Source organism: Rhinoderma darwinii, chromosome 1, assembly GCF_050947455.1.
Source record: "Rhinoderma darwinii isolate aRhiDar2 chromosome 1, aRhiDar2.hap1, whole genome shotgun sequence".
In the NCBI taxonomy this organism is placed as follows: domain Eukaryota; kingdom Metazoa; phylum Chordata; class Amphibia; order Anura; family Rhinodermatidae; genus Rhinoderma; species Rhinoderma darwinii.
The window spans coordinates 207,649,829-207,788,304 of record NC_134687.1 but is presented as its reverse complement, the minus strand read 5'-3'; the positions used below and the strand labels follow the sequence as shown (position 1 = coordinate 207,788,304).

Here is a 138,476-nt window from a genome sequence, read left to right as displayed (position 1 = left end):
GCCAGAAAAACGTCCGAAAAGAAGCCATGTGAACATACCCTTAGGGCGGATTTACACGAACGTGATATACGTCTGTGCAACCCGCGTGATTTTCACGAGAGTCGCACGGACCTATACAAGTCTATGGGGCAGTGCAGACTGTCCATGGTTTTTGCACAGCGTGAGTCCGCTGTGTAAAACTCACGACAGGTTCTATATTTCGGCGTTTTTCGCGCATCACGCACCCATTGAAGTCAATGGGTGCGTGAAAATCACGCGCACCAGATGGAAGCACTTCCGTGGGACGCGCGTTATTCGCGCAACAGCAGTAAAAGAATGAATGTAAACAGAAAAGCACCACGTGCTTTTCTGTTTACAAACATCCAAACGGAGTGTCATAATGATGGCGACTGAGCGAAAAGCACACAGCCACGCATCCATATGAACATGACACACGGAGCTGTCAAGTGCTTTTTGCGCACGCAAAACGCTGCGGTTTTTGCGTGCGCAAAACGCACACGCTCGTGTAAATCCACCCTTAACCCCTTAATGACCGGGCCTGTTTGGGCCTTAATGACCAAGCCAGATTTGTTAAATCTGGTATGTGTGACTTTATCAGAGAATAACTCAGCGAAAGTTTTGAATATCCAAGTAATTCTGACATTGTTTTTATTTTAACTGTTGTACTTTATTTTAGTGGTAAAAGTAGATTGATACGATTTACAGAAATTAATAAAAAAATAGAAAAAATGAAGACATTTTGTAAAAATTATCATTTTTCCCTATTTTTAACGGCAATATATCACATATGTACATACATACAGTACAATTTATTTTATTAAATATATATTTCCATCGCTTTACTCTATTTTGGCAGCACTTTTGAAAAAAAAAATTTTTTTTTGAGCAATTTAGAAGACTTACAAGTTTAGTAATAATTTTATACATTTTGAAGTACATTTGGTTTTCCTGCACCAAGCCAGGTTTTCAGAGGCTCATAGGTGTCAGAATGGTGGAAACCCCCACAATTGACCCCATTTTGCAAACTACACCCCTTAAGGTATTTATTAAGGGGTGTTGTAAGTATTTTGACCCCACAGTTTTTTTGTAAGAATTCATGCATAGCAGGTGAAAAAAAATAAAAAATCACTTTTTCCATAAAAGTATCACTTTGAATACCGATTTCTGTGTAAAGCAACCATAAGAATGAAGAAACACACCCCAAAATCTATCACCCTGTTTCTGCTGTTTTCAAAAATGCCCCCATTGTGACCCTAATGTGTTGCCTGGACACACAGCAGGGCCCGAAAGAAAGGGAGCACCCGGAGGCTTTCAGGACTCCTATTTTGCTTGAAAATGTTTTAGGCCCCACTGTATATTTGGAGAGGTTTTGAACTACCAGAACGATAGAAACTCCCCATAAAGGACCCCATTTAGAAAACTAGACCCCTTAAGGTATTTATCTAGGGGTGTAGTGAGTATTTTGACTCCACAGTTTTTTGCTAAATTTAATGCATAGGAGGTGGAAAAAAAAAAAAAAAAAAACTTTTTTCATAAAAGTATCACTTTGAAGACAGATTTGTGTGTAAAGCGACCATAAGGGTATGTGCACACACACTAATTACGTCCGTAATTGACGGACGTATTTCGGCCGCAAGTAGTGGACCGAACACACTGCAGGGAGCCGGGCTCCTAGCATCATACTTATGTACGATGCTAGGAGTCCCTGCCTCGCTGCAGGACAACTGTCCCGTACTGTAATCATGTTTTCAGTACAGGACAGTTGTCCTGCAGCGAGGCAGGGACTCCTAGCATCGTACATAACTATGATGCTAGGAGCCCGGCTCCCTGCACTGTGTTCGGTCCACTACTTGCGGCCGAAATACGTCCGTCAATTACGGACGTAATTAGTGTGTGTGCACATACCCTAAGAATGAAGAAACACACCACAAAATCTATCACCCTGTTTCTCCTGTTTTCAAAAATGCCCCCATTGTGACCCTAATGCATTGCCTGGACACACAGCAGGGCCCCAAAGGAAGGGAACACACCCGGAGGCTTTCAGGACTCCTATTTTGCTTGAAAATGTTTTAGGCCCCAATGTACATTTGGAGAGGTTTTGAGCTGTCAGAACGATAGAAACTCCCCATACCATTTAGAAAACTAGACCCCTTAAGGTATTTATCTAGGGGTATAGTAAGTATTTTGACACCACAGTTTTTTGCTAAATTTAATACATAGCAGGTGAAAAAAAATTAAACTTCACTTTTTTCATAAAAGTATCAGTTTGAAGACCGATTTCTTTGTAAAGTGAACATGAAAATGAAGAAACACACCCCAAAATCAATCACCTGGTTTCTCCTGTTTTCAAAAATACTCTCATTGTTGCCCAATCTGCTTATTAGACGTGTGGCTGGGCCAAAAAGAGAAGGAGCACCCTTTGGCTTTCAGGTCACAATTGAATAAATTCTAGGCCCCATATCATGCATTTAGAGGCATTGAGCTGCCTGAACAAAAAAAAAAAAACACGCAGAAATTACCCCATTTTAAAAACTAAACCCCTAAAGGTATTCATCTAGTGGTGTAGTGAGCATGCGGACCAAAAATGTTTTAAAGGAGGAAATAATGGGTATAATTTCAGACACTATGGGTATATAATGTTTTCTTCAAACTCTTATTACGTTTCCACATGAAATAGAGGAGACGTGGTAGAAGGTTATTTTGTTAGAAATATGCCACATTAATAAATTTGTGCGGCATACAGAAGAGAAGTGAAGCGGTGTATTCATAACGGATACATGTCGCTATAGACGTATTTGCCTGTACTTATGACTATGTCTTGCTGAAGAAGCAGTTGGTGCCATTATGATGTCATTGTGGACAGAATTCTGTCCTAATATAAAATCAGTCAGAGAGGAAAAAATAAACTGTACTGGAGTGACGGGCAATATACGGGCAATGTATCCAACTATGTTGCAAACTCGAGTCTGTTCACTAGATAGAAGAACACCTGTAGGGCTGTCAAGACAAGCTTTTTTTTTTCAGTGACTGGTTGTACAACGTCTCTTTAGCTCCATCAATCCTTATGAGGGACGAATGTGCCAAGTGACGCGGTACACCATAACAGGCCCCTGCCCGGCAAGGTAGAAACCGCTATGTGCACTAAACAACCAATCACCTACAGAATATATAAAGGGACAGTGTCCAAAACCATCTATAGGAACAGTAAAGGATCACTAATCCCCAAAATTATGTCAGTATTTCCAGAAGAACTGTAACAAAGCCCATGGTGTATTGATGAGGAACAGCTCGATTATTAGCGATCCTCCAAAAAAAAAATATCATGCCCGTATCACGGTACAGAATTAGGAATGTAACAGCTGTATGTGGCAGGACATAGTTATAAGAAAAAGGAAATACATCCCCAATTTATTCTTGTAACCATTGCTAAAATGCACGACTTCCACTAATTTAGGGGCGGCACGGGCCGCAGGTGTTGGATTTATCTACTAATAAATGCAATGCCCACATTTATTTTTTATTTCAAGAACACTTGTGGGGTCCATGTTCTGAATAGACAGATGTGGGCTCCTGCACAATAAACAGTATTCATTTGTGAGTGATCAAGTCCTGGATTTAATTGTCCAAGAAATGTATAAAAAAAAATCAAAAAAGGGGAAAATTAGTTTTACAGTCTGAAATAAATACTTTACTACCTCCCCATGAGAATCCCTCCCTCCCTTGGAAAGCTCAGAAACGAAAAATAAAATATGAATAAATGAAATTGACTCCCTAAAAAGAATCCCCCCCACCCCACCCTTTTTGGTGTTCCCTAAATTATAGATAAAATTAATAATTAGAAACGGTGTGGTAGGTCTCAAAACAGGGGTAGTTGCACAGGCCTGGATTTGAAGGGCACATGGGGCAGTAAAACCGGGTATCCCTCCTCCTTCCGTGTTTACTGCACACCCGGCATCTCCTTTGGGGGTATTCCTTACTCTCAGTGGCAGGGACGGGGTGAAGGAAGTGGCGCTCAGTGAGCCTTTTGACATTCTCTGACTCAAAGGAGTCTCCAGGTGCGGGGGAGTCAAACAGGAGGGTCTCTATAATTTTCTCCTGATACTGGAGGAAACTGAGCGTTCCCTGGGTCTTGTACAGCACATAGCTGTTGTAAGTGGCCATCTGGATAAGGTAGATCGCTACCTTTTTATACCAGGCCCTAGTTTTGCGCTTGACCAGGTACGGTTGTAGGACCTGGTCAGATAGATCGACTCCCCCCATGAACTTGTTATAGTCCACCACGCAGACCGGTTTCCTCTTATCAGAGGTAGCGCCCCTCTCTCTCACTGCCACTGTGGTGTCCTCGTGCACGGTGGAAAGCATGTACACGTCCTTTTTGTCACTCCATTTTATTGCGAGCAACTGGTCACTGGTGAATGAGAGTGACGCACCCCTTACTAGTCGCCTGGACACCAGCTGTTGAGGGAAGCCGACTCTATTTTTTCGTACCGTCCCACAGGCCCCTGTATTCGCAGCATGGAGGGACTTATACAGGGGGACACTGGTGTAGTAATTGTCGGTGTACACATGGTACCCTTTCTGTAGGAATGGCACCATGAGTACCCAGACAATTTTCCCACTAATGCCAATATCCTCTGGGCATCCTGGGGGATTAAGGTGGCGGTCCCTGCCCTCATATATAAAAAAGGCACAGGTGTAGCCCGTTGTGCTCTCGCACACCTTATAGAGTTTCACTCCGTATCGGGCTCTTTTGGAGGGGATGTATTGGCGAAACGATAGACGGCCCTTGAAGGACATAAGGGACTCGTCTACCGCTATTTTTTGGTCTGGGGTGTACAAATTTAGAAAAGACTCAGATAGGAGGGACATGAGGGGTCTCAACTTGTTGAGGCGATCATGGCCTGGGTCACTTCTTGGGGGGATTTGGGAGTTGTCCGAGAAGTGCATGAAGCGCATTAGCGTCTCATAGCGCGTTCGGGTCAAGACAGCAGCAAATACAGGGGTGCTATGGATAGCGTTAGTAGCCCAGTAAGAGTGGATAGAAGGTTTTTTTACTATCCCCATATTTAGTGTAATTCCCCCAAAAATTTTCATTTCACAGACGGTTGTGAGGATCCATCCTGTGGAATAGTAAGAACTGGGATTTTGGGTGACAAATTGCCTGCCGTATAAATTAGTCTGCAGGACGATTAGTTCCAGGACCTGATTGCCTATAAACAAGTTAAAAAAATTATAGGGGGTAAAATTTGTGACTTCAGAGTTGATGCCTGGAGTCGCTGTAAATGGCGAAATTTGGGGGGAGAAAGAAACTGCAGGATCCCACATTGCGGAAGGGACTGCAGTACTAGGCCCGGCTCCTGACGCTTCACCGGTGACCGCTGCGTCCACCACCATAGGGCTGGGGGGTCCAGTGGCAGAAGCAGAACTTGTGTCGCTTTCTGAGCCAAGTTCTGCTTCTGACGCAGTGTCCGTATCACTGCCGGAACTGCTATAGCATGGCGTATGCCTGCTCTGCAGAGAACATTCTGCGGCTTCTGCGGTTCATTATTTTCTAACACTAAACTAACAAGTAAATTTTTTTTTTTTTGTATTTTTAATTTTTTTAGTATTTTTTTTAAAATATAATATAGACACAACACGACGGAAAAAAATAAAAAAATACGGTAAACCGCAGTTAATTACAGCAACTAAAACTAATTCAGCAATAAAAAAAAAGAATTACGGAGATAACAAGTAATTACCGGTAATCTGGCGTGATTACGGGTAATCTGGGGTGATTACGGGTAATCTGGGGTGATTACGGACAATATCGGAACACTGGCGAGTAAGTATGTGGTGTATTTTACAGTATAATACAGCACAAGATTTCTATAGTATTTCTCTCTCTCCTCTCACAGATCAACTACAGTGAGAGGAGGGAGGGAAAGAGCACAAATCTTGTGCTGTATTGTGAAAATATGGGACTATGGTCACTGTGATAGGTATATCACAGTGACCATCTGATCAGGGACCAATTATCAGGGTCCCTGATCAGTTTCTATTTACAGGCAGAATAGCTGCCTTAGACTCACAGCGCATGCGTGCGCCATTTTTCTTTTTTTCCCGGCAGTTAGGGACGGGGGGGGGCACGGGGGGGGGACACGATCGGAGGCAGCAGGGAGCCTAAGCAGCAGTTTTTTTATCTCCTCTCACCAAACATACATGGTGAGAGGAGATAAAATCATCATTTGCATCGGCACATTTATTGTAACGGCGGTCGCCGGTATTCGTTGAATACCGGCGATCGCCGGTATGGGGCCCGCAAACAGCGGTCCCCAGTCACTGCTCCAAGCCCTCAGCTACCTCCAGCAGCTGAGAGCAGGGAGCTAAACCTCCCCCCGGCGGCGCTATTTTATTCCGATGCCGCGACGTAAAAAGTCTATGGCATCGGAATAAAGCCCGTTAGTGACCGACGTAGAAACACGATGGGCCGGTCACTAACGGGTTAATCTAAATGGGTTTAAATTGATGTGATGATTAATTATTTTAAAGGGAACCTGTCACCAGCATTTCACCTATTAACCCCTTATTACCGAAGGTATTTTAAACCTTAATGACCGAGCAATGTTTTAAGTTTTTCCATCATCGCATTCAAAGATCTATAACTTTTTTTTATTTTTGCGTCGACATAGCAGTATAAGGACTTTTTCTTGCAGGACAAGTTGTATTTTATAATAGCACCATTTTGGGGTACATATATTTTATTGATTAACTTTTTAATAACATTTTTAGTGGGGTACTCCAAAAAAACCTGAAATTTCGCCATTTTTTTGCGTCTTAATTTTACGCCGTTTACCGCGTGGTATAAATAACATAATAACTTTATGCTATTTATAATTTTTGCGACGATACCAAATTTATATGGTTTTTTTTATGTTTTCCGAGTTTTACACAGTAAAAACACATTGTTTTCAAAATTATTTGCTTTTGTGTCGCCATATTTTAAGAGCCATAATTTTTTATTTTTTGCCCAATGCAGCTATATGAGGGCTTTTTTTTTGCGGAACGACTTGTAGTTTTTATTGGTACCATTTTGGAGTAGATGCGACTGTTTGATCACTTTTTGTCAAATTCTTTTGAAGGCAGGATGAACAGAAAACAGCAATTCTGGCGTTGTTTTTTATTATATTTTTTACTGTATTGCAGTGTATTCTTGCTGGTCAGTGTAAAACTGACAGGCACCTGTTAGGTCATGCCTCTGGTATGGCCTAACAGGCAATTACTAAAGGCAGACCTGGGGGCCTTTGTTAGGCCCCCAGGCTGCCATAGAACCCATCGGCACCCCGCAGTGCACGCGGGGATGCCAGTGGAATGAGAGAGGGAGCCCCCTCCTTCTAAAATCATTCAGATGCGGCGCTCGCTATTGAGCGCCGCATCTGAGGGGTTAAATATGATCGGAGACCACTGCCGATTGTTGCCCTGAAGCCCGAGGCTTCAGCAGCACCCCGCACGATGCGGGGAAAGTTCTTCTAAAGTGCCGACGTGAAAAGGCGGCACTTCAGAAGAACTACCCTGAACGGCCGACGTAAAAACACTATACGCCGGTCGTTAAGGAGTTAAACCAGCAATACCTGGTGGAAGTGGGTGAAAAATCCTTTTTCTGTAACCTATAATTATCTTCGGCTCTGTACCTTAAGTATTCAGTTTTTTAGTGTTCCTGTGACGTATGCTAATGAGCATAAAAGTGTCATATCTTAGTTCAAGAAGAGTCATATCTTCATTCCTCAAGCCGTTCCGAATTAACCCCGCTTCCTTATTTTTGATTGACAGCTCCTCGCCTCCCCCCAGCACACACAAAATCACGTGCTTGCGCATTGATGTCCTGTTCTGGTGCGTGCGCACAGCGGGACACCATAGCAGCGCATGCGTAGTAACTAGAGTTAAGGCTCGGACGAAGCAGGGAAAAGTATTGGACCATACATGACGGGCACATTCTCGCTATTTTAGACAAGATTTTGTCATTCATGGCAGGCCAGTTTTTGGAACGAGAGGAACGAACGAGACTGTCGGATTATTACCATAAAAGGTGCGAAATGTTTGCAGAACGATATTTACAGTTGGAGGAGGAGTTTAGGAAAGGGGAAAACGACAAATAACTTTTCACAGCAGCGGCCAGCGAGGGGTGAGTAGAGTTCAATAGGTGAACTACTGGTAACAGGTTCCCTGTAAGGTTAGATTCACACTTTCAGTTTTGATGCAGTTTTTGATACAGTTTTTTAAGTCAAGTGGATAAAAAAAAAAGAGGAGATTTATCAGTTTTTCCTATATACTTAGTTTCTTGGGACTGTTTTTAATGCAGAAACCGCGTCGGAAACTGCGCAAAAAAACATCCGAAATCACCTCCCATTGATTTCAATGGAAGGCAGAGGCGTTTTCTTCACGCGAGTGGAAAAAAACGCTTACGGGGGAAAAAAAACGTTTTCTCCTTTCTTCAGGCATTTGCGTCTCTGACCTCCCATTGGCATTAATGGGAGGCAGAGAAAGCGATTTTCGCTGCGGTTTTAGTCTGAAAAACGTAGTGAAGAACGCAGCAAAAAGTGAGGGAATTTTGAGACAGATTTTTCCGCTTGCAAAAGGCTCTGTGTGAACTAGGCCAAAGACTGCATCACACGAGTGAATCCAGCATAACCATTCATATTGGTTGGAGCTCTTTGCAGCTAGTTAAATGGCTGTGTGAAATTGTAAATCTGTATTTATCCTTAGGGCATGCCCCCACGTGGCGGATTTCCTCCGCAACTGTCCGCATCAATGCCGCACCTAATCCGGGTTGCGGATTACGGCTGCAGATCTGCCCAAAATGTGCAGTAAATTGATGCGGACTAGCTGCTGCGGACTGCGGTAAAAGTGCTTCCCTTCTCTCTATCAGTGCAGGATAGAGAGAAGGGACAGCACTTTCCCTAGTGAAAGTAAACTAATTTCATACTTACCGGCCGTTGTCTTGGTGACGCGTCCCTCTTTCGGCATCCAGCCCTACCTCCCTGGATGACGCGGCAGTCCATGTGACCGCTGCAGCCTGTGATTGGCCTGTGATTGGCTGCAGCCTGTGATTGGCCTGTGATTGGCTGCAGCCGTCACTGAGACTGAAACGTCATCCTGGGAAGCCGGACTGGAGACAGAAGCAGGGAGTTCTCGGTAAGTATGAACTTCTACTTTTTTACAGGTTGCTGTATATTGGGATCGGTAGTCACTGTCCAGGGTGCAGAAACAGTTACTGCCGATCGCTTAACTCTTTCAGCACCCTGGACAGTGACTATTTACTGACGTCTCCTAGCAACGCTCCCGTAATTCCGGGAGCCCCATTGACTTCCTCAGTCTGGCTGTAGACCTAGAAATACATAGGTCCAGCCAGAATGAAGAAATGTCATGTTAAAAAAGCAAGACGCATCCGCAGCACACATAACATGTGCATGACAGCTGCGGACTTCATTGCGGAATTTAGAATCTCCATTGAAGTCAATGGAGAAATTCCGCCATGAGTCCGCAACCAGTCCGCCACTGCTCCGCAACAGACAGAGCATGCTGCGGACACCAAATTCCGCTCCGCAGCCTATGCTCCGCAGCGGAATTTTACGCATCGTCTAAACGAACACTTCTAAATTTAAGTGGAAGTCAATGGAGAAACGGCTCCGCTGCGGATTAACGCTGCGGAGTGTCCGCAGCGGAATTCAAGTGAAATTCCGCCACGTGTGAACCCAGCCTTAGTGGCTGGTGCAGGCATCATACAAAGTATGGGAGCACAGCCCGTAAAAAACAAAAAGTAGGACATGCTCCATAATTCCCGGCATGGTTCTACGGCACAGACACCTATCCGTAGCGATACGGAAAGGTGTCCGCGGCCAATAGAACCGGGCGGGTCCGTTATCGCAGACCGTATTATGGTCCGCAATTACGGAGATTTTTTACGGTCATGTGCATGGGGCCTAAATGTAAGCAGTTTTTTTTTTGTTAGTGACATTTAGAAACTTGTTAAGTAATCCGATGTCAATGGGGGTGGGGTGGATAGCAAATTCCTTACTAAGCATTGTTTGCAACTACCATACCTCCCAACTTTCAGGTATCGCCAGGGGGCTGTGTGGCACTGCCTACAGGGGGCTGTGTGCCATTACCTACAAGGGGGCTGTGTGGCACTACCTACAAGGGGGCTCTGTGGCACTACCTACAAGGGGCTGTGTGGCACTATCTACAGGGGGCTGTGTGGCACTATCTACAGGGGGGCTGTGTGGCACTAAACTACAATTTTTGGGTGTTTGGGGGCACTGTCTACAAGGGGGAGGTGGGGGATTATGGCACTGTCTACAAGGAGGAGGTGGGGGTTATGGCAATGTCTACAAGAAGGAGGTGGGGGATAACGGCACTGTCTACAGGGAGGCTGTATGGCACAATCTACAGGGGGCACTATCTACAAGGGGGGGCTGTGTGTGGCATTATACTGTGTGGGGGCCACTAAGCGGACATTATAATGTGTAGGGGCACTACAGGGGGCAATATACTGTGTGTGGCACTTAGGGGGCATAATACTGTGTGGGCACAATTAGAGGACACTATATTGTGTCCTTGAAGGGGTTATAATATATTATATTATTAAATATTATTATTATACAGTATGAGAAGCACTAAAGGGGCATTATACTGTGTGGGGGCACTATATAGGGCATTATAATGTGGGGGGGCATTACACTTTTTTATGGGGTAATTTTTTTATGATGGGGGTGGGTCGCCGAAAGATAAATTCGCACGGGGCGCCATCTTTGCTAAGGGCAGCCCTCCCCATACAGTATAATGCCCGATCAGCTGCCCCATACAGTATGATGACCCATAAAGTATAATTCCCCCTTAGCTGCCATCATAGAGTATAATGTCTCCTTAGCTGCCACCTTTCAGTATAACCCTTAGCTGCAACTAGTGCCAGTGCCCACATATAAAGTGCCACACAGTGCCCATGTAGATAGGGTCACAGTGTCCCCTGTAGATAGTGCCACACCCCCCTTAAAGATAGCGCTACCCCCTGTATATAGCGCCATTGGGAGCGGAATTCCAGGCCAGAGCATCGGCCACGCTCTGGCCATGGAGTCCGCTCCAGGAGGAGTTCCTGACGTCACTGTTCATGTATGGACAGTGACATCAGGGGTCCCCTCTAAGAGCGGAATCCCTGGCCAGAGCGTCGGCCACGCTCTGGCAGGGGATTCCTCTCCAGGAGTAGCCCTTGACGTCACTGTCTATATTTGGACAGGGACATCAGGGGTTCCCTTTAGAAGTGGAATCATCTCCAGGAGTAGCCCCTGACGTCACTGTCCATATATGGATAGTGTCGCCAGGAGCTTTTGCAGGAGTGGAAACCCTGGCCAGAGCATCGGCAACTCCTGGAGGACACTAAGGGCAACCAGTAAGGTTATGCAAATCAAGGAAGTAGCAAATGTCACTAAGATCACAAATGATCACATTTTCAAGCACCTAGCTCCAATCTGTGGCATGTGGTAAGGACAATCGCCAGATTGAAAGTTTTTTGCCACATGAAACCTCAAAAATCAGATCAAGTGGTGTGGGATGATTGTGCGTTGCCTCCTGTTTGTCGAGGTGCCAGTTATCTCCACTTGTTGCAAACTGAGAGACAGAATCCTTGAACAGAGAGACCTTAGTTTATCACTCCAGAAGATCGCTACATGCTGAGATGTCAGCACTGTTCAACTTTGCGTGTCCTGGAGGTTGAGAGAACAACAAACGGGAATGACAGCAAGAGTTACACAGAGGCGAACCTCTGTACGAACGGATCGTCTGATTGGAAGAATGGCGCATAGTGATCCATTCTGTACTGCAACTGAAATTGGATGTAACATCCCAAGCCGAAGGCTGAAACCAGTGTCGACACAAACCATGAAGACAAAACACGTCTAGCTACAGGTGTTTCATTGACCACATACCACCAGTCTCAAAGGCTATCATGGTGCACAGCAAGTCTGCAATGGAGGCTGGACTGGAGGTCTATCCTCTTTTACAATGGCCAGAGATTGGTCTGGACACCACATGGGCAACGCCATGAAGAGGCCTTAACAAGGGAAAGTCACACCGGTCCTACTTCCGGGATTATCGTGTGGGGTGGCATAATGTATAGTAGCTGGAACCCTCTAGTCATCATTTCAGGTACACTAACAGTTCGGCGTTACATTGACTTGGTTGTGGAACCAGTGGTACATCCATTTCTCAAAAGTGTCCCAAAAACCGTTTTTCAACAGGACAACGCCAAGCTGCATGTTGTTCGTGCTACTGTGAGCAGCCTGCGTGGCCTAAACAGGCTACCATAGCATGCATCGTCTCTGGACTTGTCTCCCATTGAGCAGGTCATGGGACATCGCTGGTCGGCAATTGCAAAGGGAGCTGCCAGCAGCCAATTTTGATGATTCGCGTGCCCAAGTGCATTCAGTGTGGCATAACATTCCTCAGACAACCATTAATAACATCATTGATAGCATGCGAAGTCGTGTAAGTGCGCGTATTTCTGCGTGTTGCAATTATACTCGATTCTGAATAAATCAAGATGTCTGGAATATTTTGTTTCCATTTTTTTACTATTTACATATCATTAACATGTCTATCGATCCTGTGATTTCTACAATTCCAAAACTTTTTCTTCTTGGTGTTGCAATTCCAATGTTGAGGAGTGTGTGTATATGTAAAGTGGATATAAAAAGTCTACAAACCCTGTTAAAATGCCAGGTTTTTGTCAGTCCAAGATGAAAAATTTCAGAACTTTTTCCACCTTTAATGTCACCTACAATCTGTACAATTGTATTGAAAAACAAAGAAATCTTTTTTCACCTCATGCACATGACCGAGTGTGCCATCCGAGTCCCGTCAGTGATCCGAGGAAAGATAAGACACGTTCTATCTTTCCTCGGATCGGAGACTCGGACCATTTTTCACGGAACCGATTCACCCCCTAAAATTAATGGGTCCGTGAAGACTGTCGGGTGCCACTTGGATGCCGTCAAAAACGGCCCGAGTGGCACAACTGTTGTGTGCATGAGGCATTAGGGTGGGAAAATAAAAATAAAGAACAAAAATAATCTGGTTGCATAAATATGCACACCCTTAGGCCTCATTTACACGAGCGTGATATACGTGCGTGCGACACGCGTGCTTTTCACGCGTGTCGTACGCACCTATATTAGTCTATGGGGGCATGCAGACAGTCCGTGAGTTTTGCTCAGCGTGAGTGCGCTGAAAAAAACTCACGACCTGTCCTATCTTTGTGCGCTGCTCGCGCATCACGCACCCATTGAAGTCAATGGGTGCGTGAAAACCATGCATTCCGCACGGAAGCACTTCCGTGCGAACTGCGTGATTCGCGCAACAGCTGTCAAACTTTGAATGTAAACAGAAAAGCACCACGTACTACCTGTGTACAGCACCACGTGCTTTTCTGTTTACAAACATCCAAACGGAGTGTCACAATGATGGCGGCTGCGCGAAAATCACGCAGCCAAGCATCATACGCTGATGACACACGGAGCTGTTATGTGCCTTTTGCGCACGCAAAACGCTGCGTTTTTTGCGTGCACAAAAACGCACACGCTCGTGTAAATGAGGCCTTAAACTAATACTTTGTAGAATTACCCTTTGACTTTATGACAGCATTCAGTCTTTTTGGGTAGAAATCTATCAGCATGGCACATCTTGACTTGGCAATTGTGGCCCACTCTTCCTTGCAAAAGTGCTCCAAATCTGTCAGATTGCGAGGGCATCTCCTGTGTACAGCCCTCTTCAGGTCACACCACAGATTTTCAATAGGATTCAGGTCTGGGCTCTAGCTAGGCCATTCCAAAACGCTGATCTTCCTCTGGTGAAGCCATTCTTTTGTTGATTTGGAGGAATACTTTGGGCCGTTGTCGCGCTGAAAGGTGAAATTCCTCTTCATCTTTTTAGCAGAGATCTGCAGGTTTTGTGCCAATATTGACTATTTAGAACTGTTCATAATTCCCTTCACCTTCACTAAAGCCCCAGATGTCGTTCCAGAAAAACAGCACGTGCTTCCATGTCTTGAGTTTTACGCAGCGGACACACGCTGCGTGAAAATCACGGACTGTCTGAACTGACCCATAGACTAATATAGGTCCGTGCGAGGCGCGTGAAAATCACGCGCGTTGCACGGACGTATATCACGTTCGTCTGAATAAGCCCTTACTTTGTTAGAAAAGGCTTCCGTCTTGCCAACCTCCCCCACAGCCCTGACATATGAAGAATACGAGAGATTGTTGTCACACGCACTACACAACCAGTACCTGCCAGAAAGTCCTGCAGCTCCTTTAATGTTGCTGTAAGCCTCTTGGTAGCCTCCCGGACCACTTTTCATCTTGTCTTTTCATTAAGTTTTGAGGGACGTCCAGCTCTTGGTAACATCACTGTTATACCAAACGTAATCCACTTCTTGATGACCGTCTTCACTGTGTTCCATGGTAAATCTAAAGCCTTGGAAATTCTTTGGTACCCTTCTGCTGACTGATGCCTTTCAACAATCAGATCCCCTTGATGTGTTGTAAGCTCTTTACGGACCATGGCTGTCACATGCAACAAAGAAAATGTCAGGAAAATCCTAATAGAACAGCTGAGCCTTATATGGGGTTACTCAGAATCACTTTACATAATGCAGCTATGTACGGACTACTATTTAACATGAGTTTAAATGTGATGGGCTAATTCTGAACACAACCACATCCCCAGGGTGTTCACACTTATGCAATTTAGTTTTGTAATTTTTATTATTTTTATTTTTCCCCTCTAAACTATTTCAGTTTGTTTTTCAATGGAATTGTACAGATTATGGGTCACAATAAAGGTGGATAATGTTTTGAAATTATTCATCTTGTACTGACTTTATAACATGACAAAAACTGGCATTTTAACAGGGGTGTGTAAACTTTTTATATCCACTGTGTGTGTGTACATATATACACACACACACACACACACACACACACACACACACACACACACACACACACACACACTAATCCTTTTCAATGAATTAGAATATCTACAAAAAGTTAATTTATTTCAGCAATTCAATTTAAAAAGTGAAACTCATGTATTATATAGATTCATTACACAGAGTGATCTATTTCCAGCATTTTTCTTTAACTGTTAGCCATAATCATCAACATTAATGAAAACCCAAACTTTTCTCTCCGAAAATTTGAATATTGGGTAAGGTTCAAGATCGTAGACTCAAGGTGTCACACTCTAATCAGCTAATCAACACATGACCTGCCTAAGTAGAGTCGTGTGTTAACCTTATACCATACTATCCCACCACCCCCACTTTAGTAAAGACACATGACACCGAGGTTGGATGTGAAATGGCCACAGCAGCCGTTTATTAATTTCACAGTTTTATAAAAACAATTTAAATCCGAAACATTCGGATAACTAGTTAGGAATCCACCAGAGAATTCCTCCTAATAATTCACATGACCCAACATGGGTCAGAATCGTAAATAACAATTTAACGTTAACATTAACCCGAGCAGAGGAAGTCCTTGAAGCCCCTTCAGATAGTCCTTTTCAAAGAACACACCAAATTAGCCATCTGCAAACCACCAATTACCTCCAGCCGTAAACCAGCTCGGAAGCACCGTTCACCTCTGCAGATGGCTCCAACCACTAGAAGTCCACTTCAAGGGGATAACACCCGATGAAGCCCTCAAGTGATATACCGACCACTAGAAGTCCACCTCAAAGGGATAACACCCGATGAAGCCTTCAAGTGATATACCTTCTACCAGAAGACCACTTCAAAGGGATAACACCCGATGAAGTCTTCAACCATGTACCTTTTTTGGGGGACGCATACCCCCGATGCGACCCCCCCACCATTTTGTACTGACTGGCCTCAAGGACTCCCCCCGCCAGCTGCCATGACAACAGAACCTACTCCGGAAAAAAGAAAAACATGTTAAATAAGCACACAAATAAAACACAACGCTCATAGACGGACGTACATAAGACCTAAGGAGTAACAAAACCAAGGGCGGGAGGGTGGGAGCTTACTGTCTCCGTGTTACTCCTCCCGCTGCTTCCGGCTCAATGCCGAGAAACAGCGGGAAGCTCAGTAACGGCCCCCCGTCCCCCTTAACTCCTCCCCGTCCCCCCTCCAACTCCCTCCAACTCTCCCTCACCTAGTTAACCCTTTCCCTACCAGGACGGTCATGTCGGCTTCCCTTAATCCCTGCAGGCTGCGTCCAGCCTCTTCTTGACCTGCCTAAGTAGAGTCGTGTGTTAACCTTATACCATACTATCCCACCACCCCCACTTTAGTAAAGACACATGACACCGAGGTTGGATGTGAAATGGCCACAGCAGCCGTTTATTAATTTCACAGTTTTATAAAAACAATTTAAATCCGAAACATTCGGATAACTAGTTAGGAATCCACCAGAGAATTCCTCCTAATAATTCACATGACCCAACATGGGTCAGAATCGTAAATAACAATTTAACGTTAACATTAACCCGAGCAGAGGAAGTCCTTGAAGCCCCTTCAGATAGTCCTTTTCAAAGAACACACCAAATTAGCCATCTGCAAACCACCAATTACCTCCAGCCGTAAACCAGCTCGGAAGCACCGTTCACCTCTGCAGATGGCTCCAACCACTAGAAGTCCACTTCAAGGGGATAACACCCGATGAAGCCCTCAAGTGATATACCGACCACTAGAAGTCCACCTCAAAGGGATAACACCCGATGAAGCCTTCAAGTGATATACCTTCTACCAGAAGACCACTTCAAAGGGATAACACCCGATGAAGTCTTCAACCATGTACCTTTTTTGGGGGACGCATACCCCCGATGCGACCCCCCCACCATTTTGTACTGACTGGCCTCAAGGACTCCCCCCGCACAGCGAAACAGGCCTTGACCACCTTAAGCCTGTGAGTTCCTCCACACCACCACCGCCCTTTCTATGCCTTCTGCTATCGCCAAGCTCCAAAGATCAATGCCAACCTCGGTCAGATGAACCCCGTCACTCCTCCAGAAATTCCCCACTCCTGACTCCAAATCCCTATGCCTCACGCAAATGCCCCCGTTTCTTGCCACAAAACGGGACACCGCCCGGTTAACTTTAATGCGAGCCTTATTGACTCTCTCCACAGATCTAGCTAACCGCCAATGCTTTCTTGGGACTATGTCCGACCACACTATCACCAACTTGGGATAAGATACCCACAAACACAACATATCATGTTTGATATCCCGCACCAACTCACGAAATGGGCGGACTCCTAAGTCATTCCCCCCAACGTGCAACACTAAGACCTCCGGAACCCTATCAAGCCGCGCATATGTCTGGAATTCCGCCAACACCCTGCTCCATGACATACCTCTAAAACCCAGCCAATGCACAACCGCGTCCTGTCGCGGAATGCGCAACTGGCGACCATCCGGGCGGACGTCCGCCCGCAAAGCCCCACAGTGCACGTACGAATGACCCATCAACCACACCAAACACGGAGGCGAATCTGAAACGGAAAACACAGTTAGGCACCACCATATAACATTTGTAAGCATAAACAACAAAAATTACAACATATGGGGGCGGACATAGGACTTAAACCTTTTAGACTCCCAACGACCAATACGCCTCACCCCCTCATCATCCAACCCCCAGCGCCCCGCTTCCGTTGCTGCGCCAATCCGGAAGGAATGAGATGAATATGAGCCTGCCGCAACCCCGACCGCCGTCAAACATTTTTTAAATACAGCTCCAAACTGAAACCTGGACAAAAACGACCCGTCCACATGACGTAACAAAGGCAAATCTGGAGACCCCCTGTTTTTCGTAAAACCCTGCATGCACTCTACTGGGCACATGACCGACCCCGGGAGAGCGAACAAAACTATCAGTTTACCCTTCCCTACTTGGTCAGTTTTAGATCTACGCAACCATACCTCCAGCCGATCTGCAAAAAGGCTCACCTCCCCAGATCTCAGCCCCCCTGCCTGTTTAGTACTTGGCGACACCAACTCACCTATTCTAAATGCTCCAAAAAACGCTAACGAAAAAGCCAACCGAAACAAATCCATTTCATCTGAAGAACGACATACCGATGCTAATGAACCGCCCAACGAGCTAAGCAAAGCAAACGACACCGGCCGTCTACTATCCGCCTCCACCCTACCTCTGCGCAACCCCTTCAAAGCCTGCGATACCAGAAATTCCTTCGATACATCCCGCAAGCCCCGCAACTTAAACCCAAACGCCACCGCAGATATGAACCGGTTCACCTTCGCTACTGAAAACCCCGCCTCCCAGGCATCCCCTAACCAATACAAAAGTGCCACCAACCTGTCTCTATCCGTATTGACGTCACCCAACTCTCTTACCCACTCCTCCCACTGCCTCCAACAAGCAGCATAAGCACTCCACGTCGTGCGCGCCAAAGACCTTTGTAACAGCTGCTCTACGGGACCGATACCAGATCCCAAAGATGCTCCGGACAAGCCAAACCGAGACGTTCCGCTCCCGGGGCCAATTGCCGAAACCGGTCCCACTGCGAGCGAGAAAGAGCATCAGCGATACAATTCCGTACACCCGGGACATGCACCGCCACCACCCACGCGTTCAACGACAAACACACCAACACTAAATGTCGCAACAATTGAACTACCGGAGGAGAGGACGCCGTGATGTTATTAATGGCAAGCACCACCCCCATGTTGTCGCAGTAAAAACGGACCTTCTTATCCCTGAGCCTGTCCCCCCAAATGGTAGCCGCCACCACGATGGGAAACAGCTCGAGCAGGGCCAGATTCCGCGTGAGTCCACTGGACACCCAGCTAGCCGGCCATTGACCTGCGCACCACGGACCTCCCCCGTAAGCTCCAAAACCACCCGCCCCAGCCGCATCCGTGAAAATATTCAAATCACTCGTATCCTGCGCTGGGGCCATCCATAGCGAGCGACCATTGTACTGGCCCAAGAAGTCATCCCAAACCTGAAGATCAGCTCGGTGCTCCTCCTTGAGCCGCACAAAATGATGCGGCGCACGCACTCCCGCCGTTGCCGCCGCCAACCTTCTACCAAACACCCTCCCCATCGGCATAATCCGGCAGGCGAAATTCAACTTCCCCAGCAGCGACTGAAGCTCCCTCAGCGTCATTTTCTTCATTCTACAAGCCCGTCGAACCTCCAGCCTCAAAGCACCCAACTTATCCGCCGGGAGACGACACTCCATTGCCACCGAGTCTATTTCGATTCCCAAAAAACAAATCGTCGCTACCGGGCCCTCCGTTTTTTCCGGCGCCAAAGGAATCCCAAAATCCCTCGCCACCTTCTGTAGAGCATGAAGCAAATTACCGCAAACCGGCGAACCCCCCGGGCCAACGCACAAAAAATCATCTAAGTAATGGATCAACGAGTCGACCCCGGATGCTCCCCTCGTTACCCACTCCACGAAGCTACTAAACGCCTCGAAGTATGCACAAGAAAGGGAACACCCCATCGGAAGGCACCGATCCACGTAAAAAGCCCCATTCCAAAAACAACCCAACAGCCGTTGGCTTTCTGGATGAACAGGCAACAACCTGAACGCCGCCTCGATGTCAGTTTTTGCTAGCAGCGCCCCAGGACCCGCAGCCCGCACTAAACCCACCGCCTTATCGAATGAGGTATAAACTACGGAGCACAACTCGTGATCAATCCCGTCATTTACCGACGAACCCTTGGGATACGATAAATGTTGAATCAAACGAAATTTTCCGGGCTCGCGTTTAGGGACAATACCCAACGGGGACACAACTAAATCTTTTACCGGCGACTCAACAAACGGCCCCGACATGCGGCCCAACGAAACTTCTTTTAACAACTTTTCCGACACGACTTTTGCATGCAAGTAAGCCGATTTTAAATTCCTCCGCGTAACCGGAACCTCATAAGGAGGCGGAGGAATAACAAAACCAACACGAAACCCTTCATAAAGCAATTTTGCCGCCGCCCTATCCGGATACTCATTTAGATAAGGGGCCATCTTTTCCACCCTCACCGGCGACACCCCCTTGACCAGCCGCGTGCTGGTTACCTGACCTCTTTTTTCGCAGACATTTTGCCGCCCCGTGTGATGCACCATTACACTCGGAACACACGTGCTTGAACTTGCACGTGGCCCCGAACTTGCACTGACCTTCATTAAATTGCCAGCAAAACCCCGCCTTTCCCCCGCCGCTTTGTCCAACCTGACTAGACTGGCCTCCCTGGCCGGCGCTCCCGGGAAAGGACTGCCTAACCGGAGCCGTAACCCGTAACCAGAGAGCAATATCCTTCTGGTCCCACCGAATCGCCGGCCGAACCGCCTTCCGCTGACGGAATTGCTCATCGTATCGCAGCCACGCTTGACCCCCATACGCCCTATGAGCCTCCCCAATGGCATCAAAATAACAAAACAACGCCGAACAATTTTCCGGCACCTTTTCCCCTATCACACTAGCCAATATGGCAAACGCCTGCGACCAATTAACGAACGTCTGCGGGATAAGCCTATACCGCCGCCGTTCCTCCTCGTCCTTTTTACTCTCATCCCGCTTGCTCTTATCCAAATTAAATTTAGCGAGCGGCAAGAGAGAAAAAATTTCAACATACTCGTCCTTCCAGATCCGCTCGCGCACCTCCTGCTTTAAATGCGCCCCCAACGGACCTTCAAAACAAACGTACACCTCCCCCCGAGCCCGATCATCAATACGCACTCGATCGCCATCCTTTTGTGCCTCGGTCTGTACCGACACCGCGACCGCCTCTCTAACCGCCATCACGGGACGCGCCTGTAACGATCCCACGTCCCTGGGGCCTTCCCAAACTACCGCAGGGGACACTTCCATTACTACGGGTGCCGCGGCCCTATCTAGGCGCCCCACCAGCTCCCGTAAGCAACCCACTAAGTCCGCCAAACCCGCTCCGTCGCGCCCGCCCGCGCCACTACCGGCCCCCGATGCAATGCTAGCAGCCCCCCCGCCGACACCCGACATAAAAATCGCTGGATAAGACAATGATGGAGTTATATACTCACCGGGCTGCACAGGCGCTGTGTTCCCGTCAGCCGGACCATCCTGACCTCGACGATACACGTCCAGTTCACCTTCCTCCAGCTCTTCTCTCGCCGACGACTGTCCATCCCAACGACATCTTCGGAACGGGGATGAGGACGCGCTGACCGATGGGCCGGCAACCTGCCGCCCGACCGCCGGGACCCAGACTTCCGACCGGACCTGTTGCCTCGACGTCGCTGCAGATCTAGGCGTCCGTCTAGACGATCCTGACGAAGCCTGCCCCCTGGCCGGAACATCACCAGGCGGGGCGGCCGTACCTTGTCCTCCAAATCTTCCATCTGATGGGGGAGGGGTGACAGGGAGCCCAGCCTGCGACTCCCTGCTTACCGCCGGACCCCGTCGCGGCCTGGGATTCCTGCCAGGACGCAGGGCCTGGGAAGGGGCGGTCCTCCCAGCTGCCTGGCCTGCAGCGTCCGGGATCGGGCTCCCTCTGCGACGCCGTGTCCGCGGGACTGCCTCCGGGCTGAGGCGCTCTGGAGGTCGGGACCGCCGAGAGGGACGGGTCGACCTGGCCTGCGTCGCCGTCACCCCCGGCAACGCTCTCTGCCTGCTCTGCGCAGGAGCGGTTGTTGCCGACTCCCCCCCCCGCCGCCATAACCATGCTTGTAAGGGGGCCGGGGGAGGGGAGCCTGTCCTGTGCAACAGACCCCGAACGCCGGGCCCGACGTGGCGAAACGGCGTCCGGGATCTTAGTTATTGCAGCCACGGTCTCCTCTAGCCATCCGGGACCGTGGTGCACAGCAGCGGCACGCAGCCGCTCTAACATTAAAATCTCTGCCATCCTGAGAAGCACGGGCAACGGGGAGCTTACTGTCTCCGTGTTACTCCTCCCGCTGCTTCCGGCTCAATGCCGAGAAACAGCGGGAAGCTCAGTAACGGCCCCCCGTCCCCCTTAACTCCTCCCCGTCCCCCCTCCAACTCCCTCCAACTCTCCCTCACCTAGTTAACCCTTTCCCTACCAGGACGGTCATGTCGGCTTCCCTTAATCCCTGCAGGCTGCGTCCAGCCTCTTCTAAACATGTGCAAAGGTTACCTAAGCTTTTAAAAGGACTGGTCTGTTGCTCAGTGGTCCAAAGTCCTGTTTTCAGATGTTGGTCCACTGTGTTATATCAAGTCCAGGGTCAGCGCAGACATCTACCAGGAAATTTTCGAGCACTTCAAGCTTCCCTCTGCTGACAAGCTTTATGGAGATGCTGATTTCATTTTCCAGCAGGACTTGGCACTTGCCCACACTGCCAAAAGTACCAATACCTGGTTTAATAACCACATTATCACTGTGCTTGATTGGCTGGCAAACCCACCTGACCTAAACCCCATAGAGAATCTATGGGGTATTGTCAAGAAGTAGATGAGACACACCAGACCCAACAATGCAGACGAGCTGAAGGCCGCTATCAAAGCAACCTGGGCTTCCATAACACCTCTTGAAAAATAACAACACAAAAGGCAGAAATGAAAGGGACCCAAATCCGGTAAGTTATATCCCTATTCTGCCTAGGCCAGCCCTGACATATAGACCTCCACACGGAGGAAAGGATAGAGCGTTAACCCCTTAAGGACGCAGCCTAGTTTTGGCCTTAAGGCTAAAGCCGATTTTTCAAATCTGACATATTTCACTTTATGTGGTAATAACGTCGGAATGCTTAAACCTATCCAAGCGATTCTGAGACTGTTTTCTCGTGACACATTGGGCTTCATGTTCGTGGTAAAATTTGGTCGATGTATTCAGTGTTTATTGGTGAAAAATTGCAAAATTGAGAGAAAATTTTGAAAAAATAGAATTTATCTGAATTTAAATGCATCTGCTTGTAAAACAGACGGTTATACCACCCAAAATAGTTACTAGTTCACATTTCCCATATGTCTACTTTAGATTGGCATCGTTTTTTGAACATTCTTTTATTTTTCTTGGATGTTACAAGGCTTAGAACATAAACAGCAATTTCTCATATTTTTAAGAACATTTCAAAAGCCTTTTTTTTAAGGTACCTGTTCACTTCTGAAGTGGCTTTGAGGGGCCTATGTATTAGAAACCCCCATAAACACGCCATTTTAAAAACTAGACCCCTCAAAGTATTCAAAACAGCATTTAGAAAGTTTTTTTAACCCTTCAGGCATTTCAGAGGAATTAAAGCAAAGTGGAGGTGAAATTTGCAAATTTCATTTTTCTTGCTGAATTTCAATTTTATTCAAATTTTTTTCTGTAACACAGAAGGTTTTACCAGAGAAACACTACTAAATATGTATTGTCCAGATTCTGCAGTTTTTAGAAATGTCCCACATGTGGTTCTACTGCGCTCGTGGAATAAAACACAAGCCCTAGAAGCAAGGAAGCACCTAGTGCATTTTGAGGTGTCTTTTTTATTAGAATATATTTTAGGCAGCATGCCAGGTTTGAAAAGGTGTTGAGGTGCCAAAATAGTAGGAATCCTCCAATAGTGACCCCATTTTGGAAACTACACCCCTCAAGCAATTCATTTATGGTTGTTGTTACCATTTTGACCGCACAGTTTTTTCACAGCACCTATTTGAATTGGGCTGTGAAATAAAAAAAATGACATTTTTTCCAATAAAATGTCATGTGTGATCAAAATTTCTTATTTTCACAAGGAACAAAATACCCTATTTTGTTGCCCAATTTGTCCTTAGTGCGGCAATACCCCATTTGTGGTGATAAACGGCCGTTTGGGCCCATGGGAGGGCTCAGAAGGAAAGGAGCGCTATGTGTTTGTTGGAGCCCAGATTAGCTGGATTGGTTTTCGGGTGCCATGTCGCATTTGCAGAGCCCCAGAGGTATCAAAGCAATGGAAACCCACCATAAGTGACCCCATTTTGGAAACTACACCCCTCAAGGAATTCAAATATGGTTGTTGTTACAATTTTGACCGCACAGTTTTTTCACAGCACCTATTTGAATTGGGCTGTGAAATTAAAAAAATGAAATGTTTTCCAATAAGATGTCATTTTTTTATCAAAATTACTTATTTTCACAGGGAACAAAATACCCCATTTTGTTGCCCAATTTCTCCTGAGTGCAGCAATACCCCATTTGTGGCAATAAACTGCCGTTTGGGCCCATGGGAGGCCTCAGAAGGGAAGGAGCGCTGTGTGTTCTTTGGAGTACAGATTTTGCTGGTTTGGTTTTCGGGTGCCATGTCGCATTTGCAGAGCCCCAGAGGTATCAAAGCAATGGAAACCCACCAGAAGTGACCCCATTTTGGAAACTACACCCCTCAATGAATTAATTTATGGGTAATGTGACCATTTAGACCCGATAGTTTCTTCACAGAACTTATTTGAATTGGGCTGGGAATTTAAAAAAAATATATATTTTCCAATAATATGTCATTTTAGCTCAAAAATTCTTATTTTCACAAGAAATAAAATACTCCATTTTGTTGCCCAATTTGTCCTGAGTGTGGCAATACCTTATTTGTGGTGATAAACTGCCGTTTGGGCCCATGGGAGGGCTCAGAAGGAAAGGAGCGCTGTGTGTTCTTTGGAGTCCAGATTTTGCTGGATTGGTTTTCGGGTGCCATGTCGCATTTGCAGAACCCCAGAGGTATCAAAGCAATAGAAACCAACCACAAATGACCCCATTTTGGAAACTACACCCCTCAAGGAATTCATCTAGGGGTGTTGTGACCATTTTGACCCCATAGTTTTTTCACAGAACTTATTTGAATTGGGCTGGGAATGAAAACAAAATTATTTTTTTCAAATAATATGTAGTTTTGGCTGAAAATTTCTTATTTTCACAAGAAACAAAATACCCTATTCTGTTGCGCAATTTGTTCTGAGTGCCGCAATACCCCATTTGTGGTGATAAACTGCCGTTTGGGCCCATGGGAGGGCTCAGAAGGAAAGGACCACCATTTGGCCTACTGGGGATTTTCTAGTGCGAAGTCATGTATGCAGAAGCACCTGAGGTACCAGTACAGTTGAAACCCGCAAGAAGTGACCCCGTTTTAAAAACTACACCCTTAAGGCATTCATCTAGAGGTGTAGTGAGCATTTTGACCGGAGACCTACACCCCATAAACTGTAATGTGGGTTCTCCTGGGTATGGCAATACCCTACATGTGGCTGTTATCAGCTGCCTGGGCACACAGCAGGGTTCAGAGGGGAAAGACGAGGGGGGATAAGCTGTGCGGAGGGCATCAGGGTAAGTAAAATTGGGGTAAATTATAAACCAAGGGATGTATGATAAATTTTAAAACACTCTTTCATACAGAGCTCTGGTTATTCGGGACACGTGTCACATTGATATATTGTGTCATCCCTTATAGCCCTCTTATAGCAGACTTTGCACCTCTTTTGACTTTTTCCCTTCTTGCCAGTTTGGGGAACTTCTCCTGGAAAGTGTTGCCGCCCTGGTACGATGCGTGTGGCCCCCCTTCTTGGTCCCTAAATATTAGGTTCTTGATAATCCCCTCTTGAAATTCCAGGAAAGTTCCCGTCTGGCCTGCACATCGAGGTAGTACGTACACATTGTAAAAAGCCATCTGTATGATGTGCCCGGCCAGCTTCTTATACCACACCGCATGGCGCTGTAGGGCTTCAGGACTTGATCTTACAAGTCCACCCCTCCCATGTACCTATTGTAGTCCAGAATGCAGTCTGGTTTGGGGGTGGCCTTTCCTTCATATATCCTAAATCTGTAGGTATACCCTGATGCACTCTCGCAGCTTATACATCTTCACGCCATACCTTGCCCTCTTACCCAGCAGGTACTCGCGGAATTGAACCCTCCCTTTAAAATGTACCAGGGACTCATCAATAGAAATACACTTTCTAATATACGGGGGTGTATGCTTGGGAAAACCGGGCACTGAAACGGTCTAATAGGGGTCTCCGTTTATACAAACGGTCAAAACTGGGGTCATCTCAGGGTGGGCACGGCTCATTATCAGTATAATGTAAGAAGCAAAGTATTGCCTCATTTATTTATTTTTTTAGGTTCCAGTTCAGTTCTGAAGTTGCTTTGAGGGGCCCATATATTAGAAACCCCTATCAAATACCCCATTTTAGAAACTAGACCCCTCAAAGTATTCACAACAGCATTTAGAAAGTTTATGAACCCTTTAGGTGTTTCACAGAAATTTAGAGCAAAGTAGAGGTGAAATTTACATATTTTTTTTTGTCAGAAAATCCTCTGTATACCATTTTTTTTTATAACACAAAAGGATTTATCAGAGAAACGCAAATTAATACGTATTGCCCAGATTCTGCAGTTTTGAGAAATATCCCACATGTGGCCCTAGTGTGGTAATGGACTGAAGCACCGGCCTCCGAAGCAAAGGATCACCTAGTGGATTTTGAGGCCTCTTTTTTATTAGGCACCATGTCCGGTTTGAAGAAGTCTTGTGGTGCCAAAACATTAGGAACCCCCCAAAAGTGACCCCAATTTGGAAACTAAACCCGTTGAGGAATCCATTGTCGTTTTCTTGGGGTGCATGCGGCTTTTTCATCAGTTTTTATTCTATTTTTAGGTGGCGTGGTGACTAAAAAACAGCAATTCTACTATTGTATTTTTATGCTTTTTTTTTTACAGCATTCACCGTGCGCTATAAATGACATATTTACTTTATTCTGCGGGGCGATACGATTATGGCGATACCAGATGTTTATAGTTTTTTTTTATGTCTTATGGCGTTTGCACAATAAAATACGTTTTGTAAACAATCATTCACTTTTTGTGTTACCTTATTCTAAGAGCCAGAACGTTTTTATTTTTCAATCAATAAAGCCGTGCGAGGACTTATTTTTTGCGTAACGAACTGTAGTTTCGATCAGTACCATTTTTAGGTACATGCGACTTTTTGATCTCTTTTTATTCCATTTTTTGGGAGGTGAAGTGACCAAACAATTGTGATTGTGGTACGGTTTATTATTATTTTATTTTACGGCGTTCACCGTGCGCGATAAATAATGAAATAATTTTATAGTTCAGGCCGTTACGGACGCGGCGATACCAATTATGTATAGTTTATTTGTTTGTTTATATATTTTTATTAACTGATCAGGTAAAAAGGGGGATTTTTACTTTTAATACTTTTAAAACTTTTATTTTCTTATTTTTACACATCTTTTTTTAACTTTTTTTTAACTTTATTACTTTGTCCCACTAGGGGACTTGAGAGCAGGAGTCCCTGATCGCAATGTAATACACTGCACTACATGCGTAGTGCAGTGTATTAGAACTGTCAGCTACTCACTGACAGCAAGCATAGTGGGACCCACTAGGCTTCCGTCTATGGCATAGCCGGACGCCATTGTTTGGTGTCCGGTTGCCATAGTCACCATCGCCGGCCGCTATCACGTAGCAGGCCGGCGATGGCAGCTTAACCCCTAAAAAGCCGCTATCTCTATAGAACGCGGCTTTTAAGGGGTTAATCAGCGGGGACACAGCGATCGGTCCCCGCTGTAGGAGCTGTGACAGCTGCTGAACAAGACAGCAGCTGTCACAGCTCCTGTATGTGTCGGGAGGACGGCCGAAACGGCCGTTACTCCCGAGACGTACTATTAGGTCATGGAGCGCGAACCATACAGCTGCCATGACCTAATAGTACGTCCAGGAGCGGGAAGGGGTTAAAAAACACTATAACAGCCTTTTTTCCCCATAATGTCTTTTATCATAGGAAAAAATGGAAAACATAAAAAAAAAGCACACATATGTGCTATCACCGCATCCGTAACGACCCGAACTATAAAAATATCACGCTATTTTACCCGCACGGTGAACACAGTAAAAATAAGACAAAATACAATTCCAGAATCGCTGTTTTTTAGTCACTACTCCTCCCAAAACAGAATAAAAAAAGTGATCCAAAAGTTGCATGTACCCCAGAATTATACCATAAAAACTACAGCCCGTCCCGCAAAAAACAAGCCATCCCACAGCTATTTTGCTGGAAAAATAAAAAAGTTATCGCTCTCAGAATATGGCGACACAAATTTTTTTAAACAAAAGTGATTTTATTGTGCAAACGCTGCAAAACATAAGAAAAACTATATACATATGGTATCGCCGTAATCGTACCGACCCGCAGAATAAAGTAAAATTGTCATTCATAACGCAAGGCACACGCCGTAAAAAAAAAAAAAAAAAAAAAGAATAAAAAACATCAGAATTGCTGGTTTTTGGTCACCTTGCTTGCCAAAAAATGAAATACAAACTGATCAAAAAAAATCGCATGTACCCCAAAATAGTACCAATGAAAACTACAGATTGTCCCGCAACAAATACGTCCTTACACAGCTCCGGTTGAGAAAAAATAAAAAAGTTCTGGCTCTCAGAATTTGGCGATGCAAAATGTGAGGTATCCCAAAAGCAAATAAGATTGGGCACCATTTATTAGTGCGACACCGGCCACATATCTATGAATTATTTATTTACCACATTATACCCTCTTATTATACCCTAATGTACTCCGCACAGCTTACATATGCCCCCACATTCTAAACTTGAATACCAGCAAAACCCCAAACAAAACTACCACTAAGCAAAATCTGCACTCCAAAAGCCAAATGACGCTCCCTCCTTTCTGAGCTTAATAGTTTGAGGTATTTGTCTTCAATGGCACGAACTGGGCACAACATATTGTGCACTAAAATAGCATATACCTGTGGAAATGTGCAATTTGCACTATCCACTGAGCATTCATTTCTAATAAAAAAAACAAAAACCTGTGTGGTCAAAATGCTCACTACACTCCTTAAAAAAATGCCTTGAGGGGTGCAGTTTTCCAAAATTGGGGTCACTACTTGCAGGTTTGTTTTACTATTTGACCCCAGAGCCCTGCCATTGTGGGCTAATGCTGCAAAAATCACCAAAATAGGCCTCACATGCGCCTTTCACTCCTAAGCCCTGTCATATGTCCAGGCAAAGGATAAATGCCTTGAGGGGTGTAGTTTACAAAATGGGGTCACTTCTCAGGGTTTTACACTCTACTCTGGTACCAAAGGGAGCTCGGCAAATGCGACATGGTGCTCGTACACCAGTCCAGCAAAATCTGCGTTCTAAAAGCCAAATGGCGCACCTGCCATTTTGAGCTCTGCCATGTGCCGAAACAGCAATCAATTTAGGGCCACACATGGGGTATTGCCGTACTCGGGAGAAATTGGGTAACATTGTGAAGGAAGCCGGAAGGGGCGAAACCCAGGGTCGGGCGAGAGTGTTTGGCGTGCCGCCTAGAAATTTTAACGATTTTTACTTACCTTGATGCTTTTATTTCTTGTTACTTCTGTGAGTATGGATTAAACTTGGCGTGGAGCAATCTTTTTTCAGAGGGTGTTGCACTATGTGTCTTCCTTTTTCCATCTATTAGAGACATAAGATCCTTTTCCTACCAGGAGTTCTTTGAATGTGGAGAGAGACGATAAGGAGCTTGGTGGAACTACAAGGATAAGAATTACCATCCACACCCTCATTGGATTGCGGACTGTCCACTGTATTTTTCAGGGAGAGAGTCCATTCTGAATGATATTGGACTGTTACCAGTGCCGTCTGAGCGGTAAACTTCACTGTACTTTATACTTTTAAAAAACGATGCAAACATAAAGTAGACATACGGGAAATGTTAACTAGTAACTATTTTGTCTGGTATTACTATCTGTTTGACAAGCACATCTACATTTAGAAAAATGCTATTTTTTGCAAATTTTCTCTGAATTTTGGCTTTTTCACAAATAAACACTGAATATATCGACCAAATTTTACCACTAACAAAGTACATTGTGTCACAAGAAAACAATCTCAGAATCGCTTGGATACATAAAAGCATTCCAGAATTATTACCACATAAAGTGACACTCGTCAGATTTGAAAAAATTGGCTGTGTCCTTAACCCCTTAGCGCACCAGGACGTACCGGTACGTCCTGCATTGAAGTGCTTTAAGCCACAGGGACGTACCGGTGCGTCCTGGCTAAAAACTGTCACCCTGTCAAAGGACAAGGTGACAGAACTGTGCCGTCAACTGTTTATTGTAAAGGATCTGCCAGGCACTGCTTCGGGGTTAACTCCCAGAATTAATCAGTCAACACCTGAGTGTACATCCCTGAGACAGACACCAGCTTCCTCCACTCAGGCTGGCAGGCTTAGGAGTGGGAGAGCCTATCGCAACCTGGCCAGACTCAGCTAGCTCCCGCCCTCGGTCTATTTAAGCCTGCTCTTCCTGTCCATCTGTGCTTGTGAATTCTTTCCTTGAGGGTTCCTGGCCCAGCTACAGCTCCTGCTACTTTTTGATCCTGCTCCATACAGACCCCGGCTTACCGACTACTCTTCTGCTTTTCGCTTTGTACCTCGCACTCTCCTGGCTTGACTCGGCTCGTTCACTACTCTGTTGCTCACGGTGTTTCCGCGAGCAACTGCCCATTTCCCTTGCTTGTATTCCCTTGTTTGTTTGTCGTGTTTGTCATGCACTTACTGAGCGCAGGGACCGCCGCCCAGTTGTACCCCGTCGCCTAGGGCGGGTCGTTGCAAGTAGGCAGGGACAGAGTGGCGGGTAGATTAGGGCTCACTTGTCCGTTTCCCTACCCCCCCACCATTACAAATTCACAAGCCGTATACCTAGTCTACCCTGGTCCCTGACACCATTATGGAACCCCGTGAAACCCTGGCTCAGCAAATGCAGGGTCTCTCCCTACAGGTCCAGGCCCTGGCTCAGAGGGTCAACCAGCCTGATGCTACCTTGGTAGTTCCCCTCACCGCACCCCTTGAACCCCACCTCAAGTTGCCCGACCGGTTCTCAGGTGACCGGAGGGCTTTTCTCTCCTTTCGGGAGAGTTGTAGGCTTTACTTTCGCTTAAAGCCTCACTCCTCAGGTTCTGAGAGCCAGCGGGTGGGTATAATTATGTCCCGGCTCCAGGAAGGGCCCCAAGAGTGGGCCTTCTCCTTGGCTCCTGGCGCCCCTGAACTTTCCTCCGTTGATTGTTTCTTTTCTGCCCTCGGACTTATTTATGACGAGACTGACAGAACTGCCTTTGCCGAGAGTCAGCTGGTGACCTTACGTCAGGGTAAGAGACCTGTTGAGGAGTATTGCTCTGACTTTAGGAAGTGGTGCGTAGCTTCTCGGTGGAATGACCCTGCCTTAAGGTGCCAGTTTAGGTTGGGTCTGTCGAATGCCCTGAAAGACCTGCTAGTTAGTTATCCCTCTTCTGACTCCTTAGACCAGGTTATGGCTTTAGTGGTACGACTTGACCGACGTCTCAGGGAACGACAACGTGAACGTTTATGTGTTTTTTCCTCCGACTCCCCCATGATGCCTCCCGAAGTCCCGTTGCTTCGTTTCTCCCCTAAAGACTCAGAAATACCTATGCAACTCGGGGCCTCCGTGTCCCCTCAACAACGTAGAGAATTCCGCAGGAAGAATGGTCTCTGCTTCTACTGTGGGGATGTCAAGCATCAAGTAAACAACTGTCCCAAGCGTAAGAATGCTGTCAGAGAGCTCCCGCGTCTAAGTGATCATCGGGGAGGTCACTTGGGCGCACAGGTATTTCCCGTAAATATGAAACGTACTAAGATATTGCTTCCCTTTCAGGTCTCTTTTGGTGGTAGGTCTGCTACCGGCAGTGCCTTCGTGGATTCAGGGTCCTCTACTAATATCATGTCTGTGGAATTTGCTATGTCTCTCGCTATGCCTCTGATTGATTTGCCTAAACCTGTTCCGGTAGTGGGTATCGACTCCACTCCTCTTGCTAATGGTTATTTTACACAGCATACCCCTGTTTTTGAACTCCTTGTTGGCTCCATGCATTTGGAGCAATGCTCTGTACTATTGATGCAGGGATTATCGTACGATTTGGTTCTAGGTCTTCCCTGGTTGCAGTTGCATAATCCTACGTTTGACTGGAATACTGGGGAGCTAACCAAATGGGGTAATGAATGTTGTACGTCATGTTTTTCTGTTAATTCTATTTCTCCCCCTAAGGAGGTGAATACGCTACCCGAGTTTGTTCAGGACTTCGCTGATGTTTTCTCTAAAGAGGCCTCCGAAGTATTACCGCCTCATAGAGAATACGATTGCGCTATCGAATTGGTACCAGGAGCTAAGCTTCCTAAGGGTAGGATATTTAACCTTTCTTGTCCCGAACGTGAAGCCATGAGGGAGTATATCCAGGAATCCCTGGCCAAGGGTTACATTCGTCCCTCTTCTTCTCCGGTAGGTGCTGGCTTCTTCTTCGTAGGGAAGAAGGATGGGGGTCTTAGGCCATGCATTGACTACCGTGGCCTGAATAAGGTCACGGTAAGGAACCAGTATCCCCTTCCTTTGATTCCTGATCTCTTTAATCAGGTTCAGGGGGCCCAATGGTTCTCTAAATTGGACCTACGGGGGGCGTATAACCTTATTCGCATCAAAGAGGGGGATGAGTGGAAGACTGCGTTTAACACGCCCGAAGGCCATTTCGAATACCTCGTCATGCCCTTTGGGTTGTGCAATGCCCCTGCGGTCTTCCAGAACTTCATAAATGAGATTTTGAGAAATTACCTGGGGATATTTCTTGTAGTGTACCTTGATGACATATTGGTGTTTTCCAGGGACTGGTCCTCCCACATAGAGCATGTCAGGAAAGTGCTCCAGGTCCTTCGAGAAAACAAACTGTTTGCCAAAATCGAAAAATGTGTATTTGGGGTACAGGAGATACCATTTTTAGGTCAAATCCTCACTCCTCATGATTTCCGCATGGACCCTGCCAAGGTTCAGGCTGTGGCTGAATGGGTCCAACCTGCCTCCCTGAAAGCGCTACAGTGTTTTTTGGGGTTCGCTAACTATTACAGGAGATTTATTGCTAACTTCTCGGTCGTCGCTAAGCCTCTTACGGACCTCACTCGCAAGGGTGCTGATGTCCTCCATTGGCCCCCTGAGGCCGTCCAGGCTTTTGAGACCCTCAAGAAGTGCTTTATCTCGGCCCCCGTGCTGGTTCAGCCCAACCAAAGGGAGCCATTTATTGTGGAGGTTGACGCGTCCGAGGTGGGAGTGGGGGCCGTCTTGTCCCAGGGTACCAGCTCCCTCACCCATCTCCGCCCCTGTGCTTACTTTTCTAGGAAGTTTTCGCCCACGGAGTGTAACTATGATATTGGCAACCGCGAACTTTTAGCCATTAAATGGGCATTTGAAGAGTGGCGCCACTTCCTGGAGGGGGCTAGGCACCAGGTAACGGTCCTTACCGACCACAAGAATCTGGTTTTCCTAGAATCTTCCCGGAGGCTAAACCCGAGACAAGCTCGATGGGCGTTGTTTTTTACCAGATTCAATTTTTTGGTTACCTATAGGGCCGGGTCTAAAAATATTAAGGCGGATGCACTGTCGCGTAGCTTCATGGCCAGCCCTCCTTCGGAGGAAGATCCTGTTTGTATTTTGCCTCCAGGTATAGTCATTTCCTCTATCGAGTCCGATTTAGTCTCTGAAATTGCTGCTGATCAAGGTTCAGCTCCTGGGAACCTTCCTGAGAACAAGCTGTTTGTTCCCCTGCAATTCCGGCTAAGGGTACTTAGGGAAAATCACGACTCCGCACTATCTGGCCATCCAGGCATCCTGGGTACCAAACACCTCATTACCAGAAATTATTGGTGGCCTGGTTTGCCTAAAGACGTTAAGGCCTACGTCGCCGCCTGTGAGGTTTGTGCCAGGTCCAAGACTCCCAGGTCCCGACCAGCGGGCTTACTGCGTTCGTTGCCCATTCCCCAGAGACCTTGGACACATATCTCCATGGATTTTATCACCGATTTGCCTCCATCCCAAGGCAAGTCGGTGGTGTGGGTGGTGGTAGACCGCTTCAGTAAAATGTGCCACTTTGTGCCCCTCAAGAAACTACCCAACGCCAAGACGTTGGCTACCTTGTTTATCAAACACATCCTGCGTCTCCATGGGGTCCCCGTCAATATTGTTTCTGACAGAGGGGTACAATTTGTTTCATTGTTTTGGAGAGCCTTCTGTAATAAGTTGGGGATTGATCTGTCCTTCTCCTCTGCTTTCCATCCCGAAACCAATGGCCAAACGGAGAGGACTAATCAGTCTCTAGAACAATACTTAAGATGTTTTGTCTCTGACTGTCAATTTGATTGGGTTTCTTTCATTCCCCTCGCCGAATTTTCCCTTAATAACCGGGTCAGTAACTCGTCAGGGGTCTCTCCCTTTTTCTGTAATTTTGGGTTTAATCCACGGTTCTCCTCCGTTTCACCTGGTTGTTCCAACAATCCCGAGGTGGAGGTCGTTCATCGGGATCTGTGCACAGTCTGGGCCCAGGTTCAGAAGAACCTAGAGGCGTCCCAGAGCATACAGAAGGCTCAGGCCGATAGAAGACGTTCTGCTAACCCCCTGTTTGTGGTCGGGGATCTGGTGTGGTTGTCATCCAGGAACTTGCGTCTCAAGGTTCCGTCCAAAAAGTTTGCTCCCCGGTTTATTGGGCCGTATAAGGTCATTGAGGTCCTCAGTCCTGTCTCTTTCCGGCTGGAGTTACCCCCGTCTTTTCGTATACACAACGTGTTTCATGCCTCCCTCCTGAAACGCTGCTCCCCGTCCTTGGCCCCCTCGAGGAAACCTCCTGTTCCCGTCCTCACCCCTGAGGGGGTGGAATATGAGGTGGCCAGGATCGTGGACAGCAAGATGGTCCAAGGCTCCCTCCAGTACCTGGTCCATTGGAGAGGATACGGGCCCGAGGAGAGGACTTGGGTACCCGCCCGGGATGTTCACGCTGGGGTATTGGTCAGGAGGTTCCACCTGCGTTTCCCCAGTAAGCCAGGTCCACTTAGAAAGGGTCCGGTGGCCCCTCATAAAAGGGGGGGTACTGTAAAGGATCTGCCAGGCACTGCTTCGGGGTTAACTCCCAGAATTAATCAGTCAACACCTGAGTGTACATCCCTGAGACAGACACCAGCTTCCTCCACTCAGGCTGGCAGGCTTAGGAGTGGGAGAGCCTATCGCAACCTGGCCAGACTCAGCTAGCTCCCGCCCTCGGTCTATTTAAGCCTGCTCTTCCTGTCCATCTGTGCTTGTGAATTCTTTCCTTGAGGGTTCCTGGCCCAGCTACAGCTCCTGCTACTTTTTGATCCTGCTCCATACAGACACCGGCTTACCGACTACTCTTCTGCTTTTCGCTTTGTACCTCGCACTCTCCTGGCTTGACTCGGCTCGTTCACTACTCTGTTGCTCACGGTGTTTCCGCGAGCAACTGCCCATTTCCCTTGCTTGTATTCCCTTGTTTGTTTGTCGTGTTTGTCATGCACTTACTGAGCGCAGGGACCGCCGCCCAGTTGTACCCCGTCGCCTAGGGCGGGTCGTTGCAAGTAGGCAGGGACAGAGTGGCGGGTAGATTAGGGCTCACTTGTCCGTTTCCCTACCCCCCCCACCATTACATTTATGACAGTTGACCGGCACAGTAAGACGGCAGGGGACCATTCATAGCGGTCTCCTGCCGGCGATCGCTGTGATTGGTCAGTCAAAGCAGACTGACCAATCACAGCTCTATGACGTGGGTATGTGATGACGCTGGCTCAGAAGCTGAGCCAGCGTTATCACCGCCGGGAATCAGATGTCCGGCACCCCTCTGCAACGGCCAGGACCGGAGCTAGGCTCCGATCCGGCCGATTAACCCCTTCGATGCATCGATCAACGTGATCGATGCATCGAAGTGGCTTGTAGCCTGTCGGCAACAACGATAGTTGCCACGGGCGCGGGTGTCAGCTGTTTGTCACAGCTGACATCGTGCCCTAACGACCAGGACCGGAGCAAGGCTCCGATCCGGCCGATTAACCCCTTAGATGCAGCTATCGCTGCATCAAAGTGATTAGATCGTACCCTATGATTGCTAATAACAACCATCGGCACCCGCGAAGGTTCCGATGGTTGCTATGGCAACCATAGCATAACAATCGCTTCCTAGTACGGAAGCCTATTAGGCCCCGCCGGGAGGCGAAGCCTAATAGGCTTGCTGTCAGTGAATAGCTGACAGCTCTAATACACTGCACTATGTAGGTAGTGCAGTGTATTAGAATAGCGATCAGGGCTTCATGCCTTCAAGTTCCCTAGTGGGACAAAAAAAAAAAGTTAAAACAAGTTAATAAAAATGTTGTAAAAAAGTAAAAAAAAATACTTTTCATGTTAAAAAACACTATAACAGGCTTTTTTCCTATAAGTCTTTTATTATAGGAAAAACCAAAAAACATAAAAAAAGTACACATATGTGATATCCCCGCGTCCGTAACGACCCAAACTATAAAAATATCACGCTATTTTACCCGTACGGTGAACACCGTAAAAAAATTAAATAAAAAACTATTCCAGAATCGCTGTTTGTTAGTAACTACCCCTTGCAAAACAGAATAAAAAAAGGGATCTAAAAGTTGCATGTACCCCAAAATTATACCATTAAAAACGCAGCCCGTCCCGCAAAAAACAAGCCCTCCCGCAGCTTTTTTGACGGAAAAATAAAAAAGTTATCGCTCTAAGAATATGGTGACACCAAAAATAAATTATTTGAAACAAAAGGGATTTTATCGTGCAGACGCTGCAAAACATAAGAAAAACTATATACATCTGGTATCGCCGTAATCGTACCGACCCGCAGAATAACGTAAAATTGTCATTCATAGCGCATGGCGAACGCCGTAAAAAAATAATAAAAAACATCAGAATTGCAGGTTTTTGGTCACCTGGCTTGCCAAAAAAATGAAATACAAAGTGATCAAAAAAATCGCATGTACCCCAAAATGGTACCAATGAAATCTACAGATTGTCCCGCAACAAATAAGCCCTCACACAGCTCCGGGGGAGAAAAAATAAAGACGTTTTGGCTCTCAGAATATGGCGATGCAAAATGTGCAGAGTGTCCAAAAGCGGATAAGATCGGTCGCCATTTATCAGTGCGACACCGGCCACATATCTGTGGATTATTATTTATTTAAACCATTATTATACCCTCTTATTATACCCTGATGTACTCCGCACAGATAACATATTCCCCCACATCATAAACTCAAATACCAGCAATACCCCAAACAGAACAACTAGCGAGCAAAATCCACGCTCCAAATGGCGCTCCCTTCTGAGCCCTGCAGCGTGCCCAAGCAGCAGTGTACGTCCACATATATGGCATCGCCATACCCGGGAGAACCCGCTTAACAGTTTGAGGTATTTGTCTTCAGTGGCACGAACTGGGCACAAAATATTGTGCACTAAAATGGCACATACCTGTGGAAATTTGCAATTTTCACTTTGCACCATCCACTGAGCATTCATTTCTAATAGAGAAAAAAAAACCTGTGTGGTCAAAATGCTTACTACACCCCTTAATAAAATGCCTTTAGGGGTGCAGTTTCCAAAATGGGGGTCACTACTTGGGGGTTTGTTTTCCTATTTGACCCCAGAGCCCTGCCATTGTGGGCTAATGCTGAGAAAATCACCATAATAGGTCTCACATGCGCCTTTCACTCCTAAGCCCTGTCTATATCCAGGCAAATGATAAATGCCTTGAGGGGTGTAGTTTAAAAAATGGGGTCACTTCTCATGGTTTTACACTCTACTCTGGTACCTAAGGGAGCTCTGCAAATGCGACATGGCGCCCCTACACCAGTCCAGCAAAATCTGTCCTCTAAAAGCCACATGGCACTCCTTCCATTTTGAGCTCTGCCATGTGCCCAAATAGCAGTTTAGGGCCACACATTGGGTATTGCCGTACTCGGGAGAAATTGGGTAACAAATTATGTGTTGTTTTTTGTCCTATTACCCCTTGTGGGGAAAAAAATTGGGTGCAAAACTACATATTTTTGGGAAAAAATTATTTTTTTCATTTTCACTGCCTGATTCTAATACAATCTATGAAACACCTGTGGGATCAAAATGCTCAGTACACCCCTAGATGATTACCCTTAAGGGTAAAGTTTCCAAAATGGATTCACTTCTCAGGGGTTTCTACTGTACGGGTACCTCAGGGGCTCTGCAAATGTGACATGGCGCCCAAAAAACAATCAACCAAAATCTACATGCCAAGTAGCACTCCTGCCATTCTGAGCCCTGCGGTGTATCCAAGCAGCAGTTTATAACCACATATAGGGTATTGCCGTACTCGGGAGAAATTGCTTTACGATTGTTGGGGCGCTTTTTCTCCTTTATTCCTTTTGAAAATGAAAACAATTCAACATTTTAGTGGAAAGAATGTAGATTTTCATTTTCACTGCATAATCCCAATAATTCAGCAAAAAAACTGTGGGGTCAAAATGCTCACTGTACCGCTAAATAAATTCCACGAGGGGTATAGTTTCCCAAATGGGGTCACTTTTGCCGGGTTTGCACTATTTTGGCCCCTCAGTGGCTTTGCAAATGTGACATGGGGCCGCAAACCATTCCAGCAAAACTTGAGCTCCAAAAGTCAAATGGCGCTCCGTCCTTTCTAACTTCCGCCATGTGTCCAAACAGCAGTTTATTACCACCTATGGGGTATTGATGTGCTCAGAAGAGTTTGCTTTACAAATATTGGGGTGTTTTTTCTCCTTTATCTGTTGTAAAAATGAAAAAATCTGAGCTAAAACTACATTTTATTAGAAAAAATTAGATTTTCAATTTCACGGCATAATTCCCATAGATTCAGCAAAAACCGTGTAGGGTCAAAATGCTAACTATACCCCTAGAAAAATTCCTTGAGGGGTGTAGTTTCCAAAATGGGGTCACTTTTGGGGAGTTTCCACTGTTATGATCCCTCCAGGGCTTTGCAAACACGACATGGCACCGAAAACCATTCCAGCAAAATCTGTGCTTCAAAATCCAAATGGTCCTCGTTCCCTTCTGAGCCCTGCCGTGGGTCCAAACAGCAGTTTATTACCACATATGGGGTATTGCTGTAATCGGGAGACATTGCTTTACAAATGTTGGGGTGCTTTTTCTCCTTTATTCCTTGTAAAATCTAAAACATAGTATGTTTTTCCAGAAAAAATGTAGATTTTCATTTTCACAGACCAGTTCCAATAAATTTAGCAAAAAACTTGTGGGCTAAATATGCTAACTATACCTCTTGAAAAATTCCTTGAGGGGTGTAGTTTCCAAAATGGGGTCACTTTTGGGAAGTTTCCACTGTTATGGTCCCTCCAGGGCTTTGCAAACACGACATGGCGCCGAAAACCATTCCAGCAAAATCTGCGCTCCAAAATCCAAATGGCCCTCGTTCCATTCTGAGCCCTGTCGTGGGTCCAAACAGCAGTTTATTACCACATATGGGGTATTGCCGTAATCGGGAGACATTGCTTTACAAATGTTGGGGTGCTTTTTCTCCTTTATTTCTTGTAAAAACGAAAACATCGTATATTTTTCAGAAAAAAAGTAGATTTTAATTTTCACAGACAAGTTCCAATAAATTTAGCAAAAAACCTGTGGGCTAAAAATGCTAACTATACCCCTAGAAAAATTCCTTGAGGGGTGTAGTCTCCAAGATGGGGTAACTTTTGGGGGGTTTCCACTGTTTTGGCACCACAAGACCTCTTCAAACCTGACATGGTGCCTAAAATATATTCTAATAAAATAGAGGCCCCAAAATCCACTAGGTGCTCCTTTGCTTCTGAGGCCGGTGTTTCGGTCCTTTACTGCACTAGGACCACATGTGGGATATTTCTAAAAATTGCAGAATCTGGGCAATAAATATTGAGTTGCATTTCTCTGATAAAACCTGTGTTACAGAAAAAACTGTATTACAAATGAATTTCGTAAAAAAAAATTGAAATTTGTAAATTTCACCTCTACTTTGCTTTATTTCTTGTGAAATGCCTAAAGGGTTCAAATAATTTCTGAATGCTGTTTTGAATACTTTGAGGGGTGCAGTTTTTAAAATGGGGTGATTTATGGGGATTTTCTAATATATAAGGCCCTCAAAGCCACTTCACAACTGAACTGGTCCCTGAAAAAATAGCCTTTTGAAATTTTCCTGAAAATGTGAGAAATTGCTGCCAAAGTTCTAAGCCTTGTGAGGTCATAGAAAAATAAAAGCACGTTCAAAAAACGATGCAAACATAAAGTAGACATATAGGAAATGTTAACTAGTAACTATTTTGTGTGGTATTATTATCTGTTTTACAAGCAGATACATTACAATTTAGAAAAATGCAGATTTTTGCAAATTTTCTCTAAATTTTGGTAAATAAATATTGAATTTAACGACAACATTTTTTCAGTATCATAAAGTACAACATGTCATGAGAAAACAATCTCAGAATCGCTTAGATAGGCAAAAGCATTCCGGAGTTATTACCACATAAAGTGACACATGTCAGATTTGCAAAAATCGGCTGTGTCCTGAAGGCCAAAATAGGCTGTGTCCTTAAGGGGTTAAGGCCAAAAAAGGCTGTGTCCTTAACCCCTTTACGACGAAGGACGGATATATCCGTCTTGTGCAGGCGTTAGTTCCTGCCGCAACTGAAGCGCGGTTTTTATTGCGGAAACGTAGGAAAACATATAAAACCTATACATATTTGATATCCCCGTAATCGTGCCGATCCATAGAATAAAGTTAACACGTTATTTACGCTGCATAGTAAACGGCGTAAATTTATAACGTGAAAATCAATGCTGGAATAGCTGCTTATTTTCAATTCTCTCCTAAAATAAAAGGTAATAAAAGTTAATCGATATATTCTAAGCATCCAAAAAGGGTGCAATTGCAACATACAACTCGTCCCGCAAAAAACAAGCCCTTATACGACTATGTCGATGGAATAAAAAAAAAGTTACAACTCTTGGAATGGGACCATGAAAAAACAAAAAATTATCCTTGGTCATTAACGCGCAAAATGGCCTGGTCATTAAGGGGATAACGAATAGGGATTACGAGGAATGTTTTGGTGATCGAAGCAAACCTTTGGCTAGGCATTTCAGGGACCACCATGACAAAAATTGGAGGTTACTTAAAGTAAAGGGGATCGATCGGATCTATCAGGGGAATCGTGGGGGTGATATCTTTAGGGACCTTTTGCGGAAGGAGACTAAATGGATTGTTATTTTAGACACTATGTCTCCAAAAGGCCTAAATGAATCTCAAAGTTTTGCATCCTTCTTGTAAGTATTGTTCTATGTTTTTAACTTTTTATATTTTGATTCTACTCTGACTAGATCCAGTGTGACCATTTCTGATCTGAATCGTATCTTTGATGACTAAAACAACCATGCGACCATTTAACGAAGGATATTATGGATGATGAAATTGCCATTATGAATCTACATCAACAATGTGAACTTATTGAGTGGTTGCATATGTAGGAGATCTGTTACTATCTTTATATGAAACTACAGGAATTGATATATTCGATAACTTGATGACTGTGTGATTGTAGTCATTGTGTATTTGTGCCACAATTGTTAGTAATTTATTTATTATTATTATATTTATTTCAATGGTATATGGATTAACACATTGTGTATATATTTATATTATTATTAATAATAATTTTTATTATTATTTATATTTTTGTATCAGCATATATATGCATTATGTATAATTTTTGATTAATTGTCTAGATTGTTGTTTATGTTCTCTTATGTTTATATATTTTTGTAATGGGTTATATATATTTTTTGATATATATTTTCACTTTCTTATATTGACCATGATATTGGTCTGAACACATTTAAAAGCACATTTGACACTGATTTTATATATATATTTTTTATATATTTATGTCTAAATTCATTGTATATATTTACATATCTATATATATTTTCATTATTATTGGTCACTATATATATATTTATTCTTAGTGGAAGCTTGCGTTGGTCAGGACTCGGTGTACTTTCCAGAGCGGAGGGCCCCCGCTCGGTTGTTGCCCTGATTGTCCGCCCCTCGTCTGACGTTCACGTGCTTTCGCTTTGATACTCACTAGATTATTTTCTGTATTATGGATCCTTTTGTTGATCCTTTATTTATCACATATAATTAATTAGTTCTAATTTACATTGCACATATATATATATACCGTATATTATTTTTTTTTTCACATATATATTGGGTTTTTACATGTAGTGTATGTGTATTATGTGTGAGGTTCTTTGTTATATATTTTTTATATATATGTATAATCTTTATGTATATTTTTTATTGGATATATATTTTCGATATTGTTTATATGGGTGTTCTTATTTTTGTTAGAGTGTAAATACATTATGATGTTATTTATGGCACACATGATGATGTAAATCGATACATGGTTTCTACTGAAACTTGTTTGTGACATGATAGTATTTCATTTAGTATAAACGATTCAGTTCATTTACAAATTTTACTAAGGGTATGTGCACACACACTAATTACGTCCGTAATTGACGGACGTATTTCGGCCGCAAGTACCGGACCGAACTCAGTGCAGGGAGCCGGGCTCCTAGCATCATAGTTATGTACGATGCTAGGAGTCCCTGCCTCTCCATGGAACTACTGTCCCGTACTGAAAACATGATTACAGTACGGGACAGTTGTCCTGCAGCGAGGCAGGGACTCCTAGCATCGTACATGACTATGATGCTAGGAGCCCGGCTCCCTGCACTGAGCTCAGTCCGGTACTTGCGGCCGAAATACGTCCGTCCATTACGGACGTAATTAGTGTGTGTGCACATACCCTAACTGTTTTCAGTGGTATTGCCCTTGTGTGCTGCGGTACTCACTGTCCCCTGGTCGGGATTTGTCCAGATAACTTTGTGCTTCATTGATGCGTTTGACACGCATCGCTAATGTGCTTGACACGCAGCGATGCGTGTCATGACGCTGATGACTGGACGTCAGGGGGGGTGTGAGTGGCCTGCTACACACCATTGGTCTAGATTACTGTATGCTTCCCTGATGCGCTTGACGCGTATCGCTAATGGCCTGCTGCACACGATTGGTCCTTGGCTCTCCTCATACACCGTATTTAAACTTGAGTCTTCAGAGTAGTAATTACACCTCCTGACGAAGGTTGCGAAACGCGCGTCGAGGTGCTCGGTGTCCAGGTGTCCTATCCTCCATGTATCATGTCCTTTACAGGTATTGTGTACTACTTCTAACCTTTCATAGTTTTTTTTTTCTGATTAGGTTTTTTTCATTGGAATTAGCATTTTGCTTATACTCTATGGATTTGAGGGACCTGTCAGTCTGATTACTTACACATGTTGTATAGTTTTCACTTTACCTGGGATGTGATCCCTTTTGGGAGGAATCATTATTCTATATATGATCTATGATCCTTGATATTGTACTATAGGATACCTGGCATAATTTTAATTATATTTTATATGTCTATAGTATATACTTGGGAGGGGGGTTATTTTTGTATGTCTTGTATATTTTTTGATGTGTAATAAAGTATAAATAAATATATTTTGATATAATATTATTATGTCGAGATTTTTCTTTTCGGTTTAATAAAATCATTAAGGGGTTAAACCTGAGTCTACACTTCAATTGCATCTCAGATGTTTCATTTCAAATCCAATGTGGTCGCATGCAGAGCCCAAATCATGAAGACTGTGTTACTGTCCAAATAATTCTGGACCTAACTGTCTGTGTGTGTGGACCTAACTGTGTGTGTGGTGTGTATATACATACATACATACATACATGGAAAATGGCATCAAGCGAGGAAGGGACTGATTGGCAAGCAATGTGATGAATGCAAAACAAGTATTTGAATAAGAAATAGCCAATGTCATTTTTACACATTTCAAGCAAAAAATTTTTTTGCCCCTGTATCAGAATGGCCTTGTTAATGGGGATTTCTTGTATTAGACATTTGTGGCCTAGGCACATGAAATACCATAAATGTCTAATAAATGCGGTTCCCAACTCTGGCCAGATTCCAGGCGGGGACTAGTGCTCTCTCAATTCTGTTCAATGGGTGTAACAGAAACAGCTGAGCAAGGGCTGCTTGGCTGTGTCTGTAACAACCATAACGGGAATGGTGCAGTGGAAGATTGAGGGGCAGGCTTGTGCTTGTGTCTTGTTCACACAGTGCAGATTTTGAGTGTATTTTTTTTAAGCCAAAACCAGAACCGAAAACAGAAGAAATATATAAAGAAAGGCCTTATAGGTCTGCTACCTTGGATCCAATTCTGGCTTTGGCTTAAAAAAACTGATGTCAAATCTACAGCAAATTTGCACTGTGTATACAAGGCCTTATTCACACGGCAGGGATATTTATCGTCCGCAGTAAAAACAATAGACCCCAAATGGGACTATTCACATGGCCGTCAAAAATTGGAGAATGCCCTGTTTTGGGCCGTTCTCTCGGCCGCACAGCTAACATAGAAGTCTATGGGGCCGTGTAAAACACAGCGGTCAATTGGATTTGATCCGAGTGACGGCCGTGCTTTCCGCCGCTCGCTCTCTCCTCCTGACAGTGCGAAGTGGATGTGAGGAGGAGATCTTTTTTTCTATAGGTAGTAGGGATGCACGATGCATCTAAATTTCGATATAGTACACCCTGAAATGGTTCAACACCGTCAATTGATGTATTTCGATACTAAGCTGTGTGACCGCACAGCTTAGTATCGAAATAAATTAAGAGAACATGGCGCGTGTACTGTACAGCACCCGCGATGTTCCCTTCCTTCAGAAACCGCCCCGCTCGTCATTAGTGCCGGCTGCATCACAGTAGGAGGGAGGAACGCTCCGCCTTCCTTTCTCTACTGCCACCAATAAGAAGCTGAGAATGTGAGAAGGGGAGGGGAATGTTGCGAGCGGCACGGGCTTCCTGATGACGTGCCTGTGTCGCTCGCGCTGCAGTATACAGTGAGAGACCAGTCCCAGGCAGATATTAGAGCAGAGTAAAAGACTTAAATAAAGGAACTAGTATTTTTTGCAGCCAGCACTGAGGAACATAGGGGTTAATGTGATCCACATTAACCCCAATGTTGCCATTATGTGAGGGAAATTATGAAGTCACTTATCATTAATGTGAGGCACAAACTGTTATGAATTTACTACCTCTAAATGCCTCATATTAATAGTAATTAACCCCATCATGTACCTCACACATTAACCCAATGTTGCGCATTACAACTGTGAGCGAGATACTTGATGGGATCACTTACTACAATGAATATAATGGGCGCCATTGGGTTAATGTGTGAGGGAAAAGATGTGGTTAATTCACATGGCTGTGTTCGGTGCGTGAGATACAGACTGCATGTCGCCCGCTTTTCCAGGATCCAACATAGTTCAGAAAGCCGGGCTTCTAGCATCAGTCATCCATGTTGCTGTGAGTCACTGTATCTCACGCACCGAACACAGCCATGTGAATTAACCACACCTTTTCCCTCGCACATTAACCCAATGGTGCCCATTATATTAATTATAGTAAGTAATCCCATAGAGTACCTCGCTCACAGTTGTAATGGGCAACATTGGGTTAATGTGTGAGGTACATGATGGGGTTAATTACTATTAATGTGAGGCATATGGATGTTCAAAATTGTTAACACCATGTTCCTCACATCAGAAAATGGGGGGATTTTATATTTTAGAGTTTTTTTTTTTTTTATTGTTCGCAAAGTATCATTCTGGTATCGAGTATTGCAATACTACTCTGAGTATCGGTATCGAAATCCAAAACCTGGTTTCATAACAACCCTAGTAGGTAGTGTCACAGCCCCTTGTATATGACACCCCCCCCCCCCCTGTAGATAGCGCCACTGTAGCTCCCTGTAGGAGCGGAATCCCTCTGGCCAGGGATTCCGGTCCTAGATGAAGCCACTGACGTCACTATCCATATATGGACAGTGATATCAGGGGCAACTCCTGAAGCGGAATCCCTAACCAGAGGGATTCCGCTCCTACAGGGAGCTACAGTGGCACTACCTACAAGGGGGCTGTGTGGCATTATCTATAGAGGGCAGTGTGTGGCACTATCAACAGAGGGCAGTGTGTGGCACTATTTACAGAGGGCAGTAGGTGGTATTAAATTAATTTGTTTTTAAAACGGACAGGGAAAAACCAGATGCAACACATGTCAAACGTAAAAAAAAAAAACAGACATTAAACAGGATAGTGCAACCAATGGATCAGTTAACGAATCCATTTAAATAAAAATAATAATAATCAAACAGACATTTGAAAAGGATAGCCGAACGTGGTTTGAACCTAGCACTAATTAGTCTGAATTGGAGAAAGAAATCCCTTTGCACGTCCACCGATTGGTTGCTCACACGTGACTTTATTTAATGGAGAAGAGGTGTTGAGAAGAACAAGTGTCCGGTACCAATTTTTGGGGATTGTGGATGTTGTTATATGGGCACTATCGTCGACCTTTATATATGTACTATAGCTATATTATTTACATATACTACAAATGGTATTGAAGGTGTGGCCTAAGGATTCAGGGAATATGGTATGGATAAAGTAAGAAAAAAAAGTCTGCGGTTATGCACACCATACATTTTTGCTATTTCTAATCCGCATCTGGAGTTTCAAAAAGGTAGATACAAGTGTATTTGGCTATATAGGTGGTACTTATACAACACCCAAAAGCATTTAGAGAATTTTGCCTTGAGTGGAGTCTTTAATCCATGGTTACACACAAATTATACCAAACATGTGGTCTTTAGGGACTACATTCCCCTTTCTAATATATTTTCTTTTAAATCCACTTTAATGTACAATAAGTAATGACTTTCAATCACTGATTTTGCCATTTGTTTCAAATAAAAAAAAAAGTTTGACATTTACTGCAAACAAACAAATGAAATTACGTATTGAACAAAAAGAGAACGTAAAACAGAAATATACTAATTGTTAAAAATTAAAATACATTTAATATTTTACAGTCCATGTATATCAGATTTCTCTAATATGCAATAAAATATTTCCAGTGCAGGCAATTTTATAAATATCTGTCAGATCTCCTATGCGATCATATCGGATAGGATATAAAGGGCACATGCTGAGATCAAGGATATAGTTTTCTACCATTTGATTCAGTATTTTCATATAAAAAGAGGTTTAAAAGCTGACCTGCTTAGTTCTGACCTGACCTGCTTAGTTCTCGCTCGCACACAGCGACTGACAGCTTTTTATATATACACACACATACGGGAAGAGCTGTCAAACTGTGTGCAGACGAGGGCTAAAGAAGGACTCACAGGCTTTCTCCACAAGTTCTCGCAGCATTTAAACAGCTTTTTACATGAAAAAAATCTAAATCATAAAAAACGATATCCCAAGTTTAGAATTTCCCCCTTTATAATATGTTGCCCTCAGATATGAGTAGGACACCTGGCAGATCTATTGAAGGTTTTTATTAATTCCTTTCAGGGTTTGTTTCAATGATTAAAGCTGGGAGATCAGTTGGAAGACGAAGCAGCTCTTCCACCTCTTCTTGTAGAGCTTCAGCCTTTTCATTTAGTAACATCTAGAGAAAAAAAAAGTTCAATAAAAGTTTTGAGTAATATACAAAAAAGCAAAAACAAAATATTAAAAAGTAAAAAAATACCCTCCTTTTCTCATTTTTCCCCTAAGGTCATATATATATATCATATATATATATATATATATATATATATATATATATATATATATATATAAATAAATAAAAATCAAGTGTGCAATGAAAGCAGATCATGCTCTGGATTTTCAAATCCGCAGCTTGCTCATTCTGTTGCGGAGAAGCAGCGGATTTTCACAGTGGACTGTAAAGGATCTGCCAGGCACAACTTCTGTGTATACGCCCATAGGTAATCAGTCTGCACCTGAGTCTATGTCTCTGAGACTGACTCCATCTTCCACCACTCAGGATGGCAGGCTTAGGAGCGGGAGAGCCTATCGCAGCCTGGCCAGACGGAGCTAGCTCCCGCCCTCTGTCTATTTATACCTGCCTTTCCGGTTCCTACTTTGCTTGTGATTCTTCTCGTGTGGTTTCCTGGCCCAGCTACAGCTTCTGACTATTTGATCCTGCCCCATACTGACCCTGGCTTACTGACTACTCTCCTGCTCTGCGTTTGGTACCTCGTTCTCTCCTGGTTTGACTCGGCTTGTTCACCACTCTGCCCCATTTCCCTTAGCTTTGTGTACCCTTGTCTGTTTGTCTCGTGCACTTACTGAGCGTAGGGACTAGGGATGCACGGTGCATCGAAACTTCGATACTGTTTCGATACTGTGCATCCCTAAACGGTTCGATACCGCTATTTCCTGTATTTCGATACTTGGCTGCGCAGCCGCACAGCTCAGTATAGTAATACATGAATGTATGGGAGCGCGGCTGCGGCTGTGTAATTCAGCCACAGCCCCGCTCCTGAGTCATGATAAGTTCGCGGGGTCAGGATGATGCGATGCGGCCGGCGCTGCACTAATGAGCGGCGGCACTGGAGACAGAACATGGCGGGCGCGCTACAAAACACCCCCATGTTCTGTCCCCAGTGCCTGAACCGCCGCTCATTAGTGCAGCGCCGGCCGCATCTCCTCATGCTGACCGCGCGTGCACTTCCTGTCAGGAGCGGGGCAATGGCTGTATCACACAGCCGCAGCCCCGCTCTATAACGGCGGAGATCAGAGAAACCTCTCATCTCCGCCGTTATTCCCATGAATGCTGCGATCACAGCTGACTGCAGCATTCAGGAGAAAATGAGCAGGGGGGATGCCCCTGGATCGCGTCACAGGGAATTCCTGTGACGCGATCGAGGGCCATACCATATATGGGCAGACAGCCCAGGGTCTATTGACGGACCCCAGGGCTGTCTTACCATATTTCATGTTGTTAGGACATACCCAAGTATGTCCTAACAACTGCCTGTGTGCTATCCGTCCACAGGTTAATGTACTGGCACATATCTGATATATGTCAGTACATTAAAGTTTAAAAATAAAGTAAAAACAAAGTATCAATTTAAAAAAATACACATACACCTTTTTTACAATAAACATTAAAATAAGTCTCAATACATAAAATACACACATTCAGTAATGGTGCACACAATAATTTTTTTGCATCATTTATGATGTGTGCGCTGTAAAAAAATAAAATAAACACTGCTTTCTATCACTTATTAATGTGAGGCGCGAGGTGCGATGAATTTCATCTCCACGTGCCTCACATTAATAGTAATTAACCCCATCATGTACCTTACACATTAACCCATTATGACTGAGAAATATGATGGGATTAATTACTATTAATGTGAGGCGCGTTCAAAATTCATCACACGTCGCGCCTCACATCAGAAAACGGAAGATTTTTTTTTTTATTACTGTTGGCAAAAGTATCGAAATTGGTATCGAAATCGCAATACTAAACGAAGTATCGGTATCGAAGTCCACATTTTGGTATCGTGACATCCCTAGTAGGGACCGCCGCCCAGTTGTACCCCGTCGCCTAGGGTCGTTGCAAGTAGGCAGGGACAGAGTGGCGGGTAGATTAGGGCTCACTTGTCCGTTTCCCTACCCCCTTCATTACAGGATTTTAAACTTTGCAATGTATGGGCTGAAACCTGCAGCAAATCCGCAACCAAATCTGCATGTAACATATGTCGATTTTGCCGCAGATTAGTTGCGGACTTGCGGTGTAAATTATCCACCACTTTTGAATGTGCCCGTACCTCTGCTCAATGAGGTTCATTACTATTTTAACCCCTTAATGAACAGCGTAGAGTGTTTTTACGTCGGCCGTTTGGGGTAGTTCTTCTGAAGCGCCGCCTTTTCATGTCGGCACTTCAGAAAAACTTTTCCTCCATCGTGCCGGGTGCTGCTGAAGCCCGGACTGTTGCGAACAGCCTCAGTCTTCAGGGCAACGATCGGAGACCACTAGCAGTGGTCTCTGATCATATTTAACGCCGCATCGGAGTGATTTTAGAGGGAGGGGGCTCACTCTCTCACCCCACTGGCATCCCACGGGCATCACGGGGTGCGAATGGTTTCTATGGCAGCCTGGGGGCCTAACAAAGGCCCCCTGGTCTGCCTTTAGTGATTGCCTGTTAGGCCAAGCCATGAAATAAATAAATAAATGTCCCAAGTAAAAAAAAACATTGAAAACCTTTACAAAATACTTTTATGAAAAAAAGTAAAAAGTTACGCATATTTGGTATCGCCGCGTCCGTAACGAACAAAACTAAAAAATAAAATAGAAAACAATGCCAGAATTGCTGTTTTCTGTTCATTCTACCTTAAAATAAAATTGATCAAACAATCGCATCTACTCCAAAATGGCACCAATAAAAACTACAAGTCGTCCCGCAAAACAAAAACCCTCATACAGCTGCATCGGTCAAACAATAAAAAAGTTATGGCTCTTAACCCCTTCCCGACGTTTGACGTATCCATATGCCAAAGTTGGGTAGGGGAAGTATGGATCGGGCTCACGGAGTGAACCCGCTCCATACGATGCCGGTGTCGGATGTAAAGCCCACACTTCAGAGTAACGAGCCGCATCACGCTCGAGCGCGATCCCGCTCGTTTAACTCGTTAAATGTCGCGGTCAATAGCGACCGCAGCATTTAAATCGTTAGACAGAGGAGGTCCGCCATCTTCGTGCACCTATTAAGCCCTGGCTTAATAGAAGCCTGTCAGAATCACGATATACTGCAATAAATTAGTATTGCAGTATATAGTGTAAGCGATCTAACGATCGCTGGTTGAAGTCCCCTAGGGGGACTAATAAAAAAAGTAAAAATGAGTTCAATAAAGTTGTTTTTTTTTATGTAAAAGAAAAAATTTAAAAAAAATTAAAAAGTTCAAAAAACCCCCATTTTCCCCCTAGAGCATAGTGAATAAATAAATAAAAACATAATTGGCATCACCGCGTCCGTAAAAGTCTGGACTATTACAACATAACATTATTTAACCCGCAATGTGAACGCCGTAAAAGAATAAAAAATTGTAAACGCCAGAATCTCTATTTTTTGGTCACCTCATCTCCTACAAAAAATGGAATAAAAAGTGGTCAAAACGTCGCATGTACACCAAAATGGTATTATTAAAAACGACAGGTTATGCCGCAAAAAAAAAGCCCTCATACCATTTAAAATCGACGGAAAAAGAAAAAAGTTATGGCTCTCGGAATTTGGCGACACAAAATAAATTTTCTTTTTTACACTTAGGTTTTTACTTGTAAAAGTAGTAAAATATAGAAAAAACTATATATGTTTGGTATCGCCGTAATCGTATTGATCCACAGAATAAAGCCAAAATGTTGTTTTAATTGCACAGTGAATTCCGTAAAAATGACGCGCAAAAAACAATGGAGGAATCGCTATTTTCTACCCCACAAATAATTTTTTCCCCGTTTCCTAGTACATTATATGGCACAATAAACGAAAAACTACAACTCGTCCCGCAAAAATCAAGCCCTCATAGGACTATATCGACGGAAAAATAAAGAAGTTATGGCTTTTGGAAAGTGGGGAGGAAAAAACTAAAATGAAAATCTGAAAAAGGGCTGCGGCGGGAAGGGGTTAAAATATGGCAACGCAAAACAAATAATTTTGAAAAAAAATGTGTTTTTACTGTGTAAAATTAGGAAAACATAAAAAAAACTATATAAATTTGGTATCGCCGCAATTGTAAGGACCCGCTGAATAAACCTATTATGTTATTTATACCACACCGTAAGGCCCCATGCACACGACCGTGCTCGTAATTACGAGCATGGCCGGGCACGGCCGGGCCACGGGCAGCCGGCCGTTATTCCGAGCTGTGCTCCCATTATAAAGTATAGTAGCACGGCCCGTAAAAGAAAAAAATAGAACATGTTCTATCATTTTCAACGGCACCTTCCCGTGAGAAAACGGGACGGTACCCGTGACCAACAGAAGTCTATGGGCCCGTTATTTTGGGTCGTAATTACGACCCGTAATAACGGGTGTTTTTACGGTCGTGTGCATGAGGCCTAAAACGGCGTAAAATTAAGACGCAAAAAAAAAAAATGGCTAAATTTCTGGTTTTTTTCCAGTACCCCACTAAAAAAAAAGGTAATAAAAAGTTAATCAATAAAATTATTTGTACCCCAAAATGGTGCTATTATAAAATACAACTTGTCCCGCAAAAAAAATAAAAAAAAAGTCCTTATACACCTATGTCGACGCAAAAAAAAAAAAAAAAAGTATAGATCATTGAAGGCGACGATGGAAAAACCTAAAAAATTGCTCGTCATTAAGGTTTCAAATACCTTCGGTATTAAGGGGTTAAAAAGACATAGATAACTAAAGGCTACGGAGGACATTAAGGGATTGTAAATAGTTAAAAGACGTGGATAATTGTGTGTTTCTCACCTTGGCTGAGAAAATTATCTGGTTTGCTTGACGTTTTGACAAATGTTCTATGGTTTTCACCATCATTTGTGGATCAGCATTAGCCAAATGAGCAAGAGTAGTGTAACCTGCATTGTAAAGTTGTCTGGCTCGGGCCTATAGAAGAAAGAGAAAGAGCTGTTATTACTGGGTTTTTTCATGTATTGTGCTTCCTTGTCTATTTTCAGGATTCATTTCAAATATATTGTACATTTTCTTGTACACTCAATGTGAACTCTGCTGGCAGAAGGATAATTTATCGGCTGATCCCACGGAACCAGGAATATGGAAGGCTGTGTTACAGAATTCTCAAGAAGTTTCTCCATTACTATTCTCCTCTTAGTTGCTCCTATTTGGTCTTATATTGCAATAAAAACTGTAAGAAATAACTGTCCCAGGGGATCATGCAGTTTACTCTCTCTTCACAAACTTCAAACCAGACCTTTCTTTTGCTGTAAGGCTATTGTTTGCAGCAGAAGCTCTCCCCCTCACTGCTCCGTCTGCTATATGAGATCAGGCACACTTAGCTCAACCCCGCAAAGATCCACAGTCTCCATCCCGATGTTCTCTCTCAGATTTAAAACAGAAAATTCTGCATGTAGGGTGGCAGTGTAGTAGACAGACTATTGAACACAGGTTCTGGTTTAAATTCTTTACTACAAATATAACAGTGTAACGATCCTTCTTCTACTGGGAGCAAACCAAATACAACTGAGGTTGGGGACGGCGATTCCGCTGGAGTCCCCCCGAGAGAGGGTGTACCTGAACCCACGTTACTCATCTAGAGTGGAGACGTGCCTCCGGCAGTCACGGCGGGAGCTACCCGCTACTGCGCAGAATACTTCGGGTAGGAGTTAGGGCATGTTCAGACGTGGCGGAATTTTTCCGCTGCAAATGTTGGTGCAGATTTGGGGCAATTACGCAATGAATCTGCACCACGATCTGCATATTTGACAGGTAATCCAGACGTTGCAGATATCACAGCGGACTTGCCTCAGATTTCAGTTTTTGCATTGCAAAGGCTGAAATCCGCAGTGAAATTCCGCTTCTTCTCTGCAATGTAATGAGCATGCTGCGGAGGGGAAATTCTGCACCGCAGCCTACTTTCTGCAACGTCTGAACTAACTTTCCTAAAAATGTATAGAAAAAAAATTTAAAAAACGGCTGCTGCAGAATTCCACTGCGGACTGTCCGCTGCGGAACTCAACAGCAATTCCGCCCTGTCTGAATTTGCCCTTATACTCCCGTATCAGCTGAACTAACCGGACCTTCGGGCGCATTTATCCACTATTAACAGTGCTTATGAAATAAGGCACACTTAAATCGAATCGCTGTCAGTTTCTTTTTCCAAGGGTCCTGCTGTACTCAGGCAGTATGCTGCCAGTCACCTCTGGCTGGATTCTGTTCCTCTCTATTGCCAGGCTGCTGACCCCTTCTCCTATGGGTGAATACACTCCACTCCAGGCGCATTTTGTTGGGTGGAGTAAGCTACTCTCCCTGATGGTGCCCGTCTTCTCTCCAGAATGGCGTCTGTTTCCTCTCCCTGCGTGTTCTTCCCCCCTTCTGCTCTCTCTCCCCCTCCTGGTGATGTCACAACGTCCAGTGTCGCTTCACCCCTCCTTCTCCTCACAAACCCAATGGAACCCTGTTCTGTCGTTCTGTGAGGGAAGCGTCGTCGTCATGACGCACGACGCTGCAAGCGCCGTTGCCATGACGCTTTCATAACCCAGGAGTCGCGCTCCCGTTCCGCCGACCGTGTCCCTGCGCTGCAGGGAAAAGGATGAACAGTGTCTCTTCCACCTAACACCAAAACTGACAAACTCTGCGGACTTCTCTTCAGTTTACTTTTATTATTCATATCTAGGTTTAGCATTCTAGTAAAATAAAGTGAACAGAGTAAGTACAAGTGGTGCGTCATAAATGACAGATCCCTTGTCCTAGTGTGTTGCTGTTTTATAAGTACACAGACAAAACCTATTATAGCATGTCAAACCTAGTCCTGTAATCAAGGCCTAATGTTTAACAGAAAATACGCTAATCTGAAGAGTATAGTAATGAACTTAAGGCCGTCCGAGCGTTACCTGCTTGAATATCATTCATGCGTGAAAGGAAATAAGAGCCTTTTGAAGACCATAATGCTACATTGTTCCCATTACATTATTGGTAGGGGAAGGACGGTGCTGCTATCTGCTTATATTGTAGCTCCTTGACAGATTTGCAGCTAATCATCATGCATTTCCAGGTTTACAGACACTACTTTTTTTTATTTTATATTTTGCTGTAAATTAACAGTCTAGTGACTACAGCTGTCCATAGTTTTGTTATAAATGTATATAGAGGCTTCACTAACCTCCAAAACACCAGCCACTTCCATCAGAGGTATAAGCTCGGATTTCACGCAATAACTAAGTTTCTTGGTGACATCCAAAAGCAGAGCTTTATAGGCCCAGAATTCATCCAGCTCCTGTATTCAAACAAAAGAGCTTTAGTAGATGAAAAAAAAAAGTTGTGGGTTGGTGGCTACGTTTCTTCCTTTGGCCCTGCTGCAACAGTGCCAGCAGGGCATATGATTAAGTGCCACCAGAACATGTAGTGAATGTGAGGAGCAGTGGCCAGGAAATCTGGATTGATGTCCAAATAGTGGAAACAAAAAAATTATTCATTAGGACGCTTTAAGGACTGCCCAATGGGATTGGGGGTTTCCTCCGTTTCATTTTAGTGATATTATATTGACATTCTTTATTCAGTTTAGGCTCGGTTCACATTTTCGGCCCTATGTTACACATCTACGCCGGGAAAAGCTCCCAACATATACGTTCAACGTAGGATGAGACGGTTGCCATAACAGTGGCATGCATAGACTATAATGGTATTAGTTTAGACATCATGAACTCTCAGGACCCTTTTCATGACGTATCAGTTAAATGGATACCACTAGTCTATGGGTGACGGATGCCACTGTATGGAATCTGTCACAGGCCTCCGTTAAACTTGTGTATCGGAAAGCTGCAGTGACTTAATTGTCCATATATGGACAGTTATCACTGATGGCAAGACCTTAATAGTAGCCAGAGTCCCCGGCTGCTTTTTATCTCCGCCCAGGGAAGTGACGTAACAGTCCATTATGTGGCTAGTTACATAAGGGAAGACATTGCTTTCTTTGGCGGAGATGAAAAGCAACTCGGGACTCCAGCTGTTTTGAAGGTTTGACGACGCAAGGGAAAGTCGGGCTGCCGGTGGTCTGCGTAGCACAGTCTTGGGGAGAGCTTCCCCGGGCAACACAGGACTGGTAATGGGGGGCATAAAGGTCACGGCAATAGAGCCGAGGGGAAATGAGACGGAAGTAATCTTTGACTCAGGATCACAGGCCGGAATACAGACTCCCTCTGCTGTCAGGAAAGTTCCAGTGACAACTGTCCATATGTGGACAGTTATGTCACTGAAGAATCCCTGACTCTCTCGGTTTTAAAAAAGAAAAAAAACACACGTATACCAGTATGGATTTTTGCAGGATTCGGCAGGATAGAAAAGCGTAGTCTATTATGATATTCCATCCTTATAACGTATACCAGCCCGATGTAGGCCAAAAAGACACTCTTTGACCTATGTCGGGATAATGGAGCCCGACACGTTTAGCATTTACGTCAGAAGTTTCCCGATGTATACGCTAAACAGGCATCACATAATGTAAACAAGGCATAATACAGCAAATCTTAGAGCAGGACACAGAATTTAATATATGTCACCAGACTAGTAACCTTAAAACAATCATTTTAAAACACAAATATATCATATCACATCATTAGATTGTCTTTTACACACCACTTTTAAATGATACCTCCCAACCAAAATATAGATGTAAACAGATACAACCATTGAGGATCCTTTTATGATCCATAGTTATGTTATTAATTTGAGTCATGGTATTTTCCACAGTGAGCATATTGGCCAAATAAGTGTGAGCACATTTTTAAATTTATATAATGGCGTTACCTCACAAAAACGCAATATGCAGGAACAGAAGGACGCAGACGAGCTAAGAAGATTCTGAACAAATCCTCGTGGCATGTTGAATTTTGTAGACACAGTCCATATATCTAGCTCCTTCATAAGGGCATGTAGAATAAAGGATAGATATAGCCTGTTCACCACTCTTTCCTCTGCACTCTAAAATGGCAAATAGTTAATACAAGTTAAATACTTTGGTTTAAATGCAAACTAAGGTTCCACAACCCATGACCTGTGTATTAAAGAATGAGCCGCCAACCAAACTTCCTAAAACATGCCTTACCTCCATCAACTCCGATCTCTTCTTATTACCCCAATAACTACTCGAGACATTGCGTGACATGGAATATGTAGGCCACCGTAGCCTCTTTTATTGTAAAAATACACAATAAATAACCTATATCTTTGTAAAATACATACAAAATAGTGCAAACCAATTGACATCTGAAAAGAACCAAGGTCTTTGAGGGTCATAACTTTTAGACAGTATGCGGATACTCGCAGGCTCGGGGGTTGACAAATTTGCCTTGGATACTGTAAATCACTACCAACCCAGAAACCATCCATCCCACTCATTACCATTTTAAATCTTCCCCCATACCTGGGGAGCACCATGATGGTCCTCTAAAGGCCTGCATTATAACTGTCCTCACAGATCTTGTGCCCGCCAGGCTGCAAGACAGAAATATCAGCTGACCCCACCCAAACCACAGAAGAATAAAGGGCGGGTGGGTGTTGTTCTTGATCCTGATGAAGCGCCAAGAGGGTGAAGCGAGGGGAATTAAATACCTTATTTAAGGTATCTAATTCCGCGCTTCCTATACTACATCCCTATGCCACCCCCTACATCAGACACGGACCCTTTAACATAGTCATGGCGGGCCTCCATTACTGGCTCAGCCTAATATTACGTGCCCAGCCAGACTTCAACAATAAAAGGGTTCTAAACCCTTTATCAATGCAGTTTAGTCATAATGCAGGAAAATAAGTCATTTTATAATAGAAACCATTTTCATTCTGGTTACCATGGATATGTCCAGGAATGTGTAATACACACACACACACACATTATAATTATATATATATATATATATATATATATATATACACACACACATACACACACACACACACACACACCCACATATATATACACATAAAAAAACTTACACACTGTGTCCAGCTTTACAACCAAACCAACAAAGCCTGTTTAGTTTGATGCTGCCGCCATACTCCCTTCTATCTGTCCCGTAATTCTTACTAACATGCGTTCATTAGGTTAGCAAGAAATATGGTACAGTTACAGTCTGTTACCATGGCGATGCATAGATTTGCATAGGAGCTTTAGGGAGAAAAAATAATAATAAAAAAAATGATATGCAAAGTTGCTTCATTTTTCATTTTGGATGCATTGGAACAATAATAAATAAAAAAAATTTGGTTGAAAAGGTAGGCATATCCTTTAACTGGTTGCCGACACAGGACGAGTATGCTCGTCCTGAGCGGCGAGCACTTTGCGCATTAGGACGAGCATACTCGTCCCGTGTGACAGCGGTCCCTGCGCGCGTCTGTGCGCGCGATCGAGAGCGGGGCAACGGCTGTAATACACAGCCACGGCCCCGCTCTGACAGCGGAGAGAAGAGAAACATCTTCTCTCCGCTGTTAACCCTTTGAACGCCGCGATGAAAGCTGATCGCGGCGTTCAAAGAGAGGGGACTGCACATTGATCGCGTCACAGAAAATAACTGTGACGCGATCAAAGCCCACAACTCGTATGGCCAGACAGCCCAGGGTCCAGTGAAGGACCCCAGGGTTGTCTGAACATATTTCCTGTTGTTAGGACATACTGAGGTATGTCCTAACAACTGCCTGTGTACGATCAGTAACAGGCTAATGTACTGACATATAGATCTATGCCAGTACATTACAGTTACAAAATAAAAATCAAAATGATAAATCCCTTTATGGGATTAAAAAAAAAAGTTAAATGAATGTAAAAAAATAAATAATGGTAAATAAATAAAAAGTAAATAAAATACACAGAAACACACATTTTCTATAATAAATCAACTTTTTAAAATATAAGTCCCAAAACATTAAATAATATAGACATATTTGGTATCGCCACGACCGTAACAACCTGTACAACAAATGTATAACATTATTTATGATGATCGGTGTATGGTGTAAAAAAAAATATATTAAAACTGCTGCGCAACTGCTTTTTATCTGCATTTTAATCTAATTAAAAATGTATAGAAATTAAACGATAATGTATTTGTACCATAAAGTACAAATCGTCCTGCAAAAAACAAAGTCTCATACAACTACGTCGTACAAAAAATAAAAGCGTTATGAGCGTCGGGATGCAAAGAGGGAAATGTAAGAAAAATTGCTCTGTCCTCAAGGCCAAAATTGGCCGTGTCCTTAAGGGGTTAAGCCAGACATGGGCAAACTACGGCCCGCGGGCCACATACGGCCCGTTAGGCTTTTTAATCCGGCCCGCCGAACTTGTCCAAATCATAGTAAAAACCTCCTTTTTTTTCCCCTTTCCCTGCAATGCCCACGTTTTCCCAATAGATGGCGCACTCAAAACACATTGACCGTTGTCCTTAACGCCGAAGGACGGATATATCCGTCCTCAGCAGCTGCTAGTTCGCGCAGGAGGACGGATATATCCGTCCTGTGATGGCGCGGGTACTGCCAGTGTACCCACGCGATCAGCGGCAGGAGCACGGCTGTTATACACAGCCTGGCTCCTGCTGCAACTGCCGGAATCGAAGCGCGCTCCGATTCCGGCAGTTTAACCCATTAAATGCCGCTGTCAATAGTGACAGCGGCATCTAATGTGTTTGACAGAGGGAGGGAGCTCCCTCTGTCACCCGATCGGCGCCCCCGCAAACAAATCGCGGGTCGCCGTCGGGTTTCCATGACAGCCGGGGGTCTAACAAAGACCCCCAGGTCTGTCTTCCGCAAGTGCCTGTTTGGCGATGCCGGAGGCATGACCTAACAGGTTGCCTGTCAGTTTTACACTGACAGGCAATAATGCTTTGGTATACTAAGTATACCAAAGCATTATATATGCGATCGGCACATCGCATAGTGAAGTCCCCTGGTGGGACTTAAAAAAAAAATGTCAATCAGTTAAATAAAGTTTGTTGAAAAAAAATAAAATAATTACAGTCAAAATCAAATAAAACTACTTTTTTTGCCCAAAAAGTGGTTTTATTCAGTAAAAGTGTCAAAACAAATAACACATACACATATATGGTATCCCCGCGATCGTAACAACTTGACCAATAAAATGAACACATTAATGAAACCGCCGGATGTACGGCGTCCAAAAAACCCGCAAAAAACAACGGCAAAATTCTCTCTTTTCTCCCATTCCCCCCATAAAAAATAAAATAAAAGTTAATCTATAAGTCCTATGTACCCCAAAATAGTACTAATGAAAACTATGCATTGGCCCGCAAAAATCAAGCCCACATACGGTCACATCGACGGAAAAATAAAAAAATGACGGCTCTTGGAACGCGGCGATGCAAAAACAAGTAATTTTTTTCTAAAAGGGTTTTTATTGTGCAAACATAGGAAAACATATAAAACCTTTACATATTTGGTATCCTCGTAATCGTGCCGACCCGTAGAATAAAGGTAACATGTTATTTATGCTGCATAGTAAAGGGCATAAATTTATAACGTGAAAATTAATGCTGGAATAGCTGCTTATTTTCAATTCTCTCCTAAAATAAAGTTAATAAAAGTTAATCAATATATTGTAAGCATCTAAAAATGGTGCAATTACAAAATACAACTCGTCCCGCAAAAAACAAGCCCTTATACGGCTATGTCGACGTAATAAAAAAAAAGTTACGACTCTTGGAATGCGACCATGAAAAAACAAAAAATAATCCTTGGTCATTAACGTGCAAAATGGCCCGGTCATTAAGGGGTTAATGTGGCGCGTATTTCTCTTTATTTCACTTTAATTTTCACTTCGTTTCACGTCACCATTAAGCCCTTCGGTTTTCAAAGAGTACAATATCAGCCGTCACTTTGCCACGAAGCATGCAAACTATGCTAGCAAGCAGTCAACACAAGAACGGGCGGCTACTGCTCAGAGGTTGGCAGCTAATTTACAGAGTCAACAGAACTTTTTTCTTGATAAATCACAGTGCGTATGTTATTTTAATCTATTTACATTTCCTCCTCCCAGTATCTGCGAAATAGTATGTAAATGCCATATCTTGCATATTCCTTGAGACAAATTTATTAACTGATAAGGGCTATTTTTCACATTTGAAAGACAGTTAATAAATTGGGTTGTAGTGTTCTTACTGTGCTATGAGGTTTGCACACACTACATTTAATGCTTTAGTATATCCGGCCCAAACACTCCCTCCAAATGCTCCTGGCCCGGCCCCTCTGTCAAATTTTAGAACCCATTGTGGCCCGCGAGTCAAAAAGTTTGCCCACCCCTGGGTTAAGCTAATCAATGCATGGCGAAAAATATTACAGTGTAAGATTTGTTATTCAGGTAAAAGGTGTTGCCCCAAAACCTTTTCTTAATGAGTGGTCGGTCCGGCAGCTGAAATGCCCACTAATCAGCTGCTATTGGCATGGGAAGCTGTGGGCGGCCGCATATTTCAATTGATACTGCCACCGCAGCAGAAATTTGGTGCTACATGGCCCTTATTCAACCAACCATACATGGTTGTGCTGAATTCTCCAAAGCACAAACCAGTCTGTTCAGCAGCGGTCTGATCTGACTTCTAGAAGGGAGCTTAATAATGACCTATAGGGAGTCTAAGGGTATGTTTACACGGAGTTCTTTGCAGGCAGAAAATTTTGCCTGGAAAAATCAGCTCCGGTTTTTTTGAAGTGGTTTTGCACCACACGCGTTTTTTGAGGCTTTTTTTTACCTCTCTCCAACAGAAAGATGGAATAACCGCAAGATAGGGCATGTTGCTTCTTTTTCTCGCGGTAAAAAAACTCCTCCACCTCCCATTGAAATCAATGGCAGTCAATTTCGGCTGTTTTTTGCCGCTGTTTCCGCGGCAAAAAACTCAGTGTGAACAGGTCCTCACTGAATAATCTGTATACATATAATTGCTTATGTACATCTGTGTGCTATTTCTGTAAATACTATATAAGTCCAAAAACTATTTGCGCCATTTTCACAGATGTAAAACTGTCAAAATTACAATTTTAGTGAGCATAATACCTTATAAAAAAAATATGTTCTATATTTCTGGCTCCCAATTAAGTAATAACAAAGTTATCGTTGAGAAACTAATTCAAAAGGTAACAACCAATATGGTTGCAATTCATGTTGCCACTTTTTCAAAAATGGCTGCCACAAATACATATATATATTCAATTTGATGAATTAAGGTGGATATCCCCTTTTAGGAGTAAAATAGAGTTTCAGATTGATTTCCAGGACCACAGAATATGATCAACTGCAGTACTCAATTGCATTATTCTTTCTAGGGTGGTCTGAAGTTGATTTACATGCACGGCTAAACACGGATCTACAGACGGGTGAGAACTCTATGTTCATGCCAATAACACTGCTGCAATGAATTGAGCAATTTTAGTGACCCACTACATATTACTTTTATTATATGTCTTCATATTAGTGATATATAGGATATTCATATAATGTACCTAACTTCCCAGATTCTAAAGTGTACAAAACTGCTATGTAGATTACCTTCTTTACACTTTGACCGGATACTTTTCTTGCAAGAAAACTTTCTGGCACGCCAACATTTCCAGCCACTTTCTGATCAACAGGATCAAGGAGATTAAACTGAAAAATTAATTTGGCAATTACAATGGTAAATATTTTTCTAAGAATAGTCATGGAGACAATATAACCTTTGGCAATTTAGATTTTAGATTATTTTTTTTCTTAGACAAATTTTATGCTAGGGTGTGACTGGATACTTTAATTTTAGCAACATTTCTCATTAATAACCCCTGAAAAAATATTTTACATTGTGTGTTAAAGGATCTTTAAACCTCAAATGTGTTTACCTGTCTGAAGTAAATCATCCAGTCTGGGCTGCAATGAGTTACCATATCATAGGGGGTGACAAGATAGAGAAGATGAAGATGGCTCTGAAGGACTAGTCCTTCCAGGCCCTTCCGCAGATCGCTATATAACATGTCACAGTAGGATAAATCAATTGACCCTATAGGAGATAAAAATGAGTAACATGCACAAGTCAAGTACTCTGTTAAAATGTTTATAACGGGGGTACGCATCACAACTGCCCACCTTTGTAAGTTGCTTGTCCCAGTTTTGACACCTCAAATATAGGTTGCTCTGTTTCAGGGCACAATTTGGTGCACACAAGACCTTTCGTTGCAAGAGATTCCAAAGATTCATTCGTTATATCCCATAAGGACTTTTCTTTACTCAGATTCTTTTGTTGAACACTGAATAACGTATAACATGCAAATTGATAGATCTCTTCTGCTGTTTTTCCAATCTTTAAAAATAAATAAATAAATAGGTTACTGTAGGTATACCATGCTATGCTCCTCTTGTAACACTATCTGTCATACCCATTATTAGTCAAGTACATTTCTATGGAGGAATGAAACTTTTTTGCTAGGAAATCTGCCAAATTACAAAATAGGACTTGGGGTCTTTTGATATGGGGGGGGGGGGGGGGGGGGGGATGTCCCTGCTTGCTTATTTTTTATGAGAGCATAAGTACTTGCACGGTGTGGTATTAAGACTTGCTTATCTGTATGAAAAAATCCTAATACTACAAATATCTGTCTGTCTTAGGCCCCATGCACACGACCGTGCCCGCAATCACGGCCCGCGATTGCGGGCACGGCCGGCCGCCGACAGCCGCATTTTCGGGCCATGCTCACATACAAAGTATGGGAGCACGACCCGCAAAATGCAAAAGAACGGACATGTTCCATAATTCCCGGAACATTTCCACGGCACGGACACCCTTCCGTAGTGCTACGGAAAGGTGTCCGCGTTCAATGAAAGTGAATGGGCCCGTTTTTGCGGATCGCAATTGCGGTCCGCAAAAACGGAGGTTTTTTACGGTCGTGTGCATGGGGCCTTAGGCCTCATCACACGAACTTATTTTTTTCCTCCCGGAAATACTGGCGTAAATACGGGTCCTTGGTCACACGTATTCAACCCGTATTGCACCAGTATTTACGGACCCGTGCCCATAAATAAGGGTCCGGTGTCACCAGTATTCCACCCGTATTTACGGGCACGTTTTCACTGCAAAATTGCACTGCACTAATCGGCAGCCCCTTCTCTCTATCAGTGCAGGATAAAGAGAAGGGACAGCCCTTTCCGTAGTAAAAGAAATTCATACTTACCCGGCCGTTGTCTTGGCAACGCGTCCCTCTTTCGACATCCAGCCCGACCTCCCTGGATGACGCGTGAGTCTATGTGACCGCTGCAGCCTGTGATTGGCTGCAGCGGTCACATAGGCTGTAACGTCATCCCAGGAGGCCGGACTGGAGGAAGAAGCAGGGAGTTCTGGGTAAGTATGAACGTCTTTATTTTTTTACAGGTTAATCTATATTGTGATTGGTAGTCACTGTCCCGGGTGCTGAAAGAGCTACTGCCGATCGTTTAACTCTTTCAGCACCCTGGACAGTGACTATCCCGACATTGCCTAGAAACGCCCCCCGTAATTACGGGTGCACACACGTAGACACCCGTAATTACGTGAGCCCCATAGACTTCTATTGGCCTGCCCGTGCCATTAATACGGCCTGAAATAGGACATGTTCTATATTTTTCAACGTCACGAGCACATTCCCGTAAGCATACGGGGAGATACCCATGGCCAATAGAAGTCTATGGGCCCGTAATTACGGGCGTTTTTACATTCGTGTGCATGAGGCCTTAAGATGACTTAAAGTGTATTGTTCTAAATATTTAGAGAAGTGTGCTTTTGGACGCATGCTTAAAGTATGTCCATTTTCAATGTATACCTTCAGACCAATTAGTGAAAGGAGCAAACTTTGGAAACCTTTTCCATGATCATGCAGGAGATTGCTGTGACAATTTTCTGGTGGTTTACTGACCAATTCTCGAACCTAAAAAAGGTAAAAGAAAAAAAAAGTGTCAGTCATAAAAAACACAGCTAAGGACCACATCAGGCTCAGGTGTCATGTTTCTGTTTTTACAGGAGCTTTTAAAGGACAGGAAAGATCCTATCGGAATCGGACGAATCCCATCAAATACATTTATCCCCTAACCACATTATGACTGGTCAGTTACGTCACTTGGGCTACACGATGCTCTGCCCGGGGACTCCGGCATCGAAAAGCTCCTGTCATCACTTTCCATATAAGGACAATTACATCAGGAGCATCCCCCGGGGCAGGAGTCCCCATCAAGAGCTTTCCAATGCCATTTTTGGGTAGAGGAAATACTCCCACAGATATGCAGCCTGTGGCTCACTGTTAGTGTTTCTACCTCCTACACAGCAGGTCCCGACTTCAAAACCCTGCAGAGACCTAGGAGAAAAGGCTAAATAAAAATGTAATCTAGGGAGGGACACATGCTGTACCAAAGCGTTCCTCAATTTCTTTGGAGGGAAGAAAAATTAATTGCAGTGTTGCTGCATTGCAAGCTGCCTCACAGAATACATAAGCACCTTATCCACACAGACCGCAATACACAGCTAGTCGGCTGTTTTCATAACTCTCATCCCAGAAAATAAAGAGAGCTGCGGCACCCTCTCAACTAGTCCCGACTGGAATCGGCAGCTTCGGCCACCACGCCAGAAACAGGGGTCAGGTGACCCTTGCTCTCGATATAGGTGCAGGTCACAGAGCTGGGACCTGCATCTATCAGACATTTATGGCATATTCTGTGGACATTTATGGCATATCCACCGGTACAGAGAGTGAAGGGGCAGCAGTTCTGGTTTAGAACTGCGGGCCCCCTTCGCAGGTTTCCCCCACGAGTAGCGCTCATAGCCACTTTAGCTGCTTGACACCTACAGCAGCCTAACACACGAAACAACCCAGTCTCGTCCTGTTCCGAACCACCTACTCTGGATGTGTCCTCCTGAAAAATAGCTATTTGTCTGCAACTGGACAGTCCTCATTCCAGGTCGTATACGAGGCAGCAATATGATGCGAAAGGCATCATTAGGATATTGTACACTGAGCTGTTTACATTTTCTACCTGGAGGCAAGGAGGACAACTGCCGGGTGAACTTATCTTAGGCGTCCTCCTACGCTACAAAACATCTTACTCAGATACCGTCTACTGCTTCTCATTAGGTTACCCAGCCGTAAAAGAATACTCGACATCGGCTTCCCAGATTACTTTGTCCGGAACGGGTTATGTATGGATGTTGCTAGTGTTTCTGGCCTACCTGGGACATTTACCATAATATTTGCTCGCTTTCAGCCTTTGAAGGGAACCTGTCACCAGCATTTCACCTATTGAAATCTACTCACATCTCGCTGGCCGCTGCTGTCAAAAGTTAATTGCCGTTATCCCCTCTCCTAAACTTCTCCTCCGACCATAAATAACGGTCTGCAAACATTTCACACTGTCTATTGTAATAATCCGGCAGTCTCGTTCGTTCCTCTACTTATGCCCGTCCGCCGTCAAAAACTGGCCCGCTCTAAATGCCGAAATCTCGTCTGAGCGCGAATGCGCCCATCATGTATAGTCTGACACCCTTCCCTGCTTCGTCCAAGTCCCAAATCTAGTTACTGCGCATGTGTCCCGTTGTGTGCACGCACCAGGACATCGATGCGCAAGCGCGGGATTTCATGTGTGCTGTGGGGAGGCGAGGAGCTGTCAATCAAAAGTAAGAAGGCGGAGAAAAGTCGGAAAGGCTTGAGGAATGAAGATATGCTCATTAGTATACGGCACAGGGACACAAAAAAATTGACTACTAAAGGTACAAAGCCGACTTAGAAAATAATTATAGGTTAGAGAAAAATGATTTTTCACCCACTTCCACCAGGTATTGCTGGTTTAATAGGTGAAATGCTGGTGACCGGTTCCCTTCAAGGTTTGTGTATATGCCCCTTTTGGTCAGTGTCCGGCTTGTTTTACTAGGCCAAAGCTTCTAGCATCATACCCACTCACACCACTGTTGGCCGTTGGTGTAATTGGTGATATAAACTCTATTTTAATGTAAATTACCTTGGTGTCTGTGCAACCTACTATCTTGCTTTGAGTGTGTGCCCCTATTGCCAGGAGTAGGTACTTTTGGAGTTGTAGAGTTGACGTCTGATACTCTGTTTATGATGTGTGGCTAATCATTATGAGAGTAGCTGTATGCTTAGTTATTTTTGGCTTACTTATATTGGTCCCCCTGTGATTTGTACTTCCTTGCTTAGACTATTCGAGTATTTGGTGTATATTTTGCTACATGATGTTATGTACAGTACCTTAAAAATTGTGCATGACCATATTCATATGTACCTCTGTTAGAGCAAAAGAAAAAAACAAGAAATAAGGGGAAAAAAGGAATTGACAGAATTGGAATATATTACCATTTCTTTGTCTTTTTCCTGTATGATAAGAATACTTTCCCCTGCACTGTCAATACCAGCGCGACCAGCCCTGCCAATCATCTGTTTATACTGGGCCCTCTTGAGGAAATCCTTAGCTACATAAGGTGCTCGTAGTATGACCCTGTAACAGAGAGTACAGCATTGTTTGTTTAACAGTCCAGTTTTGAGCAGGAATTGCATAACATTTAGTAGAGTCTGTCTTTTAATCCAAGCCTGCCAGTTTATTCACAGTGCTTTCAAAATGTTTATTGAAACCGTTAAACACGATGGAATTGAATGCGGGTAAATAAAAGGGAACGGATTGTGACTGTTTTTCAGATCAGAAAAATATATTTTAAAACTACTGGTACAATTTATACACTTATAGGAAGTAGGCTACATTTTCCATTCTTGTTAGAGGGAAAAGTCTCATGTATTTTATTTTAGTTTTAATCAATTCGATTTTAGAGGAGAAATCATGTGTTTGTTCCTGGTTTTTAAATGTTGTAGCTATATATTTTAACCCCTTTCTGACATCCACTGTATATGTACAGTGGAAGGAGAAGTATGTAGCAGGCTCATGGGCTGATACGGTCCGCTCCATACACTGCGGGTGTCAGCTGTATATTACAGCTGACACCCTTCTCTAACTCCATTCCCGGATGTTTAAACACTTCAATGCAGCCACAAAAGTATTGCAGTGTATTGTACCAGCGCTATAATGATGGCATGTTGAAGTCCCCTGGTCAGACTAAAAAAAATTTCAAAAAAGTTCTAAAGCACCCTTTTCCCTCTAAAGTGACTTAAAAAAAAAAAATACAATATACATCATTGGTATGGTCGCGTCCGTAAAAGTCTTAACTATTACAATATAACATTATTTAACCTTCACGGTGAATGCCGTAAAAAACAAAACGACAGAATTTATTTGGTCACCATACCACTTTAAAAAAATGGAATAAAAAAAAGTTGTATTTCCTCCAAAACAGCACCAATAAAAACTACTGCGCGCCCCGCAAAAAATAAGGCCTCACTCCGCTCAATTGCCGAAAAAATTCTGGGTTTCAGAATATGGCTACACAAAACTATTTTTTTTTTACCACTCGACACTGTAAAAACAGAACAAAAAAAAAGGAGGACTTGCTTATTTTTTTCTATTTCACCCCACATAATAATTTTTAAAAAGTTTCCAACGGCATTATATGGTACATTTAAAGTTATCAATGAGAAATAGGTACCCTAAAATGGTACCATTAAATAGTAAAACTCGTCCCGCAAAAAATAAGCCCACATAAGGCTACCTCGACGGAAAAATAAAAAATACGTTTTGGCTCTCGAAATGTGGTAATGAAATAACAAAAGAAATCGCTGCGTCCTGTAGGTCAAATAATTTCCGTATACTATAGTTTCCTCACTAATCTCCCGAGTAAAAGGAAAAAAAACAAACACACACCTCAGAAAAGGAGTTCTCCAGAGGCAATAAAAAAAAATATGGCATTGATCTTATAATGTAAGAGCAAAGCACTTTCTTAATATGTAGTATATATTACCAAAGATGTCCTGATCGCCTAAACGAAGGAGAAGTCACGTGACCTCTGACGTGAAGTAGGTTTTTTTTTTAAGAAAGCTGTGACGCGTCGTCACAACTGCAAGTCACCGGGAGCTGCCTCCCCCTCTCGTATGAAAAGGTGCTAGGCGGCATACTACAGAGGTGGTGGGAGGGCAGGGAAAACAGAGCTACGCATACACATACAGACAACCCCTTTAATGTAGAAAATACGGTCATATTGGAGACATACACTTTCTTTCTATATTGGAAGCTACAATGTATGGGAGTTAAAGGGGTATTCCCAGAATCTATAATTATCACCTATCCATGGGATAGGTGAGAATTGACTTATTGCTGGTGGTCCCAGCCAATCGTGACAACAAGGGTTCCCCGCAGTGAGGAAGAGCCTAAATGGAGCGGCGGAGGCGTATGTGCCCGCCTCTCCATTCAATGTCTAAGAGAATGACAAAAACAGCCAAGCTCTGTACTTGGCTGTTTCTGTTTTTCACATAGGCTTTGAATGGAGCAGCAGCGCGGAACCTCAACCGCCACTACATTTAATGTCCGCCTCACTGCAGTCGAGCGATCAGGAAGAACAAGGGGTTTGGGATCCCAATTCTCACAATGGGTGAGGGTCCTAGCGGCGGGGCCCCCAGCAATCATAAAATTAGCACCTATCCAGCTTTTTTTTTAAATTCTGGTACAACCCCTTTAACCATCAGAAAAATGTCAGAGACTAATACAGTCTGCAGGAAGTGATGGAGTACATCCTCATCCACTAAAGACCAGAAAGTGACAGGGAGGATGCCCACAGAGCATTATCTGTGTATAGGGTTGCTATCCTGCCTTATCTAGGCTTCCAGCAGTACAACAGATCGAACATTAAATCCCACGCCTGCTGCTGACCCTCTCACAGTCTACACAGTAAAGCTGTAAAGTAAAGTGAGAAGCAGAAAGCAAGCTTATTGTGACTGATCTAGTAACCAGTGTGAAAACTGGAATAGAAGTCATTAGAAATATGTTGGCTAGCACTGACCTTCTGGCAGGTAAATTGACTCCGGCTGCTAAGGTAGAAGTGCAAGTAAGGAGACAGAGGACTCCTCTAGAATAGGCTTCTTCCACAAATTTCCTCTCATCACTGGTTAGCCCACTGTGATGGTAAGCAATGCCAAAAGGAATGGTGCGCTTCAAAACGGAGCATATGGTTCCATTGCCTGTATTCTTTAAGTCCTCTATCAGAGCTTTCTTTTCTGGTTCTCTGTGACTTAAATATGCTCTTCAATACATAAGCAAATTCAGAAAAAAAGTAAAAAATATGCAGATAAACTTTTTAAAACGTTTAGAACAAACATCACAAGAAGTCATAGGTATATAACTGACCACAAAAAACTGTTTGACAAAATTCTAAACAGACATTTATTTGCACATACTGTATATGTTTATAATAAAATAAAACAAAAACAAAAATCTTACTTGTTGAGGTATTTGCAAATCATTTCTGCAACATTTTCACAGTTCTTTTTTGTTGGGCAGAACACCAAACAGGAGTGATTCGGAATTACCTCAGTCACCAAGGCAATGATGTGATCAGGATCTATTCTAAGCATATTACTTGAATACTAATAAATATAAAAAAAAAAAAAAAGAAGAAATAAATGCAGCAATTTCACACTGAGTTTTTTTTTTAAGGCACAAAAAATGTGCCTCAGAATTCCTTCAGGAATTTTAAAGCAGATTTTGAACTACCTGCTCTTTTTTTTCTGCCTTTGGCCATTGCATCTAATGCAAGGACCACGGGCGAAAAACGCTCAGAAACGAGTGCCGCATGTTTTTTCTGCCTCCCATTGATTTCAATGGGAGGTCACAGGCTGCAACCGCGGAAAGAACATGCTGCTTTTTTCCCCCCACAAGTGCCCAAAAGACGTCTCCGCCTCCCGTTGAAGTCAATAGGAGGCGATTTCCCCTGCTTTTATGGCACTGATTCAGACACTGTTTCCACGTCAAAAACAGCGCCAAAAAAGTCTACGTGAACTGACCCTTCTAGAAAGCCACCCAAATTGGAAAGGTATTCAAAAGCTATATATAGGAGAAATACTTTATACAGCTCTAAGGCCCCATGCACACGGACCGTAATTACGGAATCATTCATTTCTACGGCCAAAGGACACCTTCCTGTATATTTACGGGAAGTGTCCGGGCTGTAGAAAACTTCAGTAAAAAATAGGACATGTGCTATTTTTTTTATTTCACAGACCGTGCTCCAATACTTTATAATGGGAGCATGGCCCGGAAATACGGACGACTGTAATCACGGATCGGGATTATGGCTATGGTCGTGTGCATGGGGCCTAATATGTTATAAAGTCTTTTTTTTAAAAAAAAACAATAATACTATAGGATAAACGCAACACCGTGAACATATTTGGGCATCTGGTTGGCAAACTGTGCGACCTAGGGGTTATTCTGAGAGAGTCTCTAATGAATATATAATGCTAAAAATGTTTGTGTATAACAAAAAAAAAAAAAAATCAAACAAAACATAAAATTATACTTACATTTTTCTAACCAGGAAATGTATTAGTTTGCTCGCTGGTTGACTAGGTATTGTTAAAGGGGTTTACTAGTGAAATAAAATTAAGTGGCAACTGTTAATACCAGAGAATTCCTTTAACTGGCCTAAACTATTCCTTTTCTGTATATTATAAACTACAGTGTTCTAAACAAGAAGATGCCGAACACATATTGTACCTTATCTTTTTGAAAGTAGTGCCAAGGAAAAGTACAGGAGTTGCCCGTACAATTAATCAGATTCTAGCGCTCAAGACCCTTTGGAAAATAGTAACATAATACATAAAGGTTGAAAAAAAGACACAAGTTCATCTCAAGTTAAAGAAAAGATGAAATAATTGATACATATGTCGTACCTTGTAGTTTAGTAGTCGTGCTAACGTGAAGTTGTTTTCTGCTTTATTATCAACTTCATATATACTGTCTCTTAATTTGACATACTCCTTCAATTCAACCTGGAAAAAAAGGAAAATGGTTTACTACTAAAGCTTTATTATAACCAATTTACCTGTAACAAGGAAATCAGCGGATCGCAGTCAAGTTTACCACAGAGAAATGTAAGGCTGGGTTCACATTGTGCGTTTTTTAGATGCGTTTCTCTAGGCTGAAGGCTGGCGTTAGGGAGGTGGAACTTCATCCCCACAGGAGCCCCCTGTGGGGATAAATATTTCAGCACGCTGCCACTGCCCATCCTCTGTGGCGCATGCAGGGGGTTTCCCACAGTCGACTGCGCTATTGATTCCGTCCAAAAAAACGGAACCATTTCACAAAAAAAAACCTGTATTAATCCGTTCGTGACCGCCAATATGGCTTCTCACGGTCGGCCACTAATGGGCTTTATTCTGATGTATACGCTTTTCACGGCGCTGCATCAGAATAAATAAGCAGCGCAGTGAGGAGTTAAAACTCCATGCTCTCAGCTACTGCTGGTAGCTGAGGGCTTGGAGAAGCGCTGCTCGGGCAGGCGGATCGAAATCCGCCCGTTTAGCACCTTAGATGCGGCGCTCAATAGCAAGCGCCGCATCTAAGTGGTTTTGGAGGGGGAGGGGCAGGGTGCCAGTGGTTTCTATGGCAGCCGGGGGCCTAACAAAGGCCCCTAGGTCTGCCAGTAGTTAATGCCTGCTAGGCTATGCCAGAGGCATGGCCTAGTAGGAGCCGCTCAATTTTACACTGACAGGCAAGAATACACTGCAATACCAAAGTATTTTAGTGTATTATAAAAAAACATCAAACGATCGCATAGTAAAGTCCCCTAGTGGGACTAATAAAAAAAAAAAAAGTAAAAAAAAAGTTTCAATCAGTTAAATAAATAAATAAAAACCCAAAAGAAAATTAAAACACCCACTTTTCCCCCTTACAAAATGTTTATTATGAATTTTTTATTTTTATTTTTTAAAGTAAAAAGTTATACATATTTGGCATCGCCGCATCTGTAATGATCCCAGCTATAAAGCTATTATGTTATTTAACCTGCTCGGCGAACGCTGTAAAAAATAAAATATAAAACAATGCCATCATTGCTGTTTTCTGTGCATCCTGCCTTCAAAAAAATGTGATAAAAAGCAATCAAAAAGTCACATCCACTCCAAAATGATTCCGATAGAAACTACAAGTCGTCCTGCAAATAAGAAAAAGAAAAGCCCTCATACAGCTGCATCGGCAGAAAAATAAAAGTTATGACTCTTCAATTATTGAGGCACAAAAACAAATAATTTTGAAAAAACTGTGTTTTTACTGTGTAAAAGTAGTAAAACATAAGAAAACGACATAAATTTGGTATTGTCGCAATCGTAATTACGCGCTGAATAAAGTTATGTTATTTATACCACACGGTAAACAGTGTAAACTAAGGACGCAAAAGTGTGTCAAAATTGCTGTTTTTTTTTCTATCCCCCCCAAAAAAAAGTTAATCAATAAAATATATGTACCCCAAAATAATGCTATTAAAAAAATAGAACTTGTCCCGCAAAAAAAAAAGTCTTTATACAGCCATGTCGACGCAAAAATAAAAAAGTTATAGTTCTTGGAATGCGACGATGGAAAAACGTAAAAAATAGGGGTTCAATAATTGAGGGAACACAAATAACATACACATTCTATAATGTGTTCTAGAATACAGAAGGTAGACTATGAAAAAAAAAAGGTTTGCACTAACTAGACAGCCCTTTCTCAAAATGAAGTCACCCCAATGATCATCTTATGGCTGTGGATACAGTCCTCACTTTCCAGCGACGTGCCACCCTTTACCAACATACATAGTACCAACATTTATCCTACCCAAGTTGCAATAATACTAAAAACGTATGCAGACACTTACAGGTCTGAAGTTATCCGTATAAGACTCGGCCTTAAGGAATTGTCGCAGCTCGTCCACATTGTTTAACGTTGCACTCATTCCAATGATCTGCGTGGTTCCTGTGCATGAGCAATAAGACAATTAGAAACCATGTGATTAGCATTTTTCCTCATGATAATCTCCTGGCTTTGTGTAACCATTAAAATATAAGATTACATTCAAAATGAACTTGTCCCAAAGTCGGCAAATGGGATGATATACCACATACTGGCTCTACATCCATACACCGATCTCTTGACTTGTGAGTGGGTTAGGAAATCCAGAAAAAATTATCTTCTGAAGCGCCAAATGGGTTTAAGTGTCCTATAGGCCATTCACGTGTATCATTTCCGCTTTAGGCTCCACAAGGCTGTTGTTACAGAACCACCAGCAAAATACAGAAACTTGAGTGTTACAATGCCCTACATCAAAGCCGAGGCTGCCATGAACGATTACCCGAATAGTGCACAGCATCAGTTATGTATTAGGGAAAATATTCCCAACATCATTTTTAAGGGCTCGTGCATATGGCATAGACGTACAGACACTGAAGAAACGTGCGTTGGAGGGTGCGGTGAGAGGACACGGCAGGAGGCTTGTCTGCAGTATGACCAATTCAGGTCCGTAATGCTTGTAATCTACATTGTTATGTCTTTGAACGAATATCATTCTGTCTCCATACGGGACTATAAATATATGGAATTATCAGCAACATTTTTGGTTCGGTCTTACCTTCCATGTAGTTTGAAACATCTACACTGATATGCATTGTGTTAAGTTTTTTCAAAATGATTGACTGAACTGGAAGAGTGTCAGTATTTACTGCTGATTTGCATTATACTCCTCTATACTTTACTGTCTACATGCACTACTATGTCTCTTTGTACTTTCTATAGATATTGCAGTCCGCCACTGCTCTACCACACTCTGATTTTATCATTTTATACGTCTATTGTGTATATGTTGTATGATTGCAGTTGTGGTCAATGGTTTTCTGTCTATTATGTATTAATAAAGTCATTTTTGTACTGTTACACTATGGATATCTACATTTTTTGAGACTATGGCTTTCGGTTTCATAATGGATTAGTACCTATTTTTTTTCTGTTCATTTAGTTAGTATGTCAGGGCGTGTACCTTCATATATTTATAGGTGGTCTATATGCCATGAACGATTACCTGAATAGTGCACAGCATTAGTTATGTATTAGGGAAAATATTCCTAACATCATTTTTAAGGGTTTGTGCATAGGACACAGACGTACAGACACTGTACGGCGACATACGGAATCCCTATGGGTACACCTTTCAGATCTGTAGGCGCTCTGTCTGCAGTCACATGGTGCCTCTGTTAGGCACCGTATTCTCTTCTAGAAGTTATGAATTTCATGCCACAATACAATTGGAGGTGCACAAAAGTTACAGTATTGGTCCACTAAAGGCTTTGGGTGCCTTATTACGGATCTGTACAAGTCAGTTCCGTAGTATAGATCGATCTGCATTTATAACATGACAAGTTCCTTTTAATGTTCAAAACTCAAATTAATGAGTACCACTAGTTATAATAAAATTTTATATATAAATTTTATATATATATATAAAAAAATAAACAAAAAACTATTATAGTGCAGGAGTGTGGACGATCATAGTTTTTCTTAGCTATTCGGCTTCTAATTATAGCATAGACTGCTATAGTCCTGCTGCACATAACTCTGCAGTAGGAGACAGAGTGTCCTGCGCTGTCTCTATCTCTCCCATATATCTAGCCAGAACTTTGTAATCAAATTACATTCTACAGCGCTGGCGACCGTTCTGGTTACGGGAGACACGGAGCCTAAGCAGGATGCTTTGTCTCCTAATGCAGAGTTATGAGCAGCCAGAAGCACAGATTACAGTCAGTCCGTGCTGTAGTTAGAAGCAGAATCGCTAATATAAATAATTTAGAAAATCAGTTGTTGTGCACTCTCCTGCACTAGTCATTTTCCCATATAATGCTAGTATAGCTAGAGGTTAGGGCTGGGCGATTATGATCTAAATCAAAATCTCGATTAATTGAACATGTAACCTTAATTATGATTAATGAACGGTTTTAAGCCTCACCCTTTTGCAGGCCACGCCATTGAATATTTATCCCGAGCCTGCTGTATACTACTGTATATAATATACCCCCTGACATTACGCTTTCTTTTGGACTAACATTTATATATCTCTCCCACAGTATTTGTCATTTCCCTTTTATGTCACTGTCAAAGTTTTATATATCGCCATACAAATCAGTCCATAAAATAAAAAAATAAAAAACAAAACTTACCACTAGCGTACAGAATCTTAGTCAGAGCCATTTCTAAAATTGCTCCTCGACTACCCTCATTTAGCATATGCAACTAGAAGGGGGGGAAAAAGAGGACATATATGAAAATATAAACTATTCACAGAATTCATTAAACTAAGAAAAGTGACGATTCTGCATGCTGAATGTAGTATAAATTAATAAAATGATTGGAGGAGTCCCCATTGTGGCACCACCCTCCATGACATCTTTATGCCCTCATAGGGAACGTCATTATGACACGTCAAAAGTGATTTTTAAAGTTTAGTTACCCTTTAAATTAGACATTTTACGTCAACAAAAAAAATTATTTGAGGTCTTAAATTCCATTCACAGTCACAGGCATTTAGAATTCTGCTCGTTACCCATTACCAGAATGCAGTGCATTGTGGGAGCTCTTATGACAGTTGAGATTTAAGGGTATGTTCACATGGCCTATTTTCGGAAAACGGACGAAAAATCGGAAGCAGAACGCCTCCAAACATCTGCCCATTGATTTCAATGGGAAAAACTGCGTTCTGTTCCGATGGGCCGTTTTTTAACGCGGCCGTTTTGAAAAACGGCCGCGTAAAAAACCGGCCGCGAAAAAGAAGAAGTGCAGGACACTTCTTGGGATGTTTTTGGAGCTGTTTTTCATGGACTCCATAGAAAAAAGCTCCAAAAGCGGCCGTAAAAAACGCAGCGAAAATCGCGAGTGGCATAAAAAACGTCTGAAAATCAGAAGCGGTTTTCCCTTGAAAACAGCTCTGTATTTTCAGACGTTTTTGAGTTTGTGTGTGAACATACCCGAAGAGCGATTATATCAGCTTCCGAGTCCTCCATTTAACCTGGAATGTTTCTATGAAGAAAATGGAATGGATGCACTAAAATAGTGTTCTAGTAAGTAAAATGTAGTCACAAACCTAGTCACATTGAAATATAATATACGGATAACATACATACAAAAAGAAATGAATTACCTCATCAACAACGACGAGGCCCAGATCACTGACTCGTTCAGTTTCAATCAATGAGTTAACAAGACTGTGACCTTTCTCAATTGTTGCAATGTACAGAGAATTTTTTGCTCTCCTTTTTATTGGAGGAAATCTTCCTTTGCTGCCAGCATATTCTTCTATCAAAAACTCCAGCTCCACTCCAAAACTGGACAAACCGCGAACCTTGGGAAACAAATGGAACATTAGCTGGCATACATCGAGCAGTAGAAACCCTTCATAAAAACTATAAAGAAGATGAATGTAGCCTCTTGAGGCAAGGAATAGAACATTATATTTAGGTATTTTGCAGTAGAACTTTTTGGTCTTAATTTTTCGCAGAATTTACAGTAGCAGCACAGTGGATGACATTTAGTAAATCTCATGCCCACGCTGCGTAAAAAAGTTCATTGACCCGCGGTGCGGAATTTAATTCCGCAGTATGTCAATTCATGCTGATTTTCTGTTGCGGGTTTCCCCCATTGAATTCAAGAAATCAAGTCTTTTTGGTTGATAGCCAGTGATTATTTTCATAAGCTAAGCATTAAGAGAGTATGGCCAGCTTTCTGAGCGGTACACTGGATACCAATACATGGCTACATGACGCTAAAGAGGTGTTCTCAGAGAGGGAATACACACAACATTTGAAATTTACCAATACTAAAACTATTTTTAGGGAATTAACCCAGGCTTATAAAAACTATACTAAAGCATGGTGGGAAATACAATCTACAAAGAATTATATTAAAAACAACATAGTCCCTAAGGGTCTCCGCATCAATATTGTCCCTGCTGATAGAGTCAGATCAACTAACCTAATGAGTAAATGGGAGAAAAAGGCAACAGGAAGCTCCCTCAGGTTTATGTCTCTTCTATTAGAAGAGGATAAAGCAAAAATTACGTAAGTTGTCTGAACTTATAGAGGAGGCTCTAAAACCGATGCCCTATTTGAAAAAAAGGAGACACTCCCACAGAGCATAGTAGAGAGGTTCCAATATTAGGTACGAGAAACCAAACATCAACAATTTGTTCGAGACCTCCAAGAATTTAGGGAGAATCGAGCAGATCTATTTCTGAGTAAGAACTAGAAGAAGGAATCGGACATTGACGTGTCCACATCAGAGGCAGACCTCTCTGATTCAGACAGATTGAATCCATTACAGGGGGGAAATAACAGGAGACCTTCTAGAACTAGGGAAAATAGAGGCAGTAGGAGAGGGCAATATAGAGGTGCGAGAAACCCACACAATAGTGGCAATTCACATGAAGGTGATTTTTTTAGGGGTACCATCACTATACCCTTTGAGAAACCAACCTTGGACCAAGGCCCAGTCCTGGGAAACTTGCCTCCAATTCCCAAGTCTTGAATTTTTCAGCCAGACAGCTTTAAGCTAGTGAATTGACACTACTCAGTAAGGGACTCTCTTTTATACCCACGACTAGATTTACCTCTTTTAACCGGGTGAAGGGCTTACATATTTTCATGAGAAAATTAAAATGGCATACGTATCAATGTATTCAAATTAGAAATTTGTGTATACAGCAGGGATTGAGTGAGTCAAAATTAGACGCTACAAATTCATTGGTGGAATTATTAGAGAAGGGGGAGAAACTAGAAGGGAAAGGACCTTCCACCACAGTCCAAATGAAAAATTCTAAGATGCCACTACTAGGTGATACACCACACATCGATATCTTTCTGGACCTGGTCACCAAAAAAATTGATCTGTTAGAAGAGAAAATTAGAGGTAAAGGGGATCTCACAAAAGAGGAAATCAGCAGCCGAATGTCCCTTGAGAAGGATAAAAGCATCATACTAAAACCCTCAGACAAGGGGGGAAATGTAGTGGTCATGGACCTCAGAACATATCAAATGTGCTTAACATTGGTGAAAGATACAGAGTGTTATAGAATCCTAGATAAGGATCCTAGTCCAGAATTTAGATTCGAACTGGAGGCCATTCTATTAGTGGCCAATAATGGGGGCCTCATTTTGGAGAAAAAGGGAGTGAGTAGAAACCCCAGTTCTCTTACAATAGCAACCTTTTATGGACTTCCAAAGGTGCACAAGAACACCGTACCCATCAGGGGACGTCCGATCGTGCCAGGAGTAGGGGGTATAGGCCAAAATGTTGGCACTTATGTAGATAAAATCTTGAGACCTTTTGTTAGCAGCTTGCCCTCATACCTGCGAGATACAACTGATCTACTCCTGAAGGTGGACTGCCTTGAACTAGATGGTCAGTTCTTACTGGCAAGCGTTGATGTAGAGGCCTTGTATACATCTATACCGCACAATCTGGGTATAATGACAGTGAGAAGCTTTCTAACAAGTAGCAATAATTTTAGACCACACAATGAATTGGTCTTGGAAATTTTAGAATTTTGTCTGACCAGAAATTGCTCTCTCTTTGATGATCGATTTTTCCACCAGCTCATGGGTACTGCTATGGGTAGCTATTGTGCCCCCTCGTACGCAAAACTTTTCCTGGGCTGGTGGGAGAACAATATTGTATTTGTGGATGGAAACCAGGAGTGGTGTTCCAGAATCCCCTCCTGGCATAGATTTATTGATGATATCTTTACACTATGGCAGGGTCCTGAATCTGAGTTTGGCAATTTTGTAAAACATCTGATAGCTAATGAACAGAATTTACAGTTCACCTAGGGGTGTAATACAACTCATTTGGCTTTCCTCGATGTGCGGATAGAAAAAGACTTGAAAAGGTAAAATTCATACTTCAGTATACAGAAAATCTACTTCGACTAACAGACTTTTAAGATGGGAAAGCCATCGACCGGTAGCACTCAAAAGGGGGATACCTAAAGGCCAATACCTTCGTATGAGAAGAAATTGTTCATCTATGAAAGCATCAACAGAAGCCAATGACCTACGAAAGAGATTTAAGGATAAAGGATATCCAGATAAAACACTTAGAAGAGCCTTTGAGGATGCTATTGGTAGAAATAAAAGGGATCTGTTAATCCCACGCAAAAAAGAATTACAAGAAAAAAACTCATTTAGGACTATTGGTTCCTTTGATGAGGCAAATAATGAAGCACGTGATATTATTTCAAAATACTGAGGGAGATCCCTAAGGGACCGCTTGGTAAAAAGTAATTTTACATCTGAAAGACAAACCAAGCAAACATGCTTGCCCATGGTCAGCGTCACATGGCCTGCAACTTCATACCGGAAGTATGAGTTTTTTTTCTCCCTAAGGTTTTTCCCTGTAGCGGAAATTCCATTAGAAAATCCGCACCACAATGTGGTGCGATTTTTCGACGGAATGTACTGCAGGTTCCAGGTCGAACACGCTGCGTTATTTTTATGCAGCTTATTCGACCTGTGGGAACCCAGCCTAAAGGTACCTCATTTTGCCAGTTCCTGCACTAGTACTCTGCTGAGCAACAACCAATGTGACCTCATTGAACAGGTCTACAAGATTTATCCCATAGACTCATTCAAGAATAGGTAAACCCTTGGACTCATTCATACCCAATTACATTTTCCTGATAAATAGCTTCCTCAGGCTGAAAACAAAAAAGTAAGAGACACCATTAAGGCTATGTTTACACCTGCGTCAGTGTGTTCTGTTCCGTCAGAGAAGCAGAACAAGGGAATAACGGAAGCAACAGTACCGTTGCACGACAGACACCACTGGCGGCCGACGGAACCCATCGACTTTAAATAGGATCTGTATCTAGTTTAGTAATGCCAAATATCCTAGCTAATCTAATAGGCGCTGTCACACTGATAATGCTACTGAAAATGATGTCTCAAAAAGATTATTTTAAAGTTATGAGCTATTTTCTAAATATGCAAATGGAGCAACACCAGCGATTCTCCTGAGATGGAGCTACCTCAGACTCTGACGCTGTCCTACATGAAGCTGCTTCACACAGTGTGAGAGACTGAGGCTGGAGGATTACTTCAAAGCCATATCTCCAGCTGTGGACCATGTAGAACAGTGGTTCTGTTGGCATATGAAAGATGAGGATCGCAGTTCTAGCTGTGAAACACCCGGAGGTATCACCAGTTGGGAATGGAGGCTGTATACTATATGATCATGCTGTGTTGGGAAGAGAACTGTATGACGCTGTCCAATTGGACGAGTAGCCTCCCATTTGGCAAGCATAGCCAAATTAGCATATTTAGACAAATGCAAATAACTTTGCAAATAATAAACGTTAGGAGATAAGGCATTAATAAACTAGTGACAAATACTCTTTAATGGGTTGTGTCAGCTTTCAGTTGGGGTGTCCGAGGTTTTACCGGAGCCATTGTCTCTGGTAATCTCAGCCGGATGTGCGAAGAAGGCCCCTAACGGAGCCCCCAATGCAGATGTGAATGGGGCCTTCATTTAATATAACACAGAAAGTATTTATATTAAGATGATATTCATTAGAACTACAAAAAAAAAAAAAGTAACAGATGTCCTCCAAAGCTCATTTGCATACGGTGCATGTAGGAATAAAGCTACTATTTCTGAGTAAAACAAGCACGAACACTGGCAATATAGGTGAGTCGTCTTAACGGTTTGGCGAGCTCACAAGTGCTAGTATACTCCCTTTAAATAATTGTGACTTATGGGATTTTGGAGGAGCTGAAAACTCTATGGGGGGAATTTATTAAGACTGGCGTTTCATACGCCAGTCTTAATAGAATCAAAAGTTGAAATAAACTCTGACAAAAAAAACACACATCCTTACTCCAGCGCTTCTCTTCTCCCCTCCCAGCTCCACCATTCAAGCACCACTCATACAAGGACCTGGCGCCGAGCAACGTCATCAGTGCTGCGTCGCATACAACGTCCGGCCACTGCACAGTGTCATTACTGCGTCGGAGTGATGAAGGAGTCGGAGGGCAGAAGAGGAGAGCATAATTTTTTGTAATATTTTTTCCAATCGTCCAAAGGAAACGGTGGGGGTGTAGTGTGGTCGGAGGTGGTAAGGTAGGGGCCAAGCGCAGGCGTTTACCTTGCTCTACGCCCCAAAGAGTGAAGTCTACGCCGGCCAGGAGCGGATGTAGATTTACACTATAATTTACGCCAGCTTTCTGGCGTAAATTATAATTTTTCCACGCTGCAGTGGCCACGCCCCCTTTCCTAGAGACTATGCGTCCTTTCCACAAAAGCCATTTGCGACTTTTCTACGCCAAAAAACTGGCATAGAAAAGTTGATCATTTACGCCCTATATATTTCAATCAAACAAAACCTACCTTCTCCTGTACAATAGACACATAAGGTAAGATCATCAGCACATCCTTTTTTCGGCACAGAAGTTCCTGAAGTATGACAATTTCTGCCACAAGAGTTTTACCACCACTTGTTGGTAGGGAGTAAATCAGGTTCCTCCTTTGTCGTAGGGATTCCAAAGTAAGACATGTATGCTGCCAGTCTAAAAAATATCAATTAAATACATTATGCCGAAATTGAAGTATAGCGCAATGAGTAGGAGCAAATGCATGAAATTTTGTTCGTATTCACACGTATCACATGCATTTTTACAGTAAACAACAGCTCCCCCCTCCCCACAGGTAAAACATGTTACAAAACACTACTAGAAAAAGGATTGTGTTAATAAAGAGTGCCATATTTGCTAGAGACTTGCACTGCCCCTAAATCTTGTTCTGTGGCTTGCAAGTCAGATTTGCAAAAAAGATGCATTGAAAGGGTGTGGAAAAACATCTTTCAATGGACGTACACTATTTTGAGTGCACAATACAGAAGGAACAGAAGTGTTTCTAGTGTGCCTTAAATTTTGACACACGCTGCATATCTACATTTGATAAACATGATCATTTTGGCAAATTGTGCCAAAATCCACATCGGTTTGTAAAATAAATCTATACTGTGGATTGGTGATAGTTGTCGATTCTGGGAATTCCCCCATTAAGAGGTTAAATGACATGGTGACAACAGAATTCAGGTTCAAAATGGTCTCAGAGAAAGAGGTCTTGTTGCCCATAACACCCAGAGTCTACAATTAATTAGCCCTATGAAGTTGAAACCATGAAGATGGGTTTACTCATGATCTATTGTGTCAAGTTGGCTCAAATGTGGTTATTAAATTAACATTATTACGGGATGCAAATTACTGGATAGGTTTACAATATAAAATAGTATAGATAAGTAGGGTTTCCCAACCAGGGTTCCCTGTAACCCTAGGGTTCCTTACAACTTGGTCAGGGGTTGCCTACAACACAGCAGCAAGACCTTATAGAAAAGAAGGCAAACTAATTCCAACCTGCGCAAAGAAGACTTACAAAATAGCCAACATGTTAGCCATAATATAGCGCAAGGCACGAATTGAAAAAATGCTAAACCTGCCCCTACGCCAACCTTTTTTGAAGAAGGAATGGGAAGTGGAAATTGTTGGTTCCCCCATGGTAAGAAGGTTCGGAAACCCTAATTTAGATATTACATGAGTTCTATGAAAAGTGTTGACGTCACAAGACAGAAGGATCCAATTACCATAAAGTTTTTTAATGCCCCTATACTGTTCAATAAGATCAGCCACTTTGCTGGGTAAACCATAGAAGGGACCCAAGTCGATTTCAGAGGAGGTTTCCACAGTCTTTTGTGCAACATCAATTTCCTCCAAAATAATAGTTTCCTTTATTTGCATAGTCCTAGAGATTTGAGGTGTATGGGCTTTAGCATTCCCAGCCAATGTGTTTTTGAGACTGTCCCGTAGACTTCTCCTTTTTACAGCTATGGCTGTATATGCACCACCTACTTGATCAATGTTGCACACATTACTTTTTCCTGTAGTATTAGTTGCAGTATCAGAATTTTGATTTGCATCTTCATAACAGAGGAGCTGTGAACAAGGAAGATCATCAGAGAAATCCTCAGTTAGATGTTTAGAATCAGAATTTCCCCCTGTAGACCATGAATTTCGCTTCAGTTGGCTTGGTAACTCTTCTTCTTCAACAGTGGACTTAGAAAGGTTAACCGGAGTCATAAACGGTTGAGGTTTCTGGGTAACAATAGGCAAAGTGTTTGCAGTCTCCTGTTTACACTTTTCCTCTAAGTAATCCATCTGTGCCAGCAAAGACGGGTCCTCAGCAAAACTGTCATATTCTCCAAACAGGTCGTCATCGCTGCCATAGTCCTAAACAGAAGCATAAAACTGTTAGAAGTCTACTTTCTAAACACATAACTACTACATGGGCAGTCATGGCTACTTGAGGATGATGCCCTGACTTGAAACTATCAGCAAAGCAGGTGCCAGGTAGGCAGCCGCTCTACCTTCCCTATACTGTTGGAGACAGGCAAGTCTATTATTATCTTCTACAGACACCATTGGGTAGAAGAACAAAAAGCAGATCTATTAAAATAGACTTAAAGGGGAAATACAGTCAAAATAATCTTCTAGTAGGTTATATATACATAGGAGAAGATCAGATTGGTGACATCTGTGATCTCCAACCACCACCGATTTCCAGCATGAAAGGGCCCTATATCACTATAAGCTTTTAGAAAGTACCTAGAGATTCTGACATAAAAATACAAGCAAAGTTACAGTAAAATCAATAGAAGTGTGAGCTGTACTAAAAAAAAAAAAAAAGACTAAAAGTCTAATATGCAAGACAAAATAGAATGGTAAAATGCATTAATTTTTCAGTAGTGTAAGCAGGAACGCTAGGCTGAATATAGGAGATATTTTAAGGTGACGTAAAGCAGTGTGTTACGCCCTGTCCAGGTCTGCCATGCACCCCAGTACTATTGCAAATGTCAATACCTGCAAGTGCGACCACATTTGCATGACAATTTTGCTATTACACGTGTACTGTTTATGCAAAACTTTATGGAAATCATGCATTAACAGTGTCTAGAACCTGACCAGAAGAGTCTGTTTACAGGGGAAGACAACATTTTGTGTTATGTGTGACAATGTATGTATGTGAAAACATTGTAGGTTCTGGTATTTATATTCTACCTGTTGGCCTGAACACATTGTATTCGCCTCTTTCGGACAATCAGCCAGATTATGGGACTCGGATGTGATCTTCATTTCGACTCTTTCGCTTGGCTTCTTCTTAGCTGGTGTGTAATGACTATGTCCTGAAGACAGACTTCTTTTCCTTACTGGTGGCCGCCTCTGAACCTTGAGTCCACCAGTTTCCATCATGTGAATAAGCCCATGCTAGGAAAAATTATTCAGCATGGTCGTCAGATAAAGCCATGAGATCCTATCACTCCTTCAATAGTAGTCACATTTTGCAATTATTGAAAAGTCACGTGTTCATTCCATTTCCATAAATTTCCCAAGATTGGAATCGGCAGGAACCTCAAATGATATTTCACAAAAAAAAACAAAAACATTTATGGTCACAGTTTCTTGCCTTTGGTTGGGGGTAAATTCAAGTGGAAAATAACGCTTTATTATGCTTTGAAGTATGCTGCAGACATGTTCATTTGTTCCACAGGTTTTAATGCAGAAGTCTAAAGAAGGAAAAATAGACAATATTAACGGACAAGAAATCTAAAGCAGGGATCAACAAACCCGGAGAACGAGATAGCCAATGTGCCTAGAAATGTTCTACTGGCACTCTACTTTTTGGGCTTTCTTCTGTGGTGTCTATGAAAGTTTTTATTGTCTGCTGGAGTTGTCTAACAAGCTTCTAAAGTCCACAGTATTTTGTTCATCTACGACCCAATACAATTAAAGCGGTTTTCCCCATAATTAATATTTATCACTGTGGATAGGTGATAAATATCTGTATCTGATGGGTATCCGACCGCTAGGATCCCCACTGATCACGAGAACGGCTTACCTTGCCGTTCCTTGGTGCCACAAACGAATGGAGCGGTATTGCGAATGCTCGGCCACCGCTCCATTTATTTCTGCGGGGCTGCCAATGACAGCACTCGGCAGCCTCATAGAAATGAATGGAGCGGTGGTCGAGAATGTGCCCTACTGCTTTATTCCTATGGGACTCCCAGGGACAGCAAGGTATGCCCAGTCTCGTGATCAGTCGGGGTCCCAGCAGTTGGGACTCCCGCTGATCAGATATTTATCACCTATCCTGTGGAAAAACCCCCTTTAAAAATGAATAAACAAGCACTGTTAATTATTGACAGCAATCGAATGGCACTTCCACTAAAAATATAGGATTTCCCCACCTGGCTGGTTTCACATATCAACTAACATCCAGCAGCAGCACACATATGGGTAATCTCTGTGCCCTGCAGCAAACTTAAGACAGGTGGTAGTAATCCTAATCATTTAACTAGCCAAGGCTATGGCAACTAGCTAAGGCAGCCCCCTGTCCTATATGGGGGAAAATGTGCAGCTGAATAAACTAAGGGTATGTTCACACACTAGCTGGCTTTTACGGCTGAAATGACAGCCTGTTTTCAGAAGAAAACAGCTGCGTCGTTTCAGCCGTAAATGCTCCTCCTCGTAATATACGAGGCGTCTGTGACATTCGTATATCTTGAGCTGCTCTTCATTGAGTTCAATGAAGAACGGCTCAAATTACGTTGCAAAGAAGTGCCCTGCACTTCTTTGCCGAGGCAGTCAATTTACGCGTCGTCGTTTGACAGCTGTCAAACGACGACGTGTAAATGACAGGTTGTCTGCACAATACGTCGGCAAACCCATTCAAATGAATGGGCAGATGTTTGCCGACGTATTGTAGCCCTATTTTCAGACGTAAAACGAGGCATAATACACCTCGTTTACGCCTGAAAATAGGTCGTGTGAACCCAGCCTAACTGTAAAAACCCCTGACAGGAATAATAGTAACAGCCATACTCGGCAATGCAATATATAACCTACAATGAGTTGGAGCACAAAAAGGCTACAATATACAAAATAACTTTATTGTAAACAAAAATCACAAATCTTTTAAAATTGTTGGATTAAAAGGAAAGCCGCAATGGACAGCAAGGACGTCAAGTCAAATCAGGCAATAATACAGAATCCATAAAAGGGTGACATAAGGGTACGTTTACAGGCTTATTTTCAGGCTGACTTTGGAGCGTAAACGCCTAGTTTTACACTCCAAAATGCACTTGAAATAAGCCTGTAAACAGTTTCCAATTGATTTCAATGGGAAATACACTGTGATGTTCACATGAGGTGTATTTTTACACTGCTGAATTAAAACGCTTTGTAAAAAGCAGCAGCATGTCACTTCTTGAGCCGTTTTTGGAGCGGATTTTCCATTGACACCAAGAAAAACGCCTAAAAAAAAACCACAACTTAATTTTCCGATTCAAAAATGCCTTGAAATCAGAGGCTGTTTTCCCTTGAAAACAACTCTGTCATTTTCAGCCACTTCCTTTTTCTACGTTTGAACATACGCTAATACATATCAGTACATGAATAGTTAATAGCAATATGTTAAAATGTATATATGTCTATTAACTGGAAAGAGATGGCTGCTGTTTAGAAAGAAATATTACACTGCCAACCTCAACTTTAACCCCTTAATGACCGCCGATACGTCTTTTTACGGCGGTCATTAGTGGGCTTTATTCTAGAGCGCCGCCAAACTACGTCGCTGCTGTAGAATAAAGTAAACAGAGCAGGGAGCCGTGAAATCTCCCTGCTCTCAGCTGCCAGAGGCAGCTGAGGGCTGGGGGCGTCCCTGCTCTGCCGGGTGAGATCGATATTAGTATCGATCTCACCTGTTTAACCCTTCAGATGCGGTGCACAATAGCGAGCACCGCATCTGAATGGTTTTGGAGAGAGGGAGGGAGCTCCCTCTCATCTCACTGACACCCGGCGATAAAATCGCCGAGTGTCTGTGTCTTCTATGGCAGCCGGGGGTCTAATAAAGACCCCCAGGTCTGCCTGCAGCGAATGCCTGCTAGATCATGCCGCAGGCATGACCTAGCAGATGCCTGTCCGTTTTAAACGGACAGGCAGTAATACACTGCAATACAAAAGTATTGCAGTGTATTATAATAGCGATCGGAGGATAGGGAAGTCCCCTAGTGGGACTAGTAAAAAAGTAAAAAAAGTTAAATAAAGTTAATTTAAAAAAAAAGTGAAAAAAAAAAAATGAAAAACCCAGCTTTTCCCCTTACAAAATGCTTTACTATTAAAAAAAACTACAATAAAGCAAAAAAGTTACACATATTTGGTATCGCCGCGTCCGTAACGACCCCGACTATAAAGCTGTTACATTATTTAACCCGCACTGTGAACGCCGTAAAAAATAAAATAAAAAACAATGGAAAAATTGCTGTTTTCTGTTAATCCTGACTTAAAAAAAATGTGATAGAAAGTGATCAAAAAGTCGCATCTACTCTCAAATGGTACTAATAAAAACTGCAAGTCGTCCCGCAAAAAGCAAGACCTTATGCAGCTATGCCGACGCAAAAATAAAAAAGTTACAGCTCTTCGAATGTGACAATGGAAAAATCAAAAAAATGGCTTGGACATTAGGGCCCAGAATGCAAGCAGGGGGAAGGGGTTAAGGGAAGAATATAAACATTTTGTCAGACAACATGACCAATGAACCTCACGTCAATCGACAAGGAGGGACGAGGTTCCAGTCTAGTTAATTTGGCAAAGCTAATTATGTCTTGGGCAGAGTCACATGAAAAGGATCATTGCAGTTTATATAAAGGGCTGTACCAATCTGATGGCGGATCCTCTAAGCAGGGGAAAAACAATCTAAAATTGCAGAATTTTCTTACAGTTGGTGGAAAAATGGGGAATGCCCCAGATAGACCTGATGGCTACCGGTCAGAATGTCCAGGTGAAAAGATTTTGTTCTCTACTAGGACAGGGCATGGGAACTAGACGCTTTATTCTATGAAATGGGACATTCATCTTCAATGTGTGTTCCCACTAGTACTGCTAATCCAGATGGTCCTCAGAAAAGTGATGCAGGACCGGTCTTCAACAATATTCATTGCACCTAAAAAAGGGTATGGTTTACTCCTTCACTGAAAATGTTTCAAGGGGTTGTCCAGATTTAAAGCCATTTTTTATATTGATGACCTATCTACAGAATAGATCATTAGTATATGATCGGTGGGGGTCTGACAACCAGAGGCAACCAGAAGATATGCAGTGGTCGGTGCCGGAAGCAGAAGGCTCCGACTGCTCCTATTCAAGTGAACAGGAGCAGAGCTGCAGTAACCAAGCACAGCCGCTATACTGTGATCGGAGACTTATGCTTCCGGCATGGTGCACTGCATAGCTTCCGGCGCCCGGAGGCAGCTGGAAAAACTAATCGGCACAGTGTCCAACTTTTGGACACCCAACGATCTCATACTGATGACCTATCATCAGTGTAAAAAACAGCCCCGAACCTGGACGACCCCTTTAAGGGGCATTACTGGTAACTGCCTTTAATTCCAAATCTAACATCTTAGGAACATCTTCTATACAACTGTCTAGACCAGGGATCTCAAACTCGGCCGGGTAAAAGGGACACATATAGAAAAAAATGGGAAGTTGACGGGCCGCATTACTTTCAAATTTGATACAATACAAAATTATTGTTAATCAATTAGTTATTTGAACTACTATAACACTATATTACTATAATAATAACAACACTACATTACTATAACAATACCGCTAGGTTTAAAATTTGAGAGAATTCTCCACGTGCTTATTTCAACAATCCAGTTTTCCAGTTTAAGGCTGGGTTCACACGAGCATGTTACGTCCGTAATGGACGTAACGTATTTCGGCCGCACGTCCCGGACCGAACACACTGCAGGGAACCGGGCTCCTAGCATCATAGTTATGTACGATGCTAGGAGTCCCTGCCTCTCCGTGGAACTACTGTCCCGTACTGAAAACATGATTACAGTACGGGACAGTTGTCCTGCAGCGAGGCAGGGACTCCTAGCATCGTACATAACTATGATGCTAGGAGCCCGGCTCCCTGCAGTGTGTTCGGTCCGGGACCTGCGGCCGAAATACGTTACGTCCATTATGGACGTAACATGCTTGTGTGAACCCAGCCTGAGTTTCGCTAAATACAGTGCGGCAGCTCAGTTGGCAGCGTTTGGCAGACACACGTCAAGATTGGGCAGCCCCTTTTTAGATAATGCCACAGTGCCCTCTGTAGATGTCGCCCCAGTGCCCTCCGTAGATGTCGCCACAGTGCCCTCCGCAGATGCTGCCACAGTGCCCTCCGCAGATGCTGCCACAGTGCCCTCCGCAGATGCTGCCACAGTGCCCTCCGCAGATGCTGCCACAGTGCCCTCCGCAGATGCTGCCACAGTGCCCTCCGCAGATGCTGCCACAGTGCCCTCCGCAGATAATGCCGACGCTTTGGCTGGGGATTCCTCTGCTGTTGGAGCCCCTGACGTCACTCTCCATACACTGTGACGTCAGGGGATTCTCCTGGACGGGAATGTGATATCAGGGGCAACCCCAGAGCTGGAGTCCCGGGCAGAGCACTAGTAGGCTCTGCACGGGACTCCAGCTCTGGGGAAGCCCCAGACATCGCTGTCAATATGAGGACAGCGATGTCAGGGGATTCCCGAGAGTCCTGGAGCAGGCCTATACTAGCGCTCTGCACGGGACTCAGGCTCTGGGGAAGCCCCAGACAACCCTGTCAATATGAGGACAGCGATGTCAGGGGATTCCCCAGAGTCCCGGAGCAGGCCTATACTAGCGCTCTGCACGGGACTCAGGCTCTGGGGAAGCCCCAGACAACCCTGTCAATATGAGGACAGCGATGTCAGGGGATTCCCCAGGGTCCCAGAGCAGAGCCTGTACTAGCACTCTGCTCGGGACTCCACTCTGGGGAAGACCCTGATAACACTGTCCATATATGGACAGCGATGTCAGGGAATTCCACAGAGTCCCGGAGCAGAGCCTGTACTAGCGGCTGTGTCCCGCGGGCCGCAGATGACTGCCGCATGGGCCGCATGCGGCCCAAGGGCCACGTGCTCCAGACCCCTGGTCTAGACATAATGAGGTTGACAGTGTGGCTGTTGACAAAGCAGTTTTAAAGAGTGAGGCAGTCTGATTGGGCACTAGGTCTGTTTTAGGAAATCCTCTACAAACAGAGCCTACTCCAGGATCCAAACCATTTTTAGAAATCAATGTATTTCAAATGTGTACATCCTCAGGGCCAATAACAAATTCCAAGGGGAAGGACCCAAGGGCTTTTGGTTTCAGTTATCAACTACTTGAGTTCTAATGTTTCTATTATATAGATGATGTACAGCTATAGGATATGTAACCAATAATGGTGTACTAAAATGAGACATCAGCCATATATTCTTGTTTCTATAGAAATTTCCAACCCAAGCGACCCTGTTGGTCGTCGATGTGATTTTATTTTTACTCTTTGAAAATCAATCAAATTTGAGTGAATCCTAGAAGTTGATGTATTCTTTCAGGCCGATATCATCATAAAATCACTGTTGAGACTTTGGTGCCGTTCCTGCAATCTGGTTAAGACAAAAGCATAAGTACTGGAACCCTAAGGCTCAATGCACACGACGCATATTACATACGGTTTTGCTGCACGTATTTACACGCGGAAAAGCGCAGTGTAATGCAGTACCAGCAAAATAAATGAGATTTCAAGAAATCTCATGTACACGCTGCCTTTTTTTTCTGCACGTAAATTGACCTGCGGTGCGTATTTTAAAACCCGCAGCATGTCAATTTATTTTGCGTTTCCGCTTGCAAATTGTATCTGCCTAGTTCTGAGAAAAAAACATCAAAACGTAAATACCGCACCGAGAAACGCTATATGGTGCAATTTTTACCTGCGAATTTCATGCGTTTTGGTGCATATTTTCTGCAGCAAAATACGCAACGTGTGCATGTAGCCTAAGGCTTCCTGCTGCAGCTACATAGGCATAAGCTGGTCCTCTAATAACAAGGTTCATCAGGGCAGCCTAGAAGTTAAAACCAAACAAACTGGTTACCATGGTTACAAGCTGGTTAGAAAAGCCAGAAATTAGCTTATCGACAGAACAGTTTAATTCTAAGGGTATGTTCACACGGCAACGCAAAATACGTTTGAAATGACGGCGCTGTTTTCAGGCGAAAACAGCTCCTGAATTTCAGGCGTTTTTACAAGTGCACGCGTTTTTCGCGGAGTCCATTACGGACGTTATTGGAGCTGTTTTTCAATGAAGTCAATGAAAAACGGCTCCAATTACGTCCCAAGAGGTGTCCTGCACTTCTTTGACGCAGGTCGTAATTTTACGCGCCGTCTTTTGACAGCGACGCGTAAAATGACAGGTCGTCTGCACAGAACATCGTAAGACCCATTGCAAGCAATGGGCAGATGTTTGCCGACGTATTGGAGCCATCTTTTCAGGCATAATTCGAGGCGTAAAACGCCTCCATTACGTCTGAAAATAGATTGTGTGCATCTAAGGGCTTCTAAGTTGGGAGAGTCCCTTTAAAGAGATTTTTCCTACACCTAACATGCTGGGTCCCATTTTGCTTCTTGTGGTAAACGCTGCATCATTCATCCCCATGTCGCGTAACCATGGCAGCCATTTGCTGACCACTTTATTAATGTGACATCCATAGTTACCTCAGAAAATAAAGTAACACACACAACATACATGCACATAAATGTGCAAATGCTGTAAAACACTTGGACATACCCCCTGTAAAGGCATATCTGTCAGACCTAACCAAGACTGAACATATCATACATAGGTAATGTAATGCTGTAACATACTAACACCTAGTTAATCCTAATGAGACATTGTATAAAAAAAATTGAAATAAAAATGTCGTTTAGTAAATCTTACCTGTTAGCCCTTATTCACATGACAGGGTTTCCCGGCCGTGTGACGGCCGTTCATAAAACGCCCGTCACCCGGCTGCAGTAGGAACAATAGACCCCTAATGGGGCTATTCAAACGACCGATTTTTTGACGGCCCGGGAAACCTGGCTGTCGGAAAATGGGACATGTCCTATTTTCGGCCGTTTACGCGGCCCCCATAGAAGTCTATGGGGCCGGGTAATACACGGCCATCACCGGAATGTGTTCCGAGTGATGGCCATGTATTCCGTCGCTCGCTCCCTCCTCACAGCGCAGAGTGCATGGGAGGAGGAGGAGTTTATGCCATTCGGACGAATGGCTGTACGCTGGAGGTAAGTTTATACACTGTGTGGCAGGGCCGGGGTGCACAGCAGGTGGAGGGAGCACTGCGCTGGCTCCCTTCCCCTGCTTGTTTTAAAAGCGCCCTGGCCCGGCGACACCTTCCATGGCCGATGGCGCTGCTGCTACTACTGTAGCGACGCCACTATAGCAGAGCAGGGAGGTATCTCCCCGCTCTGCTATGTGCTAGCCCCACTTTAGCTCCCTGTAGGAGCGGAATCCCCGTGTGTTCGGGGATTCCGCTCCTGGACAGAGCGCTTGATGTCTCTGTCCATATCTGGGCAGTGACATCAGGGGAAACTCCTGAAGCGGAATCACCGAACACTCTGTGACCGGGGATTCCACACCAGGCGAAGCCAGTAACGTTCAGTGTCCATAAATGGACACAGACGACAGGGGCTTTTCCTGAAGTAGAATCACCGGCCACATGGGGATTCTCCTTCAGGAGTTGCCCCTGATGTCACTGTCCAGATATAACTGGCCCGGAACGGATGCAAAACTAATGCGAACAGGCCGGGAAAAATGGCCGATTTTTTCGGCCGACACTCGGGCAGGACCCTGTCGTGTGAATAAGCCCTTACACTATGGATTTGTTGAGTCATTTGCCATACTATTAGGAATGTAACAGCTGATATTTACCCAAATAGATTTTTCCATCTCAGTTGGGGGGGGGGGGGACAGCTATGCTTTATCAGGGGTATGCCCATGTGGTTTACAATATTCGTGCTTTTTAATAGATTATAAAAGGGGTTGTCCGGGTTTATTATTGTTTTTTGTTCACACACTGAGGATGGGTACTAGGCAAAGCCCATGTGGATTTTTAAGGATAATACGCGGCTGAAATCTGCAGCCATCTTAAACCATTTCTATGCAACGTACGGGTGCTCCGGGGTTTTTCTTTTTTCAGTTAAATATAATACAAACTGAAATTCCGAGCCAGACTTTTACTGCCAGTGACATCAGATATTTTGTTAGCTGATTCCACCAATTTTTAAGGGATCTGCTATCTATCGGGTGACCCGACTGTAAGACTATGTTGACACGTAGAGTCAAAAACGTCTCAAAATACGGAGCTGTTTTCAAGGGAAAACAGCCCCTAATTTTCAGACGTTTTTTGAGCAACTCGCGTTTTTCGCAGCGTTTTTACAGCCGTTTTTTGAGCTGTTTCATTGAAGTCTGAGAAAACGGCTCTAAAAACGTCCCAAGAAGTGTCCTGCACTTCTTTTGGCTGCAGCGGTCACACGAAATGAAACGTCATTCCAGGAGGCCAGACTAGAGAATAAGTAGGAAACCCTAGGTAACTTTTTTTTCCCTTACATTCCGCCGCAAATGTCGCAACACACGTTACTTTGTTGCAGGTTTAAGCACCCCATATAATTCAATGGGGACAACCCGCAACCAAAGTACAGCGACTCTGGAGAATTAATTGACATGCTGCGGCTGAAGGAACCGCACCGCAGATCAATTTATGTGCATTTGCTGAAATCTCACCCACACTGCTGCTACTGTAACACGCTGTGGATTTTCCGCAATGAACCTGTTGGGGAAAATCCGCAGTGTTTCCACCGTGTGTGTTCCTACCCTAAAGGGTGCAGTCACATGTGTTCGATTTTGTTGCTAAAATTTCTGCCACTGAAAATAATTTCCATTCATCTGAATGTGGATGTTTCTGCAGTCGATGTCTGGATTTCTGCAAATGCTATTCAGATGAATGGAACGGATTTTCAGTCGTAAAAATTCCTGCAACAAAATCTGCCGCGTGTGAATACACCCTAAGGGCATATGGACATCAAAGAGGGTGTTCCACTATGAGCCAGAACAGAGAGCTGCCTCATATCCACTCATTCATCTAAATAACCACCATGTAATATTACATTGCAGCAACCATTGAAGGAAATTGAATGTCTGGCCAGAAAAGGCTTCCCCTGGCAAAATCAGCTGGGGGGCTTCAATATGAAAGAGGCAGTCTTTGATAAGACATCTTCTATGAAGTGTACCTGAACTTGTGATCTCCCACCCAATAATCTCCAGGCGTCGTAGGGTTACCATGGCATGGGTACAGCCCAGTGAGCAGAGGTGAGGTCAGGCGGGAGGTCACAAGTGGAGTTACGCTGCCATAGAAATAACATGCCGAGAGGAAAGGACAGATTTATTGTAGTCAGTGATAAAAGCCGCCAGTTCTGCCAATGGTGAACGTCAGTTTTATAAACAAACATACAATAGACTATTGGCAATATCGATACATTATTTTGTGTTTACAAAAACAAACAAGAAACAATGCAATTACAATTTTTTTCTGCTGGCGCAAGAGAAAATAAATAGGTGACCCCATTATTTCCAACACAAAATAATATAACGTTACGTATCTACAGCATCTGGGGGCTCTCAGAACTGAGTGTGTGTATATGTATATATATATATATATATATATATGTGAGATAAAGCAGTGATCATGGAGGCAGAGATTTATCTACAATCCCGGTCACAAAAACCATTGAAGAACACTAGTCTCCCCCGACAAGCTGCTGATAACAGGGAACAGTAGAATGTACCCGTCTGCCCTGCATATGTAAACATGCATACAAGTAACCGGCTACTGCAGCTACCACGTACATGACCTTACCTTACGTTTATTGCAGCGTTTTTTTTTTTTTGTTATCAATAAATGTATAAAGCCCGTGTTACTAACGTGTCTTCCCGCAGTAGACCCAGTATGTCACCAGAGACTATTTGGATCTGTCTTTTAGTGTACTGCGCATGCTCCTAGCAATCATGTAACCGGCGTGTGCTGATGACGTAACCCGCTATGGAGCAGCCATTTTTCATTTGGGAAAGTCCTATCTATACTATAATATACATAACAATACTAGAGTAAAAATCTGCACGTTCTTCTTATAAATCACGTGTCTCGGAATAGATATTCTTCTGTGGTGTCCTCGCTTGTGTTGCTGTCTGACTTTCTGCATTCGGAACTATAATGCCGGGCTCAGTGTTGTCAGCCGGACCGGTGAGGTGACAGGACGCGGCGTGCAGTTGCTTCCTCCTCTGCAGGTCATAGGGTTGAGTGTTGGGGAAAATGCTGGTGGTCGGGTTATTGCGGAGCGCTGTGCTCCGGCGGCATCGGCTGCCAGTTTTGTGCACCTCCTCCATACACAGCACAGGTAAGGACTGCCACATCCTGACGTAGATGTTCGGCGCTGTACACGACGCCCTGGCAGCTATTTACACCACAACTGGTATCAGCTGTGCATATTAGAAGTCACATTGGTGACACAACCTAAAATATTATCTAGAGATATTCATGTTATCAATGCTTTCACTGACACTTTATATATATATATATATATATATATATATGGCTCTAACTTCTTGGACTCCCACTGAGCCAAAGAACAATGGGTGCCCGGTCTCTGCCCAGAAGGGAGAAATGCTTGCACACGTGATCAATCATGGGAGATCTCACACTGAGCACCCCAACTGCTGGCACTAGAGGGGCACCTATATGACCAGTACATTTTACTAGCTGGTGAACAGGTTTCCATGGAATTGGGACAATATTTGGTCTGATCACTAAATTGCGACTTGACCAGTAAACTTTGGGCTTGTGCACACGACTTGGAGCATTAGCCGTATGTTTAGTGCCAAGGGCAGGATCACTTCTTGTAATATCCCGAAAGCTTTTCCTGATCTCTCAGGGCCGTATCCAATCCCATCCTTGACACTAAATACACTCTGACATCTTTTTAATGTGGCTGCAGTTCCACTGAATAGGGTTCTATGGAGATCTAAGTTCGGTTTAGTTGAACTATGCCGTAATACGGATACTAAAATGTGTCTGCCTTGGGCTATGTTCAAACGGCATATTTTAGCCAGTAAAACGCTTGTTTTATGCGACGATATACGCTTGAAATAGACCTGCAAACAGTGTAGCTTATATGAGGCGTACTTTATTTTTGTTACCCTGCTGAATTAATAAACACAGCATCAAAAGACACTTGTAAAAACGCTTCAAGAAATGACGGTCACTTTTTTTAAGGTGAGTTTTTCCCGTTGACTCCTAAAAATATGCTTAGACTAAGTTTCCAAAATGTAAAATCGCTCTGAAAGTACGCTAGTAAACGCCTGGATTTCAGAGGCTGATTGAAATCCGCCCCATATTTTTCGGCATGTAAAATATGCCGTGTGAAGTTAGTCTTACGGCCATCAAAAAGGTGGCTTCTTGTCCTAGTGTACAAAATAATATTTTGGAGCGGATTCCTGTTACAAATCTTTAGAACCTATGAATGTACTAGGAAATCTGTGTATAAAAACGACTGCCCTGAGATAAGCGATGCAAACTTTTTTTATAATTTACATTCACGTCGTTTAATCAAAATCATTATTGCCATTACTGCACAGATCACATGAAAGTGTGTGGAAGGAGCGCGTCAGAACGTTGCTTCCGATATCAAGGGTATTGACGGGGTGCAGTCTTTTCCTTCACGCCAATGGCCTCATGCACACTTCCATGGCCGTTCCTCACGGATCCGTGTGTCCGTTATGGTATCCATGTGTACTCCGTGGTTCCGTTTCAAACAGACGTTGTGCTTCCGTTAAAAAAAAAAAAAAACGGAAGGTATTGAACTTGTCACCTGTCCCAGTCTGTGAACTTTGGCACGCGTTGCCGTCCGTTTTTTGATGGACCCATTGACTTTTATGTGCATTGGCCCATTGAAATGAATGGGTCAGGGTGCTATCCGTGACAAGAATGGATAGCACCCTGAAGGAAAAAAAAGTGGGCACAAGGCCTAACTGCTAGAGTGCCATCAGCTGTTCCTGACCCAGACAAGGCATGATTGAAATGCTCTGGGTCCAATAAGGTTTTTAAAAGTGTATCCCCAACTTTAAATATAATTAATTTTAGGGTAAAGTACCACGTATAATCTGGAAAGTTGTTGGGCTGTTCACCACAGCATGTGTGTGTGGTGTCAGCCGAATTCAGACGTCGCCACATGAAACCGTATCCTTAGACTGGGTTCACACGAGCATGTTCGGTCTGTAAAGGACGGAACGTATTATGGCCGCAAGTCCCGGACCGAACACAGTGCAGGGAGCCGGGCTCCTAGCTTCATAGTTATGTACGATGCTAGGAGTCCCTGCCTCTCCGTGGAACTACTGTCCCGTACTGAAAACATGATTACAGTACGGGACAGTTGTCCTGCAGCGAGGCAGGGACTCCTAGCGTCGTGGTCGTGTGCATTAGGGCTTAGGCTGGGTTTACACTGCGTTTTTAGCATGCACTTTTTTGTGCTTATTGCCGCAACTGAATTGTGCAAAAGTTCTGCAGCGTTTACAGTAGCAGCAAAGTGGGTGAGATTTAGTAAATCTCATGCCCACGCTGCAGGAAAAAAAAACGCAGAATAAACTAATTTAATTCCACAGCATGTCAACTTTTTCTGCGTTTTTGTTCATTTTTCCGTTGCAGGTTTTCCCCATTGAATTCGATGGGGATGCAAAACCCACAACAGAAAGCCAAGCGTTGCGACTTTTGTGACATAATCGCAGAGTTTACACCGCAAAAACCGCAATGCCGTAAGAAGAAAAAAATCATACTTACCCAGAATGCCCTCCTCCTTTTTGCAGTCTGGGATGCTGTTTCATCCCATGTGACTGCTGCAACCAATCACAGGCTGCAGCATCACATGGCCTGCAACGTCATCCAGGGAGGCCGGAGTGAACGTCAGAGGAGGGAGGGGGTAAGTAAGAACAGCTTTCTTCCATGTAGGGATTTCCGTCCGAAAAACCGCACCACAGTATGGTGCGATCTTTCGGACGGAATATCCTGCGGGTTCCAGGATGGACATGCTGCGAGATTTTTACACAGCGTATCCATCCCGCGGGAACCCAGAATTATACTTCCTCTAGTGGAGCCTGCACGAAGTCAGAATTTTATTATTTAACTCTTTCGGTGCGTTTACATTAGACATTTTTGCCTGTGCTGTTTTTTTCAGCTGAAACATTTATTTTACAGCTTCACCTGTAGAAACTGCAGACAAAAACCGCATTGCAAACCGCTGATATTTTTACCACACGGCATAAAACGTCTCATGTCAATGCACCTTATGGCTATGTGGAGGGAAGGAGATGATTTAGAGCTTTGTATCAGAACACTGGAGCTCCGATCCCTTTTAAAGATATATCATCAACTTATTCAGCACTGAATTTTGGACATAAAATCAATGTTGAGAGTTTGATGCAAACCTTTTTAGGTTGGAATGCCATTTCAACACAACCGCAATGCACCTAATGCCATTTTATTTATTGCTTGATTCATTTATTTATTTTCCCAGCAACCCCGGACAGCAACTTCGCTTCACTTGAAGATATGGTAATGATAAAAATTCCCTATTGTAGAAATATAGTGTGTGTGTGTGTGTGTGTGTGTGTGTGTGTGTGTGTGTGTGTACATATATATAAAAAAATATTTTTTTCTTGTGATGTACAATATTACAGATTTCTTTAGTTTAGCTTTTTTTTTTTTCTAAAATATGATTTGGATGACTATTTATATATTTAGCTTTAATTTATTAATCTTTTTATGCAATGAGCTGCACTGAACTCCTTCTATTAACTACAGCCACAGAAAATGGAAAATCCTTTTATAGAACCTCCTAAGCAGTGCATCTTGTGTGGTGTCCCTGTAGACTACAAGAATACACAGGTATGTATTTATTAGCTTTAATGCTGTAAGGATTTTTTACTGGCATTATAAGTTAAATTAATTTTGATTTGGCATAGTGTTTAAATTTGATTTTTGTACTCACCGTAAAAATGTTTTCTTATGGAATTCATTGGGGGACACCGCACCCTGGGTTTTAGGCCCTGGCCACTAGGAGACTGACACTAGGTAGGAAAAGAGTGTTTTGCTCTGCCAAGGCAGGTAATTACCCTTACCAGTGACGCTCAGTTAATCGGTTTGTACATAAGCAGTAGGAGGAAGATATCATATCCATAGCTTCGGGAGAACAACTACAAAACGACTCGAACCAAAGTCCTTTGTCCGGAAAGACAAGAGGGTGGGATCTGTGTCCCCCCAATGATTTCAACAAGAAAAGGATTTTATGGGGAGTACAAAAATCCAGTTTTCTCGTAAATGTCATTGGAGGACACCGCACCATAGTACATCCTAAGGGTATGTGCACACACACTAATTACGTCCGTAATTGACGGACGTATTTCGGCCGCAAGTACCGGACCGAACTCCGTGCAGGGCGCCGGGCTCCTAGCATCATAGTTATGTACGATGCTAGGAGTCCCTGCCTCTCTGCAGGACAACTGTCCCGTACTGTAATCATGTTTTCAGGACAGTAGTTCCACGGAGAGGCAGGGACTCCTAGCGTCGTACATAACTATGATACTAGGAGCCCGGCTCCCTGCACTGAGTTCGGTCCGGTACTTGCGGCCGAAATACGTCCGTCAATTACGGACGTAATTAGTGTGTGTGCACATACCCTAAAGCAGTCCCGGGGTGTTGCTAAGAAGGAATCTACCGTGCGACTTGCCTAGCGCATGGCAGCTTGGAGTACATTGCGACCCAGGGTGGAATCTGGAAGCCTGAGTAGGGATCTGGTGGAACTTTGTGAAGGTATGTACCGAGGCCCTGGTTTTGCATACCTGTGAGACAGAAGATTGGTGTTGTTGCGTTGACAGCCTTCATGGAATGCTCACTATACCCCTAGATAGATTCCTTAAGTGGTGTAGTTTCCCAAATGGGGTCACTTTTGGGTGGTTTCCACTGTTTTGGCCTCTCGGGAGCTTTGCAAATGCGACATGACACCCAAAAACCATTTCCGCTATATATGAGCTCCAAAAGCCAAATAGCACTCCTTCTCTTCTGAGACCTGCTGTGGGTTCAAACAGCAGTTTATTACCACATATGGGGTATTTCTGTAATCGGGAGAAATTGCTTTACAAATGTTGGGGTGTTTATTCTCCTCTTTCTTGTAAAAAATTAAACATTTCTAAATTTTTTCAGAAAAGTAGATTTTCATCTTCACAGACTAATTCAAATACATTTAGCAAAGAAACTGTGTGGTCAAAATGCTCACTATACCCCTAGATAAATTCACTGAGGGGTGTAGTTTCCAAAATAGGGGAGTTTCCACTGTTATGGCACCACAAGACCTCTTCAAACCTGACAAGGTGCCTGAAATATATATTAAAAAAAAAAAAAAGTATTCCCCAAAATCCACTAGGTGCTCCTTTGCTTCGGAGGCCGGTGTTTCAGTCCATTAGGACACTAAGGCCACATGTGGGATATTTCTAAAAACTGCAGAATCTGTGCAATAAATATTGAGTTGCGTTTCTCTGGTAAAACCTTCTGTGTTACAGACACAAATGCATTTTGTAAATTTCACCTCTACATTGCTTTAGTTCCTGAGAAACGCCTATGGGGTTAAAACACTTTCTAAATGCTGTTTTGAATACTTTGAGGGGTGCAGTTTTTAAAATGGGGTGATTTATGGGGACTTCCTAATATATAAGGCCCTCAAAACCACGTCAGAACTGAACTGGTCCCTGAAAAAATAGCCTTTTGAAATTTTCTTGAAACTGTGAGAAATTGCTGCTAAAGTTCTAAGCCTTGTAACGTCCTAGAAAAATAAAAGGACGTTCAAAAAACGATGCAAATATAAAGTAGACATATGGGATATATTAAATAATAATTAGTTTGTGTGGTATGACTGTCTCTTACAAGCAGATACGTTTAAATTTAGAAAAATGCTAACATATACACTACCGTTAAAGTTTGGGGTCACCCAGACAATTTTGTGTGTTCCATGAAAACTCACACTTCTATTTTTCAAATGAGTTGCAAAATGACTAGAAAATATAGTCAAGACATTGACAAGGTTAGAAATAATGATTTTTATTTGAAATAATAATTTTCTCCTTCAAACTTTGCTTTCGGCAAAGAATTCTCCATTTGCAGCAATTACAGCATTGCAGACCTTTGACATTCTAGCTGTTAATTTGCTGAGGTAATCGGGAGAAATTTCACCCCATGCTTCCAGAAGCCCCTCCCACAAGTTGGATTGGCTTGATGGGCACTTCTTGCGTACCATACGGTCAAGCTGCTCCCACAACAGCTCTATGGGGTTGAGATCTGGTGACTGCGCTGGCCACTCCATTACAGATAGAATACCAGCTGCCTGCTTCTTCCCTAAATAGTTCTTGCATAATTTGGAGGTGTGCTTTGGGTCATTGTCCTGTTGTAGGATGAAATTGGCTCCAATCAAGCTCTGTCCACAGGGTATGGCATGGCATTGCAAAATGGAGTGATAGCCTTCCTTATTCAAAATCCCTTTTACCTTGTACAAATCTCCCACTTTACCAGCACCAAAGCAACCCCTGACCATCACATTACCTCCACCATGCTTGACAGATGGCGTCAGGCACTCTTCCAGCATCTTTTCAGTTGTTCTGCGTCTCACAAATGTTCTTCTGTGATCCAAACACCTCAAACTTCGATTCGTCTGTCCATAACACTTTTTTCCAATCTTCCTCTGTCCAATGTCTGTGCTTTTGCCCATATTAATCTTTTCCTTTTATTAGCCAGTCTCAGATATGGCTTTTTCTTTGCCACTCTGCCCTGAAGGCCAGCATCCCGGAGTCGCCTCTTCACTGTAGACGTTGACACTGGAGTTTTGCGGGTACTATTTAATGAAGCTGCCAGTTGAGGACCTGTGAGGCGTCTATTTCTCAAACTAGAGACTCTAATGTACTTGTCTTGTTGCTCAGTTGTGCAGCGGGGCCTTCCACTTCTCTTTCTACTCTGGTTAGAGCCTGTGTGTGCTGTCCTCTGAAGGGAGTAGTACACACAGTTGTAGGAAATGTTCAGTTTCTTGGCAATTTCTCGCATGGAATAGCCTTCATTTCTAAGAACAAGAATAGACTGTCGAGTTTCACATGAAAGCTCTCTTTTTCTAGCCATTTTGAGAGTTTAATCGAACCCACAAATGTAATGCTCCAGATTCTCAACTAGCTCAAAGGAAGGTCAGTTTTATAGCTCCTCTAAACAGCCAAACTGTTTACAGCGGTGCTAACATAATTGCACAAGGGTTTAAGTGTTTGCTAACTGTGTTAGAAGGCTTATGGATGATTAGAAAACACAATATACCATTAGAACACTGGTGTGATGGTTGCTGGAAATGGGCCTCTATACACCTATGTAGATGTTGCATTAAAAACCAGACGTTTGCAGCTAGAATAGTCATTTTGCACATTAACAATGTATAGAGTGTATTTCTGATTAATTTAATGTTATCTTCATTGAAAAAAACTGTGCTTTTCTTTAAAAAATAAGGAAATTTCTAAGAGACCCTAAACTTTTGAACGTGTGTATGTATGTATATATATATATATAACACTGAGGTCAAGTAGGGGAGTATGGAGCAGGTTTATGGAACGAGCGTGTTGGCTGTATCTTACAGCCGACACTTCAGTGTAACAAGTGGGGTCCCACTCGTTTAACCATTTATATGCTGTGGTCAATAGTAGCATCTAATCCATTTAAAATAAGGGGACAGCCCCCCCTCTGATGTGCCATCGTCGCAGAGACTCCATTCATAACTTTTGAGCATGTACAAAGCAGCTCCGGTTCTTCCAGTCCAACATGGGTCTAACTGATTCGTCCTTTTTGGGGACTGAGAATATTTACGAAGATTCCACTTGAATCTCTACAGACTGGAAAGAGGACAAAAGGAGAAGAGCGCAAACTGCCTGGAAAAAAGCAAAAGTGCGCTCTGGGGCCCTAGGGGGCTCTGCATCAATCTCCAGTAACCAATATCCATGCAGGAAGAGAACACGGCAATGTTGTTTTTGACAGCTGCTGTTTACTACTTCTGTCAGGAAGGAGCATTTCTGACAGGAAAAATGGAGCCAAAGACTGTCAGACAGCCTGGCTCCATGCATTTGGCACAGGATGAAAGCTACTGAATGCATACAGAGATCTTGTTGTTTACTGTTCGCAGCAGTGGTAAAGCAGGTTAAAAAAATAGAACGGCACTGCATTCAAATGCTAGCTGTTGGACTATAAAATGTTTGTCAAATGATCATTTGTGAATATAAATTTGGATAATTTTTACTAATTTTGAATTTCTGTTCTTTGTCTCAGCTTCTATCTCAATTTGTTTCACCTCACACTGGTCGTATTTATGGAAGGCATATAACAGGTATTTGTCTGAATTCATCAAAGATATTTTATATGAACGGTCTTTAAAATATTAGGTACTGTGGCTTTGTTGCGTAGTTAAGGTTGAAAAAAGACACACAGTTCCATCAAATCCAACCTATAATCCTATCGTGCTAATCCAGAGGAAGGCAAAACCCCCATGAGGTTGATGACGATTGCCACATCAGGGGAAAAATTCCTCCAACTCCAAATTTGGAAATCAGAATAAATCCCTGGATCAACATCCTATCTCCAGAATCTAGTACTCATAACCTGTAAAATTATATTTTTCAAGAAAGGCATCAAATCTCACATTTTTCATGGTGTTCACTAATGTATTACAGTATCTTGTCCTTTTTACAGGCTTCTGTTAGGCAGGGCTTAACAGAGGCAGGGTGAAGGCAGTCCTGGGGGCCTACATTAGGCCCCTCGGCTGCCATTACAACCATAGTCATCCTCTGATCTCGTTGAGAGGGGGAGATGAGCTGTCTGAGGGGGCCGCCCCCCTCTTTTCAATGCCTCAGATGCTGCAGTGGCGACAGCATTTGACGGGTTAAACAGGCAGGAACAGCGCGATCGCTGTTCCTCCCAGGTGTCCTCTGTAAAACACTGACACCTGCAGCGTATGGAGCGTGCTTTTACACTGACAGGCAATAATGCTTTGGTATACGAAGTATACCAAAGCATTCACTATGCGATCAATAGATCGCATAGTGAAGTCCCCTGGTGGGACTAAAAAAAAAAATGTGAATCAGTTAAATAAAGTTTGTGGAAAAAAAAAAAAAAAAAGTTAAAATCAAATAAAACTACTTTGCCCAAAAAGTGGTTTTATTTAGTAAGTGTCAAAACAACACATGCACATATAGTATCCCCGCGATCACAACAACTTGACCAATAAAATGAACACAATTAAACCGCCGGATGAACGGCGTCCAAAGAAAACGCAAAAAACGGCAAAATTCTCTTTTCTACCATTCCCCCCATAAAAAATAAAATAAGTTAATCTATAAGTCCTATGTACCCAAAAATAGTACTAATGAAAACTACACATTGTCCCGCAAAAATCATGCCCCCATACAGCCACATCTACGGAAAAATAAAAACGTTACGGCTCTTGGAATGCGGCGATGCAAAATTTTTTTTCCTAAAAGGCTTTTTATTGTGCAAACGTAGAAAAAACATATAAAATCTCTACATATTTGGTATCCCCGTAATTGTGCTGACCCATAGAATAAAGTTAACATGTTATTTACGCTGCATAGTAAACGGCGTAAATTTATAACATGAAAATTAATGCTGGAATAGCTGCTTATTTTCAATTCTCTCCTAAAATAAAGTTAATAAAAGTTAATCAATATGTTATAAGCATCTAAAAATGCTACAATTACAAAATACAACTCGTCCCGCAAAAAACAAGCCCTTATACGGCTATGTCGACGGAATAAAAAAAAAAAGTTATGACTCTTGGAATGCGACCGTGAAAAAATAAAAAATAATCCTTGGTCATTAACGTGCAAAATGGCTCGGTCATTAAGGGGTTAATAGACATCGCGTCCTGGCTGGAAGTGATGTCTATTTACCGTCAAGACACTTCAGTAACGTTAATGCGTAATGTTACAGCGGACATCCCACTGTAAAGGCAGGAACCGGAGCTAGCTCAGATTCCTGCCATTAACCCCTTCTACGCAGCGATCCAATGCAATCGCTGCATCAAAGTGGTTTGTATGAAATTGGCAGCCTGCCATGCGATGGCAAGGCTGGCGACTTACTATGGCAACAGGATGCCTAACAATGGCTTCCTATCTGCCATTACGGAAGCAGATTAGGCCCCGCCCGGAGGCGGAGCCTGATCGGCTTGCTGTCAGTGAACAACTGACCGTTCTAATACATTGCACTACATAGGTAGTGCAATGTATTAGAACATCAAACAAACAGTGGAGCTTCAAGTCCTCTAGTGAGACTAAATAGTGTCAAAAAAGTAAAAATAAGTTGTAAAAAATACAATAAAAGTCTCAAGTAATAAAATAAAACAATTGCCCTTTATCAAGTCATTTATTATTGAAAAAAATAATAAAGCCATACATATTTAGGATCGCTGCGACCGTAACGACCTTAACTATAAAAATGTTATTTATGTGAACGCCGTAAAAAAAACATACTGACATAATTGCTATTTTTTTGGTCACTTTTCCAAAAATTAAAATAAAAACTGATCAAAAAGTGGCATGTACCCAAAAATGGTACCTATAAAAACTATAACTTGTCTCGCTAAAAAAAAGCCCTCATACAGCTCCGTCAACGAAAAAATTAAAACAGTTATGGCTCTCACAACTTAGCAACAGAAAAAATCCATTTTCTTTACAAAAGTTATTTTATTGTGCAAAAAGTTGTAAAACATAAAAACGTTAGTTCTTGTGAGGGGCTCAGTGTGTGCATGTGCGCTGTCTCTCCATTCAAAGTCTATAGGAATGACTGAAACATCCAAGCAAAGTACTCCGCTGTCTGTGGGCCCCATAGACAAAAATGTATCCCGCTCTATTCAATCACCTATACTGTGGATAGGTGAGTAATGTTAACTGTGGGGGAAAACCCTTTAGATCACGATCACACACACACAGATTTGATGCGTTTTTTTTTTAGCCAAACACAGAATTGGACATAAGAGAGGAGCTGCATCATTCATTTTTTTTCTCTTTCTTTCCTTCCTTCCATTTGTATCCACTTTGGCTTAAAAAACAAAAACCTGAGCCAAACTGTTAGGCCCTGTTCACAATGAGTCTTTTTGCAGGCAAAAAAAATCTGCCTCAACTCCTTCAGGAATTTTGAGCTGCCTGCACATTCTTGCTGCAATTTTCTGCCTCACATTGGATTTCAATCGGTGGTCAGAGGCGGAACTGCGGCAAGAACGAACATGCTACTTTTTTTTTTTTTACCGCGAGTGGCTAAAAACCACCGTGGAAAGACGCATACGTATCCCACTGAAATCAATGGGAGGCTGTTTCGGACGTTTATCGCCGCGGTTTCCGCATCAAAACTCAACTGCGCCTTAAAGGTTTGAAGCTAATTAGGAGAGGTCAGAGGGCATACAGACAGAGCCGTCAGAATTGTCTGTCCGCATGAGGATAGAAGGGCAGAGCTGCTTGCATTCTATTGTAAAACATGCAAACTGCATAAGTAAAAATGGAAGAAAATGTATTATAACAAATATGAAATCCTGTTTTTTTTTTTTTGTAAAACTGTATGCAATAACAAAAATTAGTTCAATGGTGGCCAGAGCCTCTGCCATTAGTACAAAAGCCCTTCAAGCTATTTAGTTGAATTGTCATTAACTATTGCATTATTGTTACACCCACAGGGTTATGTGGTCTAAAACAAAAGGCCGTGGCAAAGGCCATTAAAAGAGCAACTATTATGGGTAAGATGTAGGGTTTTTCTTTTATTTAAACTTTCTTTTGTAATTCTGTACATACCATAACGAAATGTCAAATGTCTTTCAGGGTTTATGCCCAACACATACAAGGACCCTGCCTACCTCAAGGACCCAAAGATTTGTGATGTCTGAAAAATAAATACATTTTGTTGTTAAAGGATTGTTTTCCCAATGTGTAAATACTTATTGAATCTGGTAACGTAAGGGTTTATTCAGAAGACCTGGTGTAAAGCTGGCCGTGAAAAACTGGTTTCAAGGGCCAATTTGCACCCATGCGGGACCCATTTTCACAGATCCCTCAGATTTGAGTATATCGAGGAATCCCGGAAGATGGGCAAAAAAAGACATCCTGTTATTCCCCAGGCTGTTCATACGGTCTTAAAAAAAAAAAAAAGTGCCATGTTAATAGCCACATGGACATGATTTCAATGCAGCCGTGTGACGGCAATTTCCCTGTCGCCTGAATAGGGCCTAAGGGCTTGTTCATATCTGGGTTCCATAGTTCTGCTTCATCCAAGGTACAAAACAGTGACTACTGAAAGCTCAGCATCCGTTGCATGACTGAAACCAATGACCCTTGACGGAACTCATTGACTATGTTTCGTCTGGTCTCTCATGGCTTCTGTCACTTTGTCTGGCAAAAAACAACGGAAACGGTGACTAAAGCAGTTAGCAAAGCCTCCAACACAGGACCTAACCTAAACCTTTGAGATTTTTACCTTTTAACTTCTTCACTACCAGTTTATTAGCCGATCCAACAATATCCATCCTCACAATGAACTTATGTAGAGAAAATACAAGAACACAACCCGGAAAAATAAATCGCTTCAGTATATTTGGATTATTTAAAAACAGAACAAAATGGTTACACCGTATTGCAGCAAAAAAAACTGCTGCACTGAATAAAAAATACAAATCCTAAATATTTTTTTTTACATTTAAACAGAATTCTATGCAACAACACAGATGAGCTTCCATCTCATGACCTGCACACTCCCACTTGCGACTTGTAACAATATTCTTAAAACGTTGGTGACTGTGAACCTGTCCAATCCATTTTTAGGTGCCCGGAATCATCGGTTTCTGTGCCACTATTAAACAATAGTTTGTCGTCTGGGCTGTTGCTCTGTGTGGCTGCTCGTGTCTTCACTCTGAACAAAGTGCCCTTTTTCTGCGGTGGTCTCTTTCTCTTGCCAGCTTTCTGTATAGACACTTCAGGGAGGTCAGTCGGTTGAATTATTAAGGTAAGATTATTCAGGTCATAGAGGTTATGGTTGACATTACAGATACGTGGTATGGTCTCCCCGTTCACAGTAAGGGAAGAGGACTGCAGAACCGCAGAATGAGGGAAGAACTTGCGCAAAGCCTGACACAGGAATACATTTTCTTCAGGACTTTCAGATGTCTTCGGCCCTAAAATAAAGAAATTATTAAATCTGTTGCTGAAGCAGATGCTGCAAATCTAAGGCTCTATTCATACTAGTCATGACTTCCGTTCTTAATAGAACCATGGACTTCTATGACTGATCGCATAGACTTAGGGCCTGTTCACATCACAGTTGCCGGTTTCCGTCAGGTTAACCCCTCAACGGAAACTTAAGCTTCTGTTTCCCTCACCATTGATATCAATGGTGATGGAAACCTAGCTAATGGTTTCCGTCTGTCACAGTTTGACAGGGTTCAGTTATTCTTGACTGAACCAATAGCGCCGCAGTCGACTGCGCTATTGATGCCGTCAAAATGATGGGACCATCACAACGGTGACAGATGGAAACCATTAGCTAGGTTTCCGTCACCCTTGAGTTCAATAGTGAGGGAAACTGAAGCAGAGGTTTCCGTTTGCTTTCCGCTGAAGGGCTAACACGACGGAAACCTCTGGGGGAACCCCCTCAACAGAACAGACGGTGATGTGAACACAGCCTTATATTGGGGGGGTGGGTCCATCAGATTTCATGTATGTATCTTATTTTTTTAAAACAAGGATAGCGCTGCAGTATACCCTATTGCTACATAAGTATCAGAACCCATACTGAATAGAACACAATGTGACCAAAACCGTACTTGAGTATTTCATGTTTTGTTCCGCTTGCACTATATACAGAAGAGAAGAGCTCTATTGTCACTGAACAGAATTTCATAAAATTTGCTATTAAATATCATTTTCCATTGAGGCTATAGGAAATGTATTTACTATGGAATTAACAGCAGACATTCATTACACTGAAAGTCTTAGAACCACGAGGTACTAAATCATCGTGAATTCTAGGCTATTTGGACTTTTCACACCTAAACGTTTACAGATTCTGACACCTACATGTCATTTTCTTTACAATCTGTCTGGGACAGTGTAGTTCCAGTTATTGATTTGAATACAAAAAAAAGGACCATGGCCACTGCAAAATTTGCAATTTTGTAAAACCTTAACGTTACCATCTTTACGAAGCTGTCGCTTCTCCGCTATTTGCCTCTTCAGCTGGCCAACTTGCTGTAAAAGTTTTTCTACAGAGCTTTCGCTTTCTGACACACGACTGCAAGTTTCCTGGACAGGTAAGAAGTAACAAAACAAAAAATGTATTTGAAAACCTCACTGGGCATGGATTAAGGGGGATTTCCTATGAGATGGAAAGAGCCAGGAAAAACGAAGTAAACAACTTAAACTCATCTGTGATGTGATGTTCCTGCCCTTCCGATCATTGAAATCGTCCACCTCTTCTGTTGTCATTGCAATAGCAAGCAGCATGGAACTGAATTTGTGAATATACTATGATTGTGGTTTTTTTATTTTTTTTCTATTTATACATAGTAAAAATTTCAGATAGGCTACGTTCACACAGGGCGGATACGCTGCATAAAAGGTACTGTGTATTTGTCCTGGTGGCTGCAAGGAATTCCGGACGAAATACCGCACCAAACTGTGGTGCAGTCTTTCACCCAGGATGTCTGTGCGGAAAACAGAATAGAAAAAACTAAAATCTTGTTCAAATATTATCCAGTCTGCTGCTACTGTATTATACTGCGGATTTTCCACAACGAAACCTGTTGTGGAAAATGTTCAGTATTTACCCTACGTGTGAGCCCGACCTATTAGCATGAACCCCTTCAGGACTGAGCCACTTTTAGACCAAATGACAGAGCCTCATTTTATAAATCTGACGTGTGTTACTTTATGTGGTAATAACTCGGGAATGCTTTTACCCATCCAAGCGATTCTGAGATTGTTTTCTCGTGACATATTGTACTTTATGTTAGTGAAAAAATTTGGTCGATATATTCAATATTTGTGTGTGAAAAACACCAAAATTTAGAGAAAATGTGCAAAAAATTATCATTTTCTAAATTCAAACGTATCTGCTTGTAAGACAGATAGTAATACCACACAAAATAGTTACTAGCTAACTTTTCCAATATGTCTACTTTAGATTGGCATTTTTTGAACATCCTTTTATTTTTCTAGGACGTTACAAGGCGTATAAGTTTAGCAGCAATTTCTCAAATTTTCAAGAAAATTTCAAAAACCCATTTTTTTAGGGAACAGTTCAGTTGTCAAGTGGCTTTGAGGGCCTTCTATATTAGAAACCCCCACAAATCATCCCACTTTAAAAACTGCACCCCTCAAAGTATTCAAAACAGCATTCAGAAAGTTTTTTTTAACCATTTAGGCGTTTCACAGGAATTAAAGGAAAGTAGCGGGGAAATTTACAAATTTCATTTTTTTTGCAGAAATTCCATTTGAATCCATTTTTCCTGTAATACTGAAGGTTTTTACCGGAGAAGCACAACTGAATATGTATTGCCCTGATTCTGCAGTTTTTAGAAATATTCCACATGTGGCCCTAGTGCGGTACTGGACTGAAATACCGGCCTCAGAAGCAAAGGAGCACATAGAGGATTTTAGGGCCTTCCTTTTCTTAGATTATATTTCAGGCACCATGTCCGGTTAGAAGAGGTCTTGTGGTGCCGAAACAAAGGAAACACCCCAAAAAATACCCCATTTTGGAAACTACACGCCTTGAGGAATTCATCTAGGGGTGTAGTGAGCATTTTGACCCTACAGGTGTTTCATAGATTTCATTAGAATTGGGCAGTGAAAATGAAAAATTACATTATTTTCCAATACCATGTAGCATTACCTCAAAATTTTTAATTTTTTCAACAAATAAATGATGAAAAGCACCCCAACATTTGTAAAGCAAATTCTCCAGAGTACGGAAATACCCAACATGTGGTCATAAACGGCTGTTTGGGGAAGCGGCAGGACTCAGAAGGGAAGGCACGCCATTTAGCTATTGAAGTACAAATTTTGCTGGTTTGATTTCTCGGCACCATGTCGCATTTGTAAAGCTCCTAAGGTACCAGTACAGTGGAAACCCCCCAAAAGTGACTCCATTTGGGAAACGACACCCCTAGAGGAATTCATCTAGGGGTGTAGTGAGCATTTTGACCCCCCAGGTGTTTCATAGATTATTAGAATTGGGCAGTAAACCTGAAAAACGTCATTATTTTCCTCTTAAGACGTAGCTTTAGGTAAAAAGGTTTCATTTTCTCATGAAATAAAGGAGAAAAATCACTAACATTTGTAAAGCAACTTCTCCAGAGTATGGAAATACCCCATATGTGGTAATAAACTATTGTATGTATACACATCTGAGCTCAGAAGGGAAGGAGCGACATTTGGCTTTTGGAGAGCAGATTTTGCTGGATTGGTTTTTCTGCGCCATGTCGCTTTTGCAAAGCCCCTTAGGTAGCAGTACAGTGGAAGCTACCCAAAAGTGACTCCATTTGGCAAACTACACCCATTGGGGAATTCATCTAGGGGTGTAGTGAGAATTTTTACCCCACAGGTGTCTCATATTTTATTAGAAATGGGCAGTGAAAATGAAAAATTACATTATTTTCCAATAAGACGTAGCATTAGTTAAAAATGTTTCATTTTCTCAACAAATAAAGGAGAAAAAGCACCGTAACATTTGTAAAGCAACATCTTCAGATTACGGAAATACCCCATATGTGGTCATAAACTGCTATTTGGACATACAGCAAGACTCTAAAGGAGCGCCATTTAGTATTTGGAGTGGAGATTTTATAAGATTCGTTTTTTGACACCATGTTGCATTGAGCTATAGTACCAGTACAGTGGAACCCCCGATAAATTACCCCGTTTTGGAAACTAGATCCCTCAAAGAATTTATCTAGGGGTGTAGTGAGCATTTTGACCGCACAAGTGTTTTGCAAAAATGAGTAAACCATATATGTTGCAGTTTGAAAATGGCTGTTTTCAACAAATGCCATTTCAGTGCCCAATGTCTTGTGCTCAGCTTGTACCACCGTAGACACACATCCCATAAATTGTTAAGCGGGTTCTCCAGAATACCCCATATGTGGTCATAAATTGCCGTTTGGGTACACTGCCAGGCTCAGTTGGACCACCATTTGGCTTTTGAAGCGCAGATTTTGCTTGGTGTATTAATGGTATTTCAGCTTATAATGTGGGGGCAAATGTAAGCTGTGCGGAGTACATCAGGGTATATGTAATCTGGGCGGAGTACATCAGGGTATATGTAGGGTGGGCGGAGTACATCAGGGTATATGTAAGGTGGGCGGAGTACATCAGGGTATATGTAATCTGGGCGGAGTACATCAGGGTATATGTAAGGTGGGCGGAGTACATCAGGGTATATGTAATGTGAGGAGTACATCAGGGTATATGTAATATGTGCGGGTACATCAGGCTATATGTAAGCTGTGCCCGAGTACATCAGGGTATATGTAAGCTGGGCGGAGTACATCAAGGTATATGTAAGCTGGGCATAGTTCATCAGGGTATATGTAAGCTGGGCGGAGTACATCAGGGTATATGTAAGCTGTGAGGAGTACATCAGGGTATATGTAATATGTGCGGGTACATCAGGCTATATGTAAGCTGGGCGGAGTGCAACAGGGTATATGTAAGCTGGGCGGAGTGCAACAGGGTATATGTAAGCTGGGCGGAGTACATCAGGGTATATGTAAGCTGGGCGGAGTACATCAGGGTATATGTGAGCTGGGCGGAGTACATCAGGGCATATGTGAGCTGGGCGGAGTACATCAGGGCATATGTGAGCTGGGCGGAGTACATCAGGGCATATGTGAGCTGGGCGGAGTACATCAGGGCATATGTGAGCTGGGCGGAGTACATCAGGGCATATGTAAACTGGGCGGAGTGCAACAGGTCATACATAATAGGATGATGTAATAATGGGGTGAATGAATAATCCATGGATTGGTGTGGTACGCTTTGAACCAATCCTTTATGCACAGGCCGTGTTGCCTAATCTTTGACTTCTTCATTAGCCCTATAAGCCGCACAAGGCTCTAAAGTTTCCTAATCTCCGCTGCATCTACGGGGTTCACCTGTGGGGTCCAGCAAATTACGATGTGGGGTATTTAGTGAAATTCTACTGGACCTAAAAATGAGTCTGGGCCGCCATTTAGAATCATTTCGCATCATTGCGTTTTGAGAGTCATAACGTGTTATTTTTCCGTAAGGGCGTGTGTGAGGGCGCGTTTTTTGTGGAATGAGCTGTAATTTTTATTGGTTCCATTTTGGGGGACATGTGATTTTTTTTATCACTATTTATTCCATTTTTTTGGAGATGAGGAACCCAAAAAACAGCCAGCACGTTTCTTTTTTACAGTGTTCACCGTGCAGTATAAACAACATGTTCACTTTATTCTGCGGGGTGATACGATTACAGCGACACCAAATTTATATCGTTTTTTTTACGTTTCACTGCGTTCCCACAATAAAAATACTCTTTTCTAAAAAAAATCATGTTTTAGTGTCGCCATTTTCTGACAGCCATAAACTTTTTTATTTTTTCGTTGATATCGCTGCGGGATGGCTTGTGTTATGCGTGACGAACTGTAGTTTCTATTGGTACCATTTTGCGTTACTTGCAACTTTTTGATCACTTTTTACAAAAAAAATTTTGAGACAAGATGACAAAAAAATAAAATGCTGTCATTGTTTTTTATTAAAAATTTTTACGGTGTTCACCGTGCGGTAAAAATAATGTGATATTTTTATAGATCAGGCCGTTCCGAACGCGCGATACCTATTATGTATAGTTTTTTTTCATATTTTCATTTTTTTTCTAATAATAAAGGAGTTGATCAGGGAAACAGGGCAAGTGTTGTTTTTATTATTTATTAACTTTTATTTATTTTTCTTTCACATTTTTTACTTTCTCTTTTACACTGACCTGGGGACTTGAAGACCTGATCTTCTGATCCCCGGTACGATGCACTGCACTACTTATGTAGTGCAGTGCATCGCAACTGTCATTCTTCATTTGACAGTTAGCGTATTAGGTCCTGCCTCGGGCAGGACCTAATAGGCTACCGTACCTTGGTAACCAGGAAGCCTAGTAATGGCTTCCTGGTTGCCATAGCAACAATCGCCACCCGCGATCCATCGCGGGGGGGCCCGGGGGTTACAGAGGGAGCTCCCTCCCTCTGTCAACCACTTCAATGCGGCGGACGTCATTGACAGCTGCATTGAAGGGGTTAAATGGCTGCGATCGGCGGTAACAGCCATCGCAGCGGCATGTCAGCTGTGTATAGTAATAATACAAATTTTTCCGAATTTATGCCAGTAAATTATTGTGGAAGTCTCCACAAAGCTCCTAGCTGGCATAGATTTCACTCAACAGGGCGTAGCAAAGTAGAGGCCCAATCTGGGTCCCTACCTTAAAGCCACCCCCGTTTGACAGACTACCCTTTATCGCTTCCGTTCAGCTCCATCATGCCAGCACCACTCATACAAGGACCTGATGCCGGGCAGCGGCAGGATGTTGTATGCTATATAGAAAAGATTTCCACAGCACCCACTGCATCAGGAACTCCCCACTCAAAAGCAAAAGGGATGCAAATTACATATCTATAAATCCCGTCTGGACATTCCTTAAATGGTGAAAAAACTTGACTGCATCCATGTGGCAAAAAGTTGTGTTTATTAACACATCCCAAATATACAAAAGGCAAAAGCTACGTTTCGACCCCGCTGGAGTCTTTTTCAAGGACCTTGTTTGCGACACAGCATTGATCACGTTTATGTGCTGCGTCGCATACAAGGCCCTGATGCTGCTTGGTGTCAGGTCCTTGTTTGAGCAGCTCTGGAATAAGGAAGGAGAAGGGATAAGAGGAGGCTGGGGTGAGAAGTATAGTGCGTGGCCGTGGTTGTTGGGCCATAATAGTGGCGCAAGGCACGGATCAAAGATGCAACACATTTATTAGGAGGCTTTTACCTCTTAATAAATTTGTCCGCCCTGTTAGTTGCATTTTCTGTATGTTAAAGCTCACAAAAAGTCCTAAGAAGATGCGCACATAGAACTTCCATGTTCAGCTATATGTGAAATGTTGGGGAATGGATGAGATTCTCATTAACACATTGCTGCTCTTTTGCAATCACAGGCTGTTCCAGGTGCAGTATCTTTTTAATAACTTCAGTGGACAACCATGTTATATTGTAATGCGTATTGCCTAAAACTATTTAAAATAAAACCATTGATCTGCTCTAAATCAGCGCAAATACTACATGTCAAACATACCTATTTTTTTGTGCAGCGGTGATAAACTCCTGCGTATCGGTTTCCCACTGTTATCCCGGCCTAGTAGTTGAACATTTGCGCATCTAATAAATAACGGGGCCCAAAAAAAAAAAAGCCTTTGAAAAATCTATTCATACATTACCGTACCTTCAGTTCCTCTTGAAGACTTGTACACATAGCGGTGATTTTATTAACTTCCTTTAAAGTGCCATCTTCATGAAAAAATTCTGATCTGTTCAAATACAGAAATTATCCCACGTTCAATCAGTAGTATAATAAGGGCAAAGAATGCTAGCCTATAAATAGATTAACCCCTTAAGGACACGGACAATTTTGGCCTTGAGGACAGAATAACTTTTTTATATTTCCCGCTTTGCATCCCGACGCTCATAACTTTTTTATTTTTTGTACGATGTTGTATGAGACTTTGTTTTTTGCGGGACGAGTTGTACTTTATGTAGGTACCATTTTGGTACAAATACATCATTTAATTTCTATAAATTTTTATTTTGGTGAAAATGCAGAAAAAAAGCAGTTCCGCTGCAGTATATATATATATATATATATATATATATATATATATTTATTATTTTTTTTACACCATACACCGATCATAAATAATGTAATACATTTGTTGTACAGGTTGTTACAGTCGTGGCGATACCAAATGTGTCTTATTTCATGTTTTGGGACTTTTATAATAAACTTTAAAATATGTATTTGTGTATTTTTTAACTTTATCATTAATTTTTTTTACATTCATTTAACTTTTTATTTTAATCCCATAAAGGGATTTATCATTTTGATTTTGTAACTGTAATGTACTGGCATAGATCTATATGCCAGTACATTAGCCTGTTACTGATCGTACACAGGCAGTTGTTAGGGCATACCTAAGTATGCCCTAACGACAGGAAATATGGTCAGACAGCCCTGGGGTCCTTCAATGGACCCTGGCCTGTTTGACCATACAAGTTATGGGCTTTAATCCTGTCACAGTTATCTTCTGTGACGTGATCAATGTGCAGTCCCCCCTCCTTGAACGCCGCAATCAGCTTTCATCGCGGCATTCAAGGGATTAAAGGCGGAGAGAGGATGTGTCTCTTCTCTCCGCTGTTAGAGCGGAGCCGTGGCTATGTATTACAGCCGTTGCCCCGCTCTCAATCGCGCGCACAGACGGCTGTCACACAGGACGAGAACGCTCATCCTAATGCGCAAAGTACTCGCCGCTCAGGACTAGCATTCTCGTCCTGTGTCGGCAACCAGTTAAAGAAAAAATAGCTGGAACATTCATTCTGGATAATAACTGCAGGATTTTTTATGATCACCACACAGGCCTTAACACAGAATTGATGAACGATCAGTCACAACCTTACTTGAAAAAGCTACGCGAAACCCACATCGGGGCGCTATTTTGGGCACACAGGCCACGCTTTACCAATGCGCAAGTCACTTTGTCTAGGGTACCTATGTAGCAATTATCTTTAGATGTCCAGCTTTTAGGAATTTTGACAGTGGTAGTGGATTCAGCATTCTGTCGCATGCATGTCGACTCTTTTCTGGTTAGAAACTGCGCTTGCAGCAATACTTTCTGTGCCCTTCTATTTTGGGAATACTTATACCTTTTTCTACACTTTGAAGATTTTGTTGGACGTGAAATGCAAACCCTTGCACTTTGTATATATGGCTGTTTTATATGCCCTACAGAGTGTATCCCATATCCATATGAATGTGTAACTAATACTATATATTACAGTGATCTTCACAGATATCTGTAATGCATGTATTGCGGTGATATACTTATATCGGTTTGCTCCGCGTAGATATACAGTAAATCTTGTTGGGATCTCCTATGTATTTTATAGTAATTTTTCTGAGATGTTATACAATTTGAGATTTTTATATATGAATCGTCCTTTTTTGTATATACATGACTTTTTGGAGTTTCTATTTGTTACCATTAATTACTTTTGGAGGTGTAATACCGTGTGTGGAATCACCTGGCCATTGCTCTACTTGTCCTGTGAGACATGTTTATGACAATCTTATCATTGGTTCTTTTCAAATAATCTAAGATCAGGTTCCTCTGCTTACCTGTGATTTGTAACTGCATGGTTAAATCCAGCAGAGACACAGGAGCCAAATAAAGTGCTGTATCCCTGTTGTTCGGACAACCCTAAGTTGGCAATTATTAGAGGCACTTTCTGAAAAAGACTGTGATAATAATAATAAGGTCATCCTGGAAAACATAGGGTATGTTCACATGTGGCAGATTTATTGAAATATTTTTAACTGAAAATCTGTTCCATACATCTGAATGGGGCCGTTTCCCGAGAGTGTACATACATTTCTGCAAACCCCATTTAGGACAATGCAGAAATCTCTGAAACAAATCTGCCGCGTGTGAACTTACCTAAAATGTTTTAATGAACTGTTTCATTTTTAAATATAAAAGGCAAAATCATTAAACACAAATGTTATAGTACGTACCGTAGCTACCAAGATAGCACTACTTAAAGAGGCTCTGTCACCACATTATAGGTGGCCTATCTTCTACATGATGTGATCGGGGCTGTAATGTAGATTACACCAGTGTTTTTTATTTAGAAAACCGATCATTTTTGACGGATTTATGACCTATTTTAACTTTATGCTAATGAGTTTCTTAAGACAACTGGGCATGTTTTACTATATGGCCAAGTGGGCGTTGTGGAGAGAAGTGTATGACGCTGACCAATCAGCGTCATACACTTCTCTCCATTCATTTACACAGCACACAGTGATCTTACTAGATCACTATGTGCAGACACACACACACACGTTACTGAAGTGTCCTTTAGGGTTAATAGACATCACCTCCAGCTGGGACGTGATGTCTGTTCACAATCCTGACACTTCGGTAACGTTTGTGTGGGATTTACAGCACATTAACATTAATGTGTGTGTATGTGGCTGCAAATAGTGATCTAGTAAGATCACGATGTGCTGACTAAATGAATGGAGAAGTGTATGACACTGATTGGTCAGCGTCATACACGTCTCTCCATAACGCCCACTTGGTCAAAAAGTAAAGCACGCCCAGTTGTCTATTAAGAATGTCATTAGCATAAAGCTCCGTAAAAAATTATCGTTTTTCTAAACAAAAAACACTGCTGTAATCTACATTACAGTGCCTATCACATTATGTACAAGATAGGGAACTTATATTGTGGTGACAGAGCGTCTTTAATTACAGCAACTTATGATAAAAGGGAACTCCCACAATAACATCTTCGGTCACATGCACAGGGGTCCAGTAGATGGGACCTCCCACAATGCCCTGATCAATTGGGTGCTCATTTTCAGTGTAGACATAGCTAATCACGGCAACCTCTCCAATAATATCAACTCTTACCGGAGTTGCTCTTTAATATAGATTTCTGTTTTAGAAGCAGTGACATTTTTATTGACCAATACTACGGATATACTTACCTATCTTGAGGTTTATGTAAAGCGTACTCCATGAGATGAGTAGATTTTGTTTCTGTTGTAGACTGTGATGTGACCAATAGGAAAACAAGTTCGGGATTAGACAGGTAAGTCTGAAGGTTATGATGCAAAATCCTCTCCCTGAAACTCATGTTCTGTTCACTGTTATGGCGAAATCGATACCATCCAATCACATCCTGTGACCACCAAGAAAAGTAAATTCATTAACAATTAGAGGAGCAACTCACAAACCGTTATGATTATGAAACAATTTGTTCTGATCTAAACACTTGTATTTCTTTTAAAGAGTTTTTATTTTTTATTATATCTTATAAATAACCTGTCATGATAAACTACAGGGTAGCACACCATCTAGGGTAGCTTTAAGTGCTATATTTGGGTCCAACAAAAGCAATATCTGTGCAGACTGGCATGTGGTGAATTAGTCTTAAAATGAAGCCAAACGGACCCCAATGACTTATAACGTGGTCCATTTGGGTTCTGCCATTTTTATGGCAATGGTAGCGCTGCATGAGGCACTATTCTATCCATCAAAAGTAACAGAAACCCAGACTCTGATGTGAACAGAGCCTAAATGGACAAGAAAATGTAAAATTAATTGCAAGCTTCAAGCTACTTTAGGTATAATATAAGTGAATAAATACTTTACCTAACCCTTATTGCATATACATTAGAATGCCACTTCTTAGTATAACTTGGCTGGACATGGCAGAAAAGAATCACCCCCCTCTCACATGTAGAACATTTCCAAAGCTCATGGTGAAAGGTGAATACTCAAGAAGATATTTCCCACAATCATAGTATTCCGCTTATTTTTAAGAATAAAACGAGAACCGTTACATCCCACAGAGCAGATTTCCTTTGGTCAGAACCAATCCTTTTTATTACCATATATTTAACAATTATCAGAAGGCCTATGGCCCAAATGTGATGGGAACAGAACCTTGGGGTGGAGGATCTATAGGATTCTTAGCAAAAATGGTAACCATTCAATTTATGTCTTGCCCCACATGCCTTGGTAAATGGTCATTCAACACCACAACAAAAATGAGACGCTGCAGAAGACATTTCTGGAAGACACATTTTCAAAAATGCTTTCGAATATCTTACGACATTTACTTTGGCTCTTGTTTTGGTGGACTCGGCCCAGCCACCTATCACATGGTTAGCCATTCATTTAAATGGCACAACATAGAATACTCCACTGCAGGGAAAATGCATGGGCAACCGGGATCAGCTGATCACCGAGTTGGCTTTCTTGTGTAAAAGGGTTCTTCCCAACTCAGACAATTATGGCATATCCACAGGATATGCCATAAACGTCTGATAGATGCGGCTCCCAGCTTTGGGAGAATGGGGTGTGGCGGCCGCTGGTTGTCACATCCAGACAGAGGCTCAGTGGAGAGGTGCCTGTGATTACAGAAACAGTGCTGCGCTGTTTCCGGCACTCCCATGGAAGAGAATGGGCGTTACGGAAACAGCATAGCACAGCGAGCTCAGCTGTTTCCAGAATTCCGGCCATCTCTCCGCCTGAATGAGACGGCCGCCGGGGGACCCAGTCTTCAGGAATGGTACGGGTGGCAGAACTGGGACCTGCATCTATCAGACGTTTATGGTATATCCTGTGGAAATGCTAGAAGTGTCTAAGATGGGAATACTCTTAAATAGAACAGAGTAAGCTTTATACTGGCTAGATGTCTTGGAATAAGAAAATGTTATAAATCTGTGTATATTAGTTCATGCCTGACTTTGGGTTGGTTACCTTTTCTTGGCCAGCAAGTAGCTTCTGTAATGCAAGCGTGTTCAATTCACCCACTCCACTGTAAAACCTATACATATTTATATACCATTAGACATGCAGAACTTTATTCCTGTATCAGTTCATATAAACGGTTGAGTTTAAATAGACTGGCTTCTTAAAGGGGAATTCTACCTTTAGCTGTCTTCTAGTATGTCTGTCAGAGATTCACAATTACAGAAATCTAACAAGCACCAAAGAGTTTGCTTTACTGAGTGCCCAGCTTATGGACCCTCCATCGGACATGCCACTAAAGGTGGAAATCCCATATAAATGATATCACAAAGTAGTTTAAAAAAAAGTAGACAGAAGATAACTAATACCTAGTAGTACAGGGGGTGATCAAAACCCTGTTCCCAGGTTTTCTAGAAAATCACCATGGTGACTAGATAACGGCAGTTGTGTGCTCCTCTTGGAAAGAGATCTATTAGTGGAGATCAATGCAATAACAAGAAGCTTTCTGCCAAGAGTGGTCGCATCATCATACTGTTAATTAATAAGCAGATACTGCATTCACAAACCTGCACAGATGATAAAAAGGTAGATTTCTTTGGATATCTGTGGGATTAAAATATAAATTGAGTTACAACAAGAAAAGTTTACATAACAAATGAAAAGGATGCACTTTAGTGAAAAAAACATACAATATGCCCTCCCCGCTTCAGGAATGTATGTTTTGTTATTCTACCATAGATACAAAATAGATATACTGTACTATGGATAGCAAAAAATGAAAGCATAGCGAATGCATATTGTTAACATGTCAATAGAGCTAGCATTCTAAGATACTCTATGGACAAAAGTATTGGGACACAACTCTTAAAAGGGGTTTTCTGAGTTATTTAAAAATTGGCCAATGAAGAAGGGATGCAAAAAAGAAAGAGCCATTGCTCAACTCATGGATCCCCGTCGTTCCAGCGCCTCCGCTCCGTTACTTTCCACCGCTGTGTTTTGACAGCTGCAGCTATGATGTGCCCGTATGCTCACGTGATAACTGCAGCCAATCACTGGTCTCCGTGGGTATACAGCACAGGAGCGCTGAGGCCAGTGCGGGGATCCGTAAGTTGAGAAATAGTTCTTTTTTTGCATTCCGCCTACCGTGGCCAATTTTTTTTAAATAACTTGGAGGAAAACCCATTTAATCATTGAATTCAGGTATTTCATTCAGTCCCATTGCCACAGGTGTAAAAATGTAAGCACCTACCCGTGCAGTCTGCCTGTACAAACAGTTGTGAAAGAATGGGTCGTTCTAAAGAGCTCACTGAATTGCAGCGTGGTACTGTAATAAGACGCCACCGTTGCAACAAGTCCGTTCATGAAATTCCACGATTAACTGAATGGTATTATGGCAAAGTGGAAGCGTTTAGTAACCATAGCAACTCAACCACGTTAAGTTACAAAGCGGGGTTGCGGAGTGCTGAGGCGCATTCGTACATTGCAGTTATTAAGTCAGCAGATCAACTTTAGAGTTCCAAACCTCCTCTGCCATTATCAGCAGCAAAAACACTGTGCACGGGAGCCTCTTGGCATGGATAGTGACGTTGGCAGCAGTGCTGGAGTCCCCGGGCAGAGCATCCGCTGATGCTCTGCTCCGGAACTCCAGCTATAGGAAACCCCTGAAGTCACTGTCGATATACGGACAGTGATGTCGGCGACAGCAGTACCGGAGTCCCCGAGCATCAGCTGATGCTCTGCTCGGAAACTCCAGATATAGGAAACCCCTGAAGTCACTGACCAAATGTCGGGAGTAGTGCTGGAGTCCCGAGCAAAGCACTAGCTGATTCGCTGCTCGGGGACTCCAGCAATAGGCAGTGTGACAGCCCCTTGCGGTCATGACATTGATAACACTCAGTCACGAACTGCACAGAAAGCAAGCCCTCAGTCACGTGTGGACGTGTCGGCGCGTCATCAACATTAGAAAAGCCCCAGGACTTCCGGGAACAGTTCACCGGGTTTGAACAGCACCATTTAGTACCAAGTTTTTAATTATATTAATAAGTGACTTTTTACATAAAAATATGAATGCAAAGCAATTTTTGGTCCCAGGATAACCCCTTTAATCACAAAGCACAATGGCAATAGTCGGATGGAGTGGTGTAAAGCACGCCACCACTAGACTCCGGAGCAGTGGAAAGGTGTTCGGTGAAGTGATGAATCACGCTTCTCTATCTGGCAGTCTGATGGACAAGTGTTGGTTTGGCGAATGCCAGTAGAGCGTTACCTGCCTGACTGCATGGTGCCAACTGTAAAGTTTGATGGAGGTGGGATAATGCTATGGGGTTGTTATTCAGGAGTTGGCCTAGGCACCTTAGTTCCAGTGAAGGAAAATCTCAAAGAAAATCTGTCACTAGGTTTATGCTGCCCTGAGGGCAGCAGAAAGTAGTGCCAGAGTCGGAGTCCAGCGATGTATAATTTACTTTGTAATATTTAGCCGTTTTCACAAAATCCCTGTTTATCTAAAAACTACTGAACCCTGAAAAGCGAGTAATAATACAGCATTGGGATCAGGGTCTCTGGCACTACTTTATGCTGCCCTCAGATAGGGCAGCATAGACATGGTGACAGATTCCCCTTCATGCTTAAGAACACCAAGACATTTTGGACAATTCTATACATCCAACTTTGTAGGAACAGTTTGGAGAAGACCATTTTCTGTTCCAGCATGACTGTGCCCCAGTGCACAAAGCAAGGCTCGTAAAGGCATGGTTGGGGGGAGTTTGGTGTGGAAGACTGACTGCCGCCCCCCCCCCCCCACACAGAGCCCCGACCTCAACCCCATTAAACACCTTTGGGATGAACTAGAACAGAGATCATGAGCCAGGCTCTCTTGTCTAACATCAGTGTCACATAGTTACATAGTTTGTACGGTTGAAAAAAGACACGAGTGTCTGATCTCACAAATGCTCTACCGGAGGACTAGGCAAAAGTTCCCACAAACATACCTTCCCAGAAGAGTGGAAGTTGTTTAAGTTGCAAAAGGGGAGGGGACCAACTCCATATTAATGCCTGTGGATTTAGAAAGGGGTATTATAAAAGCTCCTGGTAGGTGTCCCAATACTTTTGTCCACATAGTGTATTTCCCTTAAAAATTAGCACTTCTACAACACGCTGTTCCTTTTTTACTTACTCATTTTGCCATAAACATACATGAGTTTCTGCTCATACCATGGTTTCTCTGCTATCATTTAATGGCCATGTAATATAAATCCTAACCTACAAATTACATTGGTCTAGATTTTCACTACAAAAAAAAGAAAAGGTCTACTGTATTAACACTTTCTCACCTATGAGATTGAATAGTAGGCTTGTGTTCCTTTAAGTATTGCTCAAGCATGCAGGCAGAAAGTCACACCACTGTCGCAAAAGAACACACCATCGTTCCTAGAACTACTTCTACTGCACACCGCTATCATGTAAGTTGTGTAAATGCTTCCAACTTAACCCCTTCCCGCCGCAGCCCTTTTTCAGGTTTTCATTTTCGTTTTTTTTCCTCCCCACCTTCCAAAAGCCATACCTTTTTAATTTTTCCGTCGATATAGTCCTAGGAGGGCTTTATTTTTGCGGGACGAGTTGTAGTTTTTCTTAGCACCATTTATTGTGCCATATAATGTACTAGGAAACGGGGAAAAAAATATTCGTGGGGTAGAAAATGAAAAAAAAAAACAGCGATTCCGCCATTGTTTTTTGCGCGTCATTTTTACGGAATTCACCGTGAAATTAAAACATGTTAACTTTATTCTGTGGGTCAATACAATTACGGTGATACCAAATATATATATCATTTCTATATTTTACTACTTTTACAAAAAACCTAAATGTAAAAAAGAAAATTTATTTTGTGTCGCCAAACTTTTTTATTTTTGCATCGATTAAGTGATATGAGGGCTTATTTTTTGCAGGATAAGAAGTAGTTTTTAATGATACCGTTTTGGTGTACATGCGACGTTTTCATCACTTTTTATTTATTTTTTTGTGGGAGAGGGGACCAAAAAAAAAAAAAAAGAGCGATTCTGGCACTTAAATTTTTTTTTTTTTTTAAGGCATACTCCGTGCGGGTTAAATAATGATATATTATAATAGTTCGGATGCGGCGATACCAATAATGTTTATTTATTTATTTTTTTAACTATGCTGTAGGGGGAAAACAACTTTATTTTACTCATTTTTACTTTTTTTATTAGTGCCCCTAGGGGACTTCAACCAGCGATCGTTAGATCGCTTGCACAATATACTGCAATACTGATGTATTGCAGTATATCATGAGCCTGACAGTCTTCTATTAAGCACAAAGATGTCGGACCTGGGGGCCTTCATTAGGCCCCCAGGCAGCCACCCCCCCTCCCCCCTGGGATCGCGTTGCGGCGCGATGAGCTGTTAGAGGTGGTCATCCCCTCTTTCTAACGATTTAAATGCTGCGGTCGCTATTGACCGCGGAATTTAACGAGTTGCTCTGAAGTGTCGGCTGTAACATACAGCCGAGACCAGCATCGTATAAAACGGGTTCACTCCGTGAGCCCATTCCATACTTCCTCTACCCGTCTTTGGCGTATGGATACGTCAAATGTCGGGAAGGGGTTAATATTTCTTGTCCAAAGTTACAAAATGTAAGACTCTCTGAATGCTGCATTTTTTCCCCTAAAAAGTTAAATTGCCACCATAACTTGATTCCTGCCTTTCACCTGATTCCAGAGCCTTTCTTATGTCACTACGTGCCTTTGTTTCCCCGCAATCTGCCCCATTAGTTTCTGCAGCTCATATATAAACAAAAATTACAACTGTGTGGTCTCCCTATAATTTAAAAAAAACTGTACAATAAAGAGAACATGGTATTTACAGTGATTTGTGAACGTCATTACAAAAACAAAAAAAAACGAACCTATATGTACCCCAAAATTATACCCTTAAAACAACCCATATCAAAACGTCTAAACCTAGACCACAAGCAGCTGCACCGGACACAAAAGAATGTTGGATATAAAGTGCCATTGAAACATCACGATAGAGCCAACAGAATGCTGAAAGGCAGACTGGTCCCAATATGTTGAACATACCGATTGTGTAAACCACTTGCACATCACTCATCTGGGAATCAGTGATGCTATCCTTTGCTTCTCCCCTGACAACTCCGAGGAGAATTCCTTCCTGTGCAAAGAAGACATAAAAACATTATACCAAGTCTGTTAAAAAGGGTTCACGTGTCGCAAATTGTGCACCAGTGTAGTCAAATAAGTGAATGTTGCGCACCGCCATGGAGATTTCATGCAGGGGCCTATGAAAAGCTCCCATGGTGCCTAGGCAGGTGTTCAAGAATGTACCCCACTACTCTCTGACCATGCCGTTCAGAATGATGCATCTGTAGTTGTGCAAAATTAAAAAGAGAAAAATATATAGGGACTATTGGAGGCCCCGCTACACATGAGAAACAACTCAAGTGTAGATAAGATAATTTAATGAAATAAGGTCAGGCTACGCGTTTCAGCGTTGGACCAGCGTCTTCCTCACTGTAGTTGTGAGATGGACAATCATTACTTTAATTGCCCGATCAGGTCCCGATCATGTGATCGCAGGGAAAGTTTGTTGTAGCGACAAACTTTCCTGGGACCAATTGCGGGTGCTGCCGTCGGTTGCATGGCAAAACCGGAGGCCATACAACGGCCTCCGGGTCTGCCATGCACGGAAGCTTATGAGGACCAGCCGGAGGCTAGTCCTCATAGGACTCCTGTCAGTGTGACTCTCAGCGTCACACTGACCGTTTATAACACGTTACACTACCTAGGTAGTGTAATGTATTATAGCAGCCATCAGTGCTGCAGGTCTAAAAGTAAAAAAAAATACATAAAAATGTTTCATAAAAGTGTAAAAACAAAAAATACTTTTTTCCTATAATAAGTCTATTATAGGAAAAAAATGAAAACGTTAAAAAAGTACACATATTTGGTATCACCGCGTTCGTAACAACCCAAACTATAAAACTATAATATTATTTTTCCCACACCGTGAACACCGCAAATTTTTTTTTTAAAAACAATGCCAGCATCACTATTTTTTTTGGTCATCACCCCTCCCAAAATACAGAATAAAAAGTGATCAACAAGTCGCATGTACTCCAAAACAGTAGCAATAAAAACTACAACACGTCCCGCAAAAAAAAAGCCCTTAGGCCCCACGCACACGATCGTAAAAAAAAACTCAGTTTTTGTGGACCGCAAAAATGGACCCATTCACGTTCATTGAACACGGACACCTTTGCGTAGCGCTACGGATGGGTGTCCATGCCGTAGAAATGTTCCGAAAATTATGGAACATGACCGTTATTTTGCATTTTGCGGGCCGTGCTCCCATACTTTGTATGGGAGCACTGCCCGAAAATGCGGGTGGCAGTTTGTAAAATGGGGTGAATTATGGGGTCTTTCTAATACATAAGGCCCTGAAAACTTCAGATCTGAACGGGTCCTTGAAAAATAGCCTTTTGAAATTGTCAGAAATTGCTGCTACAGTTCTAAGCCTTGTAATATCCTAGAAAAATTAAATGATGTTCAAAAAACGATGCAAATATAAAGCAGACATATGGGGGATGTTAATTAGCAACAATTTTGTGTGGTATTACTATCTGTCTTACAAGTAGATACATTTAAAATGAGAAAAATCATAATTTTTGCAAACTTTCTTTAAATTTTAGTGTTTTTCACAAATAAGCAATGAATTTATTGACCAAATTTTTCCACTAACATAAAGTACATTCTGTCACGAGAAAACAATCTCAGAATCGCTTGGATAGGCAAAAGCATTCCAGAGTTCTTACCACATAAAATTACACATGTCAGATTTGAAAAAATGGGGCTGGTCCTCAAGGGCCAAAATGACCTTGGTCCTGAAAAAGTAAAATTTGGTGCAAAAAAAATAAATTAATAAAAAAAAAAAAAAAGGCCTAGATCCTCTTAGCATTGCCACATTTCATAACGTGATCGCTGCAGGGGTTACCTGGGCACAAAGCAGCTGGAAGAGAAGGGACGCTTTGGTATGGCAGCGCCGCAAGAAGTATAGGCTTAAAGTGTAGCTAAACGGTTGACAAACTTCTGACGTGTCATAGTCACATGTCAGAAGTTTGGATTGTTGGGGGTCTGAGCACTGAGACCCCCACCAATCTCTAGAATGAAGCAGCTGAAGTGTTCATGTGAGCGCTCAGCTGCTTCGTGTCTGTTCGGCTTTTTCCGGAAATAAATGTATCGGTGTACGGACTCAATATAAAAGTCTGTGAGCCCGTACTCCGATACATCAGCTTTCCGGAAAAAGCCAAACAGACACGAAGCAGCTGAGCTCTCACACGAACACTTCAGCTGCTTCGTTCTAGCGATTGGTGGGGGTCTCCGTGCTCGGACCCCCACCAATCCAAACTTCTGACATGTCACTATGACATGTCAGAAGTCTGACGAATGTTTAGCTACACTTTAAGCTTTTCTATTTTTTAACCTGCGGAACTTGCTGTGAATTTACAGAATAATTAATTCCACAAACAATGGCATTTCTTGCAGAATTTGACTTCCTCATTGAACTCTATGGCAAAGTTCTTCAAACAAACGCGCAGCCAATCCACATACCGCAGGTCAATTACAGCACATGTTCTGTGCAAGTTTTTTCCACAGCGTGTGGATGAGATTTGTTAAAAACCACATTCACTTTGCTGCTATTGTAATCCGCTCCGGATATTCCGCCCAGAAAATCGGCAGCGAATCTTATATATATTTTCGAAAGTTTGTTTGTAGCCCGATTTTTTTATTGGTTTAAAATGGATCATACTAACAGGATGTGCCAAGGGGGAAGTTGTCTTTATTCCTACATAATATTGATGGTTATGGATTATTTCTATCCTTTCCAACCTCTAATAACACACACTTCTTATGTACCATTTATTATTATTATAAGCGGGGCACACATTGCGGTTATCGCATACACCACTACACACATTTACTTTCCCTGGAGCTGCATCGTTCCTCTGTTATTGGACTTGAGGCGTCTGGCGCCCGTCGTACTGCGCATGTGCGGGGAGCCGCGCCGTGTTTCTCCTGGTGTCGGCCCCGGCGCATGCGCACTGGGTACGGGAGGTGTGGTGCTTGGTCCTGCCCCCGGCTGTCGCATTAGGCATGCACAGAGGGCCGCGATGTGGAGCGGCCCTGGCGCGTTGTGCACAGGTGGGCAGGCTTTTGGTGTTCTCGTGCAACATGGCGCCGGTGTCTGACGCATGCGCATTGCGCTCTGACGGACGCCATCTATACCGTAGTTCAACCTCCCGAGCAACACCGGGTATAAAAGCTAGTACACGTTTCAGTTCTCAATGCAGAGCTGGCTCGATCACACCTCCATGTATATGTAATAGGGTCCACCAGCTCATATATATATATATATATATATATATAATTCTGCCTCCTGACACTCGCTGTCTTCAATCATCGACTTTTTCTTACATGGGAGCACTGATTGGTTATAATAAGTGCTTGTCATACGGCGAGAGCCTATACCTGTGCCCCTGGCATCCTTCCCTCACCAGGGCACTGAAGGGAAGTGGCTCCTGCAGCATTAGCAGATCAGCATCTCGGACAGTTAGTTGTACATAGGACTTTGAAGAAAGATTTTTTTTTAATCCATAAATTGTGTTTCTACAGACCAAGGGCGCCTGTGTGAACCCAACCTAAAGACTGGACTGGCATAGTGCTCATAGCAGACCGCTGGGGTGACAACCTGTCAGCAGAGTAGGTCATGCCCATACCTCCATGGATTTAGCTATCTTCTGGCGCTACGGACAAGACAGAGGTCTGGTATTAGAAGCGGTCCAGGGCACCTCTTCAGCACTTATGGAGACATGTCAGAGGATAGCATGGCACCCTGACATCAAACCATAGCGAAAAGTACACTGGAACACCAATGATGATCTGTAAAAGCCGGCAGCTGGGCAGTATGGCGCCCTTGTTATTTATGGTCACCACCTCTCATTCACTCAGTGTCCCATCGTCATGCTGTATAAGGCCGTGTGACTGTCACAGGAGCCGGATGCTTACAGTCTGCTATACTCACCGAGTCCGAGCCGGAGTTCACATGCTGGAAGGCGAGGGCGCCAAAAACAAACCCAGACACGAGAGCTCTGGTGCTCTCCCCAGCCATGGTAACCGCTCACTTTGGGCAACCTATAGCTCGCTGCGCCGCCATGGGACACGTCTGTTCAGTTACATCTTTCAGGTGTAGACAAACTATAGAGGCGTTCACACTAGAAGAAGTAACGCGTTATAGTAAAGACAGGAAGTACTGTATCTCCGGTGACTCCACAAACAGCAGCAGAGAGAGGGTTGCGGGCAGATAGACATGTATAGCGCGACACAGAAGAAACAGTGACCTCTGCTGGACAAATCCTATACTGTGACTATGAGAGAGTCTAAAAGCAGTTCCTTTCTGCCTGACACACCTTAAGGCTATGTTCACACTGAGTTTTTTTGCAGGAGGAATATCTGCCTCAAAATTCCGTTTGGAAGTTTGAGGCAGATTTTCCTCTCCCTGTACACCGATTTTCGCCAGCGGCCATTGGGCGCTGCAGGCATAAAACGCCACGAAATACGCCTTCTCTGCCTCCCATTGAAGTCAATGGGAGGTCAGAGGCGGAAACGTCCTAAGATAGGGCATGTCGCTTCTTTCTCCCGCGAGCCGGTTTTACTGCTCGCAGGAGAAAACCGCCCCCGCCTCCCATTGAAATCGACGGGAGGCATTTTCGGGCCATTTTTGACAAGCTTTTTGGCGCGGTTTCCGCGTCAAGAAACTCGTCAAAATACTCCGTGTGAACTTAGCCTTAGGGTATGTTCACACGCAGAGTCAAAAACATCTCAAAATACGGAGCTGTTTTTTACGGCCGTTTTTGGAGCTGTTTTCATTGGAGTCTATGAGAAAACGGCTTCAAAAACGTCCCAAGAAGTGTCCTGCACTTCTTTTGACGAGCCGTCATTTTACGCTCCGTATTTTGACAGCGACGCGTAAAATGACAGCTCGTCTGCACAGAACATCGTACGACCCATTGCAAGCAATGGGCAGATGTTTTCCGACGTATTGGAGCCGTCTTTTCAGGCATAATTCGAGGCGTAAAACGCCTCCATTACGTCTGAAAATAGGTCGTGTGAACCCAGCCTCAGTAGTAATTTTAGGAAGGTGTAATTTTTTTTATTTTTTTTTTATCATATTGCTTTTAATATGATATTAACATAAATTGTATTTATTTGTGTTCTCATTTTTTACTTTTTACTGTATTCATACTTTTACTTCTCTATGGGGGCTGCCATTTTTTTTTCATCGTTAATCGACACAGAGTGATGGAATACCGCACATACAACCCCATAAAGAATGCGAACGGGAGCCGTTCCATTCTCAGAAGCGTACGCCGTCTGTGTGGGAACGGCGCATGCGTCGCTCCCACACAGACCAAAACGAAGCTCGTTCGCGGAGCGAAATCCGGCGCCATTTTCATGTGGACTGGAAGCCGCTGCCAGACAGCCAGATGACGACTTCCGGCCGCGGCTTCCGGCCATATGTTCAGGCGCAAGGAATAGGAGCGTGGACCAGTGGAGGCGGCAGGTAATTTATGTTCGTGTATGTGATGTGTGTATTATGTCCGTGTGATACGGTCTGCTGAGCCCTGTATCTAATCCTCCTACACTGTGCAGTCGATCAGAAAATGGCGGCACACAGTGTAGGAGGTTTGAAGATTCAAACCCTTCCTTCTCCTAGCACTAGCCAGAAGAAGGGAGGGGGGATTGTGTGAGGACACTAGAGGAGAGTTTGTCCACCCCAAATTTGCAGCATAAATCAATGAGGTTGCTTTACCACATTGACCATGCTGCAATTTTGGGAACTGCTCCCTCTAGTGCCCAGCACATGGAAATGTTATAAATTAGAATCTAATTTCTAATATTTCCTGACTTGTGAAAAAATTAAAAAAATTAAAACAATGTGTAATCACTTAAATAATAATTGTTTAACTGAAAAAAAGTATATATAATTTTCTAGCGACATATTCGGGGTGGTTTCACTAAGACAACTTCTTTTCATATGCCCTATTAGCACATATGGACATCATAGAGGTGTTTCCCCTGCTTTGGACCCCCTCCTTATGATCAAGAGGGGAGAGCTGCTAAGTATGAGCGGTTCCCGCACTACCAGACATAGGCCAGCCATGTATTACATTTAATAGGGTTTTCCCACAATCATTATTTATCACCTATCGACAGAATAGGTGATAAATATCTGATCGGTGGGGGTTGACCACAGGAACCCCCACCAATCACAAGAATGACAGGGGCCCCCCAAGCTATTTGTTTGGGGGACACATGATCGCACGAGCCACAAAAAAAAATATTTTATTGGTATTTAGGGCTGTTATGTAGCATGGATTTTTTGTTTATGTATGTCTCTCCCCCCTTTACCCTTCTTTTTTCCATATCGTAGAATGGTACTTACCATACTGATGTCCCCTATGTAAGCTGTACAGGTGGTATGAGCGGGTTCCAGTTGTTTCTATCTCCAGGTAGATGTTTCCTGATGAACAGCTGATTGGACTAGGTCAGCTGTGCTAATTGCATGAGCAGCTTCCAGAATCTTCTATTTCCAGGCAGTTTTTCTCCTAGGAACAGCTGATTGGACATTTGAATTCCAAAAGGCGGGAAACAGATCTATAAATGAGCGAGTTTTCTTCGTGGTCAAGCAGTTCGTCTGGAGCCTGGACCGTCGCCCAAACCCTCCCTCCCTTATGTTCTGAATTTTCCTTCCTGTCACGATGTTTGTTAGAGGGCTTTTATCTTCCAGCTAATGCTGGGCAGATTTGGTATTTTATTATTATAAAAGCTGGATTTTTTTATTGGTTTTCTTGATTAAAATGTATGGTTATTTATATATTTTAATTATTATTGAATTTATGTTACCCTTAACCCCTTTAGGACACAGCCTGTTTTGGCCTTGTGGACACAGATGATTTTTTAAAATCTGACATGTATAACTTTATGTGGTAATAACTTGGGAATGCTTTTACCTATCCGAGCGATTCTGAGATTGTTTTTTCATGACATATTGTACTTTAAGTTAGTGAAAAAATTTGGTTGATAAATTCAATATTTATTTGTGAAAACCACCAAAATTGACAGAAAATTTGTAAAAATTTGCATTTTTCTACATTTAAATGTATTTGCTTGTAAAACAGATAGTAATACCACACAAAATACTTACTAGTTAACATTTCCCATATGTCTACTTTATGTTTGCATCATTTTTTGAACGTCCTTTTATTTTTCCGGGACGTTACAAGGCTTAGAACTTTAGCAGCAATTTCTCAAATTTTGACGAAAATTTCAAAAGCCTATTTTTTCAGTGACCAGTTTAGTTCCGAAGCGGCTTTGAGGGCCTTATATATTAGAAAGTGCCAATAAAATGTCCCATTTTGAAAACTGCACCCCTCAAAGTATTCAAAACTGCATTCAGAAAGTTTATTAACCCTTTAGACGTTTCACAGGAATTAAAGCAAAATACAGGTGAAATGTACAAATTTTAACATTTTTTCCGAAATTCATTTGTAATAAATTTTTTAAATGTAACACAGAAGGTTTTACCCAAGAAATGCAACTCAATATTTATTGCCCAGATTCTGCCGTTTTTAGAAATATCCCACATGTGGCCCTAGAGCGCTAATGGACTGAAGCACCAGCCTCAGGAGCACCTACTGGATTTCAGGGCCTCCTTTTTTTTTAGAATATATTTTAGGAACCATGTCAGGTTTGAAGAGGTGCCAAAACAGTGGAAACCCCCCAAAAGTGACCCTATTTTGGAAACTACACCCCTCAAGGAATTTTTAAAGGGGTTTAGCTAGCATTTTGTCCCCACAGTTTTTTCTTACATAATTTAGTGGAATTAGTCTGTGAAGATGAAAATCTACTTTTTTTCTGAGAAAACATAGAATTTTTTCATTTTTACAAGGAATAAAGAAGAAAAAACACCTCAACATTTCTAAAGCAATTTTTCTCGATTACGGCAATACCCCATATGTGGTAATAAACTGCTGTTTGGACTCACAGCGGGGCTCAGAGGCAAAAGAGCACCTTTTGGATTTTGGAGCGCAGATTTTGCTAGAATAGTTTTTGGTGCCATGTCATATTTGCAATGCCCTGGAGGGACCAAAACAGTGGAAACCCCCCAAAAGTGAACCCATTCTGGAAACTACACCCCACAAGGAATTTTTCTAGCGGTATAGTTAGCATTTTGTCCCCACAGTTTTTTTGCAGAATTTAGTGGAATTAGTCTGTGAAGAAGAAAATCTAATTTTTCTGAAAAAACATAGAATTTTTACAAGGAATAACACCCCAACATTTATAAAGCAATTTCTCCCGATTACGGCAATACCCCATATGTAGTAATAAACTGCTGTTTGTACTCACAGCGGAGCTCAGAAGCAAAAGAGCGCCTTTTGGATTTTGGAGCGCAGATTTTGCTGGAATAGTTTTTGGTGCCATATCATGTTTGCAATGCCCTGGAGGGACCAAAACAGTGGAAACCCCCCAAAAGTTACCCCATTCTGGAAACTACACCCCTCAAGGAATTTTTCTAGCGGTATACACCGTGTTCCAAATTATTATGCACATTGGATTTAAATGTCATAAACATTTAATTATTAGTTTTTCAATTAAACTCATGGATGATATTGTGTCTTAGGGCTCTTTGGATCATTGTAATCAATCTCAAACACTTGTGATAATTAGTTTGCCAGGTGTGCCCAATCAAAGGAAAACTACTTAAGGGGATGTTCACACGGAGTATTTTGCCAAGTTTTTTGACGCGGAAACAGCGTCGCAAAACTCGGCAGAAACGGCCCAAGAACGTCTCCCATTGATTTCAATGGGAGGCGTCGGCGTCTTTTTCCCGCGAGCAGTAAAACTGCCTCGCGGGAAAAAGAAGCGACATGCCCTATCTTCGGGCGCTTCCGCCTCTGACCTCCCATTGACTTCAATGGGAGGCAGAGAAAGCGTATTTTGCGCTGTTTTATGCGAAAATCGCCGCGAAAAACGGCGTGCAGGGAGAGGAAAATCTGCCTCAAAGTTCCAAACGGAATTTTGAGGCAGATATTCCTCCCCCAAAATACTCTGTGTGAACATAGCCTAAGAAGGACGTTCCACATTATTAAGCAGGCCAAAGGATCTCTGCTGCCGAAAAGCGTGAAATAGTGCAATACCTTGGACAAGGTATGAAAACATTGGATATTTCAAGAAAACTTAAGCGTGATCATCGTACTGTGAAAAGATTTGTGGCTGATTCAGAGCACAGACGGGTTCTTTCAGATAAAAGCATAATGAGGAAGGTTTCTGCCAGACAAATTAATAGGATTAGGAGAGCAGCTGCTAAAATGCCATTGCAAAGCAGCAAACAGGTATTTGAAGCCGCTGGTGCCCCTGTAGTCCCGCGAACCTCAAGGTGTAGGATCCTCCAGAGGTTTGCAAGTGTGCATAAAGCTATTATTCGGCTACCCCTAAACAATGCTCACAAGCAGAAACGGTTGCAGTGGGCTCAGAAATACATGAAGACTAATTTTCAAACCGTGTTGTTTACTGATGAGTGCCGTGCAACCCTGGATGGTCCAGATGGATGGAGTAGTGGATGATTGGTGAATGGCCACCATGTCCCAACAAGGCTGCGATGTCAGCAAGAAGGTGACGGAGTCATGTTTTGGGCTGGAATCATGGGGAGAGAGCTGGTAGGCCCCTTTAGGGTCCCTGACGGTGTGAAAATGACCTCTGCAAAGTACATAGAGTTTAAGACTGACCACTTTCTTCCATGGTACAAAAAGAAGAACCGTGCCTTCCGTAGCAAACTGATGCATGACAATGCACCAACTCATGCTGCAAAGAATACCTCTGTGTCATTGGCTGCTATGAGCATAAAAGGAGAGAAACTCATGGTGTGGCCCCCATGTTCCCCTGACCTCAACCCTATTGAGAACCTTTGGAGCATCCTCAAGCAAAATATCTATGAGGGTGGGAGGCAGTTCACATCAAAACAGAAGCTCTGGGAGGCTATTCTGACATCCTGCAAATATATTCAAGCAGAAACTGTCCAAATACTCACAAATTCAATGGATGCAAGAATTGTGAAGGTGATATCAAAGAAGGGGTCCTATGTTAACATGTAACTTGGCCTGTTAAGTTTTTTTTTATTGAAAGAGCTTTTGATTTCTGTAAATATGACCTCCTGATGCTGCAAATTCAACAAATTACCATTTTAGTTCTCTTTACAACCTTTAAAATGTTTTGATCTCTGTTGTGCATAATAATGTGAAACAGTGCATTTTGAGTTTTTTACTTCCAAAAAAAAATCTGTTATCATTATGAGATTTGTTCAATAAAATTCGCATTATACTCCAACGGTTGATGGCTTGAAGATTATACTGACTGTCATTTGCATCGACTATTTAGGAAAATCAGCGAAAAATTACATTTGCATAATAATTTGGAATGCGGTGTAGTTAGCATTTTGTCCCAACAGTTTTTTTGCAGAATTTAGTGGAATTAGTCGGTGAAGATGAAAATCTACTTTTTTTCGTAAAAAGCATAGAATTTTTTAATTTTTACAAGGAATAAAGGAGAAAAAACACCCCAACATTTGTAAAGCAATTTCTTCTGATTACGGCAATACCCCATATGTGGTAATAAACTGCTGTTTAGACCCACGGCAGGGCTCAAAACGGAAGAAGAACCATTTGAAGCACAGCTTTTGCTGGGAAGGTTTTCGGGTGCCATGTCGCATTTTCAGAGCTCCTGAGGTACCAGTACAGTGGAAACACCAAAGAAGTGACCCCATTTTGGAAACTGCCCCCCCTCAAAGAACTTATCTAGGTGTGTGATCACTTTTATGACCCCATATTTTTTGGGGCTGAATTTAGTAGAAATCTGCCATTAAAAATAAAATTTTACATTTTTCACAAATGCGTCATTTATAGGACAGATTTTACAGACACAGCATGTAAGTGCAGGAAGACACCTCAATGTTTATTGGGATTTTTCTTCTGAGTTTAGAAATAGACCCAAAGTGGTCTAAATATGTTGTCTGAACACTTAGCTGTGCCTGGAAGTGAAGAAGCACCACAAGGGTTTTGAGGCCTTATTTTTACTTGGATGATTTTTGGCCACAAGCATAGGCATGAAAAAATTGTGCAGATCATACATGTCACGCTGCGGGGTGTGGATGTCACGATGCGGGGTGTGGACCCACTGGGCCGTACCGCGTAGCGGGGATGGCAGCTGGCCAAACCGGAAGGTACACAGTTCAATGGTTCAGCGAGAGTACCTGAGGCAATCGTAGGCAGTGGCGAGGCGGACACGTCCAGAACCAGGCGGTGGGAAGTTGTTCGGTGAGGCGTAGCAGGGTAGCGTAGTCTGTAGCACAGCACGGCAGGTAGCACAGCACGGCAATAGCACTAGGTAGCACGGAAACAGGATACGGGATACGGAATACAGGAGCAAGGTACACTGGGAGGCTGGAAGACACTGGGAGACCATAAGCAAGACGAACAACGGGAAAACTAACAACGCTCTGGCAAAGGGCAAGAGGGCAGAGCCCTTTTTATAGCCCAGGGCATCCTGGGCCAGATTACAGTTTTTTTCAAAAACGCGCGCACTGGCCCTTTAAGGCCGTGCACGCGCGGGCGCGCGCACCCGCCGGAGACACTCGGAATCCGGAAGAGAGTGCCGGCGCCTGACTGGGGGACGATGCTGCAGGCAGGTAAGCTGTCCATGGCCACGGCCGTCGGGGTTAACGACCGATCGACGGACCGTGGCCATAGACGTTACAGTATCCCCCCTCTTACGCCCCCTCTTCTTGGGACCAGAGCGAGAGAGAAACTTCCTCACAAGAACAGGGGCATCGATGTTCTCCTCTGGCTCCCAAGACCTCTCTTCTGGGCCGAACCCCCTCCAGTCCACCAAATAAAATGTCCTTCCTCCCACCTTCTTGGTGTCCAGAATCTCCTTTACCTTGAAAGTCCCAGATGGGCCGGCAGGAACCACTGTGGAACTAGGAGTCCTGGAATAGCGGTTCAGGACCACCGGTTTTAGCAGGGAGACGTGAAAGGAGTTAGGAATCCTGAGAGTGGGGGGGAGCCGCAGCTTGTAGGATACCGGGTTAATTTGTAGCAGGACTTCAAAGGGACAAAGGAACCTCGGGGCAAATTTGCATGACGGCACCT

The 138,476-nt window shown here is 42.9% G+C and overlaps 3 protein-coding genes across 4 annotated transcripts; 1 reads left to right on the top strand and 2 right to left on the bottom strand.

The window, feature by feature from the left end:
- Positions 1-46,611: 46,611 nt before the first annotated feature.
- Positions 46,612-95,877, bottom strand: HELQ (helicase, POLQ like). Its single transcript, XM_075861143.1, has 19 exons — positions 95,335-95,877; positions 84,586-85,091; positions 83,115-83,757; positions 81,860-82,038; positions 76,623-76,823; positions 75,646-75,718; positions 73,317-73,414; positions 71,356-71,454; positions 69,905-70,050; positions 69,468-69,707; positions 66,883-67,024; positions 64,348-64,452; positions 62,642-62,855; positions 62,398-62,555; positions 62,072-62,170; positions 56,338-56,511; positions 54,695-54,808; positions 52,327-52,461; positions 46,612-47,480 (listed from the first exon to the last, which is right to left on the bottom strand). Exons 2-19 carry the CDS (start codon positions 84,775-84,777, stop codon positions 47,370-47,372), a joined length of 3,123 nt encoding a protein of 1,040 aa, XP_075717258.1. The 5' UTR covers positions 84,778-85,091; positions 95,335-95,877; the 3' UTR covers positions 46,612-47,369.
- On the top strand, positions 95,540-107,507 carry MRPS18C (mitochondrial ribosomal protein S18C). The gene is made up of 6 exons (XM_075861177.1): positions 95,540-95,872; positions 99,041-99,078; positions 99,328-99,411; positions 103,864-103,921; positions 107,276-107,335; positions 107,418-107,507. Exons 1-6 carry the CDS (start codon positions 95,788-95,790, stop codon positions 107,480-107,482), a joined length of 390 nt encoding a protein of 129 aa, XP_075717292.1. The 5' UTR covers positions 95,540-95,787; the 3' UTR covers positions 107,483-107,507.
- Positions 107,508-108,162: 655 nt separating this feature from the next.
- ABRAXAS1 (abraxas 1, BRCA1 A complex subunit) lies at positions 108,163-130,558 on the bottom strand. Of its 2 annotated transcripts, XM_075861164.1 has the most exons (10): positions 130,295-130,383; positions 126,277-126,367; positions 124,168-124,231; positions 121,747-121,783; positions 121,190-121,256; positions 119,410-119,603; positions 118,033-118,152; positions 116,086-116,170; positions 109,781-109,889; positions 108,163-108,763 (listed from the first exon to the last, which is right to left on the bottom strand). In XM_075861164.1, the coding sequence occupies exons 2-10, from the start codon at positions 126,298-126,300 to the stop codon at positions 108,372-108,374; spliced, it is 1,092 nt and encodes a 363-aa protein (XP_075717279.1). In that variant the 5' UTR covers positions 126,301-126,367; positions 130,295-130,383; the 3' UTR covers positions 108,163-108,371. The 2 variants fall into 2 exon arrangements, with proteins under 2 accessions (XP_075717279.1, XP_075717270.1); XM_075861155.1 differs by lacking the exon at positions 124,168-124,231 and having other exon boundaries at positions 130,295-130,558.
- Positions 130,559-138,476: the final 7,918 nt, after the last annotated feature.

Coding starts and splice junctions, on each gene's coding strand:
- ABRAXAS1 (XM_075861155.1), bottom strand. CDS start 130,381: ATGGCTGGGGAGAGCACCAGAGCTCTCGTGTCTGGGTTTGTTTTTGGC. Junction 126,368..130,294: donor TGAACTCCGGCTCGGACTCG/GTGAGTATAGCA, acceptor TTCTTTGCACAG/GAAGGAATTCTCCTCGGAGT. Junction 121,784..126,276: donor GCAAGTGGTTTACACAATCG/GTATGTTCAACA, acceptor TTAATCCCACAG/ATATCCAAAGAAATCTACCT.
- HELQ (XM_075861143.1), bottom strand. CDS start 84,777: ATGATGGAAACTGGTGGACTCAAGGTTCAGAGGCGGCCACCAGTAAGG. Junction 69,708..69,904: donor ATTTGCAAATACCTCAACAA/GTAAGATTTTTG, acceptor TATGTATTGAAG/AGCATATTTAAGTCACAGAG. Junction 64,453..66,882: donor AGGAAAAAGACAAAGAAATG/GTAATATATTCC, acceptor TACCTTTTTTAG/GTTCGAGAATTGGTCAGTAA.
- MRPS18C (XM_075861177.1), top strand. CDS start 95,788: ATGCTGGTGGTCGGGTTATTGCGGAGCGCTGTGCTCCGGCGGCATCGG. Junction 95,873..99,040: donor CTCCTCCATACACAGCACAG/GTAAGGACTGCC, acceptor TTATTTTCCCAG/CAACCCCGGACAGCAACTTC. Junction 107,336..107,417: donor TAAAAGAGCAACTATTATGG/GTAAGATGTAGG, acceptor AATGTCTTTCAG/GGTTTATGCCCAACACATAC.